The sequence below is a fragment of the Dendrobates tinctorius genome, unplaced genomic scaffold (assembly GCF_039654945.1).
Source record: "Dendrobates tinctorius isolate UK_male_01 unplaced genomic scaffold, ASM3965494v1 ptg000086l, whole genome shotgun sequence".
Classification (NCBI taxonomy): domain Eukaryota; kingdom Metazoa; phylum Chordata; class Amphibia; order Anura; family Dendrobatidae; genus Dendrobates; species Dendrobates tinctorius.
The window spans coordinates 69,164,943-69,309,121 of record NW_027361754.1 but is presented as its reverse complement, the minus strand read 5'-3'; the positions used below and the strand labels follow the sequence as shown (position 1 = coordinate 69,309,121).

General features: G+C 45.1%; 2 protein-coding genes across 7 annotated transcripts in view; both read left to right on the top strand.

Annotated features, from left to right (window-relative positions):
- The first annotated feature begins 48,579 nt into the window (after positions 1-48,579).
- PDPN (podoplanin) lies at positions 48,580-108,386 on the top strand. Of its 2 annotated transcripts, none has more exons than XM_073585561.1 (5): positions 48,580-48,700; positions 97,257-97,339; positions 99,732-99,861; positions 102,119-102,227; positions 105,758-108,386. In XM_073585561.1, the coding sequence occupies exons 1-5, from the start codon at positions 48,634-48,636 to the stop codon at positions 105,762-105,764; spliced, it is 396 nt and encodes a 131-aa protein (XP_073441662.1). In that variant the 5' UTR covers positions 48,580-48,633; the 3' UTR covers positions 105,765-108,386. The 2 variants fall into 2 exon arrangements, with proteins under 2 accessions (XP_073441662.1, XP_073441661.1); XM_073585560.1 differs by having other exon boundaries at positions 102,116-102,227.
- A 28,828-nt stretch (positions 108,387-137,214) lies between these two features.
- PRDM2 (PR/SET domain 2) overlaps positions 137,215-144,179 on the top strand; it is a 126,400-nt gene continuing 119,435 nt past the window's right edge. For 2 of the 5 annotated variants that reach the window (XM_073585554.1, XM_073585558.1), the window contains exon 1: positions 137,220-137,347. The gene's annotated coding sequence lies outside the window, so the exon portion shown is untranslated. Of the gene's footprint in view, positions 137,348-137,480; positions 137,600-138,758; positions 138,898-144,179 lie in introns of those variants that run through there. The other 3 variants (XM_073585555.1, XM_073585556.1, XM_073585557.1) reach the window with 3 other exon arrangements.

Genomic DNA, 144,179 nt, shown 5'->3' with positions numbered 1-144,179 from the left:
TTCCAGCCTGGAACAGAAAGTTCTCCAAAATCTAGACACAAACTGAACTCCTCTGTCAGATACAATGTTCTCAGGAATCCCGTGCAAACGAACTGGAGCAAGTTCAGAAAAGAGCGACCAGAATGGTGACCGGTCTGCAAACCCTGTCTTATGAGGAAAGGTTGCAGGATTTGGGAATGTTTAGTTTGCAAAAGAGAAGACTGAGAGGAGACTTAATAGCTGTCTACAAATATCTAAAGGGCTGTCACATTGTAGAAGGATCAACTTTATTCTCATTTGCACAAGGAAAGACTAGAAGCAATGGGATGAAGCTGAATGGGAGGAGACACAGATTAGATATTAGAAAAAACTTTTTGACAGTTAGAGTGATCAATGAGTGGAACAGGCTGCCACGAGAAGTGGTGAGTTCTCCTTCAATGGAAGTCTTCAAACAGAGGCTGGACAGACATCTAACTGGGATGATTTAGCGAATCCTGCTTTGAGCAGGGGGTTGGACCAGATGGCCCAGGAGGTCCCTTCCAACTCTACGATTCTATGATTCTATGATTCTATGATTCTAACCACCTGTTGTAAAAACAGGGGCACCAACTCAGAGGAAGACGGCAACTTAGGGAGTGGTACAAGATGAACCATCTTAGAGAACCTATCACAAATCACCCAAATAACAGTCATCCTCTGAGAGACAGGCATATAAGAGATGAAATCCATTGAAATATGGGTCCATGGCCTCTTGGGGACAGGCAAAGGCATCAACAACCCACTAGAGCGAGAACACGATTTAGACTGGGAGCACGTCCCACAGGACTGCACAAAATTCCTGACATCACGAGACAAGGAGGGCCACCAAAAAAACCGACTCACCAGATCTCTAGTACCAAAAATACCTGGATGACCAGCCAAAGCAGAGCAATGAAATTCAGACATCACTCTCTTCTTCCACTGGTCAGGAACATACAACTTTCCACTGGGACAACGCTCAGGTTTGTCCTCCTGGAACTCTTCCAGAGCACGTCTCAAATCGGGCGAGATGGCAGAAAGAACTACCCCTTCGCCTAAGATGGTAGCAGGCTTGGTCACCACAGGAGAATCAGCAAGGAAGCTCCTAGAGAGGGCATCTGCCTTGACATTCTTTGTTCCAGGAAGAAAAGAAACCACAAAATCAAAACGTGTTAAAAACAAGGCCCACCTAGCCTGTCTAGGGTTCAAGCGCTTAGCCGACTCTAGGTAAATCAAATTCTTGTGGTCAGTGAGGATCACGACTTGATGCTTAGCTCCCTCCAACCAATGTCGCCACTCCTCAAATGCCCATTTCATGGCCAACAGTTCCCTATTCCCCACATTATAGTTACGTTCAGATGGAGAAAACTTTCGGGAAAAGAAAGCACAGGGATTCATTTTAGATGTTACAGGATCCTTTTGGGATAAAACAGCTCCTGCACCAATCTCAGAAGCATCCACCTCTACCTGGAATGGAAGTGAGACATCAGGTTGCCGCAAAACCGGGGCGGAGGTGAATCTTCGCTTCAGCTCCTGAAAGGAAGAAACAGCCTCCGGAGACCAATTTAACACATCAGCACCCTTCTTAGTCAAATCAGTCAATGGCTTGGCAATACTAGAAAATTTTGCTATAAATTTCCGATAAAAATTAGCAAAACCCAAAAACTTCTGGAGGGCCTTCAAAGAAGTGGGCCGAACCCAATCGTGAATGGCCTGTACCTTGGCCGGGTCCATTTCAATAGTTGACGGGGACAAAATAAATCCCAAAAAAGAAATCCTCTGTACTCCAAAAAGGCATTTAGATCCCTTGACATACAGGGAATTCTCCCTCAAGATCCGGAACACAGTCCGAATATGTTCCACATGAGAATCTCAATCCTTGGAGAAGATCAAAATATCATCCAGATAGATAATCAAAAATTTATCGACAAAATCTCGGAAAATATCGTTCATGAAGCACTGGAAGACAGAAGGGGCATTAGTGAGCCCAAAAGGCATCACCAGGTACTCAAAATCTCCCTCCGGAGTATTAAACGCCGTCTTCCATTCATCCCCATGCTTAATGCGAATAAGATTATACGCCCCCCTGAGGTCAAGCTTGGTAAACCAGCAAGCACCTTTAACTCTGGAGAATAGATCAGAAATCAGGGGTAATGGATACTGATATTTAACAGTAATTTTGTTGAGGGCACGATAATCAATACAAGGTCTTAATGATCCATCATTTTTGGCTACAAAAAAAAAAACGGCACCCAAGGGTCTAATATGACCCTTCTCCAACGCCTCCTTAATATAGGATCGCATAGCCTCGTGCTCGGGTACAGATAAATTGAAGAGCCGACCCTTGGGAAATTTACACCCCGGGCTCAGTTCAATTGCACAGTCATAACTCCTATGAGGAGGCAGAGACGCAGACTCATTCTCACTAAATACATCATAAAAGTCCGCCAAATTATCAGGAACATCATGCGACTGAGGAGAGGTGGAAAACACCGGAGCCTCACTAAAGGCACACCGACAACCCCAACTCACCACAGACACAGATTTCCAATCCAAAACTGGATTATGAATCTGTAACCAGGGAAACCCCAGAACAATAGTATCATGCAGATTATGCAACACCAGAAATATGCAATTTTCTTGATGGTCTGGGGCGACCCGCATTACCACCTGGGTCCAAAACTGGGGTTTATTTTTAGCCAAAGGAGTAGCATCAATTCCCCTCAAAGGGATAGGCGTCTGCAGAGGTGTCATCGGAAATCCACAACGTTTAGCAAAATCCAAGTCCATTAGGTTTAGGGCTGCTCCCGAATCCACAAAAGCCTTGGCGGAAAATGTGGACAGGGAGCAGATCAGAGTAATAGCCAGAAGAAACTTAGGTTGAACACCCCCAACAGAAAACGTGTGTGCAAAGCGTTTCTCTCGTTTGGGACAGACAGAAATAATATGCGAGGCATCTCCACAGAAAAAACACAACTTATTACGCCTTCTGAACTCCTGACGCTGCTCTTTGGAAAAAACTCTATCACATTGCATAGGTTCAGACATTTGTTCAACAGGTGGCAACACCTCTCATGCAGCTTTGCGTTCGCGCAAACGCCGATCAACCTGAATGGCTAATGACATAGAATCGTCAAGACCAGAGGGAACAGGAAATCCCACCATAGTATCTTTTACGGCTTCTGACAACCCCTTCCGAAAGAGAGCAGCCAAGGCATTATCATTCCAGGTAGTAAGTACTGCCCACTTTCGGAATTTTTGACAGTACAATTCTGCAGAATCACGACCCTGGCTCAATGCCAGCAGGGTCTTTTCAGCCTGATCAATGGCATTAGGTTCGTCATACAACAACCCCAAAGCTTGAAAGAATGCGTTCACATTAGTCAGAATAGGATCATCTGGTTTCAAAGAAAACGCCCAATCCTGGGGATCGCCACGCAGCAAAGAGATGACAATTTTAACCTGCTGCGCGGAGCTCCCTGACGAGTTAGGCTTCAAGGCAAAAAATAATTTACAATTATTTTTGAAATTCAAAAATTTAGACCGATCCCCAAAAAATACATCAGGTGTAGGAATCTTTGGTTCAGCAGCATGTGAATGAGCAAGGTAGGCGGAAATTCCCCGCACTTCCGCAGCGAGCTGCTCCACACGATCAGACAATTGCTTTATCTCCATTGAGAGAAAAAAAAAATCCCCCTACGGCCTCAGAGATATAGAGGAAAAAATATACCTTTTTTTTTTTTTTTTAACAATTCTTTCCTGCTATTGAGTACCCTAGAATCTGCGGTATGACGGGTGATTCTGTTATGAATGAGTCACCGTAGGAGGCAAAAGCAGAAATACAAGCTAAGTCCAGAAAACCAGAGAAGTTGGCAACTATCAGATTGCAGACCCCTGAACCTATCAACACAACTAGCAGTAGCCGTGGGGGGTTCCTACGATGCCCTAGACCCCTCGATCACAGCCGGAGAAATACATAGGCCTAAAGAAAGAAAGGGGAAATCTAAACTGCCCCAGAGCAGACCCCAAAGCAATAGGCAGCCCACAACATATAATGACGGTGAAGCAAGATGAAAATACTAACACAGACAGAAAGATAGACTGAGCAAAGACGGGGCCCCAAAACTACCTAGATAGGAAAGGACAGGAAGGCTGCTGTCTGCAATCTGCCAAAACCCTATCAAAGACAAAAGCCAACCAGCTGATATGAAAAAGGCCCGGAAGCAGCTAGGCTTCAAAAACTGAATCAGCACTCAGGTATTTTCAGAAGACAGAGCTAAATGAATTCAGCACACCCCAGCAGGGAATGGCAGAAATCCAGAAAAACAAAGCAAAAACAAAGTCAAAGCACAAAAGCAAAAGGCCGAGCAGCAAACTTAGCTTTGGAGGAGCAGGAATTCAGACTGGTCTCCAAGGATCCCACAGAGAAATCACCCGCAGGGCAGAAGGGCATCGGCAGCCTTATATCCAGTCCGTAACTCCACTCAGCCAGTCATCATCATCAGCCTCAGGTGTTTGACAATCAGGCTCACTACCTTTCTTTACCAGAAGAGGGAGTTCCTCGGGCCTCAGTAATGAAGGGGAAAATGAACTCACAACAGAGTTTTTTCAGGAGATTCTGAGTTTCACTCATCGGAGACCATTTGGAAGGGCACCAGGAAGGCCTGCAGGTCCAAGGTGATAGGAGCTACTTTCTCCCATAGGGGAATGAGTCATGCCAGGGAATCTCCTGATAGGTAGGATATTAGGAATCCCACCTTGGCTTGATCTGAGGAAAATTCCAGGCTGAAAACTTCAAATTGTCGCATGCACTGCTTCAGGAACCCTCGGCACTGCTTCCGATCCCCATAGTACCGAGGCAGATCATACAGAACTGGTTTAATTAAGGGAGCGCAAGTTTCAGATTGTCCAGACGTCAGGGCTTCTAATGGGGCATTTAGTTAAATTAACTCAAACCAAATCTTTTTCTGGCTCTCTCGCTGGTTGCACAGCCACTGACACAGCTCCGAGCACAGAGAGGTGTTTTAAATTCTCTGGATATGACTTCTGAGTCGGGGCTCCCTCTGGTTGTTACTGCAAGTAGTGGAGCTGGCCGGGTTGACAGAAGTCTGCCACCTGACGACGATGATTGGAAGTGAGGGGTGTTAGGCATCGGGTTCCTGCAGCTGCACAGCAGGAATCCAGAGCCATGCAGCCAGCGGTCTCCCATTCCCCTCCGACCTCTCAGGGACCTGCACAGGAGTCTCGGTGATCCAGACGCCCTGATCAGACCAGCTCTCTGGGTCTGGTTGTTGCTGCCACCTCTGGACCAGCAATGGTAGCGCAGCCTGCTCTGCAGGAAACCACTCCAGAGGCTAAGTCCTCTCGCCGCGCTACTGGGCATGTTCACGAGATGATCTCCCAGTGGAGATCGGGAGTCACGTGCTCAGGTCCTTCTCCTGATCTGATTGGCCAATCTCAGAGATCTGGAAGGTCCCGGAAGCGCACGGCTATAAAAGGCCCGCATGGCCGAGCGGCCATGCGCTAGTAAAGACTTTACTTGCTAGATGTGTGAATGGTGATGGATGTATGATTCTGGTGACTGACTTATTATGATTCCCCTCCCTCTGATATTACGCATGTGGATAGGGAAATAGAGAGATAGTCAGTGCCAGTCAGTGGCAAGCCATAGGTCACTGTGCACACCGCACCTCTACACTAGCGTCCGATTGTGTCACGTCTCACGGCACTATCGTATAGAGGCTGTGGTTACCGCTGCGCTGCAGTCAGCAGCACTTACCGGCGTCCGCGGTAGCGATGACACACGCACGGCAGGTCTAGACGGACACCGACCTCAGCCTTGGGTCCGTGTCCTGTGACCTTATACCGCGCGTGTAATTTAGCTGAGACTAGAGTTGAGCGAAACGGGTCGGTCATATTCAAAAGTCAGCGACTTTCACTGAAGTCAGGTTTCATGAAACGAAACCCGACCATAGCGTGAGGTCGGCAACGAGGTCGGCGACCAGAGCGTCAAAGTCGCGTTTCAAAAGATGCTTCCAGCGCCCTTTTTCAGCCAATGATGGAGAACGCACACTGTGGGCAACACGATGACATAGGCATCGGTCACCACCATCTCTGAGAAGGGCATGCAAGTGATTGGCTGGATTTGTGTGGCGTCACAGGGGCTCTGAAAGGGCGTGAACGCCGACCGCCATCTTACTTACGCCGATCTTAGCATAGGGAGAGCTGTTGCTGCTGCTGATTCTGTAGGGTGAGCGTTAGGCAGGGAAAAAGAACCAAACTGCTTCTGCTGTTAGCGATTTCCACTTACAACACAACACTTTATGTGCAGTGACAGGGGAGGCTCTATTTTTGTGCATCAGCTCTGTTGGTTATTAGGCTGCCTTATAAGGCTCCCTGATAGCTGCATTGCTGTTTGCACACTGCTGTGCAAACTGCTTTTTTAAAAGCAAAAATACTTTTCTTCCTCTTTTCTGCACAATTACCAAGCGTTCATTTTTCCACCCTTTTGTGTGTGCACTGTGCAGCAGTCCTACTTATTAGGCTGCCTGCGTCCATACTTGGACTGAGAGCATCATTGTCAGCGTCCTCAAATCTCTAGTGAGATCCAAATTCTCACCAATCCTATAGACACCCTCCACCTTGTCATACACCATCCAATTTCAGCCTGTTACATTGAAGTGTAATCTCTCCTGGGCCAGAGACAATAGTTCTGCGTCCTCAAATCTATAGTGAGATTCAAAATCTCACCAATCCTATAGACACCCTCCACCTTGTCTTTCACCATCCAATTTCAGACTGTTACATTGAGGTGTAATCTCTCCTGGGCCAGAGACAATAGTTCTGCGTCCTCAAAACTATAGTGAGATTCAAAATCTCACCAATCCTATAGACACCCTCCACCTTGTCATTCACCATCCAATTTCAGCCTGTTACATTGAGGTGTAATCTCTACTGTGCCTGAGACAATAGTTCAGCGTCCTCAAATCTATAGTGATATTCAAATTCTCAACAAGCCTATAGACACCCTACACCTTGTCTTACACCATCCAATTTCAGTCTGTTACATTGAGGTGTAATCTCTCCTGGACCACAATAGTTCTGCGTCCTCAAATCTATAGTGAGATTCAAATTCTCACCAATCCTATAGACACCCTACACCTTGTCATTCACCATCCAATTTCAGCCTGTTACATTGAGGTGTAATCTCTACTGGGCCAGAGACAATAGTTCTGCATCCTCAAATCTATAGTAAGATTCAAAATCTCACCAATCCTATAGACACCCTCCACCTTGTCATACACTATCCAATTTCATAGAATCATAGAATCGTAGAGTTGGAAGGGACCTCCTGGGCCATCTGGTCCAACCCCCTGCTCAAAGCAGGATTCGCTATATCATCCCAGTCAGATGTCTGTCCAGCCTCTGTTTGAAGACTTCCATTGAAGGAGAACTCACCACTTCTCGTGGCAGCCTGTTCCACTCATTTATCACTCTAACTGTCAAAAAGTTTTTTCTAATATCTAATCTGTGTCTCTTCCCATTCAGTTTCATCCCATTGCTTCTAGTCTTTCCTTGTGCAAATGAGAATAAAGTTGATCCTTCTACAATGTGACAGCCCTTTAGATATTTGTAGACAGCTATTAAGTCTCCTCTCAGTCTTCTCTTTTGCAAACTAAACATTCCCAAATCCTGCAACCTTTCCTCATAAGACAGGGTTTGCAGACCGGTCACCATTCTGGTCGCTCTTTTCTGAACTTGCTCCAGTTTGTTGATGTCTTTTTTAAAATGTGGTGCCCAAAACTGGACACAATATTCCAGATGAGGTCTGACCAAAGAGGAGTAGAGGGAAATAATGACTTCACGTGATCTAGACTGTATGCTTCTGTTAATACATCCTAGAATTGCATTTGCCTTTTTTGCTGCTGCATCACACTGTTGACTCATATTCAGTCTGTGATCTATTAGTATACCCAAGTCTTTTTCACATGTGCTGTCACTTAGCCCTATTCCTCCCATTCTATATATGCTTTTTTCATTTTTATTGCCCAGATGTAGTACTTTGCATTTCTCCCTGTTAAAAACCATTCTGTTAGTTGCTGCCCACTTCTCCAGTTTATTTAAATCTTTTTGAATCCTCTCTCTCTCTTCTCTAGTATTAGCTATCCCTCCTAGCTTTGTGTCATCAGCAAATTTAATCAGTTTACCCTCAATTCCTTCATCTAAATCGTTGATAAAGATGTTGAACAATACAGGGCCCAGGACAGAGCCCTGTGGTACCCCACTTGAGACATTCTTCCAACTGGATGTGCAGCCATTTACGACCACTCTTTGGGTCCGATCACTAAGCCAGTTATGAATCCACCTAACAGTTGCCTTGTCCATTCCATACTTAGTCATTTTTTCAATAAGGATTGTATGAGAGACTTTGTCAAATGCTTTGCTGAAGTCAAGATATACTATATCTACAGCATTTCCTTGATCCACCCAATCAGTGATACCGTCATAGAAGGAAATTAAGTTAGTCTGACATGACTTATTAGTTAGAAACCCATGCTGACTCTGTTTAATCACTTCATTCTTATCCAGGTATTGACATACATGTTGTTTAATAACTTGTTCAAAGATCTTTCCTGGTATAGAAGTCAGACTCACCGGCCTATAGTTGCCTGGGTCCACCTTCTTCCCCTTTTTGAAGATAGGAACAACATTTGCTCTTCTCCAGTCTTCTGGCACTTCTCCTGTTCTCCAAGAATTTTCAAAGATTATGGAGAGGGGTTCAAAAATTTCTTCTGCTATCTCCTTCAGTACTCTGGGGTGTAATTCATCTGGACCTGGAGACTTGAATTCATTTAGGTTAGCTAAGTGTTTCCTCACTATCTTTCTGTTTATAGATATCCTGGATTCTTCTATTCCGTTAATAGGACAGTGAATAACAGTTGATGTTGCATTTCCTTTCTGAGAGAAAACAGATGCAAAATAGGAATTTAAAAGTTCAGCCTTCTCAACATCCTGTCTTACCATTTCATCATTTTCATCCTGTAAAAATCCTATAGCATCTTTGACTTTTCTTTTACTTTTGACATATCCCCAAAATCCTTTATTATTGCTTTTGACATCTCTTGCAAGCCTCAGTTCATTTTCAGCTTTAGCTAATCTGATTTGTGCCCTGCAGGTTCTGCAGACAGCATTATATTCTTCTTTAGATATGCCTCCCTCTTTCCATTTTATAAACATTTTTTTCTTCCTTTTTAGCATGTGCTTAAGTTCTGTGTTCATCCATCCTGGTTTCCTTAAATGCTTCCTATTCTTCCCTCTTTTCGGAATTGTTAACAACTGTGCTTTGAGAATTTCATTTTTCAAGATTTCCCATCCTTCCTGGACATTTTTGTCTTTAAGGATATCCAGCCATTGGATCCCTCCAATTCTCTTTCTGAATCCCTTAAAATCTGCCTTTCTGAAATCTAACCTTGACGTCTGAGTCTTCACAGGTCTTCCACCTCTAGTTATCCAAAATTCTAAAATAGCATGGTCGCTACCTCCTAGGGTCCCAGCCACTTTTACCTCCTCAACCATTTCCTCCCTGTTTATAAGGATTAGATCCAAGGTAGCAGTTCCCCTTGTTTTCTCCCCTACCTTTTGGAAGATAAAGTTGTCAGCAAGAGAGGATAAGAATTTCCTTGACCTGTTAGTTTTGCCTGAGAGAGATTCCCAACAAATGTCTGGATAGTTGAAATCTCCCATGACAACTATGTCATATTTTTTGGAGAACTTGGCCATCTGATGCATAAACAGTTCATCTATATCTTCAGCTTGCACAGGCGGCCTGTAGTAAATGCCTACAATGGTGTCCTTTCCATTGTTCTGTCCTTGTATTCTTACCCAAACAGTTTCCACAGAACTCCCAGTCTCTGAAGCTTCAATCTCTGTGCAGATATACGCGTTTCGAACATATAATGCGACACCCCCTCCTCGTTTATCAAGTCTGTTTCTTGCAAATAAGTTGTATCCTTCTAGTCTTGTATTCCAGTCTGTTACATTGAGGTGTAATCTCTCCTGGGCCACAATAGTTCTGCGTCCTCAAATCTATAGTGAGATTCAAAATCTCACCAATCCTATAGACACCCTCCACCTTGTCATTCACCATCCAATTTCAGCCTGTTTCACTTAGGTGTAATCTCTACTGGACCAGAGACAATAGTTCTGCGTCCTCAAATCTATAGTGAGATTCAAAATCTCACCAATCCTATAGACACCCTCCACCTTGTCATTGACCATCCAATTTCAGCCTGTTACATTGAGATGTAATCTCTACTGGGCCAGAGACAATAGTTCTGCATCCTCAAATCTATAGTAAGATTCAAAATCTCACCAATCCTATAGACACCCTCCACCTTCTCATTCACCATCCAATTTCAGCCTGTTACATTGAGGTGTAATCTCTCCTGGGCCAGAGACAATAGTTCTGCGTCCTCAAATCTATAGTGAGATTCAAAATCTCACCAATCCTATAGAGACCCTCCACCTTGTCATTCACGATCCAATTTCAGCCTGTTAAATTGAGGTGTAATCTCTCCTGGGCCTGAGACAATAGTTCAGCGTCCTCAAATCTATAGTGAGATTCAAATTCTCACCAATCCTATAGACACCCTACACCTTGTCATACACCATCCAATTTCAGTCTGTTACATTGAGGTGTAATCTCTCCTGGGCCACAATAGTTCTGCGTCCTCAAATCTATAGTGAGATTCAAAATCTCACAAATCCTATAGACACCCTCCACCTTGTCATTCACCATCCAATTTCAGCCTGTTACATTAAGGTGTAATCTCTACTGGGCCAGAGACAATAGTTCTGCATCCTCAAATCTATAGTAAGATTCAAAATCTCACCAATCCTATAGACACCCTCCACCTTGTCATTCACCATCCAATTTCAGCCTGTTACATTGAGGTGTAATCTCTCCTTGGCCAGAGACAATAGTTCTGCGTTATCAAATCTATAGTGAGATTCAAAATCACACCAATCCTATAGACACCCTCCACCTTGTCATTCACCATCCAATTTCAGCCTGTAACATTGAGGTGTAATCTCTACTGGGCCTGAGACAATAGTTCAGCGTCCTCAAATCTATAGTGAGATTCAAATTCTCACCAATCCTATAGACACCCTACACCTTGTCATACACCATCCAATTTCAGTCTGTTACATTGAGGTGTAATCTCTCCTCGGCCACAATAGTTCTGCGTCCTCAAATCTATAGTGAGATTCAAAATCTCACCAATCCCATAGAAACCCACTGTCACGTCGGCAACGGTGCCGCCGCCTATACTTACCGGCGCTCTCCTCCCCGCTCTGTGCCCGCCTCCTCCTCCTTCTCCTTTGTCGGGCGCGCGCCTGCTTCTTGCGGGCGCCTTAGGCCGCGGGCGCGCGCTCTCCAGGTCTCCTAACCCTGGAGCGCCCGCCCAGAAGCCTAGGCGCCCAATCAGCCGGCAGCACAGGGTATATCAGGCATCTCCAACATGGTGGAGACACCTGATTATCGTGTGCCTTTCCTACGGTATCCTGGTCAAGTGTTTAGGGGTTTCCCCTTCACACTCCCTGTCTCAGTTCTGTCTCAGTCCTGCACTCCAGTGCCCTGTCCTGTACTCCGTGTCTCCGTCCTGTACTCCAGTGCCCTGTCCTATACTCCGTGTCTCTGTCCTATTCTCCGTGTCTCCGTCCTGTACTCCAGTGCTCTGTCCTGTACTCCGTGTCTCCGTCCTGTACTCCAGTGCCCTGTCCTGTACTCCGTGTCTCCGTCCTGTACTCCAGTACCCAGTCCTGTACTCCGTGTCTCCGTCCCGTATTCCCCTCTCGGTGCCTGGTCCTATACTCCGTGTTTCCGCCCTGCTCCCACTCCGTACTTCCTACTCCCTTCTGCATTCCATGCCTCAGTCCTGCACCCCTCACTCAGTCTTGTGAGCCACCCCTCTTGGGTCTAGCAGTCGCGGCATCTGTCTTCCGAGGGCCTGCCTCTAACGGCCCCTGTATAGGGGTCGGCACCACCTGGCGCGCTCGTCCCTGGGAGCTCCAGTGCCGCGACCCAGAGGGTCCACTTTCGGACGTAACCTACCCGTGGTCAGACTACGTCACAGTATAATCAGGCTATGGACCCTGCTAGCGCCTCGGCGGCCACCCAGAAAGAATTGCTCTTCTTGCGGGAAAATCAAACTAGGATAATGTCCTTTATGAAGTCCATGGACACCCGCCTTTCCGCCTTGCAAACTACTGATCCGGGGAACGCCCTGTTACTAGCAGGACTCCAGCAGGAGCTCGCGCAGCAGCAGGACGCCCAGTCCCATATTCTGAGCTACATGGCGTCCGTGGACGACTGACTCCAATCCCTACAGTCCTCTGCGGCCGCCTCAGCCCTACCTTGGGACCCCCAATCCCATCCGCCACCACGCCTAGGGAAACCTCCCAGGTTTAGTGGCGACCCCAAGTTGTGTCGGGGGTTTTTAAACCAGTGTCGCTTGCACTTTGAGCTCCTGCCTCAGCAATACCCCTCTGATCGGGCCAAGGTAGCTTTCATTGTGTCCCATCTTGAGGGGGAGGCCTTAGCGTGGGTTAATCCCCTGTGGGAGAGAGATGACCCGGTGGTATCAAGTATCCATAACTTCTTGGATACTTTCCGCAGGGTATTTGATGGGCCTGGCCGTGTGGCCTCTACCACTGAGGCTCTTTTCAATCTTCGCCATGGCTCTCTCACCGTGGGACAGTATGCTATCCGCTTCCGGACACTGTCCTCGGAACTGGGGTGGAATAATGAGGCTTTGATTGGGGCGTTTTGGAGGGGCCTCTCCGGTAAAATAAAGGATGAGCTTGCCGGCCGAGACACTCCTCCTACTCTGGAAGATCTCATATCTCTAGCTACCCGTATAGACTTATGGTTTCAGGAACGCACCCGGGAGTCAGTTAGGGAAAAGAGATCTTTTAGGCTATACCAAGCGCCCATCCCTCGCTCCCCAGCGTCCTCTAGTAATTCTACTCCTGAGCCCATGCAAGTAGACCGAGTAAGGTTGTCTGAGCAAGAACGCAGGGAGAGAAGGACGCAGGCTCTATGCCTCTATTGTGGTGGGGCTAATCATTTTGTGCGTACTTGCCCAGTACGGCCGGGAAACGCCTCCGTCTAGGCAAGGTAAGAGAGGCTTTCCTAGGTGATACCGATTCCTCTCTGCCCCTTACTATTTCAGCTCTAATTGTTTTAGGTCGGGAGCGCAGTTCGGTGGAGGCGTATGTGGACTCGGGTGCGGCTGGTAACTTCATCCGGCTCAAAGAAGTGGACCAGCTCCGAATTCCGGTTGTTACATTAGAGAATCCGTGGATGGCAAACCACTACCTGAACCCATCACCATGGTCACTGTCGAGGTGGAGATACAAATTGGAGCTCTTCACCAAGAAAAAAATTGCCTTTTATGTTTTGCCCAGTTTGTCCCACGCCGTGCTCCTCAGCTTACCCTGGCTTCGTCTACATGAGCCCGTTCTAGATTGGCGTTCCGGGGAGATCCTCCGCTGGGGACACTTTTGCCATGAATGCTGCCTGTTGCCTGTATCTCGCCTAAGTCCGCAGCAAGCTCCTATCGATCTTGCCGGGCTTCCTTTGGCTTACCACTTGTACGCCGACGTCTTCAGTAAGAAAGAGGCTGAGACTCTATCGCCGCATCGTGCCTACGACTGCCCAATTGAGCTTCTTCCAGGAGGGATTCCTCCCAGGGGAAGAATTTATCCTTTGTCTCTGGCAGAAACCGCGGCCATGTCCGAATATGTCCAGGAAAATTTGGCTCGGGGCTTTATTCGGAAGTCATCTTCTCCCGCTGGGGCAGGATTCTTTTTTGTTCGGAAGAAAGATGGGTCCCTTCGGCTATGTATTGACTACCGAGGCCTGAACAGCATCACGGTCAAAAATCGGTATCCCCTTCCTCTGATCCCTGAACTCTTTGACCGCTTGAGAGGGGCCCGGATCTTTACCAAATTGGATCTGCGGGGAGCCTACAACTTGATCCGGATCCGCGCCGACGATGAGTGGAAGACGGCCTTCAATACTCAGGACGTGCATTACGAGTATTTGGTTATGCCTTTTGGACTCTGTAATGCTCTGGCGGTTTTTCAGGAGTTCGTTAACGAAATCTTTCGAGACCTACTCTACTCATGTGTCGTCGTATACCTAGATGACATTCTCATCTTTTCCCCTGACTTATCCACTCACAGGAGGAGTGTTCAGCTGGTTCTGCAACGTCTACGAGAGAACAGACTCTACGCTAAACTAGAAAAATGTCTGTTCGAACAAACCTCACTGCCGTTCCTAGGGTATATCATCACGGACTCCGGAGTAAAGATGGATCCCGAAAAGTTGTCGGCAGTGCTCAAATGGCCATGTCCGGTTGGAGTAAAAGCCATCCAACAGTTCCTGGGCTTCGCAAATTACTACCGACAGTTCGTGCCCTTCTTCTCTTCGGTGACTAAGCCCATCTCTGCATTGACCAGGAAAGGGACCAAACCAAATGCCTGGACTCCAGAGGCTGAAGAAGCCTTCCTCGCCTTGAAATAGTCCTTTGCTTCCGCTCCGATTTTACATCGGCCGCTAGTCAATAGGCACTTCATCCTTGAGGTGGATGCCTCTTCTACTGGTGCGGGAGCGGTCCTTTCTCAGCGGACTACTTCAGGTCAAGTGGTACTTTGTGGGTACTTTTCTAAATCATTTTCTCCCGCAGAATGCAGTTATGCAATTGGAGACCGGGAATTACTGGCCATTAAGATGGCTCTGGAGGAGTGGCGGTATCTTTTATAAGGGGCAGTTCATCCCTTCGTAATCTTCACGGACCACAAGAATTTGGCATATCTTCAGTCCACGCAAAGGCTCAACTCCAGGCAAGCCAGGTGGTCGCTATATTTCTCCCGGTTTGACTTCAAACTTCATTTTCGGCCTGGGGACAGAAACATCAAGGCAGACGCTCTGTCCAGGTCCCTACAGTCACCTGAGGTGGAGGAGGGTTCGTCTCACATCATTGAGCCTGCCAAAGTTATCACCGTGGCGCCCGTGACGCTCTCTCCCATTCCGCCAGGCAAAACCTTCGTCCCGCAGAATAAGAGGTCAGAGGTCCTGGATTGGGGGCATTCCTCCAAGGTTGGGGGTCACGTTGGGGTCAAGAAAACCCTCAGCCTCCTTTCGCGCTACTACTGGTGGCCATCCCTTCGCCAAGATGTGACCGATTATATAGCCTCCTGCATGACTTGTGCTCTGCACAAGGTACCAAGAAGTCTGCCGTCCGGCCTGCTCCACCCTCTGCCTCTTCCTGAAGCCCCTTGGCGACAGATCGGTATGGATTTCATCACCGATTTACCATGCTCTTCCGGGTGCACTACCATCTTAGTAGTGGTCGACCGCTTCTCCAAGATGGCCCATTTCATCCCGCTGCCCGGGTTGCCTACGGCCTCTGAGCTAGCCAAGGTCTTCATACACCAGATCTTTAGGCTTCACGGACTTCCTCAACGAATTGTATCCGATCGAGGGGTCCAATTTACCTCCCGTTTCTGGAGGGCACTCAGCAAGCTCATGGGTATGTCTCTGGACTTCTCCTCCGCTTATCACTATCAGTCCAATGGGCAAGTGGAACGGACCAATCAGGTATTAACAGCCTACCTGCGTCACTTCTCTAACGCCCATCAAGACAACTGGGTGTCTCTTCTGCCGTGGGCAGAGTTTGCCCAGAACAATCATCCTAATGAGTCCACCACTAAAACACCGTTCTTTGTAGTTTCCGGCCAGAACCCTGGTGTTCCACTACCTCTCTCTACGCCCTCTGGTGTTCCCGCAGCAGATGCCCTCGCTAACGAATTTTCTCAAGTCTGGAAGGAAACCAGAGAGGTACTTGAAAGATCTAGTATCCGGATTAAGAGACATGCAGACAAGAGGCACAGGGATCTTCCACCATACCAACCTGGCGACAGACTTTGGCTGTCAACCAAGTATATCCGTTTGAAGATACCTTCTTACAAACTGGGTCCTCGGTACACCGGTCCGTTCGAGGTTTTGGGACGCATTAACAACGTGGCTTATAAATTGAAGTTGCCGGCTTCGCTTCGGGTCCCTAACGCCTTCCATGTCTTGCTCCTTAAGCCTGTTGTTCTGAATCGGCATCACTCAGTTCCACCTCCTTCTCCTCAGCCAGTAGGGGCCAATGACGTCTTTGAGGTGAAAGAAATTCTTGCCATGAAAAAAGTTTGGGGGCGTATCCTCTACCTCATTGATTGGAAGGGTTTTGGTCCCGAGGAGAGGTCCTGGGAACCCAGGGAGAATATTAATGCTCCTCTTCTATCAAGGAGATTTTTGTCTAACTTCAGGAGAGGGAGACGTAAAGGGGGGGTACTGTCATGTCGGCGGCGGTAGCCGCCGCCCCAGCAGCGGCGGGGCCTGCCGCCGCCTATACTTACCGGCACTCGCCTCCCCGCTCTGTGCCCGCCTCCTCCTCGGCGCGCGCTCTCCAGGTCTCCTAACCCTGGAGCGCACGCCCAGAAGCCTAGGCGCCCAATCAGCCGGCAGCACAGGGTATATCAGGCGTCTCCAACATGGTGGAGACGCCTGATTATCGTGTGCCTTTCCTACGGTATCCTGGCCAAGTGTTTAGGGGTTTCCCCTTCACACTCCCTGTCTCAGTCCTGCACTCCAGTGCCCTGTCCTGTACTCTGTGTCTCCGTCCTGTACTCCAGTGCTCTGTCCTATACTCCGTGTCTCCGTCCTGTACTCCAGTGCTCTGTCCTGTACTCCGTGTCTCCGTCCTGTACTCCAGTGCCCTGTCCTGTACTCCGTGTCTCCGTCCTGTACTCCAGTGCCCTGTCCTGTACTCCGTGTCTCCGTCCCGTATTCCCCTCTCGGTGCCTGGTCCTATACTCCGTGTTTCCGCCCTGCTCCCACTCCGTACTTCCTACTCCCTTCTGCATTCCGTGCCTCAGTCCTGCACCCCTCACTCAGTCTTGGGAGCCGCCCCTCTTGGGTCTAGCAGTTGCGGCATCTGTCTTCCGAGGGCCTGCCCCTAACGGCCCCTGTATAGGGGTCGGCACCACCTGGCGCGCTCGTCCCTGGGAGCTCCAGTGCCGCGACCCAGAGGGTCCACTTTCGGACGTAACCTACCCGTGGTCAGTATACATCACACCCTCCACCTTGTCATTCACCATCCAATTTCAGCCTGTTACATTGAGGTGTAATCTCTACTGGGCCTGAGACAATAGTTCAGCGTCCTCAAATCTATAGTGAGATTCAAATTCTCACCAATCCTATAGACACCCTCCACCTTGTCATTCACCATCCAATTTCAGCCTGTTACACTGAGGTGTAATCTCTACTGGGCCTGAGACAATAGTTCAGCGTCCTCAAATCTATTGTGAGATTCAAATTCTCACCAATAGTAGATACACCTTCTACCTTGTTTTACAGTACCATATAGCTGGTGGTATTTTGGGTACATTTTCACAAAAATAAGCAAGTATGGTGGAAGACGCCATGGAAGTGCGCGGGAGTTGCCAGCTAGTCGCGATGGTGGTGGTGGTGGTGTTGCATCTGTTGGTAGTGGCAAAAGCACAATAGCACCTAAGGCAGGAGGTGTTGAGCCTGCGTCATCGTCTGGCTCCACAAGGCCTCGAAGCTCTCTTTTCTGGGAGTAGGTAAACCACTTTTAAAGCCGGAGCTTCAGGAACAAGTTTTGGCTTACATTGCTGACACAGCCTCCAGCTCTCTCGCCTCCTCTTCTGAAGTTTCAAAAAATAAAAGCACTGAGTCATCATTGGAGGCTCCTGGTCAGGAACAACACCTTTCCTTGTGTCCTTCACCCCTACCAAAAGTGAAAGATGTGGCAGGCCACACTACCGATTACTCCATGGAGCTCTTTTCACATACCATGCCTGGGTTAGCAAGTCAAATTGTGAATTCCTCAGTCCAAGATGAATCTGCTGGTACATTCACTCAGAGCACTACATTGTCCTCGCAGTGTACTGAGGCAGAATCAGACCCTGATGAAACTCAGGTTCCCCTTCCCACATACAATACCACCTTACACGGTGACAAAGAGGAAGGTGCAGATGAAAGTGCAGGTTCCTTGAGCAAGTGGGGTGGGGGCATACTCATGGGCGACGCAATGGCACAGGGCCCGTCATAGTACGCAAAAGTGTCTCTGCCGGTGGGAGGGCCCACGGGCCCACCCGCCATCAGACACACCGCCGTACTATTAGGGGCCCTGTGCCAGTGCCGTCGCCAACTAGTGGGCCCCCCCTGCTTGCTCAGGATCACAGCACTTGCAAAGTTGAAATACTTACCTCTCCCTGCTCCACAGCCGTGATATCTTCCGTGTTTCCTGACAGTGACATTCCGGTCAGAGAGCGCTATGACATCACGTCTGTACGCCTTCTGCCTAAACAGTCCAAGCGCAGTGAGATGGAAGATGGGGACGACGAGGAGTCCAGACTAGTACAGGGATTCCCTAGCGAGGAGACTTATTTAATAGTTTTCAATATTGGGACAGCTATTTTTGGGGAGGACTATACTCTGGAGAATGATATATGAGGCCCACCATACACTGGAGCATTCCAAAGGTGGACATCAGACACTGGAGCAGTATTTACAGGGCCCATTATGCACTGGAGCATTAGAAAAGGGGCCCATTATATATAGAGCATTATTTGGGCCCATAACACAGTGGAGCTTCATCCATGGGGACCAACATATACTGTAGCATTATGTGGAGCTCATCATATATTGTATGGAACATTATATGGGACCAATGATTCTGTATGGAGAAATACAGTCATGGCCATAAGTATTGACACCCCTGCAATTCTGTCAGATAATACTCAGTTTCTTCCTGAAAATGTTTGCAAACACAAATTCTTTGGTATTATTATCTTCATTTAATTTGTCTTAAATGAAAAAACACAAAAAGAATTGTCCTAAAGCCAAATTGGATATAATTCCACACCAAACATAAAAAAGAGGGTGGACAAAAGTATTGGCACTGTGCGAAAAATCAAGTGATGCTTCTCTAATTTGTGTAATTAACAGCACCTGTAACTTACCTGTGGAACCTAACAGGTGTTGGCAATAACTAAATCACACTTGCAGCCAGTTGACATGGATTAAAGTTGACTCAACCTCTGTCCTGTGTCCTTGTGTGTACCACATTGAGCATGGAGAAAAAAAAGAAGACCAAAGAACTGTCTGAGGACTTGAGAAACCAAATTGTGAGGAAGCATGAGCAATCTCAAGGCTACAAGTCCATCTCCAAAGACCTGAATGTTCCTGTGTCTACCGTGCGCAGTGTCATCAAGAAGTTTAAAGCCCATGGCACTGTGGCTAACCTCCCTAGATGTGTCCGGAAAAGAAAAATTGACAAGAGATTTCAACGCAAGATTGTGCGGATGTTGGATAAAGAACCTCCACTAACATCCAAACAAGTTCAAGCTGCCCTGCAGTCCGAGGTTACAACAGTGTCAACCCGTACTATCCGTCGGCAACTGAATGAAAAGGGACTGTATGGTAGGAGACCCAGGAAAACTCCACTTCTTACCCCGAGACATAAAAAAGCCAGGCTGGAGTTTGCCAAAACTTACCTGAAAAAGCCTAAAACATTTTGGAAGAATGTTCTTTGGTCAGATGAGACAAAAGTAGAGCTTTTAGGGCAAAAGCATCAACATAGAGTTTACAGGAGAAAAAAGAGGCATTCAAAGAAAAGTACACGGTCCCTACAGTCAAACATGGTGGAGGTTCCCTGATGTTTTGGGGTTGCTTTGCTGCCTCTGGCACTGGACTGCTTGACCGTGTGCATGGCATTATGAAGTCAGAAGACTACCAGCAAATTTTGCAGCATAATTTAGGGCCCAGTGTGAGAAAGCTGGGTCTACCTCAGAGGTCATGGGTCTTCCAGCAGGACAATAACCCAAAACACACTTCAAAAAGCACTAGAAAATGGTTTGAGAGAAAGCACTGGAGACTTCTAAGGTGGCCAGCAATGATTCCAGACCTGAATCCCATAGAACACCTGTGGAGAGATCTAAAAATGGCAGTTTGGAGAAGGCACCCTTCAAATATCAGGGACCTGGAGTAGTTTGCCAAAGAAGAATGGTCTAAAATTCCAGCAGAGCATTGTAAGAAACTCATTGATGGTTACCGGAAGCGGTTGGTCGCAGTTATTTTGGCTGAAGGTTGTGCAACCAAGTATTAGGCTGAGGGTGCCAATACTTTTGTCCGGCCCATTTTTGGAGTTTTGTGTGAAATGATCAATGTTTTGCTTTTTGCTTCGTTCTCTTTTGTGTTTTTTCATTTAAGACAAATTAAATGAAGGTAATAATACCAAAGAATTTGTGTTTGCAATCATTTTCAGGAAGAAACTGAATATTATCTGACAGAATTGCAGGGGTGTCAATACTTTTGGCCATGACTGTATATGGGCCTCATTACTCTGTATAGCGCACTATGCGGTGGCCATAATACTGTATGGAGTAATATATTGTCCGTTTTTGGAGCTATTGGAGAATTTAAAATGGATATCAGTCATGAAATGTAAGAAGAGAAGTATTTTTCATTGTACTATACTACTATTTCTCTGCCGTATCAGAGGATCATGAATTGTGGCATGTGTTAAAGGAACCCATTGACACTCTTTGGCCCTGGGCCCACGATAATCTGGAGCCAGCTCTACCCCCCCCCCCACAACTTTAGCCAAATAACCCCCAGTTTTCAATGCCTAACTATTATTATAAAGTAAATTAAGGTTGACAAGCTTAAGTAATAAGAATTGATGTTTTTGGCATTAAAATGGGCACTGTAGGTGTGTTTCCTGTCCTCCACTCACTGCTGACTTTTCTTCCCCATTGACTTGCATTGGGTTTCGTGTTTCAGTCGGCCTTCGACTTTTCACGATAATCAGCCGATTTCGTTCGACCCAACTTTTGAGAAAGTCGGGTTTCATGAAACCCGAATCGACCCGAAAAAAGGCAAAGTCGCTTATCTCTAGCTGAGACCTGTGAAGCTAACAGGCTCGGCGTTTATGTTTATGTTACAGCGCCTCTGTGAGCTAACAGAGTCCGCTCAGCGCACATCGGGTGGCGTTTAACCCGTGCGCGTTATACCGCCATATAGTGCGTCTGCCATTACTCAGCAGCAGTGATATCACCTTCTGCACGGTGGACCCCGAGTGGCGAACGCACTTTATTATTTATTTATTTAGTGCGTTCTGCCTTTCCTAACAAGGGGTTACTGACTGGGAGGATATAAGTGAGCAGGCTTCCCTCAGTTGCTACTGGTGATTAGTTTCTTCCTGTGCATCTTGAGGTCTGAAATCCGCTAAGTTACCTACCTTTCTGGTTTTCTGGTGGCCTAGTCTATTCCTGCCATCCTCCTCGGTGACCTATTCATAACAGAATCACCAGCCTGAACTGTAGACTCTAGGGTACTCTAAAGAAGGAAAGAATTGTAAAAAAAAAAAAAGAAAAAGTGTCAGAATTTTTTTTATATATTTCTTCCTCTTTTTCTCTGGGGCTGTAGGAGGATTTTTTCTTTAATGGAGACTAAGCAATTGTCCGATGGTGTTGAACAGCTCGCTGCTGAAGTGCGGGGAATTTATGCCTATCTCGCTCAATGAACTGCTGTAGAAACAAAGATCCCTACTCTTGATGTGTTTTCTGGGGATCGGTCTAAATTTTGGAATTTTAAGAATAATTGTAAACTATTTTTCGCTTTGAAACCTAACTCATCGGGGAGCTCGGTACAGCAGGTTAAAATTGTCATCTCCCTGCTGCGTGGTGATCCCCAGGACTGAGCTTTTTCTCTGACACCTGGAGATCCTATTCTGGCTAATGTGGATGTGTTTTTTCAAGCCCTGGGGTTGTTGTATGATGAACCTAATACTATTGATCAAGCTGAGAAAACCTTATTGGCATTGAACCAGGGTCAGGATTCTGCAGAGTTATATTGTCAAAAATTCCGAAACTGGGCAGTCCATACTAATTGGAATGATGATGCAGCTCTCTTTGGGAAAGGTCTGGCAGAAACCGTAAAAGATGTTATGGTGGGATTTCCTGTCCCCTATGCTCTTAACGACTCTATGTCATTAGTCATTCAAATTGATCGACGTTTACGTGAACGTAAAACTACATGAGAGGCGGTGCTGCCTTTCGACCAAACTTCTGGACCCATGCAATGTGATAGGGTTTTGTCTAGGGGGCAACGTCAAGAGTTTAGGAGCCGTAATAAGTTGTGCTTCTTTTGTGGGGACGCCTCTCATACTATTTCTGTCTGCCCTAAATGAGAAAAACATTTTGCTCCCTCATTTGCCGTGGGCAGTGTACAGCCTAAGTTCCTGCTGGCGGTTACCTTGATCTGCTCCTTGTCTACATTTTCTGCTAAGGCTTTTGTTGATTCAGGAGCAGCTTTGAATCTGATGGATTTTGACTTTGCCAAACGTTGTGGTTTTCCCATGGTGCCCCTGCGGACCCCTATTCCCTTGAGGGGTATTGATCCTACCCCTTTGGCGGAGAATAAACCCCAGTTTTGGACCCAGGTGATAATGTGGGTCACCCTGGACCACCAAGAGAATTGTACATTTTTGGTGTTACACAATTTACATGATACTATGGTACTGGGTTTTCCTTGGTTGCAAACCCATAATCCTGTTTTGGATTGGAAATCTATGTCTGTGGTGAGTTGGGGTTGTCAATGTGTTCTTAGTGACACTCCTGTTTTCTCCACCTCTCCCCAGTCTCATGATGTTCCTGACTATTTGGCTTATTTTTCTGATGTATTTAGTGAGAGTAAGTCCACGTCTTTGCCTCCTCATAGGAGTTATGACTGCGCAATTGAGTTAATGCCCGGTTGTAAATTTCCCAAGGGTCGGCTTTTCAACTTATCGATACCTGAACATGATGCTATGCGATCTTACAGTTGTGGCCAAAAGTATTGACACCCCTGCAATTCTGTCAGATAATACTCAGTTTCTTCCTGAAAATGATTGCAAACACAAATTCTTTGGTATTATTATCTTCATTTAATTTGTCTTAATTGAAAAAACACAAAAAGAATTGTCCTAAAGCCAAATTGGATATAATTCCACACCAAACATAAAAAAGAGGGTGGACAAAAGTATTGGCACTGTTTAAAAATCATGTGATGCTTCTCTAATTTGTGTAATTAACAGCACCTGTAACTTACCCGTGGCACCTAACAGGTGTTGGCAATAGCTAAATCACACTTGCAGCCAGTTGACATGGATTAAAGTTGACTCAACCTCTGTCCTGTGTCCTTGTGTGTACCACATTGAGCATGGAGAAAAGAAAGAAGACCAAAGAACTGTCTGAGGACTTGAGAAACCAAGTTGTGAGGAAGCATGAGCAATCTCAAGGCTACAAGTCCATCTCCAAAGACCAGAATGTTCCTGTGTCTACCGTGCACAGTGTCATCAAGAAGTTTAAAGCCCATGGCACTGTGGCCAACCTCCCTAGATGTGGACGGAAAAGAAAAATTGACAAGAGATTTCAACACAAGATTGTGCGGATATTGGATAAAGTACCTCCACTAACATCCAAACAAGTTCAAGCTGCCCTGCAGTCCGAGGGTACAACAGTGTCAACCCGTATTATCCGTCAGCATCTGAATGAAAAGGGACTGTATGGTAGGAGACACAGGAAGACCCCACTTCTTACCCCGATACATAAAAAAGCAAGGCTGGAGTTTGCCAAAACTTACCTGAAAAAGCCTAAAACGTTTTGGAAGAATGTTCTCTGGTCAGATGAGACAAAAGTAGAGCTTTTTGGCCAAAGGCATTAACATAGAGTTTACAGGAGAAAAAAAGAGGCATTCAAAGAAAAGAACACGGTCCCTACAGTCAAACATAGTGGAGGTTCCCTGATGTTTTGGGGTTGCTTTGCTGCCTCTGGCACTGGACTGCTTGACCGTGTGCATGGCATTATGAAGTCTGAAGACTACCAACAAATTTTGCAGCATAATGTAGGGCCCAGTGTGAGAAATCTGGGTCTCCCTCAGAGGTCATGGGTCTTCCAGCAGGACAATGACCTAAAACACACTTCAAAAAGCACTAGAAAATGGTTTGAGAGAAAGCACTGGAGACTTCTAAGGTGGCCAGCAATGAGTCCAGAACTGAATCCCATAGAACACCTGTGAAGAGATCTAAAAATGGCAGTTTGGAGAAGGCACCCTTCAAATATCAGGGACCTGGAGCAGTTTGCCAAAGAAGAATGGTCTAAAATTCCAGCAGAGCATTGTAAGAAACGCATTGATGGTTACCGGAAGCGGTTGGTCGCAATTATTTTGGCTAAAGGTTGTGCAACCAAGTATTAGGCTGAGGGTGCCAATACTTTTGTCTGGCCCATTTTTGGAGTTTTGTGTGAAATGATCAATGTTTTGCTTTTTGCTTCATTCTCTTTTGTGTTTTTTCATTTAAGACAAATTAAATGAAGATAATAATACCAAAGAATTTGTGTTTGCAATCATTTTCAGAAAGAAACTGAGTATTATCTGACAGAATTGCAGGGGTGTCAATACTTTTGGCCACAACTGTATATCAAGGAGTCATTTGAGAAGGGTCATATCAGACCATCATCTTCACCTTTAGGTGCTGTGTTTTTTTTGTGGCCAAGAAAGATGGCTCATTAAGGCCATGTATTGACTATTGTTCCCTAAACAAAATCACTGTTAAATATCACTACCCGTTACCCCTGATTTCTGATTTACTTTCCAGAGTTAAAAGTGCTTGTTGGTTTACCAAACTTGACCTCAGGGGGCGTATAATCTTATTCGCATCAAGCACGGGGATGAATGGAAGACGGCGTTTAATACTCTGGAGGGACATTTTGAGTACCTGGTGATGCCTTTTGGGCTCACTAATGCCCCTTCCGTCTTCCAATCATTTATGAACGATATTTTCTGGGACTTTGTGGATAAATTTTTGATCATTTATCTGGATGATATTTTGATCTTTTCCAGTGATTGGGATTCTCATGTGGAACATGTCCAGACTGTGTTCCAGATTTTAAGGGAAAATACTTTGTATGTTAAGGGATTGAAATGTCTCTTTAGTGTACAGAGGATTTCGTTTTTGGGATTAATTTTGTCCCTGTCTGCTATTGAAATGGACCCGGCCAAGGTACAGGCTATTTATGATTGAGTTCAGCCCATTTCACTGAAGGCTTTTCAGAAGTTTTTGGGTTTTGCTAATTTCTGCCGTAAATTTATAAGTAATTTTTCTGGTATTGTTAAACCACTGACGGATTTGACCAAAAAGGGTGCTGATGTGGTGAATTGGTCTCCAGAGGCTGTCTCAGCATTTCAGAAGCTAAAGCGGAGATCCACTTCTGCTCCAGTTCTACGGCAACCTGATGCTTCACTCCCATTTCAGGTGAAGATAGATGCTTCTGAGATTGGTGCAGGAGCCATTTTGTCTCAAAGAGATCCGGTAACCTCTAAGATGAATCCCTGTGCCTTCTTTTCTCGAAAATTTTCCCCATCTGAATGTAACTAGGGCTATGAAGTGGGCATATGAAGAGTGTAGACATTGGTTGGAGGGAGCTAGACATCAAGTTGTGGTCCTCACCGACCATAAGAACTTGATTTATCTTGAATCAGCCAAGCGCTTGAATCGTAGACAGACTAGGTGGGCCTTGTTTTTCATGTGTTTTAATTTTGTGGTCTCCTTTCTTCCTGGCACTAAGAATGTTAAGGCGGATGCCCTTTCTAGGAGTTTCTTTGCAGATTCTCTTGATGTGACCAAGCCTACTACCATCATAAATGAGGATTTAGTTTTTTCCGCCATCTCACCCAATTTGAGACGTGCCCTGGAGGAATTTCAGGAGGACAAACCTGAACGATGCCCTATGGGAAAATTGTATGTCCCTGATCTGTGGAGGAGAAGAGTAATGTCTGAAATGCATTGCTTCGTGTTAGCTGGTCATCCAGGTATTTTTGGTACCAGAGATTTGGTGAGTCAGTCTTTTTGGTGGCCTGCCTTATCTCATGATGTCAGGAATTTTGTGCAGTCCTGTGGGACTTGTTCTCGGTCCAAGCCTTGTTCTCGTTCTAGTGGTTTGTTGATGCCCCTGCCAGTGCCCAGGAGGCCATGGACCCATATATCAATGGATTTTATTTCTGATCTCCCTCTCTCTCAGAGAATGACTGTTATCTGGGTGATCTTTGATATATTTTCTAAGATGGTCCATCTTGTACCACTCCCAAAGTTACCAATCTTCTTCTGAGTTGGTGCCCTTGTTTTTACAACAGGTGGTTCGTTTGCACGGGATTCCTGAGAACATTGTGTCGGACAGAGGAGTCCAGTTTGTTTCCAGACTTTGGAGAGCTTTTGTTCCAAACTGGGATTTCAGTTATCTTTCTCCTCTGCATTTCATCCTCAGACCAATGGGCAGACTGAGAGGACAAACCAGACTTTGGAATCATATTTGAGATGTGTCATATCTGCTGATCAAGATGACTGGGTCTCATTTTTGCCCTTGGTCGAATTCACGCTAAACAATAGGGATAGTTCTGCCACTTTGATGTCTCCTTTGTTCTGTAACTTTGGGTTTCATCCTCGATTTTCTTTGGGGCAGGTGGAAGCTTCGGCCTGCCCAAGTGTGGATCCTGTGGTAGAGAGAATGCAGCAGATTTAGGACCAAAGTAGTGGATAAGTTGTCCCACTTTCAGGAAAAGTCCCAATGGTTTTCCAACCAGCATAGGACCATTGGTCCCCGGTTTAAAGTGGGTGATATGGTTTGGTTGTCCTCAAAAAATATTCCTATGAAGGTTGCGTCTCCAAAATTCAAGCCAAGGTTCATTGGACCTTATAAGATTTTGGAAATCCTTAACCCCGTTTCATTCCATTTGGCTCTTCCGGTTACCTTTAAGATTCATAACATTTTTTATAAATCTTTGTTGAAAACGTTGGTGGAGCCAGTAGTTCCCATGGCGGCACCCCCTGAACCTGTATTGGTTAAGGGTAATTTGGAGTATGAGGTAGAGAAGATATTGGATTTTTGTCTGGCTAGACGGAGACTCCAGCACTTGGTCAAGTGGAAAGGTTATGGCCAGAAGGATAATTCTTGGGTCTCTGCTTCTGACATTCATGCCGAGAGATTGGTTCATGCTTTTCACCGGGCCCATCCTGATCGGCCTGGTGGCGTGGATAAGGGTTCGGTGACCTCTCCACAAGGGGGGTACTATTGTGAATTCTCTGGATCTGACTTCTGAGTCGTGGCTCCCTCTGGTGGTTACTGCTGGTAGTAGAGCTGGCTGGGTTGTCAGAAGTCTGCCAGCTGACGACGATGATTGGAAGGCAGGGGTTACTGACTGGGAGGATATAAGTGAGCAGGCTTCCCTCAGTTGCTGCTGGTGATTAGTTTCTTCCTGTGCTTCTTGAGGTCTGCAATCCGCTAAGTTACTGTCATGGTTTGGAAAGTGTTCTTGCCCTGCACTCACAGGGTTAAGTGTATGTGGCCTCTTTCTGGATCTGGGAGGGGTATTTATGCTCACTCTTTACCAGGGTTCTCTGTCAGCTATACTGTTGTTCTGATTGTGTGTCTGAGCCCCCTGGTGTGCGTGTGCACTGCATTGCTTGTTTGCTTCCCATGTATGACCCGGTCTGTCCCCTCACTCTGTACTCCGTCTCTCATTTTGACATTATTGTCTTTTCCGGTTCTGACCTCCTGGCTTGGCTATCGTGACTCTGTTACAGTTTGTCCCTATTGTACCGTCTATTGCGCGTTCTGGTTTTCTGATCTATTGCTACGTCCTGGCTATCCATTCTGCCTAACCCTTTGGTACTGTCCTGCTATCTTGTGCTTTGACCCTGGCTTGATCTGGTTTCTGTCTCTGTCTATGCCCCTTGGTAACATTGTCCTGTAGTTACCTTTCTAGGAGTTTTCTTCAGTTCCTAGCTCTCTGGAGTTTAGACCACGCCCTCAGTAGTCACATGCTTCAGGTCCTGCGAGCCTGGAGCATGCATCGTCACCACTGCTGCCCCATTCCACAGGTATCTTTGTGCACAGTTTTGAACTCAGGACACGCGTACTGGCTCAGTGAACAGGTGCAGTGTGGTGTTCCTGACATTATAGCTGACCCAAACATTTAAACGAGGTTTGCACTTTTTTTTATTGAATCATGGATCCGCTGCATGCTCTCTCTGAGCAAGTGAATAGCCTCACTCAAATGATGCAAAACCTGTCTGTGGAGCAGCAAACCCTGGCTCAGTTGCAGCAACAGGTTCAGAGGGAGGTTGCTGATGCCATGCAGGGTTCTTTTCCTTCTGGGGCCTGGGGTGAGAGTACCACAGATGTTTCCTTAACTTCCCCTGAATCACCTGTTAAATTGCCTGACTTTTTCTCTGGGGATAAAAAAACATTTAATGTTTTTAAGGAGGGGTGCAAACTCTTCTTCTCACTAAGGCCACGCTCCTCTGGGGATGAGAGTCAGAGGGTTGGGGTCATTATGTCTTTGTTAAGGGATTCCCCTCAGGCTTGGGCTTTTTCCCTTCCCCCTACCTCCCCTGAGAGAATGTCAGTGAATGCATTCTTCGAGGCACTCGGGCACATCTACGATGAACCTGATCGTGTGAGGCTAGCCGAGGTTATGGTGATGAGTGTGTGCCAGGGGAAACACTCGGCCGAGTGGTTCTGCTCTGTGTTCAGACGCTGGGCAGCGGAGATCTCCTGGGATGATGCTGCCCTCGGGGTTTGTTCTGTAGAGGCCTGTACGAACATTTGAAAGATGCCCTGGCCCTTCATCCTCCACCGGATTCTTTGGAGGACGCTATGATCCAGGCTGTCTGCATGGACCGTAGGCTGCGGGCGAGAGGGGTCATGCTGCAGGAGACCCCTTTATTCTCCAACCTGAGAGACTCTGCATCTAGTCCCGAGCCCATGGAGGTTGGTGCCACGTCCTTGAAGGAAAAAGAGAGGAGACGCCGTAAAAACAACTAACTGTGCTTTTACTGTGGATCCTCTCGACATTGGAGAAGGAACTGTCCTTCTTGCCCTTCTTCAGTGAAGCCGTCAGGAAAACGACTAAGTCTGGGTAACAATCGAGGAGGTTGCCCAGACTCCCAGGTACCTTTTTCCTCGCTTACTAAAATTCTGCTTCCGGTGGAACTAGAACTTGCAGGCAGTCCGGTTGTGACTACCGCCTTTGTTGACTGTGGTTCTTCTATTAATCTGATCGATGCCAAAGTTGTGACTTTTCATAAGATAGGGACAGTCAGGTTAAAAGATCCTGTTAAAATTGTGGCAATTCATTCTTCTCCTATCACCCGGGAGGGAATTTGTTTCATGACTGATACCTTTTCTCTGAAAGTGGGTTCCACTCACGTGGAAAAATCAAGGTGTTTTGTTCTAAACAATCTGCTGGCTGGACTGGTACTGGGTATGCCTTGGCTTCAATGCCATAATCCTACTATTGACTGGCTCACGGGGGAAGTTATTCAGTGGGGTTGTATGGCTAACAGTCTATGTTGTAACTTGACAACTCTTGTCACCCCAGTAAAATCTGTGTAAGTGTCGTCTGTCGGTCTGGAAGGTATTCCAGAGTACCTGAAAGATTTTTAAGACATATTTTCCGAAAGTGAGTCTGAGGCGCTACCACCACATATACCCTTTGATTGTGCCATTAATCTAGTCCCTGGAGCCAAGTTACCCAAGGCTCGCCTGTTCAATTTGTCCGGGCCCGAACGTCTAGCCATGAAGGAATACATTGCCGAGAGTCTCCACTGTTAGGCGTCAGGTTTCTGCGTCTGCTCTGCAGGAATCTAGAGCCTCACATTCTGCGGTCTCCTGCTGTCTTTCTACCACAGAGGAGATTACTTTGCAGCAGACCGCTCCAGAGACTAAGTCCCTCTGTGCTCCTACTGGGCATGCTCACGAGACGATCTCCCATTGAAGATCGGGAGTCATGTGCCCAGGTCCTGTTCCAGATCTCATTGGTCCATCTTGGAGATCTGGAAGGTCCCGCACGGCTATAAAAAGCGCGCATGGCCATTCCGCCATGCGCTAGTATAGACTATACTGCTATGTATGAATGGTGATGACTGTATGACTCTGGTGACTGAATCATTTGAAACCCCTTCCCTCTGATATTACGCATGGTGATAGGGAATTAGTTTAGTAGTCAGTGCCAGTCAGTGGCAAGCCTTAAACCACTGTGCCCACCGCACCGCTACGCTAGTGTTCGACATCGCGCTTGCCTTCCAGCCTTGTCGTCGAGCGGCAGTGTCCTACGCCACGCTGCAGTTGCAGCCCCCCTTGGCGCTCGCAGTAGCGATGCGGCACACACGATAGGTCTAGAAGGACACAGCTCCTCTGTCTTAGGGCCTGCTCCTGTGACCAGATACCGTGTTTGCATCTTAACTGAACTCTGTGACACTAACAGGTTCAGTGTTCTTTGTGTTTTTGTGTTGCAGCGTCTCTGTGGGTGAACAGAGCCCGCTATGCGCACTACGGGTGAAGTTGAACCCGTGTGCATTATGCCGCCATATTGCTCCTGCCATCACTCAGCAGCGGTTGTAACACCTACTGCACGGTGGACCCCGAGCGGCGAACGCACTTTATTATCATTTTTATTTAGTGCATTCCGCCGTTCCTAACATATGCAAAGGGCATATTAGGCCTTCTGTTTCACCTGTGGCGGCGGGCTTCTTTTTTGTTAAGAAAAAAGATGGTGGTTTGCGGCCGTGCCTCGACTTTCAGGAATTAAACAAAATTACTGTGAAAAATACATACCCTCTCCCCCTAATTCCTGATCTATGTAACCAACTCACCGGGGCCAAGTGGTTCTCTAAACTGGATTTACGTGGGGCATATAACCTTATAAGAGTCTGGGAAGGGGACGAATGGAAAACAGCATTCCTGACGACTGAAGGGCTGTTCGAAAACTCGGTTATGCCCTTTGGTCTCACCAACGCTCCTGCTGTTTTTCAGAATTTTATTAATGTAATTTTCTCCGATTTGATTGGTCGTTTTGTGGTTATCTATTTGGATGACATTTTGGTGTACTCGGTGAACAGTCAATCTCACTTGCACCATTTGCGGATGGTTATAATGAGACTGAGGGAGAATCATTTGTATGCCAAGTTGGAAAAATGTTCATTTTTCATGCAAGAATTATCCTTTCTGGGTTTGATTGTGTCAGGGGAGGGGTTCCGCATGGATCCTAAGAAGGTCCAGGCTGTTACGGATTGGGTGCAGCCTCATGACTTGAAAGGGTTGCAGCGATTTTTGGGCTTTGCCAACTTCTATAGGAAATTTATTAAGGGCTTTTCGTAGGTGGTAAAGCCTCTAACGGACCTCACTCAAGGGAGCTGATGTAAAAAATTGGTCTGTAGCTGAAAAAATTCTTTCATGACATTAAAAAAATGCTTTTCTTCAGCCCCTGTATTGGTACAACCCGACCCGTCAAGACCTTTTGTTGTGGAGGTTGACGCCTCGGAAGTAGGGGTGGGGGCAGTATTGTCTCAGGGCTCTCCTACCCTTACTAATCTGAGACCTTGCGCCTTCTCTAAAAAATGTTCCTCTGCCGAGAGAAATTACGATGTCGGCAATAGACAGTTATTGGCTGTAAAGTTGGCTTTTGAAGAATGGAGGCATTTCCTGGAGGGTGCCGTTCATCCCATTACAGTCATCACTGATCACAAAAATTTGGCTTATATCGAGTCTGCAAAGAGATTGACCCCCAGACAGGCTCGGTGGGCGCTTTTTTTTTCTCGATTTCAGTTTACCATCACATTCCGCCCGGGATCTAAAAACATCAAGGCTGATGCCTTATCCCGAAGCTTTGATTCTGTGTCCCCTCCAGAACCTCCCTCCTCCATTCTTCAGCCAGGAGTAGTGGTGGCCGAAATCTCATCTGAGTTACAGAGAGGGATTTTGGAAGCCCAGGCTCGGGCTCCGGGTGGTAAACCCCCTGGTAAATTGTTTGTACCGGAACGTTTCATCTCGGACTTATGCAGGAATTTCACGATTCTATGTTGAGTGCTCATCCTGGGATTGCAGCTACCCGGGGGGCAATTGCGAGGGGTTTCTGGTGGCCCTCTACAGTAACAGATATTAAAAAGTTTGTGACTGCATGTGGGGTGTGCGCTCGTTCTAAAAGTTCTAAGGTCCGGCCGGCCGGGGAGTTGGTGCCTTTGCCAATTCCGGATAGACCATGGACACATTTGTCCATGGATTTTATCACAAATCTTCCTCCTTCCAGGGGCAACTCGGTGATATGGGTGGTGGTGGATAGGTTTTCAAAACAAGCCCACTTTGTACCTCTCCCCGCGTTACCGTCTGCTGAAACCCTGGCCCATTTATTTATTCAGCATATAATTCGGTTGCATGGAGTGCCTATGAATGTGGTGTCAGACAGAGGGGTACAGTTTGTGGCCTGGTTCTGGAGGGCTTTTTGAAAAAACCTGGGGATTTCGTTGTCCTTCTCCTCTGCCTATCACCCAGAGTCTAATGGACAGACTGAGCGCACGAGCCAATCATTGGAGCAGATTCTGAGATGCTTGGCCTCTTCCAGGCAGGAGGACTGGTGTGAGGTATTGCCCATGGCAGAGTTTGCGTTCAACGGTCGTGTGAGCCAATCCACTGGGAAATCTCCCTTTCAGATCAACTATGGGTTTAACCCACATTTTGGAGAGTTTTTCCGCATGGATTCAGGTTGACCAGGTGCTGAGGATTCGACACAACGTCTTAGAACTCTTTGGAGGGAGGTTCAGAGGAATATTTCCAAGGCCCAGGAAAACTATAAGCGGTTTGCTGACAGGAGGAGGGGGCCAGGTCCAGCATTTGCAGTAGGGGAGAAGGTGTGGCTATCCACCCGCAATATCAAGCTTAAGATACCATCTATAAAGCTGGGCCCCAAGTTTATTGGCCCATACAAAGTTGTGGAGGTTGTCAACCCAGTAGCCTACTGATTGCAGCTGCCCATCTCCTTTAAAATTTCTGATGTCTTCCACAGGTCCCTGTTAAAGCCTGTGGGGACTGTGAAAGAGGATTCCTCATCCAATGCTCCGCCAGTGCTGGTAGAGGGGCAGCTGGAGTATGAAGTAGGGCGCGTTGTTGACTCCCGATGGGTGCGCCGGAGACTCCAGTATCTGATACACTGGAAGGGGTACTCTCTGGAGGATCGGTCATGGGTTCCGGCCAGTTCGGTGCATACCGATCGTCTGGTGCGGGCTTTCCACGCCAGATACCCAGACAAGCCTGGGGGTCCAGTGGCCCCCCGTTAAGAGGGGGTTACTGTCATGGTTTGGACAGTGTTCTTGCCTGCACTCACAGGATTAAGTGTGCGTGGCCTCTTTCTGGATCTGGGAGGGGTATTTATACTCACTCTTTACCAGGGTTCTCTGTCAGCTATACTGTTGTTCTGATTGTGTGTCTGACCCCCCTGGTGTGCGTGTGCACTGCATTGCTTGTTTGCTTCCCGTGTATGACCTGGTCTGTCCCCTCACTTTGTACTCCGTCTCACGTTTTGGTATTATTGTCTTTTCCGGTTCTGACCTCCTGGCTTGGCTATCGTTACTCCGTTACAGTTTGCCCCTATTGTACCGTCTATTTCCCGTTCTGGTTTTCTGATCTATTGCTATGCCCTGACTATCCATTCTGCCTAACCCTTTGATACTGTCGTGCTATCTTGTGCTTTGACCCTGGCTTGATCTGGTTTCTTTCTCTGTCTATGCCCCTTGGTAACATTGTCCTGTAGTTACCTTTCTAGGAGTTTTCCTCAGCTCCTAGCTCTCTGGAGTTTAGACCACGCCCTCAGCAGTCACATGCTTCAGGTCCTGTGAGCCTGGAGCATGCATCGTCACCACTGCTGCCCTATTCCACAGGTATCTTTGTGCACAGTTTTGTACTCAGGACACACGTACTGGCTCAGTGAGCAGGTGCAGTGCGGTGTTCCTGACAGTCACCAACCTTTCTGGTTTCCTGGTGGCCTAGTCTATTCCTGCCATCCTCCTCGGTGACCTAGTCATAACAGAAAGGACTGGGGAACAGGGAGGCCCATGGCCAAGCAAACTGTTGTGGTCATGGCTGGCATGAGCAGACTGTTATGCCCAGCGGTGACACACGTGGATTTGTGGACCCACTGTGCCACAAGATCGGGCCCACCCAGGAAGGGATGTAGCTAAGCGGCTACCTTGGTATTCACTGGAATCTCTAGTGGTAAGGTCAGGCTTGTGCGGCAGGTAGTTGTCAGGTGCCACTCCTGAGCAGAACCCGGTACTGCAGCTGTTGACCCCAGGGGTCAGGAATGCTGACACTACTTTAGGGCTTAGTGCAGTCATGCCGGTCTATGATTCAGGATCAGGGTTAGGCCACTCATACATCGGGGAACAGTGTTCATGCACTGAAGACACTGGGACCAGGGGACTTCGGGAACAGGACTGGTCACTACGGGACAAGGGTTCAAGGTTCAGGCACTGGATGCTCCGGGACCAGGGGACAGGGTTCATGCACTCACCGCTCCGGGAGCACAGAGCGAAGTTAAGGCACTGTTCGTTCTGGGACCAGGGGACAATGTTCAAGCCCTGAGAGCCATCTTGCAGGTGTACTACTTATGCTAAATGCCTCTCAGAAACAGTTATAACAATATGACCTTCTCCCATGCTTACCCTGGATCATCCAGATGGTCATTGGTGACCTTCAAACGGGCCTGGACATGTGCTTGCGTGAGCAGGGGACCTTGCTTGGTCTGCAGTATTTTAAGCCATGGCGGCATAGTGTGTGTCATGATCCAGGTTGGGGTTTGCTTCCTGCTTTCCTTTCCCTGGCCTGGTCATGAATGGGTTAACTTTTTCTACCTCTCTGTGGTTCCTGGGTGGCTATTTATTGGTGATGTTTCTTGGTAGCCTTTGTCAGTGATAGTTCTGGTCCTTGGCTTGAGCAGCTGATCCATATACCCTAGTGATCCTTCTGCCTCTGATTTCCCGTGTGCATGTCTGACCCATTCCCTATCCCTGACTTTGTGTATGTTTGGCGAATTTCCCTACAGTGTATGACTTGGCTTGAACTCTGATTCCGCCTCTAGTTTTTCTATCTCTGATACTACGTTCCCCTACTGGCTTTTTGACCCACTGGCTTGTACCTCGACTCCTCTTTCTGTCTCTCGTTTTTGGACACCACACTCCCGCTTGGCTCCGACTTTTTAGATAGAAAAAGAGGTATGAAAAGGGACGTGTCACCAAAATTTCTCGACACAGTCTTTGCATATGTTATTTAATCTGTCTCTCTCTCTCTTAGACTTGGGGAGGCTGATGCACTTACCGTATATACTCGTGTTTAAGCCGACCCCCCTAATTTTGCCACAAAAAACTGGGAAAACTTATTGACTCATGTATAAGCCGAGGTTGGTGCTGCACAAGGGTTAATGGTGGTCCAAAAAGATGCTCCATAGATAAATACCCCCATACAATGCTGCACAAAGGTTAATGGTGGCCCAACAAGATGCTCCAAGGATAAATACCCCTCATATATTGCTGCACAAGGGTTAATGGTGTCCCAAATAGATGCTCCATACATAAATACCCCATATATTGCTGCACAAGGATTAATGGTGGCCCAAGTAGAAGCTCCATACATAAAATACCCCCCATATGCTGCACAAGGGAAGGGTTAATGGTGGCCCAAGTAGAAGCTCCATATATAAATACCCCCCCATATACTGCATAAGGGTTAATGGTGGCCCAAGTAGATGTTCCATACATAAAATACCCCCATATGCTGCTGCCACTGCGGCTATATAAAAAAAAAAAAAAAGGACATACTCATTTCTCCGTCGCTGGGGGCCAGGTGCCGGTGTCGCCTCTGGCTCTGGCCCCCCGCACTAGCTATATTTACCATTCACGGTTCCATCGCTGTCTCCCGGGTCCTGTGCAGTGACTATGTCATCGCACCCTCCGCTAAATGTCACAGCCAGAGGACCGGGGAGTCAGCGATGGAATGGGGACCGGTAAATATTGCTCTGCTCCCCGTCCTCCCCGTCATACTCACCCCCCTCCTGGCGCACGGTCTCTTCAGCCCCTGCTTCCAGCATGATGTCGGCGTCCCAGCTGCCCCTGCTTCCAGCATGATGTCGGCGTCCCAGCTGCCCCTGCTTCCAGCATGATGTCGGCGTCCCAGCTGTTCCTGCATTCAGCGGTCACGTGGTACCGGTACCGCTCATTCAATATGCACATATTCATGAGTTTAATGAGCGGTACCACATGACCGCTTAATGCAGGGACAGCTGGGATGCTGAGATCATGGGGGAAGCAGGTGGGCTGCAGAGACCGTGCCAGGAGGGGGGAGTATGGTCTCTGACATTCCCCACTCCCCCTCTCCTGCCGACCCCCATATATGACTCGCGTATAAGCCGAGATGGGGACTTTCAGCCTAAAAAAAAGGGCTGAAAATCTCGGCTTATACATGAGTGTATACGGTACTTTGAAAATCCATGTAAGAATGGCTTTGTTAACCTTTCCTGCCTAATAATGATAGGAGCATTTCATACAGCTAGAGTTGGACTCATAAAACTCTGATTTAATTTTGTGGATTGTATAGCCTTTCTCACATGAATCTTAAAAGTAAGAAAACCAGCCTTGTCAGGTCTAAGAGATCTTTTCTTAATAATGTATGTATCTTCTATTGTGAAATCTGGGGAAAAAGTGAAAAACAGGTGATTTCTTTAATTTCCCATTATGTGCATGTGACATGCAGAAATAGTGCTAACTGCTGTTGCTTCAAAAGCATCCAGCAACTAGAGGGGTTAACACAGTCACAGGAGACAGGGAGTGGTTAGCAAAGCCCCAGGGGGATTGTGGGAAATTTGATTACTGTTCTGGCAGCAGCCAAAGGGATTAGTGGTGCTTGTCTGTGATCTGTCTCAAAAACATTCAGGCAAGTGAAAGAGAGGGGCATAGGATTCCATTACAGAGTGGAGATGGGCTAGTTGAGAAAGTCTATCAGGAGCAGGAAGATAAGTACTTTAAGGAATTGTGTCACAGGGATAATCTCCCTCAGCAAACCCTCCCCCCTCCTCCATTACACTGTGCTAGAAGGAATGCTGTGCACTGCTGTGCCTTTGTAAAGAGTCTTGATCTGTGCTGAATGGTGCTGTCAAAAGAGACTGTTCCTCAATGTGCCTCTAATAAGCAGCTGTACTGTTATAAAGCCTGTGCTTAAGAGACTTGAATTGTACTGAATGTGCTGTGATATTAAACTACACTGTTCATCTGTTCATGAGGACTATATCAATTGTATCTGTGTGAGCAAGTGGCTCATGACTGGAGCGACTGTTGTTTGCATGCAGAGAGATATTGAGAGTTAAGTGACCAGGGAGTGTAAGATAAATGTCCCAACACATCAACCCGGGCACCTATGGGCAACATCCAGACTACATATCTGTTTAAGATTATCTCAATAGACTTTTTACATCTCGAGAGGGAGGGAGGTTATGAATACATCTTGGTGGTGATGGACCATTTTACTCAATTTGCTCAAGCATATGCCACCACTAGAGATGAGCGACTTTGCCTTTTTTAGGGTCGAGTCGGGTCGAACGAAATCGTCCTACTATAGGGAAAAGTCGGAGGCCGACTGAAACACGAAACCCAATGCAAGTCAATGGGGAAGCAAAGTCGGCAGGGAGTGGAGGACAGTAAACACACCTACAGTGCCCATTTCAATGCCAAAAACATCAATTCTTATTACTGAAGCTTGTCAACCTTAATTTACTTCATAATAATAGTTACGCATTGAAAACTGGGGCTTATTTGGCTAAAGTTGTGGGGGGGGTAGGGCTGGCTCCAGATTTTCATGTGCCCTAGGCTAAAGAGAGTCAGTGCACCCCTTTAACACATACCACAACTCATGATGCTCCGATACGGCACAGAAATATAGGTAAAGTAGAATGACAAATACTTCACTGCTTACATGACATGACTGATCTATTTTAAATTGTACAATAGCTCAAAAAAAGGACAGTATATTACTCCATACAGTATTATGGCCACCACATTGTGCTCCATACAGAATAATGAGCCCCATATATTTCTCCATACAGAATAATTGGTCCATACAGTATATGATGAGCTCCACATAATGCTCCAGTATATGATGGGCCTCATGGATGATGCTCCAGTGTATGATGGGCCCTAATAATGCTCCATATATAATGGGCTCCATTTCTAATGCTCCAGTGTATCATGTGCCCCATAGATGCTGCTGCAGTGTCTGATCTGCCCCATTTACAATGCTCCAGTATATGATGGGCCTCATGGATGATGCTCCAGTGTATGATGGGTCCTAATAATGCTCCATATATAATGGGCTCAATTTCTAATGCTCCAGAGTATCATGTGCCCCATAGATGCTGCTCCAGTGTCTGATCTGCCCCATTTATAATGCTCCAGTATATGATGGGCCTCATAGATGATGCTCCAGTGTATGATGGGCCCTAATAATGCTCCATATATAATGGGCCCCATTTCATATGCTCTAGTGTATAATGGGCCCTGTAAATGCTGCTCCAGTGTCTGATGTCCCCAATCTGTAATGCTCCAGTATATGATGGGCCTCATGGATGATGCTCCAGTGTATGATGGGCCCTAAAAATGCTCCATATATAATGGGCCCCATTTCTAATGCTCCATTGTATAATGGGCCCCATAAATGCTGGTCCAGTGTCTGATGTCCCCCATTTGGAATGCTCCAGTATATGATGGACCTCATTTTTAATTAACCCAGGCATGGTGTCATGATCCCAGTGCAGGTTTTGACCTGCATGTCAGGGCTTAATGTCTTGAGCTCAGTGCAGGCTTTGACCTGCACACCTGGGGTTAATTATTGTGGCCTCTCTTTGGTTCAGGCAGAGCTTTTTATTGCCTTGAGATACTCCAATCCCTGTCAGTTATACTTTTGCCTTTGGCCAAGTGTTGTGACCCCTGTGTGCCTGTTCGTTGTCTTATAGCTTGCTTATATGGTTCTGATCCGGTTCTGTCCCCCGTTGTGAGTTTGCCTGTTGATTCTGTACTGTATATCTGCTTCTCTGGTTTCTGACTTCTTGGCTACGTCTTGACTATCCGTTCTGTCTTGCCCTTTGGTAATTGTCGTGCTATCTCGTGCTTTGACCCCGGCCTGATCTGGTTTATTTCCCTGTCTATGCCTATTTGCAACTTTGTTCCATAGTTACCATTCTAGGAGTTTTCCTGCAGATCCTAACTCTCGGGAGTTTAGTCCACGCCCCCAGCAGTCACATGCTTCAGGTCCTGTGGGTCTGAAGCACGCATCTTCTCTGCTGCTGCCCGCTCCACAGGTATCTCTGAGCACAGGTTGTCTTATTCAGGACACGCGCATTGGCTCAGTGAGCAAGTGCAGTGCGGTGTTCCTGACATTATAACTGACCGTGAACTTTTTTTTTTTCTTTTCTCTCCTCACTTCTGCAGCATGGACTCAATGCATGCCTTATCTGAGCAGGTGAAATGCTTGACTCAGTCGCTGCAGAAGCTAAGTTTGGAACACCAAGCTCTGGCCCAGTCCGAACAGCAGGTTGCGGACTCGGTTCAGGGAGTGCTTTCCGCAGGCTTTCAGCAGGTGGGGAATAGAGATGTCATTTTAGTCCCACCCGAATCCCCGGTTAAGTTACAAGATACGTTTGCTGGTGACAAAAATGAAGTTAGAGCGTTTAAAGAGGGCTATAACCTCTTTTTCTCCTTGAGACCCCGCTCCTCTGGGGTTGAGAAACAGATGGTGTGGGTAATTATGTCCCTCCTTGTGGGTCCCCACAAGCCTGGGCATTTTCTCTTTCCTCTTCTGTCCCAGAGAGAATGACTGTGGATGCGTTTTTTGAGGCCTTAGGGCTTATTTATGATGAACCAGATAGAGTGCGTTTGGCTGAGGACAAGGTGATGAGTGTCTGTCAGGGGAAGCACTCGGCCGAGTGGTTCTGTTCTGAATTTAGACATTGGGCAGCTGAGGTTTCTTGGAGTGATGCCGCCCTTCGGGGCCTGTTCCATAGAGGCCTGTGTGAATGTCTGAAGGATGCCCTGGCACTCCATCCTCCACTTGACTCCCTGGAGGATGCCATGACCCAAGCGGTTCGCATAGATTGCAGACTGCGGGCAAGAGGTGTTATGCAACTTGAAACATTATTATTCTCCAGTGGAGATTAGACCCGGACTCCTCCGGTGGCTATGGAGCTGAGCGCTGTCACCTGTGATGAGAAGGAAAGAAGACGCCGCCAGGAGAAGCAGTTGTGCTTCTATTGTGGGGAATCTGGACATTGGAAGAAGGACTGCCCCTCTTGTCCGTCATCCTCCAAGGTGGCGGGAAACGACTAGGTCTGGGTAGTAGTCGAGGAGGCTACCCAGACCTTCAGGTACCTTTTTCCTCACTTGCAAAAATTGTGCTTCAGGTGGAACTGGAACTTGGTGATGGTCCTGTTCAGACTACCGCCTTTGTTGACTGTGGCTCTGCTGTTAACCTGATTGATGCCTGGATTATGACTCTTAATAAGATAGGGACAATCAGGCTTCAGGATCCTGTTAAACTTGTGGCAATTAACTCGTCCTCTCTTACCCGGGACGATATCTGTTTCAGGTCTGAACTTTTTTCTCTGAAAGTGGGTTCCACTCATGTGGAAAAATTAACTTGTCTTGTGTTAGATAACTTGCCTGCAGGACTGGTACTGGGGATGCCTTGGCTACAACACCATAATCCTACCATTGATTGGGTGACGGGGGAGATCACTCAATGGGGATGTAAAGATAAGTGTTGTAACCTGGGGCCTTTTGTTAACTCTGTTAAAACCATATCTGTGTCGTCTGTCGGTCTGGAAGGTATTCCGGAGTACCTGAAGGATTTCGAAGACGTATTTTCCAAAAGTGAGGCTGAGGCGCTGCCACCACATAGACCCTACGATTGTGCCATTGATTTAGTACCCGGAGCCAAGTTACCTAAGGTTCGATTGCTCAATTTGTCCGGGCCTGAGCGCCAAGCCATGAAGGAGTACATAGCTGAGAGTCTCCGCAAAGGGCATATCAGGCCTTCTGTGTCACCTGTGGCAGCAGGATTCTTCTTTGTGAAGAAGAAAGATGGTGGTTTGCGGCCGTTCCTCGACTTTCAGGAACTTAACAAGATAACTGTTAGGAACACTTATCCACTTCCCCTAATCCCAGACCTATGTAACCATTTATCTGGGGCCCAATGGTTCTCCAAATTAGATCTCCGGGGGGCCTACAACCTGTTAAGGGTTCGGGAAGGGGACGAGTGGAAAACTGCGTTCCTTACATCTGTGGGACTCTTTGAAAACCTGGTTATGCCCTTTGGGTTAACTAATGCCCCCGCTATTTTCCAGAACTTTATCAATGTTATGTTTTCTGACCTGATAGGCCGTTTTGTTGTAATTTATTTGGATGACATTTTGATGTATTCCCCGGACAGTCAGTCTCACTTACAACATCTACAGACAAGTTCTCCAGAGACTCAGGGAGAACCACCTGTTTGCTAAATTGGAAAAAAGTTCGTTTTTCGTACAGGAGCTGTCTATTTTGGGGTTGATTGTATCTTGTGAGGGGTTTCGTTTGGACCCTAAGAAGGTGCTGGCGATAGCAGACTGGGTTCAGCCTCATGATCTCAAGGGGCTCCAGCGCTTCTTGGGATTTGCAAACTATTACCGGAGATTCATTAAAGGTTTCTCTCAAGTGGTTAAACCACTCACAGATCTTACCCAGAAGGGGGCTGATGTAAAAAATTGGTCAGAACTCGCTAATGAGTCCTTCTCAGCTCTTAAGAAATGTTTCATGTCCGCCCCGGTGTTTGTCCAGCCAGACCCGTCCAAACCATTTATTGTGGAGGTGGATGCTTCTGAAGTAGGGGTGGGGGCAGTGTTGTCCCAAGGTCCAGCCACCCTTACTAATCTCAAACCATGTGCCTTCTTCTCCAAGAAGTTCTCATCCGCCGAGAGAAATTATGATGTAGGCAACAGAGAACTTCTTGCGGTCAAGCTGGCATTCGAAGAATGGAGGCACTTTCTTGGAAGGAGCTGCTCACCATATCACTGTTATCACGGATCACAAAAATTTGGCATACCTTGAATCTGCTAAGAGGCTTACTCCTAGACAAGCCCGTTGGTCACTTTTTTTTTTACGCTTTCAATTCTCCATTACTTTTCGACCAGGATCCAAAAATGTTAAAGCGGATGCCCTGTCCAGAAGTTTTGACCCGGTGTCTCCCCCCAAGCCGCCGTCCTCCATTCTTCCCCCAGGGGTGGTATTGGCGGGGGTCTCATCAGAGTTGGAACAATAAATTTTAAGGGCTCAGTTCCTAGCTCCGACGACCAGGCCAGGGGATAAATTGTTTGTTCGGATTTATTGCAGCCTAGACTTCTGTAGGAGTTTCATGAGTCTAGGCTGAGTACTCATCCCGGTATCACGGCCACTAGAGAGGCAGTAGCCAGGATTTTTTGGTGGCCTTCACTGGGGTCCAATGTCAAGAAATTCGTTGCTGCTTGTGGAGTTTGTGCCCGTTCCAAAAGCTCGCATAACCGGCCGGCTGGGGAACTCATACCTTTACCGGTTCCTGATAGGCCATGGACTCATCTCACCATGGATTTTATTACCGGTCTTCCACCTTCCAGGGGCAATACCGTGATCTGGGTGGTGGTGGATAGGTTTCCAAAACAGGCCCATTTCATTCCCTTGGCAGCACTACCCTCAGCAGAAACATTGTCAAGGTTGTTCGTGCAGCATGCGGTCCGATTGCATGGGGTACCCCTGAATGTGGTGTCTGACAGAGGTGTGCAGTTTGTGGCCAAATTTCAGAGGGCATTCTGTATGAAATTTGGCATCTCACTCTCCTTCTCGTCGGCATATCACCCAGAGAGTAATGGTCAGACGGAACACACCAATCAATCCCTGGAACAAATTCTCAGGTGTCTGACCTCCGCCAGACAGGAGGATTGGTGTGATGCGTTACCGTTGGCGGAATTCCCTTTTACCAACCGGGTGAGTCAGTCCACCAACATTTCCCCATTCCTAATCAATTATGGGTTTAATCCTCATTTTGGGGAGTTTTCACGGGTGGATTCCAGTTGTCCAGGGGCAGAGGGGTCTGTCCAACGGTTTAAAAACCTCTGGGCTGAAGTCCAGCGTAATATCTCTCGGGCCCAGGGGAGGTGCAGATCGCCTAGTTCGGGCTTTCCATGCCAAGTACCCGGGGAAGCCTGGGGGTCCAGAGGCTCCCCGTTGAGAGGGGGGTACTGTCATGATCCCAGTGCAGGTTTTGACCTGCACGTCAGGGGTTAATGTCTTGAGCTCAGTGCAGGCCTTGACCTGCACACCTGGGGTTAATTATTGTGGCCTCTCTTTGGTTCAGGCAGAGCTTTTTATTGCCCTGAGATACTCCAATCTCTGTCAGTTATACTTTTGCCTTTGGCCGAGTGTTGTGACCCCTGTGTGCCTGTTCGTTGTCTTATAGCTTGCTTATATGGTTCTGATCCAGTTCTGTCCCCCGTTGTGAGTTTGCCTGTTGATTCTGTACTGTATATCTGCTTCTCTGGTTTCTGACTTCTTCGCTACGTCTTGACTATCCGTTCTGTCTTGCCCTTTGGTAATTGTCGTGCTATCTCGTGCTTTGACCCCGGCCTGATCTGGTTTATTTCCCTGTCTATGCCTATTTGTAACTTTGTTCCGTAGTTGCCATTCTAGGAGTTTTCCTGCAGCTCCTGACTCTCGGGAGTTTAGTCCATGCCCCCAGCAGTCGCATGCTTCAGGTCCTGTGGGTCTGAAGCACGCATCTTCTCTTCTGCTGCCCGCTCCACAGGTATCTCTGAGCACAGGTTGTCTTACTCAGGACACGCACACTGGCTCAGTGAGCAAGTGCAGTGCGGTGTTCCTGACACATGGTATGTGAAAAGAGCTCTATTGAGTAATCTGAAGTGTGTGCTGCCGCATCCTTCACTTTGGGTGTGGGTGAAGGACACAAGGAAAGGGGTTGCTCCTGACCAGAAGCCTGCAGTTACGTCTCAGTGCTTGCATTTTGTTAAACTTCAGAAGAGGAGGCGATAGAGCTGGAGGCTGTTTCAGCAATGTAAGCCAAAAACAGTTCCTGATGCTCCGGCTTTAAAAGCAGTCTACCTACTCCCATAAAACGGAGCCTTACAGGCCTTCCAGAGCTACACCATGACGCAGGCTCAACACCTCCTGCCTTAGCTGCTATTGTGTTTTTGGCACTACCAGCAGATGCACCACCACCACCATCAGTACCAGGTGGCCCCCCATGCCCTCGTCCGTGTCCTCTTCCACCATACTTCCTAATGTTTTGGAAAATGGACCCAAAATACCAGCAGATATATGGTACTGTATCAGAAGCATACAGCTCTATACAGTCTAGGGATAACAGTAAATCTCCGTATATATTTCATGATTCATACACAGACACTCACAGGCTCAGTATGGATTACCCAATAATTTAAAAAATTGAAAAAGGGTACAGATACAAGGTATATATAGTATAGTGTAAAAATTCTAAATCTCCGTATACATTTCAGGAGGCAGACACAAACGCTCTCAGGCCCAGTATGGATTACACAAGAATATGGAAAGCTGTAAATGGGTAATGTAACACAAGTGTACAGCTGTATACAGTGTTGGGGTAATCTTAAAGCTCCTAATATATTGCCGGAGTAACAGACAGACATTCACAGGCTCATTATGGATTACACCAGAATCTAAATAGCTAAAAAGGTTACTGTATCAGAAGCGTACAGCTGTATACAGTGTTGGCCAAATTTGAAATCTCGGTATATATTTCCGGAGTCACCCTCAGACGCTCACTCAGTCTGGGTTTGACCATAATAAAAAATGTTGTAAAAAAAGGTACTGGATAACAAGATAGCAAGTATATATATTATAGGATACAATTGAAATCTCCGTATACATAGTCCCGTAGTCACTCTCAGACGCTTACTCAGTATGGATTTGACCGTAATACTAAATTTCGAACAAAGATACTGTATAACAAGATACAAGCTGTATCGAGTATAAGGTAAAAATTGGTATCTCCAATTCACCGTATATATAGAAGGCGTAAACCACACACGCTCACTCACTATGGATGATACCTTAATACAAAATTTGGAACAAAGGTACTGTATCAGCACATAGCAGGTGTATCCAGTCTAGGGGTAATTGTAAATTTCCGTCTATACTTCCGGCGTCAGACACAGACACTCACAGGCTCACTATGTATTACACCAGAATTTAAAAAGTAGAAAAAGGGAAAGGTAGTCGAAGCGTACAACAGTATACAGTGTTGTGGTACTTTTATATCTTCATATATATTTCAATCTCAGTAAGCCAGTCCAGACTCTCTGCTACTGGAAACTACATGGATACAAGTACAGACGGAAATTCCTCCATAATTGGCTGAGAAAAGGCGCTGGAAGCATTATTTGAAACGCGACTTTGGAGCTCTGATCGGCGACCTCATGGTCGACCTCTCGCTATGGTCGGATTTCGATCGGCGAAACCTGACTTTAGCTAAAGTCGGCTATTTTTGAATTTGACCGACCCGTTTCGCTCAACTCTAGCCACCACTAATAAATCTGGTCGAACAGCGGCAGAGAAGATCTGCAATGATTTTGCTTTGAAGTTTGGGTTCCCTATGAGGTTACACCACGACCAAGGAAGAGAATCTGAGAACCAGCTCTTTGCCAAATTAGGAAAGTACTGTAGAATTCAGAGATCCCATACAACACCCTATCCCTCAGAGGGTAATGGACATAACAGGACATTATTGTCAATGCTGCACACTTTAACAGCTGACGAGAAGAAAGATTGGAAGAGTTCTCTGTTAAAAGTGGTACATGCATATAACTGTACCAAGAGCGAGGCAACGGGTTATTCACCTTTCTTCCTATTGCATGGATGATCGCCAAGCCAAGACTGCCAATCGACATCATGTTCGATACACCGGTGTCAGAGACTTACAAAACGTATCCGGAGTACCTTCGGAAATGGAAGGAACGGATGACAGAGGCATACAACATAGCCTCCAAAGTGGCAACCCAAGGGCAGAGCAAGAGTAAGGAGTACTATGATCGAAAATGTAATTGAGCAGAATTAACACAAGGAAGTCGGGTGCTAGTCGAGAAAAAGCTGGTCCAGGAAAACTTTGTTCGTACTGGGAAGACAAGGTGTATGTGGTCGTGCCATCAAAAGAGACTGTTAGTCAATGTGCCTCTAAGAAGCAGCTGTACTGTTATAAAGCCTGTACTTAAGAGACTTGAATTGTACTAAATGTGCTGTGACATTAAACTACACTGTTCATGAGGACTCTATTAGTTGTACCTGTGTGAGCAAGTGGATCCATGTTGTGCCTGAGGAAGCTGCGGTACATGGTCCCCATGAGTAACGTTTCCCCCCCGAGTTCCAAAGAATTAATGAGACCTATCCCACCCCTATCTGAACCTAGCGGCGCTCACGTAACATGCAGCATATACAGTGCCTACAAGTAGTATTCAACCCCCTGCAGATTTAGCAGGTTTGATAAGATGCAAATAAGTTAGAGCCTTCAAACTTCACACAAGAGCAGGATTTATTGACAGATGCATAAATCTTACAAACCAAAAAGTTATGTTGCTCAGTTACATTTTAATAAATTTTAAACATAAAAGTGTGGGTCAATTATTATTCAACCCCTAGGTTTAATATTTTGTGGAATAACCCTTGTTTGCAATTACAGCTAATAATCATCTTTTATAAGACCTGATCAGGCCGGCACAGGTCTCTGGAGTTATCTTGGCCCACTCCTCCATGCAGTTCTTCTCCAAGTTATCTAGGTTCTTTGGGTGTCTCATGTGGACTTTAAACTTGAGCTCCTTCCACAAGTTTTCAATTGGGTTAAGGTCAGGAGACTGACTAGGCCACTCCAACACCTTGATTTTTTGCCTCTTGAACCAGGCCTTGGTTTTGTTGGCTGTGTGCTTTGGGTCGTTGTCTTGTTGGAAGATGAAATGACGACCCATCTTAAGATCCTTGATGGAGGAGTGGAGGTTCTTGGCCAAAATCTCCAGGTAGGCCGTGCTATCCATCTTCCCATGGATGCGGACCAGATGGCCAGGCCCCTTGGCTGAGAAACAGCCCCACAGCATGATGCTGCCACCACCATGCTTGACTGTAGGGATGGTATTCTTGGGGTCGTATGCAGTGCCATCCAGTCTCCAAACGTCACGTGTGTGGTTGGCACCAAAGATCTCGATCTTGGTCTCATCAGACCAGAGAACCTTGAACCAGTCTGTCTCAGAGTCCTCCAAGTGATCATGAGCAAACTGTAGACGAGCCTTGACATGACGCTTTGAAAGTAAAGGTACCTTACAGGCTCGTCTGGAACGGAGACCATTGCGGTGGAGTACGTTACTTATGGTATTGACTGAAACCAATGTCCCCACTGCCATGAGATCTTCCCAGAGCTCCTTCCGTGTTGTCCTTAGGTTAGCCTTGACTCTTTGGACAAGCCTGGCCTCGGCACGGGAGGAAATTTTCAAAGGCTGTCCAGGCCGTGGAAGGCTAACAGTAGTTCCATAAGCCTTCCACTTCCGGATGATGCTCCCAACAGTGGAGACAGGTAGGCCCAACTCCTTGGAAAGGGTTTTGTACCCCTTGCCAGCCTTGTGACCCTCCCCGATCTTGTCTCTGATGGCCTTGGAATGCTCCTTTGTCTTTCCCATGTTGACCATGTATGAGTGCTGTTCACAAGTTTGGGGAGGGTCTTAAATAGTCAGAAAAGGCTGGAAAAAGAGATAATTAATCCAAACATGTGAAGCTCATTGTTCTTTGTGCCTGAAATACTTCTTAATACTTTAGGGGAACCAAACAGAATTCTGGTGGTTTGAGGGGTTGAATAATAAATGACCCTCTGAATAAACTTTTCACAATTTTAAAAAAAATTAAACAAAGAAATAACATCCTTTTTTTCCTGCAGTGCATTTCACACTTCCAGGCTGATCTACAGTCCAAATGTCACAATGCCAAGTTAATTCCGAATGTGTAAACCTGCTAAATCTGCAGGGGGTTGAATACTACGTGTAGGCACTGTATATCCAAACACACAGGGCCATTCTTACGTCAGATGATGTAGCTGAATAGCGTCTCCGATGTTTTAATGCTGGAAATTCGCATGTTTAGTTTTAAGGTGGTTCTTAGCTGAGGGAAAAGAAACAACAAGTTTGTAGGACGCATATTTTTGATGCTGTACTGCCATATAAATAAATTCACATGGAGAATTCCTGCAAAAAAAAGGAATTTAAGGGCTCCCCTAGGACAACAGGCAAGTTATTAGGAATCTCTGGCGGCTGGATCCCTGTATCAGCTATCCCAGAGTGAGATCATGTTTAATGCTGACCATACAGGGATTGCTGGGAGGATCAGATGCCTCTAAGACCACCTCAGACAACCCCCACCCCCAAACTCCCCAGTACTGGCCATTCCCCCTGCATTTCCAGCCTATAATGTGGTTGTACCAGTAAGCTCCCAAATCACATTTCTTCAGGACTTCAGGCTGTGCCTCCCTACAGAAAATCGTGCCTTCCACTACTGAAAAATGCTGAAGACACAGGGCCTGCTTTGTCTGCTAATTGGCCTGGCACTGAGAGCAGCATGTGCAGAAGGTAAGAAAGTTATAAAGTAACTGCCATGCTGTATAGATGTAGTAGTACAGAAATTCCAGCTGTGCTATAGAAGTAGCTGCAGTTACTTAGAATAAAAAAAAAAGTTTTACAAACTTTTTTACAGGAAAGATGTATATCTTTGTACAGTGTTAGCCAGTAGATAGAAAAATATTTAGAATTGAGCGTCCTCAGTGGTCCTCAGGACCCTCAATTCTGAATATTTTACAAACTTTTTTAGGAACTTTTGTTGCTGTTGCAGAATTGCACAAATAGCTAATTCATTACCATAGAAATTCCAGGTTCTCCAAGTAGGATTCAGTTCCTTAGAGCTTTTAGCCAAGACTATGCACGGCTTTGTGCTGATTGCTAAACTACAACTTCCAGCATCACAGCTTAAGAACTACAGGTTGTAGATTACTGGTTTATAGTGTGTGTCCCCTTATAGAGTATACACTGAGTCTATTTGAAAAGTTAATTAAATTAGTAAAAGTATATCACGGAATCGTTATATAGGTGATTTATTTGTTCTTATGCTATCCTCAATCAGAAATCGATTATTGTCAATCTTATTCAATCAAATCGATAGATAAATAGATAGATAACAGATAGATAGAGGGAGGAATAGATAGATTGATTGATTGATAGATAGATAGATAGATAGATAGAAGGAGGGATGGATAAATGGATATATAGATGGAGGGATAAATGGATGGATGGATAGATAGAGGGAGGAATGGATGGATAGATAGAGGAAGGGATAGATGAATGGATAGATAGAGGGAGTAATGGATGGATAGAGCGAGGGATGGATATATAGAGAGAGGGATAAATGGATGGATGGATAGATAGATGGAGAGATGGTTGGTTGGATGGATGGTTGGATGGATATATAGCTAGAGCCAGAGCGGGATGGATGGATGGATATATAGATGGAAGGATAAATGGAAGGATGAATAGAGGGATGGATGGATAGATAGATGGAGAGATGGATATGCAGCTAGAGTAATGGATGGATGGATAGGTGGAGGGATGGATGTATAGATGATGGATGGATGGATGGATGGATAAATAGATAGATACTAATTATTACTGAACTCCTATCCCACGTAGTTTGGGATGTGGTAGGCTGTAGTAATAACTTTAACCCCTTCCTGACATCCGACGTACTATCCCGTCCACGGTACCCGGGCCCTTATGACCGTGGACGGGATAGTACGTCTACCGCGATCAGCGGCGCCCAAGTGGTGAGCGCCGCTGATCGCGGCCGGGTGTCAGCTGATTATCACGGACCGCCCCCGACACGTTAACCCCTTGCACACCGCGATCAAACATGATCGCGGTGTACCGGGAGTTAAAGGGGGCTCCCTCCGTGCTTCCCTGAGCCCACCACGGCAGCGCAATGTGCAGCGCTGCTGCGGGGGGCTCCTTTCCTCCAGGCCCCCGAATCCAAGATGGCGACGGGGGCCTTCGGGGGCCTGCAGGAAGCTGGCTTCCTCAGTGCCTGCAAAGCGCAAGCATGAGGAAGCCTTCGGCACTGCCTGTGACAGATCGCTGATCTGTCACAGTGATCTGTGATGTGACAGATCAGCGATCTGTCACAGGACAGTGATGTCCCACCTGGGACTATGTAATAAAGTAAAAAAAAAATTTAAAAAAAGTGTAAAAATAAATTAAAAAAAATCGCCAAATAAATTAGTAAAAAAAAAAAAAATATTCCCCAATAAATTCATTTTTTGAAAATAATAAAAAAAAAAACAATAAAAGTACACATATTAGGTATCGCCGCGTCTGTAACGACCCGCCCTATAAAATTGTCCCATTAGTTAACCCCTTTAGCGAACCCCTTAAAAAATAAAAATAAAAAACGAAGCAAAAAATAATGATTTATTATCATACCGCCAAACAAAAAGTGTAATAATGCGCGATCAAAAAGACGCATATAAATATCCATGGTACCGCTGAAAACGTCATCTTGTCCCGCAAAAAACGAGCCACCACACAGCATCATCAGCGAAAAAATAAAAAAGTTATAGCTCGCAGAATAAAGCGATGCAAAAATAATTATTTTTTATATAAAATAGTTTTCATTGCATAAAACCGACAAAACATAAAAAAACGACCTAAATGAGGTATCGCTGTAACCGTACTGACCCAAAGAATAAAACCGCTTTATCAATTTTACCGCACGCGGAACGGTGTAAACGCACCCCCCCAAAAGAAATTCATGAAACGCTGGTTTTTGTTCATTCTGCGTCCCAAAAATCGGAATAAAAAGCGATCAAAAAATGTCACGTGCCCGAAAATGGCACCGATAAAACGTCAACTCGTCCCGCAAAAAATAAGACCTCACATGACTCGGTGGGTCAAAATACGGAAAAATTATAGCTCTCAATATGTGGTGATGCAAAAACTATTTTTACAATAAAAAGCGTCTTTAGCGTGCGACAGCTGCCAAACATAAAAACTGCCATAAATAGTAAATCAAACCCCCCGTTATCACCCCCTTAGTTAGGGAAAAATAATAAAATAAAAAAAAATGTATTTATTTCCATTTTTCCATTAGGGTTAGGGTTAGGGCTAGGGTTAGGGCTAGGGTTAGGGCTAGGGTTAAGGTTAGGGCTAGGGTTAGGCTTGGGTTAGGGCTAGGGTTAGGGCTGAGATTAGGGTTAGGGGTGTGTTGGGGTTCGGGTTGGAGTTAGAATTGGGGGTTTCCACTGTTTGGGCACATCAGGAGCTCTCCAAATGCAACATTGCGTCTGATCTCAATTCCAGCCAATTCTGAGTTGAAAAAGTCATATGGTGCTCCTTCCCTTCCAAGCTCTGCCATGCGCCCAAACAGTGATTTACCCCCACATGTAGGGTATCAGCCTACTCAGGACAAATTGCAAAACAATTTTTGGGGTCCAATTTCTCCTGTTACCCTTAGGAAAATAAAAAATTGGGGGCAAAAATATCATTTTTGTGGAAAAAAATGATTTTTTTATTTTCACGTCCGAGCGTTATAGACTTCTGTGAAGCACTTGGGGGTTCAAAGTGCTCACCACACATCTAGATAAGTTCCGTGGGGGGTCTAGTGTCCAAAATGGGGTCACTTGTGGGGAGTTTCAATAGTTTAGGTACATCAGGGGCTCTCCAAACGCACATGACACCCGCAGACCATTCCATCAAAGTCTGCATTCCAAAACGTCACTGCTTCCCTTCCGAGCCCCGACGTGTGTCCATACAGTAGTTTTCTCCCACATATGGGGTGTCAGCGTACTCAGGACAAATTGGACAACAACTTTTGGGGTCCAATTTCTCCTGTTACCCTTGGGAAAATGAAAAAATTGGGGACTAATTGATCATGTTTGTGGAAAAAATACGATTTTTTTATTTTCATGCTCGGGCATTATAAACTTCTGTGAAGCCCTTGGTGGTTCAAAGTGCTCACCACACATCTAGATAAGTTCCTTAGGGGTTCTCGTTTCCAAAATGGGGTCATTTGTGGGTGTTTCCACTGTTTAGGTACATTAGGGGCTCTCCAAAGGCAACATGACACCCGCAGACCATTCCATCAAAGTCTGCATTCCAAAACGTCACTACTTCCCTTCCGAGCCCTGACGTGTGTCCATACAGTAGTTTTCTCCCACGTATGGGGTGTCAGCGTACTCAGGACAAATTGGACAACAACTTTTGGTTTTCAATTTCTCCTGTTACCCTTGGGAAAATAAAAAAATTGGGGACTTATTGATCATGTTTGTGGAAAAAATACGATTTTTTTATTTTCATGCCCTGGCATTATAAACTTCTGTGAAGCCCTTGGGGGTTCAAAGTGCTCACCTCACATCTAGATAAGTTCCTTAGGGGGTCTAGTTTTCAAAATGGGGTCATTTGTGGGGGGTTTCCACTGTTTAGGTACATTAGGGGCTCTCCAAAGGCAACATGACACCCGCAGACCATGCCATCAATGTCTGCATTCCAAAACGTCACTACTTCCCTTCCGAGCCCTGACGTGTGTCCATACAGTAGTTTTCTCCCACATATGGGGTGTCAGCGTACTCAGGACAAATTGGACAACAACTTTTGGGGTTCAATTTCTCCTGTTACCCTTTTGAAAATAAAAAAAATTGGGGACTTATTGATCATGTTTGTGGAAAAAATACGATTTTTTTATTTTTATGCCCTGGCATTATAAACTTCTGTGAAGCCCTTGGGGGTTCAAAGTGCTCACCTCACAAATGGATAAGTTCCTTAGGGGGTCTAGTTTACAAAATGGTGTCATTTGTGGGGGGTTTCCACTGTTTAGGTACATCAGGGGTTTTCCAATCGCGACATGGTGTCCGATCTCAATTCCAGCCAAAAACGTCAAATGGCGCTGCTTCCCTTCCGAGCTCTGCCATGCACCCAAATAGTGGTTTACCCCCACATGTGGGGTATCAGCGTACTCAGGACAAATTGCACAATAACTTTTAGGGTGCTGTTACCCTTGGAAAAATAAGAATTGAGGGTGAAAAGATCATTTTTGTGGAAAAAATATGATTTTTTAATTGTACGGCTTTATGTTATAAACTTCTGTGAAGCCCTTGGGGGTTCAAAGTTCTCACCACACATCTAGATAAGTTCCTTATGGGGTCTAGTTTCCAAAATGGTGTCATTTGTGGGGGGTTTCCACTGTTTAGGTACATCAGGGGTTTTCCAATCGCGACATGGTGTCCGATCTCAATTCCAGCCAAAAACGTCAAATGGCGCTGCTTCCCTTCCGAGCTCTGCCATGCGCCCAAATAGTGGTTTACCCCCACATGTGGGGTATCGGCGTACTCAGGACAAATTGCACAATAACTTTTGCAGTCCAATTTCTCCTGTTACCCTTGGTAAAATAAAAAAAATTGAACCTGAAGTATTTTTTTTGTGAAAAAAAGTTAGATGTTCATTTCTTTTTAAATATTAAAAAAAATTCCTGTGACGCACCTAAAGGGTTAATAAACTTCTTGAATGTGGTTTTGAGCACCTTAAGGGGTTCAGTTTTTAGAATGGTGTCACTTTTGGGTATTTTCTATCATATAGACCCCTCAAAGTGGCTTCAAATGTGATGTGGTCCTAAAAATAAAATGGTGTTGTAAAAATGAGAAATCGCTGGTCAACTTTTAACCCTTATAACTTCCTAAAAAAAAAAATTTTGGTTCCAAAATTGTGCTGATGTAAAGTAAACATGTGGGAAATGTTAGTTATCAAGTTTTTTGTGTGCCGTATCTCTGTGATTTAAGGGCATAAAAATTCAAAGTTGGAAAATTGCGAAATTTTCAAATTTTTTGCCAAATTTCCGTTTTTTTCACAAATAAACACAAGTTATTTGAATGAAATTTTACCACTAACATGAAGTACAATATGTCACGAGAAAACAGTGTCAGAATCACCGGGATCCATGGAAGCGTTCCAGAGTTATGACCTCATAAAGGGACAGTGGTCAGAATTGTAAAAATTGGCCCGGTCATGAACGTGCAAACCACCCTTGGGGGTGAAGGGGTTAACCAAAAGGAGAGATCAATTTTCTCTATGTTTTCCCATTCATCTTTTTTAATGGGGTTCTCAACTTTGCTTTTAAAATTGACAGAAGCAAACCATGGTGGTAATCCTATAAAAGAAGGCATACTGATACCTGTACTCTGCATCCTTCTGCTGGTCTCCTGAAGCGATGATGTCAATGACCACCAAATGACCACTGCAATCCCTTTAATGGTTTTGGGATTTAGAATGTGGAAACTTGGCCTGATACCAATGGCTGGGGAAATGTTCATATATAGTGTAGGCACAACCTCAGCGCAGTGGTAGAGAGGGGGGCACTTAGCAAAGGTTGAAATGGCACCACCATTGGGACCCAAGGTTTTTCCACCCAAGAGAAAAACATCAGGACTTAGTTTTTCCTCTCTACACCTTTTCCTTTAATTCCCAGCCCATTTTTTCTCAGTAGAGGGGTGTCCTTGCTCAGGCTCTCACCACCTAATAGCAAAAAGGATTTTTTTTTTCCATAGCCTCCATTGAATTGGGCTGAGTGTATGATATGCACTATGGTCACAGTTTCACCTGTGTGTTACATTATAAGTAACTAGTAGAATACCCTCGGCTTCGCTCACGGAAAATATGTTAAATTGTTGGTTATGGTAGCTAAAGGAAAATTTTCAGTGTCACCCTGAAATTAACATTTTCAGAGTGCTACAGTAAAAAAAAATTTCCACTTTAAATTTTTATTATTTTGGCATTTTACTAATTTGTCAGTCATAACTGTTGTTTTCCCCTCAGCACTTTTACTTTCACCTTCACATTTCTCCATTTTATGTATAGGGTCTAACTTTGGGGGCCCCAATCTCATGATGGTGGGACTAGAGTTGAGCGAAACGGGTCGAAAAAATTCAAAAGTCGCCGACTTTTGGCAAAGTCGGGTTTCATGAAATGAAACCCGACCCTAGGATGAGGTCGGCCACGAGGTCGGCGACTTACGCGCCAAAGTCGCGTTTCAAAAGTTTGTTTTGCGCTCTTTTTCAGCCAATCAGGATCCACGGACACTGTGGGCAACGTGATGACATAGGCACGGGTCACCACCATCTTTCAGAAGGGCATGCAAGTGATTGGCTTGCTTTGGTGGGCGTCACAGGGGGTATAAAAGGGCGTGCACGCCGACCGCCATCTTACTTCTGCCGATCTTAGTATAGGGAGAGGTTGCTGCTGATTCTGTAGGGAGAGCGTTAGGCAGGGAAGAAGACAAAAAAACTGCTTCTGCTGCTAGCGATTTGGCCTGCACAACACACCAGTCACTGTGTGTGCAGTGCAAGGGGAGGCTATATAGTGGTGTATCAGTGGTGTTGGTTGTTGGGCTGCCTTTTAAGGCTTCCTGACAGGCTGGCATTGCTGTTTACCCACTGCTCCGCAAACTGCTTTTTTAAAAGCAATCCCAATTTTTTTTTTTGTCCTGCTGAGAAGAAAAAAAAACTGCTTCTGCTGCTAGCAATTTGGCCTGCACAACACACCAGTCACTATGTGTGCAGTGCAAGGGAAGGCTATATAGTGGTGTATCAGTGGTGTTGGTTGTTGGGCTGCCTTCTAAGGCTTCCTGACAGGCTGGCATTGCTGTTTACCCACTGCTCCGCAAACTGCTTTTTTAAAAGCAATCCAATCTCCCTTAATCTCTAGTCACTTTTGTCACAGCTGTGCCATCGAGCCTGTCACATAGCGCTCAGATATCAGTGGGCCTCACACAATCCAAAAGTGTCCACTGTCCACAAGTGTGTGCAGAAATTCAAAATCTCCCTTATCCTCTAGTCACTTTTGTCACAGCAGTGCCATCGAGCCTGTCACATAGCGCTCAGATATCAGTGGGCCTCACACAATCCAAAAGTGTCCAGTGTCCAAAAGTGTGTGCAGATATTCAAAATCTCCCTTATCCTCTAGTCACTTTTGTCACAGCAGTGCCATCGAGCCTGTCACATAGCGCTCAGATATCAGTGGGCCTCACACAATCCAAAAGTGTCCAGTGTCCAAAAGTGTGTGCAGATATTCAAAATCTCCCTTATCCTCTAGTCACTTTTGTCACAGCAGTGCCATCGAGCCTGTCACATAGCGCTCAGATATCAGTGGGCCTCACACAATCCAAAAGTGTCCAGTGTCCAAAAGTGTGTGCAGATATTCAAAATCTCCCTTATCCGCTAGTCACTTTTGTCACAGCAGTGCCATCGAGCCTGTCACATAGCGCTCAGATATCAGTGGGCCTCACACAATCCAAAAGTGTCCAGTGTCCAAAAGTGTGTGCAGATATTCAAAATCTCCCTTATCCTCTAGTCACTTTTGTCACAGCAGTGCCATCGAGCCTGTCACATAGCGCTCAGATATCAGTGGGCCTCACACAATCCAAAAGTGTCCACTGTCCACAAGTGTGTGCAGAAATTCAAAATCTCCCTTATCCTCTAGTCACTTTGGTCACAGCAGTGTCATCGAGCCTGTCACATAGCGCTCAGATATCAGTGGGCCTCACACAATCCAAAAATGTCCAGTGTCCAAAAGTGTGTGCAGATATTCAAAATCTCCCTTATCCTCTAGTCACTTTTGTCACAGCAGTGCCATCGAGCCTGTCACATAGCGCTCAGATATCAGTGGGCCTCACACAATCCAAAAGTGTCCACTGTCCACAAGTGTGTGCAGAAATTCAAAATCTCCCCTGTCCTATAGACACCTTGTACCTTGTTTTACATTACTATATAGTTTGTTGGATTTTGTCTACATTTCTACCAAAAATGAGGAAGGCTGGTGGAAGAGGCCGTGGAATTGGGCGGGGGTTGGCAGCTGGTAATGATGGTGTTGGTGGTGGATCTGATGGTAGTGGCAAGAGCAAAATAGGACCGAATGCAGGAGGTGCTGACCCTGCGTCATCGTCTGGCTACATAAGGCCTCGAACGCTTAGTTTTCTAGGAGTTGGCAAACCGCTTTTAAAGCCAGAGCATCAGGAAAAAGTTTTGTCTTACATTGCTGACTCAGCCTCCAGCTCTATCGCCTCCTCTTCTTCAGTTGTAAAAAGTAAAAGCACTGAGTCGTCATTGGAGGCTCATGTTCACGAACCACACCTTTCCTTGTGTCCTTCACCCCAACCAAGATTGAAGGATGACGCAGGCCATACTACTGATTACTCCATGGAGCTGTTTTCACATACCATGCCTGGATTATCAAGTGAAATGGTGAATTACCCAGGCCAAGATGAATCTGACATGGAGTGCACTGATGCACAGCCGCTGATGGATGATTCTGCTGGTACATTCACTCAGAGCACTACATTGTCCTCGCAATGTACAGAGCCAGATTCTGACCCTGATGAGACTCAGGTGCCCCTTCCCGCACACTATACCACCATACACGGTGACACAGAGGAAGGTGCACATGACATAGAAGAGGAGGTGATGGATGACCCAGTTGTTGACCCAGATTGGCATCCATTGGGGGAAGAGGGTGCTGCTTCCAATAGCTCAGATGAGGAGCATCCACAGCAGACATCGACATCGCAACAGCTGTTATCTGGCAGGCCCGGAGCACTCCAAAGACAGGTTCCAAACCTCAAAAGAGTTGCTGGACAGCTTGTCCAGAGGGTCAAAAGATCACAGCGTGCTAGGCCGCAAAATGTCTGCCAAAGTAGGAAGAGTGCAGTGTGGCACTTTTTTGAACAAAATCTTCATGATCAGGCCAAGGTTATCTGTAAGAAGTGCGCAAAGACCTTTAGCCGAGGGAAAAATCTGAAAAATTTGAATACCAGTTGCATGCTTAGACATTTAACCAGCATGCACTTGCAAGCGTGGACACAACACCAAACCTCAAGTGCCACATGTGCAACTGATCACAACGAAGGTAGTCAGCAACGCTACATTGTTTTCCCCACTGTAAGCCCACTGGTTAGCACAGCAGCAAATGTTGAGGTGTCGTTGCAAGACCACAGCAGTCAGGGAATCCCACTGTTATATCAAACGAAAGACTGATTCTAGGCCATCAGAAAGAACACCAACTCCATCACCATCATCAACCCTCTCTCAGTCCGCCCTGTCCACCGCTACTTCCACCATATGCAGCTCTCAAGTCCAGCTCACCCTCCCAGACACTATGAGTAGGTCAAGAAAGTACTCAGTCTCTCATCTGCGTACACTGGGTTTGAACGCCCACATTGCCAAACTAATCTCGTTTGAGATGATGCCCTTTCGGTTGGTGGAAAGCACAGCTTTCCGCGAACTCATGGCCTATGCAGTACCACGCTATGACCTACCCAGTCGCCACTTCTTCTCTCGCAAAGCCATCCCAGCCCTCCACCATCATGTGAAAGACCGCATTGTCCATGCACTCAAGCAGTCAGTGAGCGGAAAGGTGCACCTCACAACTGATGCATGGTCCAGTCGGCATGGCCAGGGCCGTTACGTGTCCATCACTGCGCACTGGGTTAATGTGGTGGATGCAGGGTCCACAGGGGACAGCGGTGGTGGGACAGTGCTGCCTAGCCCACGGTATAGGAAACAGTTGGCTGTAGGCGTTCGACCCTCCTCCTCCTCCACCTCCTCCAGAAGCGAAAGCTCGTCCACAGAGCGCAGTCGTACGAGCACTCCATCTGCAGCTGCCACTGTTGCACACGATGTGTCCCCCTATCGAGCAGCTAGTGGAAAGCGTCAGCAGGCTGTGTTGCAGATGATGTGTTTGGGCGACAGACACACCGCCGAGGTGCTGGCCGAGTACTTGAAGCGACGAACTGAGTCATGGCTGGGCAGTGTACATCTTGAGGCAGGCAAGGTAGTTAGTGATAACGGCCGTAATTTTGTGGCAGCCATAGCCCTTTCAAAACTCAGCCACATACCTTGCTTGGCTCACACCTTGAACCTGGTGGTGCAGTGCTTCCTCAAAAATTATCCGGAGTTAACAGCCCTGCTCCAGAAGGTGCGAAGACTGTGTGCGCACATCCGCCGGTCGCCTGTACACTCCGTTCGTATGCAGAAGCTGCAGCGATTGCTCCACCTTCCCAACCACCGCCTCATTATCGACATTGCAACAAGGTGGAACTCCACCCTGCACATGGTGGAGCGGCTGTGCGAGCAGAGGCAGGCCATAATGCATTTGTGGGAGGATACACGGCCAGGCACTTTGAGAGCAGACATGGAGTTAACAGGTGTGCAGTGGTCGAAGCTGAAAGACCTTTGTAAAGTCCTTCAGTGTTTTGAGGAATGCACACGGCTGGTAAGCGCAGACGACGCCATCCTAAGCATGAGCATCCCACTTATGCGTCTGCTCATGCAAACTTTGACGCACCTTAAGGAGCAGGCGTCTGCAGCCAATGTTGATGAGGAGGAAGAGGAGGAGGGAATCCTTGATGACATTCAGCCATTGTCTGCTCAGGGACCTCTCCTGGACGAGGTGGAGGAAGAAGAGGATGAGGAGGAGGATGATGGGGATGATTACTTAGGGGAGGAGGATGCATCTCGTGGGGCAAGTGAAAATGTTGGCGTGGCAAGGTCTGGTACAGGGTTTGTGCGTGACTGGAGGGATGTGGATTTGCCAGAAAGTGCTCCTCCACCCAGCACTCGCAGTGCATCATTGACACCGGGAACATTGGCCCACATGTCAGATTATGCCTTGCGGATCCTAAAAAGGGACCCCCGCATTGCCAAAATGATGAACGATGACGATTACTGGTTGGCCAGCATCCTGGATCCACGCTATAAAGGCAAATTACAAAACATCATGCCACAGGAGAACCTTGACCTAATATTGGCTAATAAACAAGCAACTCTGGTAAATCGGTTGCTTGAGGCATTCCCAGCACACAGCAGCGGTGATGGTTCTCACACGAGCCGTACGGGCCAGGGGCAGCTTGGCAGAGGTGTTCGTGGTGCACACAGCAGAAGTGGCGTTGGAGACAGGGGTTTCATGACAATGTTGTGGACTGATTTTTCAAATACCGCTCACACAACTGGTAATACTGCATCGATGGAAAGTGACAGGAGACAGCAGTTGTCAACTATGGTAACAAACTACTTTTCCTCCCATATCGATGTTCTCCCACACAGGTCATTCCCCTTTGACTATTGGGCCGCTAAACTGGACACCTGGCCTGAATTGGCCCAATATGCCTTACAGGAGCTTGCTTGCCCAGCTGCAAGTGTGCTATCGGAAAGAGTCTTCAGTGCAGCTGGATCAATCCTGACAGAAAAAAGGACCCGTCTGTCAACCCAAAATGTGGATGATCTAACCTTCATTAAAATGAACCACGCATGGGTTTCCAAGGATTTTGTCCCACCTTCCCCTGATGACACATAGGGTGACAGAAAAATGGCTTGCTTTGGTCCACCTCTTCCTGGTACTTCACCTATTTCGCCTTTTGCATCAGCTGAATGTCCAACATCAACATATGCCACTTTCTAAAACTCCCTAACTGTGCTGCCTCCCCCCCCATGGCCGGGGTCACCACCTACCACACGACACCGTGCGAGTGCCGTTGCCCTGGACAGGTGGGTAGGCCGACTCTTGGGCGCGGGCACTGGCACAGGGTCCCTCATAGTGCAATCAAGTGTCTCTGACGGTGGTGGTGCACACCCGCCGTCAGACACACCGCTGTACTATGAGGGGCCCAGTGCCAGTACCGACGCCCACGAGTGGGCCCCCCTTGCTTGGGCAGGGCCACAGCATTTGCAATCTTTACCTCTCCCTGCTCCTCCGCTGTGTAATCTGGGCCGTCAAATCCATACTGTGCCTGACACCGTCTGAGCCTGCCTCCTGAGACATATATTTTGAATGTGTACGCTATCCATACATGTTATCCAGGGATACGGTACCCTTTCTAACCTTTGTGCAATCACGTGCAATCCATACTGGGCCTAACACCGTCTGAGCCTGCCTCATGCTGTATAGACATATATTTTGAATGTGTACGCTATCCATACATGTTATCCAGGGATACGGTACCCTTTCTAACCTTTATGCAATCACGTGCAATCCATACTGGGCCTAACACCATCTGAGCCTGCCTCCTGAGACATATATTTTGAATGTGTACGCTATCCATACATGTTATCCGGGAATACGGTACCCTTTCTAACCTTTGTGCAATCACGTGCAATCCATACTGGGCCTAACACCGTCTGAGCCTGCCTCATGCTGTATAGACATATATTTTGAATGTGTACGCTATCCATACATGTTATCCAGGGATACGGTACCCTTTCTAACCTTTGTGCAATCACGTGCAATCCATACTGGGCCTAACACCGTCTGAGCCTGCCTCATGCTGTATAGACATATATTTTGAATGTGTACACTATCCATACATGTTATCCAGGGATACGGTACCCTTTCAAACCTTTGTGCAATCACGTGCAATCCATACTGGGCCTAACACCGTCTGAGCCTGCCTCATGCTGTATAGACATATATTTTGAATGTGTACGCTATCCATACATGTTATCCAGGGATACGGTACCCTTTCTAACCTTTGTGCAATCACGTGCAATCCATACTGGGCCTAACACCGTCTGAGCCTGCCTCCTGAGACATATATTTTGAATGTGTACGCTATCCATACATGTTATCCGGGGATACGGTACCCTTTCTAACCTTTGTGCAATCACGTGCAATCCATACTGGGCCTAACACCGTCTGAGCCTGCCTCCTGAGACATATATTTTGAATGTGTACGCTATCCATACATGTTATCCAGGGATACGGTACCCTTTCTAACCTTTGTGCAATCACGTGCAATCCATACTGGGCCTAATACCGTCTGAGCCTGCCTCATGCTGTATAGACCTATAGTTTGAATGTGTACGCTATCCATACATGTTATCCGGGGATACGGTACCCTTTCTAACCTTTGTGCAATCACGTGCAATCCATACTGGGCCTAACACCGTCTGAGCCTGCCTCATGCTGTATAGACATATATTTTGAATGTGTACGCTATTCATACATGTAATCCAGGGATACGGTACCCTTTCTAACCTTTGTGCAATCACGTGCAATCCATACTGGGCCTAACACCGTCTGAGCCTGCCTCATGCTGTATAGACATATATTTTGAATGTGTACGCTATCCATACATGTTATCCAGGGATACGGTACCCTTTCTAACCTTTGTGCAATCACGTGCAATCCATACTGGGCCTAACACCGTCTGAGCCTGCCTCATGCTGTATAGACATATATTTTGAATGTGTACGCTATCCATACATGTTATCCGGGGATACGGTACCCTTTCTAACCTTTGTGCAATCACGTGCAATCCATACTGGGCCTAACACCATCTGAGCCTGCCTCCTGAGACATATATTTTGAATGTGTACGCTATCCATACATGTTATCCAGGGATACGGTACCCTTTCTAACCTTCGTGCAATCACGTGCAATCCATACTGGGCCTAACACTGTCTGAGCCTGCCTCATGCTGTATAGACATATATTTTGAATGTGTACGCTATCCATACATGTTATCCAGGGATACGGTACCCTTTCTAACCTTTGTGCAATCACGTGCAATCCATACTGGGCCTATCACCGTCTGAGCCTGCCTCATGCTGTATAGACATATATTTTGAATGTGTACGCTATCCATACATGTTATCCGGGGATACGGTACCCTTTCTAACCTTTGTGCAATCACGTGCAATCCATACTGGGCCTAACACCGTCTGAGCCTGCCTCCTGAGACATATATTTTGAATGTGTACGCTATCCATACATGTTATCCAGGGATACGGTACCCTTTCTAACCTTTGTGCAATCACGTGCAATCCATACTGGGCCTAACACCGTCTGAGCCTGCCTCATGCTGTATAGACATATATTTTGAATGTGTACGCTATCCATACATGTTATCCGGGGATACGGTACCCTTTCTAACCTTTGTGCAATCACGTGCAATCCATACTGGGCCTAACACCGTCTGAGCCTGCCTCCTGAGACATATATTTTGAATTTGTACGCTATCCATACATGTTATCTGGGGATACGGTACCCTTTCTCACCTTTGTGCAATCACGTGTAATCCATACTGGGCGTGAGAACGGCTGGCGAGCTGTTAAGCAAGCTACAGCACCTGTCCAGACAAGTACAGGGATTCCCTAGCGAGGAGACTTATTTGATTGTTTTCAATGTTGGGACAGCAATTTTTGGGGAGCACTATACTCTGGAGAATGATAGATGGGGCCCACCATACACTGGAACATTCCAAAGGTAGACATCAGACACTGGAGCAGCATTTACAGGGCCCATTATACACTAGAGCATTAGAAATGGGGCCCATTATGTTTGGAGCATTATTTGGGCCCATAAGACAGTGGAGCTTCATCCATGGGGACCAACATATACTGTAGCATTATGTGGAGCTCATCATATACTGTTTCAAACATTATATGGGACCAATGATTCGGTATGGAGAAATAGATGGGCCTCGTCATGAGATGTAAAAAGTGAAGTATTTTTCATTGTACTATACCGCTATTTCTCTGCCGTATCGGAGCATGATGAGTTGTGGTATGTGTTAAAGGGGCGCTCTTTCCCCCCAGGGCACATGAAAACCTGGAGCCAGCCCTCCCCCCCCACAGTTTGTAGCCAAATAACCCCCATTTTTCAGTGCGTAACTTGTATTATGAAGTTAATTAAGGTTGACAAGCTTAAGAAAGAAGAATTGATGCTTTTGGCATTCAAATGGGCACTGTAGGTGTGTTTCCTGTCCTCCTCTCACTGCCGACTTTTATTCCCCATTGACTTACATTGGGTTTCGTGTTTCGGGACGACCCCGACTTTTCCCTATAATCGGACGATCTTGCTCGACCCGACTTTTGGAAAAGTCGGGTTTCACGAAACGAAACGCGACCCTAAAAAACCAAAAGTCGCTCAACTCTAGGTGGGACGCTAGCAAGATGTAATGTCTGCAGTATTCTGCTCCTGTGGGTGGAGAGGGGGCATGCCAAATTTCACCCAAATCGGGCGAGAACTGTGGATTTGTGTAGAGCGGGCTACTACAGATTTCACATTTCCTCATTATATGTATAGGACCTAACGTCGGGGGCCCCAATCTCATGACAGAGGGACGCTAGCGAGATGTAATGTCTGCAGTATTCTGCTCCTGTGGGTGGAGAGGGGGCGTGCCAAATTTCACCCAAATCGGGCGAGAACTGTGGATTTGTGTAGAGCGGGCTACTACAGATTTCACATTTCCCCATTATATGTATAGGACCTAACGTCAGGGGCCCCTATCTAATGACGGAGGGACGCTAGCGAGATGTAATGTCTACAGTATTCTGCTCCTGTGGGTGGAGAGGGGGTGTGCCAAATTTCACCCAAATCGGGCGAGAACTGTGGATTTGTGTAGAGCGGGCTACTACAGATTTCACATTTCCCCATTATATGTATAGGACCTAACGTCGGGGGCCCCTATCTAATGACGGAGGGACACTATCGAGATGTAATGTCTGCAGTATTCTGCTCCTGTGGGTGGAGAGGGGGCATGCCAAATTTCACCCAAATCGAGCGAGAACTGTGGATTTGTATAGAGCGGGCTACTACAGATTTTGAGTTTTATATATGTACTAGATGTGTGCCCGATGCTATCGAATCGGGAGGGCAGTAACATCACGTTTGGGGCAGCTTTGTGGCGCTGGGGGTGGCGGCCCACCCACCTCCGTGCAGTCACAATGGGCAGGAAAGACGGTGTTTTGCGGCCTGTGCTGGAGATGGTGTGTGGCACTACCAGAGGGTGGCCGCACCCAATCTCCAGCACAGGCCTCAAGCCGCGGTCTTTCCTGCCGGCTGTGACTGCACAGAGGTGGATAGGCAGGCAGGGGCGGGATCCGGCGCGTGTAGTCAGGCAGTGGGTCCAGCGGCGGCATTCCTCTCATTACACCCCCTCATTATACCCCCTTCATTGCACCCCTCTCGTTATATTCCCTCGTTACACCCCTTTCACAGCCTCGTGATCGCAGCTGCGTCCTGGATCCGAGCGGCATCACTTGGGTGTTCCAAAATGGCGGTCGGCGTACTTCCGGTACGGTGCAGTGGATTGTGGGATTCGAGGACATCCAGACGGAAGTGGGTGACAGACAATTTAAGACAATTATATATATATACAGTCATATGTTAAAGTTTGGGCACCCCTATTAATGTCAACCTTTTTTCTTTATAACAATTTTGGTTTTTGCAACAGCTATTTCAGTTTCATATATCTAATAACTGATGGACTCAGTTATATTTCTGGATTCAAATGAGGTTTATTGTACTAACAGAAAATGTACAATCTGCATTTAAACAAAATTTGACCGGTGCAAAAGTATGGGCACCCTTATCATTTTCTTGATTTGAACACTCCTAACTACTTTTTACTGACTTCCTGAAGCACTAAATTGGTTTTGTAACCTCATTGAGCTTTGAACTTCATAGCCAGGTGTATCAAATCATGAGAAAAGGTATTTAAGGTGGCTACTTGCAAGTAGTTCTCCTATTTGATTCTCCTATGAAGAGTGGCATCATGGGCTCCTCAAAACAACTCTCAAATGATCTGAAAACAAAGATTATTCAACATAGCTTTTCAGGGGAAGGATACAAAAAGTTGTCTCAGAGATTTAACCTGTCAGTTTCCACTGTGAGGAACACAGTAAGGAAATGGAAGAACACAGGTACAGTTCTTGTTAAGCCCAGAAGTGGCAGGCCAAGAAAAATATCAGAAAGGCAGAGAAGAAGAATGGTGGGAACAGTCAAGGATAATCCACAGACCACCTCCAAAGACCTGCAGCATCATCTTGCTGCAGATGGTGTCACTGTGCATCGGTCAACAATACAGCGCACTTTGCACAAGGAGAAGCTGTATGGGAGAGTGATGCGAAAGAAGCCGTTTCTGCAAGCACGCCACAAACAGAGTCGCCTGAGGGATGCAAAAGCACATTTGGACAAGCCAGTTACATTTTGGAAGAAGGTCCTGTGGACTGATGAAACAAAGATTGAGTTGTTTGGTCATACAAAAAGGCGTTATGCATGGAGGCTAAAAAACACAGCATTCCAAGAAAAACACTTGCTACCCACAATAAAATTTGGTGGAGGTTCCATCATGCTTTGGGGCTGTGTGGCCAATGCCGGCACCAGGAATCTTGTTAAAGTTGAGGGTCGCATGGATTCAACTCAGTATCAGCAGATTCTTGACAATAATGTGCAAGAATCAGTGACGAAGTTGAAGTTACGCAGGGGATGGATATTTCAGCAAGAAAATGATCCAAAACACCGCTCCAAATCTACTCAGGCATTCATGCAGAGGAACAATTACAATGTTCTGGAATGGCCATCCCAGTCCCCAGACCTGAATATCATTGAACATCTGTGGGATGATTTGAAGCAGGCTGTCCATGCTCGGCGACCATCAAACTTAACTGAACTGGAATTGTTTTGTAAACAGGAATGGTCACAAATACCTTCATCCAGGATCCAGGAACTCATTAATAGCTACAGGAAGCGACTAGAGGCTGTTATTTTTGCAAAAGGAGGATCTACGAAATATTAATGTCACTTTTATGTTGAGGTGCCCATACTTTTGCACCGGTCAAATTTTGTTTAAATGCAGATTGCACATTTTCTGTTAGTACAGTAAACCTCATTTGAATCCAGAAATATACCGGAGTCCATCAGTTATTAGATATATGAAACTGAAATAGCTGTTGCAAAAACCAAAATTGTTATAAAGAAAAAAGGTTAACATTAAAAGAGGTGCCCAAACTTTAACATATGACTGTATATAGACACTGTAGGTTGATAAATACAGAAACATATACAGAAAAGTATACACTCACTGGCCACTTTATTAGGTACACCTGTCCAACTGTGTGTTAAGACTTAATTTCTAATCAGCCAATCACATGGCGGCAACTCAGTGCATTTAGGCATGTAGACATGGTCAAGACAATCTCCTGCAGTTCAAACCGAGCATCAGTATGGGGAAGAAAGGTGATTTGAGTGCCTTTGAACGTGGCATGATTGTTGGTGCCAGAAGGGCTGGTCTGAGTATTTCAGAAACTGCTGATCTACTGGGATTTTCACGCACAACCATCTCTAGGGTTTACAGAGAATGGTCCGAAAAAGAAAAAAAATCCAGTGAGCGGCAGTTCTGTGGCCGGAAATGCCTTGTTGATGCCAGAGGTCAGAGGAGAATGGGCAGACTGGTTCGAGCTGATAGAAAGGCAACAGTGACTCAAATTGCCACCCGTTACAACCAAGGTAGGCAGAAGAGCATCTCTGAACGCACAGTGCGTCGAACTTTGAGGCAGATGGGCTACAGCAGCAGAAGACCACACCGGGTACCACTCCTCTCAGCTAAGAACAGGAAACTGAGGCTACAATTTGCACAAGCTCATCGAAATTGGACAGTAGAAGATTGGAAAAACGTTGCCTGGTCTGATGAGTCTCGATTTCTGCTGCGACATTCGGATGGTAGGGTCAGAATTTGGCGTAAACAACATGAAAGCATGGATCCATCCTGCCTTGTATCAACGGTTCAGGCTGGTGGTGGTGGTGTCATGGTGTGGGGAATTTTTTCTTGGCACTCTTTGGGCCCCTTGGTACCAATTGAGCATCGTTGCAACGCCACAGCCTACCTGAGTATTGTTGCTGACCATGTCCATCCCTTTATGACCACAATGTACCCAACATCTGATGGCTACTTTCAGCAGGATAATGCGCCATGTCATAAAGCTCGAATCATCTCAGATTGGTTTCTTGAACATGACAATGAGTTCACTGTACTCAAATGGCCTCCTCAGTCACCAGATCTCAATCCAATAGAGCATCTTTGGGATGTGGTGGAACGGGAGATTCGCATCAGGGATGTGCAGCCGACAAATCTGCGCCAACTGTGTGATGCCATCATGTCAATATGGTCCAAAATCTCTGAGGAATGCTTCCAGCACCTTGTTGAATCTCTGCCACGAAGAATTGAGGCAGTTCTGAAGGCAAAAGGGGGTCCAACCCGTTACTAGCATGGTGTACCTAATAAAGTGGCCAGTGAGTGTATATTCACAGTCATGAGCCATTTCTTTGAAACAGCCATTTATACCCTATTCACAGAAGCGTTGCTTTCCTAAAAAAGTGAAAATAACCCTGACATAGAAATCCAAAGTGCACCGGCATGGGTCCTCCGGGACATCAATAGTACATACCTTATGTGTGCGCTCGCTGGTCATAGAGAGGGAAGGAGCAGCTGAAAGACCTATTATGTTGCATCGGAGAACAGTTGGGTAAGGAATGCTGGGAATGGTTGGAAAAACATCTATACGTTTTACCTGCTGAATAATTCCCATTCATGTCTCTGTATATATTTTGGACGCTGTTGATTTTTAAAAGCAGAATTCCACATAAAAAAGTGTCATTCAGTGCAAGGGATTGACTCTATAACTCTGGCAACTAACAGGGTAACTTTAAATTAACATATATTGTCACTAAAGCAAATTTAGGGGTTTCAAGTAGGACATATGGATGACATGAAAGGGTGTCCCCTTTTAGAACCTAAAATATTGAGACCCAACCCTTCCATGTTCCAAGGCCAAATTACAATACTACATACGCCCAGCATTGGCCACCGTAGGAGACATGTAGACTTCTTTTTGAATATCAGGAAATAGAGATCTTGAAAACTGTGAGGAAATTAAAAAGAAACAGCTATCATCAGAAAATGACCTATTGTTTAAATCAGTTTTTTTTGTGTTACTTGTATTTAGAAAATCTTGCAATTTCCACACTGGCCACTGGGGCTTTTTTAGACCCATACTTCCTGTTCTTTTGGGAAGAGTTTTCAGCACTCACATTATCAGCAAAGGTGGGGATACAATGACAGGTAACAACTCTATACAGATCTGATAACACAGAATCTACAGTAGGCAATATCACAGCTGACCCTGCTCCTCCTCTCTTCACAATAACCTTTGCACATGCTTATTAGAGGCTTCCAGTGGCATAACTAGAGTCTGATGGGCCCCGCCCGGTGCAAAATTTGGACATGGACCCCCACCTGCATGTTGGTCAGATGTATAGGTCCTTGTTGCCTTCTAAATCCTATAAAGACATACATGTTTGCCCCCCCATGTAATAATCTCACCCATCCAGGGCCCCATGTTATAACATTTTCCCTCATTCAGAGCCCCTTCCTGGTATAATATCCCCCTTCCTGGTATTGTGTCCCCTATGCTGGTATAATGTCCCCATTCTGATATAATGTCCCCCATCATTGTATAACGTACCGATTCTGATATAATGTCATAAACCACGGTATAATGTCCTCATCGTGGTATAATGTTCCCATTCTGGTATAATGTCCCCCATGCTGGTGTAATGTCCCCCATCATGGTATAGCGTCCCCATTACGGTATAATGTCCTAAATCATGGTATAACGTCCTCCATCATGGTATAACATCCCCATTCTGGTATAATGTCCCCCGTCCTTGTATAGCGTCCCCATCCTGGTATAATATGTCTCATCCTGGCCCTTTCCATTTTTTTACAGTACATTTTGAAAAGAAATAAACAATTATTCTCACCACCACCCACGCCACACTGCATCCTCTTCTGTGGCCAGGCTATAAGCTGGCAGCTGACTTCAGCGTGCAAACGACGGGTAGAGCATGACGTCACTGTCATGTGTCGCACGTCAGCTTCCGGCCTCTGATTGGCCAGTGGTATGTAATACAGCGCAGGGAGCCGGTGGGTCTCTGCACCACAATACATTTCTACTGAACATGTGTCTGAGGATGCACAACCAGGTTAAGCTGGTGTCGGCAGGCCCCCCTCCCAAACTAATCCGGGTACGGTCAGACTTTCTGCCAACTTATGCCTCTGGATTCTTCAATACTAAACATAGGATCAGGATCCGACTATTGTGGCTAATGTACATGTTGATTTCCTGAAACAATAGGAAGTTAAAAGCTTAAAAAAGCCCCAGTGATCAGTGTGAAGATTGCAAGATTTCTATTTTTTATTTTTAATACAGATTGGGATATGTAAATAAAAAGCCAAAATAAAAAAAATAGTAATTTAATACAAATATTAATCTAAACAATAGGTATTCTTTTCATGATAGCTTCCCTTTATCCTAAAAAGTAGAACATTTTAAAGGGAATCTATCACCTCATTTTCGCGCTGTATGTAAATTAGTTGGGTCCGGTCCAATGGGTGGTGTTTTTGCTCCTTCCCTCCACCCCTCCTTGGCCGCTGTACTCAATATTTCAGGTAATTTTCGTAGTGCTCGTCCATATTTCGCTTGTGCGCATTGCAATCTCCAACTGCAAGCAAAGCCAGAAAAAAATAGTTTGCATGCGCCAGAAGTACTATGTCCCGGAAGTATTTCGCTGCCATTTCTGTGTTCCGGGACATAGTTCACCGGTGCCTGCGCACTAATGCTTTTCGGCTTTGCCCGCAGTTGGGCAAAGCATACGGCGCACGCGCGAGTGGAGATTGCAATGCGCATGCGCGAAATATGGACAAGCACTACGGAAATTACCTGGAATATTGCGTAAAGCGGCAAAGGAGGGGTGGAGGGAAGGAGCAAAAACACCACCCATCAGACCGGACCCAACTAATTTACATACAGCGCGAAAATTAGGTGACAGATTCCCTTTAATATGCAATGAATAAACCAAATTTCTTGAAATTGAAAAACCTATTGAGAAAAAAAGATATATATATATATATATATATACATATTATACTATACACACACAGGTATATATATATATATATATATATATATATATATATATATATATATAAAAAACACTATTAGACCCTTATGACAATGAATTTGCACTGCACTCAACATTCCATGAATTGCAGAGTTATTATTTGCTGACCTGGTGACCACAAATTAATTAGCTTTATTTTCTTTGCGGGCCACTGTCAACATAATAGACGTAGCATAACAGATTGTACAGTATGTTGTGGTGACCACTGCACCCAAAAAAATGTTGACTAGGGTCTGATTATCCAACAGAAAACACAAACCACAGCAGTAATAATATGCTTTGTTGGAAAATAAATAAATAATTTAAAATAGCAGTAGTACCCATAAATATTGTCTTCTTGGTTCACCCTGTTAAGACTCAAATTACTACCCAAAGGGTTACGAAAGGAAACAGTAAGTTGGCTAAAGTAGTATCTTTATTAGGTTTGTCTCTTCTTTAAGACTTTCTAAAACGTGAAAGGATTTGCATTTAATGTGCTGCAGCGGTAATCTCCCCCCCACTGCACCATCAGCAATGGAGTGCGACGATGGAAAACAAAGTTTCCGATCAAGTCCCAAAATGCTGTTAAACTGCAGATACAGGGTTAATATACAGGTTAATAGACTTATAAAGCTATAAGGCTGGAGTCACACTAACCTGCGCAAAATACGGTCAGTATTTTACATGCGTAATACGGATGACAGACCCCTAAACAGTGCTCCGTATGTCATCCGTAATCAAGGTGTGGTCGCGTATTTTGCGCATGTCAGCATCCGTATGTAATCCGTATGTAATCCGTATGGCATCCGTATGGTGAGATTTTCTCGCAGGCTTGCAAAATGGACATATAATGGAGCCCCATGACAGTTTTAATAAAGAAATGAAAGAATAGATATAGACACATAGAATGCATATATATATATATATATATTCTATGTGTCTATATCTATTCTTTCATTTCTTTATTAAACCTGTCAGTGTGAGTTTACTGTATAGCGCACTGAATTGCCGGCTTTGCTAAAAGACACCTGGTGCGTATTTCTCGCAAGTCACACGTGTGGTCCGTGTGTAATCCGTATTTTTTGCGCACCCATAGACTTGCATTGGCGTATTACGGGCGTAGTACGCTGACAATCGCAGCATGCTGCGAGTGGCACGGAGCGTAGGATACTGAGGAGAAATATACGGCTGGTGCGAGGAACCCCATAGAGAATCATTGGTCCGTGTCTAATGCGTGCTTTTAGCGCCTCTCACTCTCCCGTATTCCTCGCCAGTGTGACCCCGGCCTAAGGCTGCAGCACTGAAAGCGCAAATACTGAAAGAAAATAAACTTTATTCCTTCCGGGAGCCGCCGGCTTTCAGTCATGAAGGCGTGCTGGAGCGCCTACAGTAGACAGTGAGCAGCGGCTGTATGCACGCCCCGGAACTTTGAATGACGGCAGGCTTTGCAGTGCATCTGAGCAGCGTGAGCTGTCAATCAAAGTAGTGCTGTTAGTGTAGTTAGTGGGGCTGTGAGCGGTGACTGTAGCCGCTGCGTGTACACCTCTTTGACTGAAAACTGGCGGCTCCCAGCAGCAAAAAGTTCATTTTCGTCTGGTAACAGAGCTTTCAGTGTAACATTATTTACCTGTACAATAACCCTATATCTGCATGACAGGTTTTCTTTAAAGGGATTTTCCAGTTTCGTAAGACCTTTGTCCCCCCGACTGCAGTTTGTTTTTAAAAAAAATACAAACTGGTTTTGCTCACCCTCCCTGGGTCCAATGCTGAGGCTCAACTACTGCTCCCGGTATTTATAATTGTATGCAGCACTGCCATCGAAATGACAGCGCAGCAGCCAATAACTGAGCCTCTCCTGAGTTAGTGGCACAAGTAACTCAGAGCCGCTGTTCTCAGTTATTGGCTTCAGCGATGTCGACGTGACATCAGCCCTGGAAACAATAACAGACAGCGGGAGCCATGCTGGATCTGGGGAGGGTGTGTAAAGCACCGCTTTTTGCTTTTTTTTTTTAAACAAACTTCAGCTTGGGGACGGAAAACATGAAAGCCTCTTTAGGGCAGGGTTCCCCAACTCCGGTCCTCAAGGCCCACCAACAGGTCATGTTTTCAGGATTTCCTTAGTATTGCCCAGGTAATAATTGCATCACCTGTACAATACAAGGGAAACACTGAAAACATGACCTGTTGGTGGGCTTGAGGACTGGAGTTGGGGAACCCTGCTTTAGGGTACGTCTCCACGCTGCATACTGGCAGTGCTTTGGACTCGGCGGAAACCCCGCTCCGCCCAAAGCGCCGCCCCCTGTTGTATGCGTGGTGATTCCGGATGTGTTCATTGAACACATCCGGAATCACCGCATCCTATCCATAGACTGGGTGACTTTATCTGAGCGTCTCTGCAAGATAAATAGACATGCTGCAGTCTGTAAAGACGCGCCGTATGTCCGTAATATAGGGTGTGTCACCCGCGTCCCCGCAAACATTATTGAGACTGGATTTCATAAAATCCCCTCCACTATGCTGTAACATCTGGATGCTGCGGATTGCACGCTGCAGCTGTACGCAGTGTCCAATCCGCAGCAAATCCTGATGTAATCCTGAACATGGAAACATACCCTCAGGCTGTGTACCCACGTAAGCGTTTTTTTCCGCGTTTTTTAAGCGTTTTTACTGGCAAAAACGCTTAAAAAACGCTTACAAGAAGCATCCCATTCATTTTAATGAATTCCACACTTTTTGCGCACATTGATGCGTTTTTTACCGCGAAAAAAACGCATCGCGGTAAAAAACGCAGCATGCTCATTAATTTCGCGGAAAAAATCCGCATTTCTAACTATATTCTATGAGCAGGAGGATGCTCCTGTAAAAAACGTATAAAAAAGCGCAAAAAAAACACGCGTTTTTCCTGGGAAGGAGTCCGTTTTTTTTCTGCATACGTGGGTACATAGCCTCAAAGTGTAAAAATGGTTGTCTCATAATGGCAGCCCTATTATACACTCGTGCCAGCCCAGCTTAAAAATAACCTAGGTGGCAAGCATCTATGGCCAGATGCTGCTGCAGTGGAGACGTAGTATTACATAGTAGTAATTGCATGGCATGAATGGGCCAACGTCATACCTACTATCCTCTGTCTCTGGGGAACCTGAGTTCTTTCCAGCCACACAATACAGTGAGATCTACGGTCTTATGGCCAGGAGTCTTAATAGCCTCATGCTCGAGACATACCATAAAGTTCTGCTCAAATGATAGACGCAACGAACAAAGCCCATGTGCTCCCCGGTTATCAGCTCCCATCATTTCTTGGATGGTAAAAGTGACATGTTACCCATCAGGTGGACCTGCCCAAGTCTACCACCTGTTTGTCTGGATACACCATCTTATTCACACATTCATGGTTTCATCAAGAACCCTTCGAAGGAATTGCTTGGTAAAGAATTACGATGAATCCCTCGGAATAGGAGAAAACTTCCTTTTTCGACTTTATCAACATATTTTTGTTTACGCCTGAACACAAACTACCATTTCTGAAATGAAGAGTAGGATAAATTATTATATGGTGAATATGAAAGCTAACGACCTTGACCACATACACACATTTACAGCGCTGCTGCTATTTAGTAAGTGTTCTTCCTTGCTCCAGTGCTGGATTCACAGATACCCTGCTCTGTACTGCTGTATAATGTCCTCCACACTACTGCTGCTTTTTATGGTGTGCTAAATAGACACAAATCTCTCATGTCTGTGTGTGCTGTACATGGGAGACGTCATAGCAGCTTGTCTCCTCAGAGACATCTGAAAATTAAAGACCGCAAAATGTGAATGCTAGTGCAAATGCAGGATACAGGTCACATAATGACCAGAATTCATGTTACTCCTCGTCTACCCATTCAACCCATATAACAGCTTAGGCTACTTTCACACATCAGTTTTTTGCCGTCAGGCAGGATCCGGCTTTTTTTAGAAAAAACGGATCCGGCATAAATTTTGGAGAACTGTAGAAACGGATCCGTTTTTTTGCTGGATCCGTCTCTGTTCCTGGGGGCTGGCCAATTGGATCTGAGCATGCGCAGACTTAAAAAAACCGGATCCGGTTGCTGGATCCGTCTTTTTCTGGATCCGGCGCATTCCGGCGCCCATAGACTTTCATTGTAGCAAAAAGCTGGAAGCGCCGGATCCGGCGCTTCCGGCTTTTTCGCCGGAGACAAAAAACGTTACAGTAGACGTTTTTTCAAGACGCCGGAATGAGACAAGTTGCCGGATCCGGCAAAAAACGGATGAAACGCAATGCCATCCGGCGCTAATGCAAGTCAATGGGGAAAAAACGGATCCGGCATTGCATTTTGCCGGATCCGTTTTTTCCAAAAAAAGCCGGATCGCGCCTGAAGGCAAAAAACTGATGTGTGAAAGAGGCCTAATATGAACAGTCATCGCAAAGATCTGGTACACTGTATAAATTTTAAAGATTTTTTCAAGGGATTGTTTTGTTATTTTTTTCATTCTATTAAAAGGGTGGGTATAAAATAAGCTGAATACTCATCACCTGATAATCAGATGTAATTTGCATGAGGCCAAGCAAGTATTCAATTTTCCTGCAGTACCACCGCAGGGCAAATGAGTCATTACACTTTGGCAAGTCAAATCAATGTGATGCTTATATAGGTTCGGTCCTCCAGAGAGACAGTATTCTATCTGCTAATAACCAAACCTGGACAAAAGAACCATACTAGAAATAGCATAAATCAGAAAAAAAAATGTTTTAGGAGTAGCAAAACAATAATTTAAACCTATATTTAACTCACCAAAATAAAATAAATATCAAAAATTAATTTACATAAATATATCCAATTTTTTTTAAATACTCAATAAATACACAAATAATAGAAGAAAAAATATTAAAAACACACCATAAAATCCAGAATAAAAGAGAGCAGGCAGTGTGGTTAATGGTAAATCACACGATGGGAAAAGAAATTGTAATTAATACTAAGCATAATCAATTATTATTATTATACATTTATATAGCGCCATTTATTCCATGGCGCTTTACATGTGAAAAGGGGAAATATAGACAAGTACAATAAACATGAGCAAGACAAGGGACACACAAGGAGAGAGGAACCTGCCCGCGAGGGCTCACAGTCTACAGTTAATCAAAGACTGAACGTGCATCACTATGCAAACACATAACCTAAATTTAATAAAGGGACCAAAATCATGATTGTAAGGTAGGTGACATTGACGATTATAACAAACCTCAATTATAATGACGACCCCCTCAGAACAAAAGAGTAATGAGTACAGTAATGTAATGGCAAAATATCATGCCAAAATTATGAGGAGGGCCCAAACAGCACAGACTCTGTGCAATGGCGCTAAAACACCTATTTTCACCACACATCATCAATGGATCAAATAGCAGACCACACCACCTAGTACCCCGAAGTACGTTTCGAATATAGCTTCATCAGGGGTACTGGGACAGTGCCTTCAGTCATCTTATATAGTAGCTACTTAACTCATTTGTGTATTTGGATTTATTTTCGTATTTATTCTATCTGCTGCCCACTCTGAGGGTTCTAAGCTGGGACCCCATAGTTAATTAGTTTTCAGAGGTCATCACTTATTACGCCTTTAGGAACACCGAAATAATTTTTCACATCTTTGCTGATTACACAATGCACACTGTCTATCGTCTAAAGCAGGCCTGGGCAAACTGCGGCCCGTGGGCCACATCCGACCCCCTGAGTGTTCCTGTGCGACTGCTAACACTCACAGCCAGAGGGCTGGAGTCCTCACCTTTGTATGTGAGAGTTAACCTTTACCTCCCTCTTCACTCCCAGCTTGTACTGTTGCATGTCCTGTGCAGGACAGGTAAGGGTTAAGTCCCCCATAGTGCTACCCTGTGATCTGTGGCTTATCACATCCACTCCATAGACTGCAATAAGGATTCCCACCCCCTGCCTGTCAGCTCCTGCCCCATTTGTGATGCGGATCTATGCATGTGGAATAGAGGTGGGAGAAAACTTTTTTCCAATGTTCCCAATTTATTGCTTGAACAACTTCTATTGCGTGTTACGATAAGCTTTATTGCAACAAGTATTGTCAGGCTATGTTCACACAGCTGTAATATCTGTCCAAGTGCTGTCTATGAAAAAAAAAAGAAACCCGACAGAACCCGACAGAGCCCTAGGAGCAATGTCATGGAATTGAGCTATTTAGATTACAGCTTGAAAATGTCCGTGTGAGAAATGTCACAGCACCCATCGACAATACAGATGGAAAATCGTCTTTTTCTAGATGAAAATAACAATTTTTTTATACGCTCGTGTAAACTTCATCACATAAGCAACTGCTTTTTATAAAGTGACAAAATTAATATTATGCAGAATGAAAGGGTGATCTGAAACCAAAGGTGACTTTCATACTAAATTTAATTCATAATCTAATCACTTTTCTATTATATTTCAGTTAAAAAATTCCTACCCTTCCTTCTCTACTCTAACTTCCTGTCTGCTTGTGTTTTTTTTAACTTCCAATGACATTTTGTTTGAGAAGCCCAGTGCATTTTGGGGTACTCACACGGGACATCGTCAGGGTGCAGAGGATGCAGTCACTGCCACAGCTGCTTTCCCCATCATGAAAAGAAGCGTCATCTGTTTCAGAGACTGGACTGGTCCCTGCCGTGTCATCACTTCCCCTTAGAGCCAGCAAGGGAGCGCACTGTCACTATGCATTCAAAGGAATATACAGGGGTGAACCTAGCCTCTATGCTCCCTGAGGCGAACTGCAAAATGGCGCCCCCTGTTGTAAAATCAGTACAAATAAATCTGATTTACTCTTTACTAGCCTAACCTGACGCACAAGTAAAATATATTCCTATTTAAAAGTGTATGTATTTGAAACATCGATCTTTACACTTCTTCAGGGTCTCAATGCCGCCTGAGGTGAAGTGATCAACTTGCTTCATTTTAGGCGCGCCCTGGCCGGGGAACAGTGCTTACTGTAGCGCTTCTTCCCTGGCGGCAGTCCGTGTGGTACTGATGCGGCACATGGGTGGCACACAGTTGCCACACGTATTACACACACGGACATAAATATCTCCCGTACCGGTTTTTCCGGTACCGGAAATATCAGGATGTGTGAAACCAGCCTAAAGCCACATTCACACGTTCGGTATTTGGTCAGTACTTTACCTCAGTATTTGTAAGTCAAATTGGGAGGGGGTGAGAAATCTAGAAGTGGTGACGTGTTTCTATTATACTTTTCCTCTGATTGTTCCACTCCTGGTTTTGGCTTACAAATACTGAGGTAAAATACTGAACGTGTTGTAAGGTAGTGCACTGTGTTCATGTTGAGGGACACTCACTCGGCAGTGGATTAACCACGTCAGGCACGGGTTGTTCACATAAATCAGTCCATCTGGTTTATTGTGCAGCATAAACCATATAGCAGCAACAGTCTTACATCAGACCAAATGAAGATTTGATGTAGAGCTCCGCTCTCTTAACCCTGTGGTCACACAGACTGCTATTGTGAGTTCATTCTCTGGTTCACCAGTTGTGAGTTCTCCTTCCAGACTCCCTCTGGTGGTAACAGGAGGTAGTGAGGCTGATTTGTTCGGTGGAGATCTGCCACCTGAGAATGAGGATGATGAATGGACCTCAGGAGTCTCAGATTGGATTTAAGACAGCCGACGCCCTATTCAGTTGCTGGTGATTCCTTCTGGCTTGTCAGCTCTTGGTTTTCAGCTCTGCTCCGGTCATCTAAAGCTAAGTTTTTCTGCTAATGTTCACACTTGATTTTGTTGATCTATTCAGTTTTTTGTGTGGTCAGCCAGCCCCGGCTGGGGGCTGTGCTGAGTTTCCACTCTTATTTATCAGTATTTTGCCAATTTGCTTTTTGTCCCTTACTAGTTTGGTCTCTTTTTGCTCTGTCTCAGAATATTTCAGAGTGCTGATATAGTGGGAGAAATCTAGTGACTTCAGGGTTAATTTTGTTATCAGAAGTGATGGACATTATTTTTGTAGGGTTTTTTGCAGGTTGCAGACAGTGTCTTTCCTTTCCTTTCTAGTTAGTTTGGGCCCCATCATTTTCTCAGCCTATTTTCCTGCCTGTGTTTGTGCCTTCATCTTATTTCACTGTCAATACATGTGTGGGGGCTATCTATTCCTTTGGGGTCTGCTCTGGGGCAGTTAGTTTTCCCCTTTTCATGCTTCAGGCTTATTTAGTCCTCCGGCTGTGACGAAGCATCTAGGAACATCGTAGGTACGCTCCACGGCTGCTGCTAGTTGTGTGGTAGGATCAGGGATCTGCAATCTGCATAGTTACCAACCTCTCTGGTTTTCTGTGACTTAGCTTGTTTTGCTTTTTTCTCCTCGGTGACCCATTCATAACAGACCAGCAAACAGGCTCTAAAGTCTCTCAGTTAATTCCCCTTGTCCGGAGTTACCTCTTAGCTGCTTCTCAGTCCTGACGTCCCTTCCCTCCTGGGGACTGTCCAGTACTCACAGGCTATTACACACAGGCCACACACAGTCATCAGCGTCCACACGTGCGCTTCAGGAAGGCAGCACACCTTCTAGCATGTCAGTCTTCCTGGACCTTCCACATGGACCAATCAGATCCAGGCATTTACTCATGTGACCTACCCTGGTCACCTTATATGGTCGTAGCCACACCCACAGCATCACATGGCTATGACCTCATTGCAGGTCCTTCAGATTCACAACCACACACATAGGTTTTACTCCAGACACATGCCCCTGGGTGGGTTTGTAAGTGACTGGTCCCACCCGTCTCACCAGCCACCTAGAAGCCTTCTCTGATACACTGTAACAAAAATCTCAGCAGTACCTCTGCTGATTAACACACATTCAAGCTTCCATCCCAGAGCCACCCACCCTGGGATACATAATGGTCATTTACCATCCTGCCGTTCATCCTATTTCCATTATCACAATGGACATGCCTGTATGCCTGTCCTGGGGCACCCACACAGCGCCCCCTAGCGGACACAGTGGTCACTGCAACACATACCTCCCCCCTCTGTTCAAACTTGTGGGGTTGAACACATGACATCACCCAGGGGTCTCGAGACCGGGCACCCATGTCACCTTGCTCTACCAGTCGAGAGGACCGTCTCAGTCTGTTTTGGGCGTCATACGGCATCATTTTTCCGTTAGGCCTCCCCCGCCCCCAGCGGTCAGTATATGGTCTTGGTCTTTGGCATTCCAGTCAAAGACCGTCTGCGTCAGCAGACACTTTTTAATCTCCACACTTTCCCTGTCTGCTCTGTCCCCCGACTTTTCTCTCCATGGCCGGCTCTCCCAGTAGGTGTAGTCATAAGTATTACTTAGAGTCGAGCCCCCTGTCTGGTCTGACCTATGTAATACATCACAGGAGCTACTGTCTAGGTCTCTCAGTCTCATACTGTGAGAAGAACTGCCACTTTCAGATTTTCGACGTTCACGTTTGGCTGACAGTCTTCGGCTACCTGCCGCTTACCCATTTGGAGTAATCCTTCAGGTCTTTATACCTTGGGTTGCAGGTGGCCGCCACCTGATGTTCCGCACCTCTTTATTAATCCGCAGTCGGTTCAGTCTCAACTGCTCTATCTCCTGCAGGTACATTACTCGGTATTCCAAGAGCATCCGGAAGTTCCTCAGGCTTTCCATGGAGCCAACCACAATGATGGGAATCATGCCCTCTTAACCAGATACCTGGACTTCACCATCAGGAGGGATCCTCACCCTCGCCACACCAGAGATAGCCACAAGGTTTTGCATCACTTTACCCAGCCTTCCATCGACTCTCTCCACCAGATATTTGGGTACCGGAATTACATCTTCCCCCAAACCCAGCCTATTCTTAGCTTCCATTGCCAGCTCTAGATGTCGAGCAGCTTTTATATTACTCCACCTGAGCATCTGTTTAGCGTGGAGACATTGCAGATGCATATCCATCAGAACAGCTACCAGCTGTGCTGTTTGATAGTACCACCAACTGCAGAGTCTCAGGTGCCCCGTGCACCTTACACGCTTTGACCACCTTTTTAAAAGCCTCATGCACACCTTCATCGATACAGGGTTCTTTCACATCTTCGGGTACGTCAATCACGCATTTGAAGGTCGTGGACTTGCTCTCTTCATGGAGAGAAGGCTCTGGGTTTACCACGGACACTTCCCTCAATACAGTTGTCCAGACCGGGGGACTATCTTGTTCAGCTTTCCGCTCCAAATCTTCTGGAGATTTTACCTCATTGAGACCCCTTGCCAAGATTGGTACTGGCAGTTCCGACTTGTCATCACTTGGGCCAGGCCGCTGTAAGTCTTCATCTACCAACTTCTTTTCCCGCAGAAGACCTCTTACAGTTTCTTTGAGCACTTCCACATCTTCTCTGAGGGTCTTATTCATATTTTGCCACGTTGACAGGTGACCTCTGAGTTCCAAGAACACTTTCTCCAGCTCATCCACTCTGTGCTCGGCCGTTTGTTTCAGGGCCTTGACTGCCGAGAGCTCGGACTCTAGGTGGCGCAGCCAATCCAACTGCGTGGAGTTGGCAACTTCTATACTCGCCACCTTTAAACATTCATTCACCAGCTGTTGACAGATCTCTTTGTGCTCTCTCTCCGAGTTTAGTATGTGCGCTTCTACCTGGTGAAAACTGTCAACTCGCTCTTTCCACATGCACACTTCCTTGGTCAGGTTGTCAACTTGACCCTCTAGCTGTCGGGTGATAACGGTCAAATTGGAGTCACCACTCACCCTGTCATCCAGGAACAGCAATCCCCCATTCACACAGGTGTCGGACTCCTTTTCTGGAGGTACCCCGTTTCCCACGGTCACACGTTTGGTCACCCCAGCCAAATCCCCGAGTTGGTCAGACCCACACTTTCTCTCGGTCACCCGGAGCTCTGGACTATGGACCTTAGGTGGTGCTACCTCCTCCTTTGAGCCACCCCACACCTCATCAACTTCCCCTGCATCTTCAAACAAGACAAAGTCCCAGCCTCTCTCAAAGGGATACACTAAGTTTGGTGGTATTCTGCCACCTTGGCACTCAACCCTTTTGGACCCCTCAATCATTACTCTGTCCACGGTATATTCCACAGTGACCCCATGTTGGCAGCGAACCTTGACCTTTTTCTCGGTCAGACAGAAAACGAGAGGAGTTCCTGTCAGAGTCACCTGCAGATTGTTAGCAGCAAAAATATTTATATATTAAAGATGAAATGTGGAAAAACACAGTGTTTCTGCATTTAGGACCATGGCACAGGGGGCAGACAACGTGGATATATTGGCAGTACCCAGGGTGTATGATTTGGGGCCATTTTGTTGACATAATTTACTTGTGAATAAAACTGGTAATAAATCTTATAAATTAGTGCTTAATAATAGTGTAACAAATGCTGTAAGAACAATGGAGATTCCTCCTGCTTTGTTCCGGCTCCGCACCTCCCTGGGAGCAAACATTGCCCGTATGCATACAGATAGGACTGTCACTAGGAATTTCGGGGTCACATACTGACAAAATTTTCAGGGCCCCCTTGAGACTCCACCCTGGCTCCACCCCAGCCCTGCATCCACCCCTCAAACAGTCCACAGTCCCACCGCCCTCTCTTGGAAAAACTGCACTACTCACCAATCACACGTTAAGGGTGTGTGCCGATGTTGCGGATTCGTCTTTGGAACCACAGCGGATTTGGCCCCGTGGATCAGTTTTCCAAGGGATGTACAGTACAATGTTATCCTATGGAAAACAAAAACCGCTGTGCACATGCTGCGAAAAAATCCGCGAGGAAACGCAGCAGTTTATTTTCCGCAGCATGTCAATTCTTTGTGCGGATTCCGCAGCGTTTTTACACCTATTCCATTCTAGGAATCTGCAGGTGTAAAAACGCAGGCGAAATCTGCACTAAATCCGCTAGAAGTCCACAGGAAATCCACAGGAAATCCGCAAGTAAAAAGCAGGCATTTTGACCTGCAGATTCTGCGGATTCCGCGTGGAAAAATCCGCAGATGAATCCGCAACGCATGCACATACCCCATAGTGGTAAAATTTTGGGGGCCCCCTTGAGACTCTGCCCAGGCTCCACCCCAGCCCCACCGTCCACCCTTCGAACTGTCCACAGTGCCACCTCTCTCTTGGGAAAACTCCACTTCTCACCTATCACACATTAACAGTTCCCATCACCAGATCACACATATAGCCAGCAGCTTTTGTTTTGGTCAAAAGATTTTTTAAGCCGCCACCACGACAAGGTAGACTCTTTTGGCCGGGCCCTACTCTATTCTAACCTATTAAACATTTGTTAAAATATCCAATACAATTTAGGTATATTTTTATTTATTTTTCAATTCTTAAAATGATCAATAATATCACATACAGGGGACAAATACCACTGCACCATGACCAAACCATATATTACCACCACATAGTGACCTATAATACCGCATACAAAGGAACAAATACCACATACCATGTCCAGACACCATATTACCATCTAGTGACCGAATAATACCACATACAATGCACAACTACCACCACACCATGACCAGACCATATATAACCACCAGATAGTGAACAAATAATACCACACCATAAGTAGACACCATATTACCACCACAGTGACCGAATAATACCACATACAAGGAACAAATACTACCACACCATGTCCAGACAACATATTACCACCACATACTGACTGAATATTACAATACTGATCATTAACAAAAAAACACAATACTAATATCACCTTAAGTGCCATTATACACAGGAGATCTGTACTTAGTATGCAGTGACTGTGTACAGGTAACACAGTGATCACCAGTGACATACACAGGAGCTCTGTATATAGTGTCAGTGTACAGGTAATACAGTAATCACCGGTGACATTATGCACAGGAGCTCTGCATATAGAGTCAGTGTACAGGTAATACAGTGATCACCGGTGACATACACAGGAGCTCTGTATACAATGTCAGTGTACAGGTAACACATTGAGTCACCAGTGACATCTCTAGGTGAAGTCCTTCATCTTTGCTTTTCATCTTTCATCCAGCACAGACTGCCATCACTTCTTCCAGCCAGATCTCATCTGTGCAGGAAATAACACAGTTATCTAGAGAACCGCTTCCAGAACACATTACTTAATTTTATCCCAAATTCTAAACTACACCAGATGAAGAAAAAAGCGACAGGGTCTCTTTGCACATTAACAGGACCACCTCCCCCATTTAAAACAGTATCCTTAAAAAATAAAATAAATATGTCACTGCAGTAATAAAATACCTTAATTAGCATATAAAGCAGGAATAGAACAATCCACAAAATAGATTATCTGTGTAGCAAGGTGGATATTAAAACTTAAGCTTTATTAGGTAAAATTGTAAAACACCTAATTAGTCAAAGAAAAACAAAGGGGTACCACAGTGAAGAAAGTGCCCTATAATCAACAAACAGAAAAAGGGGGGGGTGTTGTTAAATAGGTACTACTGGCCTCTCAGATCCTCAATATTAATCTGACCTGATAGCAAAATGACTATAGTTGCCCATAGGATATGTCATCCATTTGCCCAAGTAAGTCACAATAACATGTATGGGTATAACAACCTTTTCTTATAAGCACCATTTATTTGTACCATATAAATGAGATCATGTATATACTATTCATTCTATGGGCAACTATAGTCATTTTGCTATCAGGTCAGATTAATATTGAGAATCTGAGAGGCCAATAGTACCTTTTTAACAATCCCCCTTTTCTGTTCGTCGGTTATAGGGCACTTCCTTCACTGTGGTGCCCCTTTGTTTTTGTGTTTGAGTAAATTGGCTTTTTACAATTTTACCTAATAGAGGTTATGTTTTAATATCCACCTTACTACACAGATAATCCCTTAATTAGCCCCTATGGTATATCCTGGCCCCCGTGTGTCAAATTCCTGGCTCCAGCCATATGTTCTCTCATCCTGCCCTCAAGAGTATCCATTCTGCCCCCATGTGATGTCCCATGATCCTGCCCCATCTGTCTCCATCGTATCCATCCTGCCCCACCTGTCTCCATTGTATCCATCCTGCCCCATCTGTTTCCATCCTACCCCATGATCCTGCCCCATGCTCCATTCTGCCCCACTGTCTCCATTCTGGCCCCCGTGCTCCATTCTGCCTTTGTGCTCCATTCTGCCCCCGGGCAGGATGGAGACACATGGTCCATGTGTCTCCATCCTGCTGGTGAAACACACTGCGGTTTGCCGCCTTCAATAAAAAAAAGCTTTCTCCTTACCTTGCCGCACTCCTGCGGTGATGCTCCCAGACTCCGGGCTTTTCAAGCGCGGACTCGCCAACAAATGACAATGATATCATACGCCGGCGACGTGCGTGCTGACGTCAGCTGCCAGACTCCGATTGGCTGGCGGCTTTAATCATTGCCATGCAGGCCCGGGTGGCAATAGAGCATACCTCCCAACTTTTGAAGAAGGGAAAGAGGGACAAAGGCTAAATTTTAGTCTACACCCATTTCACAACTAGTCACACCCATATCCACACCCCAATAGCACCCATTTAGCACTGCTGATCACACTGACTGGTACTGAGGGCACAGTGGCTGGTACAGAGGAAAAGAAAGAACAGAGAGAGAGAGAAAGAAAGAACAGAGAGAGAAAAAAAGAAATAACAGAGGGAGAAAGAAAGAAAGAACAGAGAGAGAGAAAGAAAGAAAAGGGAGAGAAAAAAAAGAAAGAACAGAGAGAGAAAGAGAACAGAGAGAAATAAAGAAAGAAATAAAGAAAGGAAAGAAAGAGGGGAAAAAAAGAAAGAACAGAGAGGGGAAAGAAAGAACAGAGAGGGGAAAGAAAGAACAGAGAGAGAAAGAAAGAACAGAGAGAAAGAAAGAACAGAGAGAGAAAGAGGGGAAAGAAAGAACAGAGAGAGAAAGAAAGAACAGAGAGAAAGAGGGGAAAGAAAAAGAACAGAGAGCAAAAGAAAGAAAACAGAGAGAAAGAAAGAGGGGAAAGAAAGAAAGAACAGAGAGAAAGAAAGAACGGAGAGAGAGAAAAAAGAAAGAAAGGAGATAAAGAGAAAGGAAGAAGGGAAAGAAAGAAAAAGATTAGCGAGGGAAAGAAAGAGCAGAGAGAGAGAAAGAAACAGAGAGAAAGAAAGATTCTACAAAGAAACAATAGCAGCCCGGCTCCCATTGTAGTACCCACGTGAGCCTCCTTATGCAGGACATATCATGATCCACTCACATGGCCGGCATCCCCGATTCCAAAGCGATCCCACTGTCCACTCTGTCGGAGGAGGACACGGTGATGGATCTGAAGCATTCCCTGAAATGCCTCCATGGTTCCGTAACAATCTCCTCCCAAAACTACCTCGTTTCCGGTCAGCTTTCAGCACGTCACTTCTGGTGGAACGTCACGTGCAAGTTTTAAAGTGCTCCTCGGGGCTCCGCCGTTTACTCCTGTGTCCGTGGGAAAAGTAAGCTCCCAGCCGGGAAGCGCGGGGTAGACTCTCAAAATTGGGACGATTGGGAGTTATGAATTCTCCCCAACATACACCGACCTCGTACACGCATGGCTCCGCACATCTCATACACACATGGTTCCGCTTTGTATGCTTCGTACACTCACGGCTCCGCACATATTGCACACACATGGCTTTACTCAGTACATACATGGCTCCACTCTGTAAACCTCGTACACATGTGGCTCTGCTCGGTACACCTTGTACACATGCGGCCATGCTACATACAACTCGTACACACATGGCTCCACTCCGTAAACCTTGTACACATGAGGCTCCGTACACCTCGTACTCATGCAGCCCTACTCTGTACACCTCGCACTCACGCGGCTCCGCTCCGCACACCCCGTACACACACGGCTCATCTCTGCACAACTCGTACACGCAGGGCTCCATTTCATACACCCCGTACACACGCGGCTCCGCTCCGTACACCATGTACACACACGGCTCTGCTCTGTACACCAAGTACACAAACGGCTCCACTCCATACACCGAGTACACACACGGCTCTACTACGTACACCAAGTACACACATGGCTCTGCTCCATACACCAAGTACACACACGGCTCCGCTCTGTACACCAATTACACACGCGGCTCCGCTCCGCACACCTCGTACACACATGGCTCCGCTCCGCACACCTCCTACACACATGGCTCTGCTCTGTACACCAAGTACAAACAACTCCACTCAGTACACCACGTACACACACGGCTCTGCTCCGTACACCAAGTACACACACAGCTTCGCTCCATACACCTCGTACACACATGGCTCTGCTCCATACACCAAGTACACACACGGCTCCGCTCTGTACACCAAGTACACACGCGGCTCCGCTCCGCACACCTCATACACACATGGCTCCGCTCTGCACACCTCCTACACACATGGCTCTGCTCTGTACACCAAGTACACACAACTCCACTCAGTACACCACGTACACACACGGCTCTGCTCCGTACACCAAGTACACACACAGCTTCGCTCCATACACCTCGTACACACATGGCTCTGCTCCGTACACCAAGTACACACATGGCTCCGCTCTGTACACCAAGTACACACGACTCCGCTCCATACACCTTGTACACATGCGGCTCCGCTACGCACACCTCGTACACACGGCTCTGCTCTGTACACCTCGTACACACATGGCTCTGCTACATCCACCCTGTAAACCCCTCCTGACCCCACAGAAATTTCCACTCATTCAACACCATGACAACCAGCACAGCAGAGTCCTGCATACACTAAGGTCCCTGATCACATGACTCCTTACTTCTCCCCTCCTTTGACCTCATCACAGGTCCTGTGCGCACAGAACAGTCATATATGAGCAACCTGAGCAGATGCAGGAGGGGAGCGACTTCAGCTTCAGGACCTATGATGATGTCATGATCATGTGACTGGTCAAGTGAGCCGGGGAGGGCTGGATGAGGGGATCCGGGATGGTTGGGAGCCCTGAATAAAGTATTAACTGAACCTGCGTCTCTGATGTCAGTTACTACACCGGCAGAATCTGCCGCCCCCTATCTTCAGGGACGCACCGCCGCCTGAGGCAAAGTGCTCAACTTGCCTCATGGTAGGTGCGCCCCTGGGAATATAGCACATGGAGCTCATACTGAGTATGCATCAGAGTTTACGTACAACACATTATCAGGTGGGCAGGACTAGCTGAACCTCCAAAACAGACATCACTGATAAAGCCTAATTTCAGAGAGGGTGCAGAGTTTGCGGCAATGACCACAGCTTCTGCCCCCTGATGACGGCTCATTCGAGTATCCCAGCATGCACTGGTGAAACTCAAACAAAATGTCATGGGACGTTAAAAAAAAAAAGACAGGAAGTCAGAATGTAGAGGCTACGTTAGGGAATTTTTTATTGAAGTGTATTAGAAAACAAGATTAGATTATTACACTGAATAGATATACATTTAATATGAAATTCACCTTTGGTTTAGGACCGCCCCTTTTAGTTCAGCCCTCCACAGTGCCAGTTTCTCATGTGGCCTATTGGGAAAATTAATTGCCAACGATGAGTTTCATTTGTAGGTTTTTTTTATTTTTTATTTTAAGTTTTTATTACAAAGTAGAAGTTCTACACTATCATAACTAAGGTGATGATGAGATGACCGACTTAAAAAGATTTTTCCCCGACCTTGTTATTTATTCTACTATCGCCTGTTACTACACATATGAACAGCTTCATGTACTCAGATTACGCAGAAAAGGTAAGAGAAAGCGCTAGTGCTGGACCAAGTCGGAGATATAAGACAGGACGCAGGCTTGTACAAAAATATTTGCACAGTAGCCATGGAGCGGGACAATACCGCCACTATTCACCGCTCAATGCTCTGTAGCTGAATCATTTCCTGGGGTCAGTTTTAATACACCAAATATTTAAAGAAATGTGTAAAGGCTTACAGTGGTAAATATTTGTGAAAAAGAAGCTGTTGAATGGTTGGGACCACTTTTGCAAGCAAGTTTTATTGCAAAATAAATAAAAATAAAGTTCGTATCCAACTGTCTACAGCTTCTATGCACAGATATGTGTCTCCATGGTGATAGACTATAAACAATAGCAACATAATTACCAATGTTTGAAACCCAAATTATTGGACATTACATATTTGGAGAATTAGTATAAGGCCGGAGCTACATGGTGACTTTGGCTGGGAATCTGTCACACAAGCAAAGATCGTGAGATCTCGCTGCTATATTCCAGAGCTGTATGAGGCAAGCAAACTGCAAAAAGTCTGATGCAGTTCGACTTCTTGCGACTTGATGGTCACAGTCACAGTACCTTCAGGGTCATTGTGACCCCATTCACTGGTATTGCACTGAGATGTAGCAGCGACACCTAGCAAACTTTGTGTCGCAGCCAAGAAGTACAGGTAAAATTACCAGACATGGTCACCGAGTGCTGAGGAGCAAAGGGCAGAAAAGTCACCAACGCTCTGCTGACTCCATAACTCTGGTATTAACTAACATCAGCACAAAAACCGTTCCCCCTCTGGGAGCTTCATGGCCGAACAGCTGCATGCAGCCTTACATCACCAAGCACAATGCCGAGCGTCGGGTGTAGTGGTGTAAAGCCGCCATTACTGGACTCTGGAGCAGTGGAGACGTGTTCTGTGCAGTGTTAGATCACACTTCTCTATCTGGAATCTGACGGACGAGTCTGGGTTTGGTGAATGCCATGAGAATGTTACCCGCCTGACTGCATTGTGCCTGTGCCCCCTGTACAGGCGGAGGGGGGATAATGCTTTAGGCTTGTTTCCAGGACTCGGTCTCAACCCCTTAGTTCCAGTAACGAAAAATCTTCAGCACTAGACATTGAGGACAATTGTAACTTCCAGCTTTGTGGGAACAGTTTGGGGAAGGCGCTGTTCTGTTAACCATGACTGTGCCCAGTGCATGAGGTCCATAACTGTTAATGATAATGCTAATGATGACTGATGCAAGGAAAACATGTATTCTAAATTGGTTGTCGAGGACTGAGAGGTCATCAATGTAAGATAGGTGGAGGTCGGACACCCGACATGCCCACTGATCAGCTCCTATGGCTGCCAAATGGAAACAGTGAGTGAAGCCAAAGCCAATCCTCAATATGTCTGTCCTGGACAGTCACTTAAAATGTTATATATGTATAAATATATATTTGTATCTTTCTACAATAGATACTGAATTGTTTTGTAAGTGATAACTCATTTACTAATTTTAATAATGAATTGTGTTGTATATGTAATCTCTATTCCCTACTTAGTTGAGGAGGAATTTCCTGTTTTAGTGTACCTGAAGGAGGAGTTGAACAGGTTCCGAAACGCGTTGTATGAATAAAAATCCCATTCGTTCATATCCAGTCTCCACACTTGGGAATTGTGGATATTTTCTCCAGTAGCCTCATCTTCAAAATTTCAATATGGTTAAATGCTGCAGACATTTCATTTACTTTTCTTTTTCTGTAGAAATTGGGTGAAAGCAATAGAGATGAGAGATACAAAAAAAAAAAGAATGATCTCATCAAGATCACACCTCAATGCCTATGACCTGCTATACACATTATTCACACTAGTTTCATAGCTTATATTGTTTTTGTTTCCACACTGTTACCAATAGACACCATTGACTTTAATAGAGCCTCGTTCAAGTATTCGTTGACGAGAAGATTCGCTCTATAAACAGCATTACTCTTGCAGGGAAAAATATTAAAATAACTGGTAGAACCCCAATGGATCATGTATAAACAAAAAAGTAGGGTACAAATCGCAGGCAGCTTGACTGCAGGATCAGACTACACAATGTTTAGTTGTAGTCTGTTACCATGGAAACAAGTAGATTTCTATGTGTACAGTGAAAGAACCAATTGGTTTTTGAAGCTGCACGTTTCAGCAAATGCTGAATTGTTTCAACTAATCCTAAAAAAGAAAAGTGAATGTATCTTTTTCTTCTGTTAATATGTCAAACAGTCATTTAATCTCTTTCATTTAATTTTGTAAAAAAAAAAAAAAAGAAAAAAAAAAGGTTAGGGTGGGTGAATACTTTTCATAGAAGAAAGCTTAATAATTGACGTATTCTGAACTCTATAAATCACTTTTCGTTTGCTGCTTCCATATAAACATTTGTGTTCCACCTCAGTTACTGACCATCCACAGTCAAAGGAAAACTTGTTTGCAGAGACTGAGGTTTCTTGTAACTAAGAATGTTTTTTTTCCCTCTTTCGCTAGCATGTAGGGCGAGCCGCTTATAAAAATGATATGTTCTCACTGACATAATAGCGTCTGATTTTACCCGGGAGTACACAGACAGACTAGGTTTCCTGATGCTCAATAATTCTCGGGGCTTTATATAGATGGTGGCGGTAGAGGAATTCACTGATTATTATTTAAATAGACTGTAAATAGTTAATAATAGAAGCATAAGTAATACCTTTGCAGCACTGCACACAGAATATGAAAATAACAAGTACAAGAATTTTATTTTTTTGACCAAGAGTAATAATTTACATGGAAACCAGAGAAGCGTCCCATGTCGTCCATAGACTGAATGTCTCCAACCTTAGGTGACTCCTCGGGGGTGGGGCAGACTTGAAAAGGTGTAGGGTGTGGTGTTGTGAATTAGCACCAAAATTGAGATCCTATTTTTTCACCAAGAGTAATAATTTTAAATAACCAGAGAAGCAGCCCTTTCCATCCATACACAGAAGGTCCAGCTCAGGTGACTCCTCATGGGCAGGTCAGAACTGAAAAGGGGGAGGGTATTTTAGTGTGAATTAGTGAGATTTTATTTTTTAGCAAGGTTTTCCTGTTTCCTTTTTAATTTGATAAAATGCATTGACAATACTTCTGGACAATTTAAAAGGAAGTATGAAATCAGTCAAGGAGACAAAGTTCTGACATACAGTATATTACTGGTGTTTTCTTAACTGACAGAGGGGCCTTTTTCATCTCTTCAAGAGGCAACTGCTTTTTCTGCACCCCTACGTCTAGACTGACAGCGCAAGTTGCACTGATGGGTTCCAACTATATAAAGCAGCCACCTAGAATATTTTTGCCTTGGAGAATGGGCAACGTATAATACCACAATACCACATTTCGAAGACGTTAATATAGGGCAGTGACACCACACCCCATCAATTAAAGCACAACATGTGATCTCTAGTGAGAAACTGATTTCTTGCTAGAAGATGGTGGACAGCGGCCGTTAAGTAGGTGTGAGGGTTATAACATTCTCAATTAGGTCCCTAGGCCAAACAATAGTTTTGGCCTCTCCCACTCATCTGCTGTTGCCAGTATCCAGTCAACATTTACCATTTCGTGGCTATAAAACGCTATAGATTCATGATTCTTGGGTGTTTTAGTTGCAAGTCTTAAAGAATAATCATCATTTTAATTTTGATTTAAAAAATCAATAGTAAAAATGAAAATAGGAAACTTCGTAGTATATCTTATCAGAGAAATCTGCTTTTTTATCCTCCAGAATTGATCCTTCACTTTCAATTCATGGGTAAAATTGGTATTCAGTGTAGATAGATCTTGTTATTACTGAGATAGCAGATGACAGTTAGTGCTTTTAAAATTCTATGAACGTTGGAGGATCTAGAGGTAGACACAAACATTTTAGGGAGAAGTTAGAGGCAGACAGACATTCTAGGGAGGAGCTAGAGACATACATGAACATTCTGGGGAGGAGCTGAATGCAGACACAGACATTCTAGGGAGGAGCTAGAGACACACATGAACATTCTGGGGAGGAGCTGAATGCAGACACAGACATTCTAGGGAGGAGCTAGAAGCAGACACAGAAAGTCTAGATAGGAGCTAGAGGCAGACACAGACATTCTGGGGAGGAGCTAGAGACAGACACAGACATTCTGGGGAGGAGCTAAAGGCGCACACAGACATTCTAGGGAGGAGCTAGAGACAGACACAGACATTCTGGGGAGGAGCTAGAGGCAGACAAACATTCTAGGGAGGAGCTAGAAGCAGACACAGAAAGTCTAGGTAGGAGCTAGAGGCAGACACAGACATTCTGGGGAGGAGCTAGAGACAGACATTCTGAGGAGGAGCTAGACGCAGACACAGACATTCTAGGGAAGAGCTAAAGGCAGACACAGACATTCTGGGGAGGAGCTAAAGGTGCATACCGACATTCTAGGGAGGAGCTAGAGACCGACGCAGACATTCTAGGGAGGAGCTAGAGACAGACACAGACATTCTGAGGAGGAGCTAGAGACAGACACATACATTCTGGGGAGGAGCTAGAGGCAGACAGACATTCTGGGGAGGAGGTAGAGACAGAAACATACATTCTAGGGAGGAGCTAGAGACAAACACAGACATTCTAGGGAGATGTTACCATTACAGAGATAAGATGACAGTTGATGTTAATAAGATTCTAGGGAGGGAGGAGCTGGAAGCAGACAGACATTCTAGGGAGGAGCTAGAGGCAGACACAGACATTCTGAGGAGGAGCTAGAGGCAGAAACAGATATTCTAAGGATGAGCTAGAGGCAGATATAGACATTCTGGGAAGGAGCTAGAGGCAGACAGATATTCTGGAGAGGAGCTAGAGACAGACACATACATTGTGGGGAGGAGCTAGAGGCAGACAGACATTCTGAGGAGGAGCCAGAGGCAGACACAGATATTCTAAGGATGAGCTAGAGAGAGATATAGACATTCTGGGGAGGAGCTAGAGGCAGACAAACATTCTAGGGAGGAGCTAGAGGCAGACACAGACAATCTAGGGAGGAGCTAGAGGCAGACAGACATTCTAGGGAGGAGCTAGAGGCAGACAAACATTCTAGGGAGGAGCTAGAGGCAGACAGACATTCTAGGGAGGAGCTAGAGGCAGACACAAACATTCTAGGGAGGAGCTAGAGGCAGACACAGACATTCTGAGGAGGAGCTAGAGGCAGACACAGACATTCTAGGGAGGAGCTAGAGGCAAACACAGACATTCTGGGGAGGAACTAGAGACAGACACAGATATTCTGAGGAGGAGCCAGAGGCAGACACAGATATTCTAGGGAGGAGCTAAAGGCAGACACAGACATTCTGGGGAGGATCTAGAGGCTGACACAGACATTCTAGGGAGGAGCTAGAGAGACACAGACATTCTAGGGAGGAGCTAGAGACAGACACAGACATTCTGGGGAGGAGCTAGAGGCAGACATATATTCTGGAGAGGAGCTAGAGGCAGACACAGACATTCTGGGGAGGAGCTAGAGGCTGACACAGACATTCTAGGGAGGAGCTAGAGACAGACACAGACATTCTGGGTAGGAGCTAGAGACAGACACAGACATTCCGAGGAGGAGCTAGAGACAGGCACAGACATTCTAGGGAGGAGCTAGAAGCAGACAGACATTCTGGGGAGGAGCTAGAGGCAGACAGATATTCTGGAGAGAAGCTAGACACAGACATTCTAGGGAGGAGCTAGAGACAGACACAGACATTCTGAGGAGGAGCTAGAGGCAGACTGACATTCTGGGGAGGAGCTAGAGGCAAACACAAATATTCTAAGGAGGAGCTAGAGACAGATATAGACATTCTGGGGAGGAGCTAGAGGCAGACAGACATTCTTGGGAGGAGCTAGAGGCAGACACAGAAAATCTAGGGAGGAGCTAGAAGCAGACACAGACATTCTGATAGGGAATTTAGATTGTGAGCCCCATCGGGGACAGTGATGAAAATGTGTGCAAACTGTAAAGCGCTGCGGAATATGTTAGCGCTATACAAAAATAAAGATTATTATTATTATTATTCTGGGGAGGAGCTAGAGGCAGACTCAGACATTCAAGGGAGGCACTAAATGCCGACACAGACATTCTAGGGAGGAGCTAGAGACAGACACAGACATTCTGAGGAGGAGCTAGAGACAGGCACAGACATTCTAGGGAGGAGCTAGAGACAGATACAGACATTCTGAGGAGGAGCTAGAGACAGACTGTTAGGGCCTGCAGAACGCACCAAATAATAAGAAAGGAGATATGAGGTGCGTTCGCAGCCCGGGGTCCACCGTGCAGAGATGGAACCTGCTGCTGAGTAATGGCTGAGGATATGTGGCAACAAATAAATGAACACACGCAGGTTATTGTCACCCGGTGTGCACTGGAGCGAGTCCTGTTGCTCCACAGAACCGCGTAGCCGCACAGTGTAAACAGCGGAGCCTGATAAGCTCACAGGTCTCAGCCGTATGAGCGCTAGTATGCAGGCACAGGACTCTGCCCCAAGGACACGGGGTTAGAGTCCCTCTAGTCCACTAGCACTCGGCGCCGCAGCTGCAGTGCCAGCAAGGAAGTAACTGAAATAGTAACGCACCTGGTGCGCACTGCACCGCTCAGGTGGACACCACTAACCACCCTGACTAGGGTAAGGAAAGCACTAGACTGCGCACGGCGTCACGCAGGCGGATGCAGTCACTCAGGTGCCTTGTGCTGAATGGCACAATATGGCACTTAGAAAGGTGCTGTGACTTGGAAGCACTGTGGCACTAGACTTAGCCAAAACAAGGTGCTGACTCTGACTCTAATAGCCTTGTAACATGCGTATCCAAGGGAGGGGAGTTATAATGAGTCAGTCACCAGAAGCATGCATCCATCATCACTCACACAAAACATTAGAGTCTATACTAGTGCATGGCCATGCGGCTCTTTTATAGCAGCGTCCTTCCGGGACCTTCCTGACCCTCCTGATGGTCCAATCCAAGCTGGAAAAGGACCTGAGCATGTGACCTCCGATCTCCAATGAGAGATCGTCCTGCAGGCATGCTCAGTGGACCAAAAGGAGGACTTAGTCCCTGGAGTAGCTCGCTGCTGACCAGCATGTGTTGCTATAGCTGGACCAGAGGTGGCAGCAGCAACCGAACATACAGAGCTGGGCTGACCAGAGCGCCTGAATCGATGAGTCTGCTGAGCAGCCTCCTGTGCGGCCGAAGAGGAATGGGAGACTGCCAAATGCAAGGCTCTGGATTTCTGCTGTGCAGCGACCGGAACCTGACACCTAACACAGACACAGACATTCTGGGGAGGAGCTAGAGGCAGACAGACATTCTGGGGTAGAGCTAGAGGCAGACAGATATTCTGGAGAGGAGCTAGAGACAGATATAGACATTCTGAAGAGGGGCTAAAGGCAGGCACAGACATTCTGGGGAGGAGCTAGAGGCAGACATGGATGTTCTAAGGAGGAGCTAGAGGCAGACAGACATTCTGGGGAGGAGTTAGAGGCAGACAGATATTCTGGAGAGGAGCTAGAGACAGATATAGACATTCTGGGGAGGGGCTAGAGGAAGACACAGATATTCTAGGGAGGAGCTAGAGGCAAACACAGACATTCTGAGGAGCTAGAGGCAGACACAGACATTCTCAGGAGGAGCTAGAAGCAGATATAGACATTCTGAGGTGGAACTAGAGGCAGACAGACATTCTAAGGAAGAGCTAGAGGCAGATACAGACATTCTGGGGAGGAGCTAGAGGCAGACAGACATTCTAGGGAGGAGCTAGAGGCAGACACAGACATTGTTCTGCAACTTCTGAAACAACAGTTACAGTTCTCTATAGACCTTTACAAGCCCCAACAGCCATCTCCTATATCAGTAATGGGAAAGTCTGTATTCACTGAACACACATGAATTAAGAAGCTTGAGAATGAATGATCAGTCTAGGAGGAGAAAGAAGCAGATTTCTCTGATAAGATATATTACAAAGTTTCCTATTTTCAGGTATACTACTGTATTGATCTATGAAAACTAAAAATTATAATGAAAGACAATTACTCTTTAAACCTTTGGTCTACTGGTGTAAGGTGTGCCAAAATGATTACGAGTAGGGATGAGCAGACATGTGGACGTTCGGGTTCATCAGATTTGAGCAAACGTTAGTCCAAAATTCGGTTTTGTTACCAAAACGGTACCCGAACTTGATCCCGAACCCCATAGAAGTCGATGGGGATTCTCTCTCCCTCTTTCTCTTGAGAATTTTTAACAGGACACCATTTTGTCAAGTTCTTTTTATGTTATACCTGTTTCCTTCCCTCGTTCCCTTCCTTGTCTTGCAGCATAATAGGGTTTAGTGTCTGCTATTAGTAAGGATCTATCTTGATCAGAAATGTGTCATCAATTTATCTCCATCTTCAATAAATCGGTATTTTACCTTACATATCTCCTTTTGGATGCTGAAGTTATTCCTTCCCAGGAGAATAATTATCCCTAAAGAATTTCTCAGTAAGCCCCAGAAAATGAAATGATTCCAATTCCATATATCGTCAGCTTGTGTCTTTAATTAATATTTTGTTTTTCCAGTTGTAACTTTACTGGATAATGAAGCAGAAACATTGGATGTTACAGAGAAAACCTTCACAGACTCAACAGAAACTCAAACTAAAGTGAGTGCAGAATACAAAAAAACAATCAGCTCGTAAGATCCAAAACAATCCTTTTTCTATCCTGACTCTCATTTATATTTTTGTAGCAAGTCACTTTATACATTGTTAAGGATCACTGTGAGATTTCTATAAATTGCCCATACAACAGGTTATTACCAATGTAAAGAGTCCTTAAAGGGAATCTGTCCGGAGGTTTTTGACACTTAATCTCAAAGCAGCGTGATATAGATAAAGAGACCATGATTACAGCGAGGTATCACTTACTGGGCTGCTTGCTGTAGTTTTCACACAATCACTTTTTAAAAGCACCTTCTGCCATGTAGTCCTCCATATTCTTCATCTCTGTACAACTCCGCCCCCACCACTTACTGGCAGCTTTCTACCTATACACAGTCTGCACCAATCAGTGGTGTGGGCGGGGTTATACAGAGCTCAGCATTCAGATAACTGTTAGATCTGCAGCAGAGAAAACTGTGATTTTATCAAAACTACCGCAAGCAGCCCGGGAAGTGATACATCACTGGATTCATGGTCTCTACCCCTATATCATGCCACTCCCAGATGGGGTAACAAAAACAATGTAACAGATTCCCTTTAAATATGTAATCGATATTTAAGGGGGTCTGAATCCTGTAATTCCTGACAATCAGCTGACAGTGACCACCTTCTCAGTTTATTGCCAGTTTATCTCACATCACACCCACTTATCATCTGTAACAGTCATCACCTTCTCTCAGCAGTGATAGTGCTGATAGTTCACCAAGCAAATATTAATGGCCCATCCTTAATTGTGTATCCATGCACAGTCCTGTATGTAGCTGAAGTAACGGGCCACATCATGTCTTATGTTGATCTGTGATTGATGATCCCTGAATACATTGATGGTTGGAGAAACAGCTACAGCTATGGTGTAGGGACATCAGGTGACACTGTGTTAGCTGTTCCAGTATATTGATATTTGTAGTAGTTCCTCTAGACCAGTGATAGCGAACCTTTCTGAGACCGAGTGCCCAAACAGCAACCCAAAACCCAATTATTTATGACGAAGTGCCAACACGTGCCAAATGCCCCATCATGATCCCCATCATGATCCCCATCATGTAGAAATATGCCCCATCATGATCCCCTTCATGCAGAAATATGCCCCATCATGATCCCCTTCATGCAGAAATATGCACCATCATGATCCCCTTCATCATTGGCCCTCTCCCCATCACTGGCCATCTCCCCCTCAATGGCCCTCTCCCCCTCAATAGCCCTCTCCCCCTCAATGGCCCTCTCCCCCTCAATGGCCCTCTCCCCATCACTGGCCCTCTCCCCATCACTGGCCCTCTCCCCCTCAATAGCCCTCTCCCCCCCAATGGCCCTCTCCCCATCAATGGCCCTCTCCCCATCATTGGCCCTCTCCCCATCACTGGCCATCTCCCCCCAATGGCCCTCTCCCCATCAATGGCCCTCTCCCCATCAATGGCCATCTCCCCATCACTGGCCATCTCCCCATCACTGGCCATCTCCCCATCAATGGCCATATCCCTATCAATGGCCATCTCCCCATCAATGGCAAACACACACACACCATAGCAGCCACACTCACCACACACACCAGCGGCCACACACACACACCACAGCGGCCACACTCACCGCCACACTCCCCACACACACACAGACACACCCCAGCGGCCACACACACACACACACAAGCAGCCACACTCACCGCCACACACACACCAGAGGCCACACATACCAGGGGCCACACACACACACCACAGTGGCCACATTCACCACACACACCAGCGGCTACAGACACACACACCGGCGGGCACACACACACCAGCGGGCACACTCACCTCTCTGCGCGCCGGCAGCTTCCTCGGCTCTCACTTACTCTCACACATTGAGAGGCGCGGCCGCAGCTGGATGACATCATCATTCAGCTCCACGGTTGCGTCGCTCAATGTGTGAGAGGCAGGAAGCTTCAGCTTCGGATCAGTGAGGCGAGGCCGCGTGCCAGCTGAGAGGGCTCTGCGTGCCCTCTCTGGCACGCGTGCAATAGGTTCGCCATCACTGCTCTAGACTGTATCGAATGACCGAGACCAGGGCAAACTACAGCCCTCTGGCTATTCCAGTCCGGCCCACGGACCAAGACAGCTAAAGGGTGTAATCTTCCATACTGATGATGAAGAAGATAATGGTTACTATATGTGCCAAGTAAAACAGTTAATTATTTCACAATACCTGAGTGCTGAATGATTCTGCTGAAATCTGCAATATTTCTTAAGAAAGTCTACCAGTTGAAATTTCTAAACAACCTCCTTTAAGACAAATGTATTTATCTTTGCCCTTCTAGGTAAAATTTGAACCTGAATGTTCTTATTAATCTTTTCTTATTTAGACTCTTGAGACAGACCTTAATGTGACCAGTCTGTATGGCAGCAGCACAGCCAGATCCTTCACTGTGGAGACAGACACCCAGAGCTTGGAAAATACAACATATAATACAATAGTTATAGAAGATCCTGAAGGTATGATTTTGTATATTTCCTGAGCCACAGCCTGCAACGTACTCCAGAGCTGAATTCACAATTCTGCTAGTTGCTAAAGGACGCGGTCAACACTCAGCTGAGCATCTATGTTCTGTGCTGCTTTGCATTCAGGGATAATTACTGTAACGTTTGTGGCTTAGTTTCCTGCTTTTCACAAAAAAATTAAGTCATGTATAGTGGCTTGTGAAAGTATTCCCCCTCTCAAGGTAAATGCTATGTCTGGCACCACCAAACCAACACAGCTCATCACCCCAAGAACACCATCCCTAAAGTGTAACATGGTGATGGCAGCATCATGCTGTGGGGATGTTTTTCGGGAGCAGGGACAGGGAAAATGGTTCGAGTTGAGGGGAAGATGGATGGTGTGAAATACAAGGATATTCTTGAGCAAAAACTTTTTCATTCTGTCAGTGATTTGAGACTGGGACAGAGGTTCACCTTCCAACAAGACAATGACCCAAAGCATGCTGCTAAAGCAACACTAGAGTGGTTTAAGGGGAAATGTGTAAATGTTTAGGAGTGACCGAGTCAAAGCCCAGACCTTAGTCCTATTGAAAATCTGTGGTCAGACTTGAAGATCGTTCTTCAGCAGAGGAAACCATCTGACTTGAAGGAGCTGGTCAGTTTTGCCTTGAGGAATGGGAAAAAATTCCTGTTGCAAGATGTGGAAAGCTCATAGAGACTTATCCAAAGCAACTCACAGCTGTATTTGCTGCAAAAGGAGGCTCTACAAAGTACTGACTTTATGGGGGATGAATAGTTAAGCACACTGAACTTTTCAGTTATTTTGGCCTTTTTGTTGTTTGTTTCACAGGTTGTGAGGGCGCAAAACATGGAAAATGCTAAGGGAGGTGCATACTTTGGCAAATCAATATAGATATTATAGCTATGACAATCATGGTGTTTGCAAACGCTTAAAAAAGATTAAACGTTCAACTCGTCAAGACCGGGAGAGGGATGGAGGGTGAGGTTCCTGATTGATAATGGATGGAGATTGAGGATTCTGATTGGGATGTTATGGAGTGTGAGGCTCTTGACTGGAATGGGATGGAGTGTGACGCTCCCGATTGGGACAGGATGTAGTGTGAGGCTCTTGACTGGGATGGGATGGAGTGTGACGCTCCCGATTGGGACAGGATGTAGTGTGAGGCTCCTGACTGGGATGGGATGGAGTGTGACACTCCTGATTGGGACGGGATGTAGTGTGAGGCTCCCAATTAGGACGGGATGAAGTGTGACTCTCCTGATTGGTACAGGATGAAGGTTGAGGGTCCTGGATGGGACAGGATGAAGGTTGAGGGTCCTGATTGGGATGGGATGGAGTGTGAGGCTCCTGATTGAGACAGGATGGAGTGTGATGCTCCTGATTGAGACAGGATGGAGTGTGATGCTCCTAATTGGGACAGGATGGAGTGTGGCACTCCTGATTGAGACGGGAAGGAGTGTAACGCTCCTGATTAGGATGGAGTGTGAAGCTCCTGATTGGGACGGGATGGAGAGTGAGGCTCCTGATTAGGATGGGATGGAGTGTGAAGCTCCTGATTGGGATGGGATGGGATGGAAAGTGAGGCTCCTGATTAGGATGGGATGGAGTGTGAGGCTCCTGATTGGAACGGGATGGAGAGTGAGGCTCCTGATTAGGATGGGATAGTGTGAGGCTCCTGATTGGGATGGGATGGAGTATGAGGCTCCTGATTCATTAGCGGTATGCGCCTCTGTGCGCTTCAGTGAAAATCTTTCTCCAGTCCCTGGTGAAGTAAGATTTGTGGCGCAAAGAACACCAACACTCCTCATGAAATTGACGAGCAGGGGTCTCCATCTCTGTCTCACCCCAGCTTCATTCACTTTAGCAGAGATGGGCAAAAATGTGGTGAAAACACCAAAAGTTGCAAATTTTCAACCTCACATTGCGCAAAAAAAATTGTGACTTTCAAAGCTTTTTACAGCACAATTCTGGTGAAAATGCTTTGGTGAATCACCCCCTAAATGTCAGCAGTGAATATATCAACATGTGTTTATGGTGAAGCTATTTTTAAAGGGTTGTTCTATTTGGTATCCTTTCCATTCAGTTTAGTGAGGCCTGTGGAACCAACAGGGATCCCCCAGTCCTGTGGTTCTGGGATCTGGTCTATAAACACTTGTACAACAGTGTGGATCCTGGAGATCCCATCACTGTCAGGGTTTGTCATCTCCGAATGTTTTGTTGCAATGACTGATTTTTTTTTCTATTTAGCAGGTGGCCTTGATTTGGGCACATTGGTTGGAATAGTAGCTGGCATCGTATCCATCTTTGGAATAAGTGCCATGATCACCATCCTAATTATTCGAAAAATGGGAAGATACTCGTAAGTAAAAAAAAAATCTCTACAAAATGTAATAGAAGAAATCTAAATAATAACACTTGGTGAACTTTTATAATACAGTGACGACTCTTGATCAGGTGTTGGCTTCTGGAGAAGGATCACTTTATATGGGCCCACTATCTGATGACAGTTAGTGCCAAACATGTTTCAAACATTGCAAACTCTATGGAACGGGGTCATGTTATGGGGCTGGTGGTAGAAATGGACCTAAGGCCAAGTACTATAGTACGTTCCACTTGACGTGAGGTTATGAAAGCAGCTGCCTGCAGTCACCACTAGTGGGAGCTTCCTGCAAATAAGTTTATACAGTAATATTAGTCACTAGCTAAAGAGCACGGCGTTGCCTGGGCATAGTAACCAACTGTAGTTAGTTATAACAAATTATAATGATTATATTGCACATAAAAACCGTGCATCTAATCCTATCCTGTGTGATACTGTTTGCTGAGCCGTGTATCTAATACTATTCTGTGTGATACTGACTGATGAGCCGTGTATCTAATACTATTCTGTGTGATACTGCCTGCTGAGCCGTGTACCTAATACTATTCTGTGTGATACTGTGTGCTGACCTGCGTATCTAATTCTATCCTGTGTGATACTGACTGCTGAGCTGTCTGTCTAATCCTATCCTGTGTGATACTGACTGCTGAGCTGTGTATCTAATCCTATCCTGTGTGATACTGACTGCTGAGCTGTGTATCTAATGCTATCCTGTGTGATACTGCCTGCTGAGCCGTGTGACTAATCCTCTCCTGTGTGATACTGACTGCTGAGCTGTGTATCTAATCCTGTCCTGTGTGATACTGACTGCTGAGCCGTGTATCTAATCCTATCCTGTGTGATACTGACTGCTCAGCTGTGTATCTAATCCTATCCTGTGTGTTACTGACTGCTCAGCCGTGTATCTAATCCTATCCTGTGGGATACTGGGCTCCCCCTGCAGTCTGTGTCAGAGGGTGGTCTATGTTGGCACGGTAATAAATTGTGTTATTTCCAGCTTTACAGAAGGACGATAACACCATAGAAATGATAAGAATAATAGGTCATTTGTGGGGGGTTTCCACTGTTTTGGTACATCAGGGGTTTTCCAATCGCGACATGGTGTCCGATGTCAATTCCAGCCAAAAAAGTCAAATGGCGCTGCTTCCCTTCCGAGCTCTGCCATGGGCCCAAATAGTGGTTTACCCCCACATGTGGGGTATCAGCGTACTCAGGACAAATTGCACAATAACTTTTAGGGTCCTGTTACCCTTGGGAAAATAAAAATTGGGGGTGAAAAGATCATTTTTGTGGAAAAAATATGATTTTTTAATTGTACGGCTGTATGTTATAAACTTCTGTGAAGCCCTTGTGGGTTCAAAGTTCTCACCACATATCAAGATAAGTTCCTTGGGGGGGTCTAGTTTCCAAAATGGTGTCACTTGTGGGGGGTTTCCACTGTTTAGGTACATCAGGGGCTCTCCAAATGTGACATGGTGTCCGATCTGAATTCCAGCCAATTTTGCATTGAAAAAGTCAAACTGCGCTCCTTCCCTTCCGAGCTCTGCCATGCGCCGAAACAGTGGTTCCCCCCCACATATCAGGTATCAGTGTACTCAGGACAAATTGCACAATAACTTTTGCAGTCCAATTTCTCCTTCTACCCTTGGTAAAATAAAAAAAATTGAACCTGAATAATTTTTTTTGTGAAAAAAAGTTAAATGTTCATTTTTTTTTTTTAAATATTCAAAAAATTCCTGTGATGCACCTGAAGGGTTAATAAACTTCTTGAATGTGGTTTTGAGCACCTTGAGAGGTGCAGTTTTTAGAATGGTGCCACTTTTGGGTATTTTCTATCATATAGACCCCTCAGAGTGGCTTCAAATGTGATGTGGTCCGTAAAATAAAATGGTGTTGCCAAAATGAGAAATCACTGGTCAACTTTTAACCCTTATAACTTCCTAACAAAAAAAAAATTTTGGTTCCCAAATTGTGCTGATGTAAAGTAAACATGTGGGAAATGTTAGTTGTCAAGTTTTTTGTGTGACGTATCTCTGTGATTTAAGGGCATAAAAATTCAAAGTTGGAAAATTGCGAAATTTTAAAAATTTTCACCAAATTTCCATTTTTTTTCACAAATAAACGCAAGCTATTTGAATGAAATGTTACCACTAACATGATGTACAATATGTCACGAGAAAACAGTGTCAGAATCACTGGGATCCATGGAAGCGTTCCAGAGTTATGGCCTCATAAAAGGACAGTGGTCAGAATTGTAAAAATTGGCCCGGTCATGAACGTGCAAACCACCCTTGGGGGTTAAGGGGTTAAGGATCAGGAATTCAGCCCCCTAATAAATAGATATTGATGGCTTTTCCTAAGGCTAGGGTCACACGACAGAGTATTTTCTCACCTGAGAGAATGGGGTCGATTATGCAAATCATATCAATGTTTGATGACAGTGTGATCCGATATTAAATCAGATGAGAGGAAAATGGACAAAACAAATGTCTCCATCTTCTCCACTCTGTCAATATCTGAAAATCAGACTGCACTCAGATGTCATCCAAGTGCAGTCGGATGTTTTCAACAAATCCATTGACTTGCGTGGACAAGTGCGATCCGATAATTTGGGCAAACTTGAAAAAACTTTTGGATCATCTAAGTCCAAGGAAAAAACGGACCTGAGAATGGCCCCATAGAATAACATTGGTCGGAGTGCGTTCTGATGTTTTGGAAGAGTTTTCCTGATGCATTTTTTGCAGCCTTCTGATTGGACACTTCCTAGTTTGCAGCGGTTTCTTTCAGGACTTTCTTCAAGTAAGATGCACTTTCTTCTTTCCACCAGGCTTTTTTTTTAAAAAACATTTTAACTAAAAGAAAAATGCTTAAAAAAACCTCATCATGCGATCAATGTAGATTTCCTATAGGAATGAATAGGAAAAGATTTCCAAGGTTTCTTTTTTGCTGTTTTCGAGGAACAATTTTGGAGGGGATCAACAAAAAAATGCATCAAAAGACTCAGTCTGAAAATTCTTTTTGTTACAATTATGCTGCCACCTTGTGGTGGTTTTGAGTATTAGGAGTGGATGTGTCTTCTTCATGTATATTAATTTAGGACCCATCCTACTATATTCACGGCGCTTTTACTGGCCTTGCAGTAGAGTTATAACTAACACTTCTGGGCCCGAATGCAAAATCTGTAGCCAGCACCCCACCCCCGCTCCAATCAGGTGTCATTTATAATACTGAAGTCTTATTACGGCAGCGGGGCCCGTGAGCCCCCTGAGGCACCAGCGTCCAGGTGTACATTCTACCTCTGCGCCCCCTATACTTAGGCCGCTGACTTGTAATGTCAGGCTACGTGTCTGACAGTCACCTCGCGTTTGTCCTTTCTATATCCTTTGCCAAAATGTCTGGAGATGTTTTTCTTTGGAGCGCTGCCAGCACTATTAGTGCTGAACGCTGTATTTTGTGACCTGTATAAATATGTAAGTTCCCGGTGATATATGCGGCTTTTGTTTCCGCAGGCCCTGAGGTGAACGCGGGAACCTGCAAGGGATCATTTATTCTGTACAGGAGCATACAACCTTCTGACTGTGAATTATAGGCATAAAACACGTCTCCTGAGTGTGATGCTGACAACAGATGAAGACACCACTGGAGATGGTGACGAACTGACTCAGTAATAAAGTTGTCACAAAGATATATTTATTTCACGTGAAGAAGACACCTGCAAAGCGGGACGTTCACCTGACTCCACCCATATACATTGATATACAATGCTTCGTTATTATTTATATAGGTAGCCATTGTTTCGTTTTATAAATTTTATATTTTTCTTTTACCTTTGGTTGAAACGGGACAAACATAATTCTAACTTTATGACTTAGGACACACAGGCAAGGCAGTGAGGCCATCTGTGTAACTTCCAAAATGTGAATTCCCATCCATGATAAAAATAAGCCCCACCCACACAGTATAAGCCCCACCCACACAGAAAAGCATTTTTATAGGCCGCACCCACACAATTAAAACATTTTGTATAACCTCATACATACAACAAAGTATTTGTATTAGCTCTTTCCAAAACGAGTAAAGCATTTTATAAGCCCCACCCACACAAAAGCATTTTATAAGCCCCACACAAGCATTAAAATGTTTGCATAACCCCCACCCACACTGTAAAACCATTTTTATAAGTCACTCCCACACAGAAAAATAATTTTTAGAAGCCTCATCCACAATAAATTATTTGTATAAGCCCAACCCACACTATAAAAACATTTTTGTAAGCACCACCCACACAGAAAAGAATTATTATAAGCCCCTCCCACACAGGGAAAACATTAATCTCACCCATACATCAAAGAATTTGGATAAGCCCCTCCCACACAGGAAAAGCAATTTTATAATCCCCAAACAGAAAAGTATTTGCACAAGCCTCATGCACACATCATTTGTATAAGCTCCACCCACACTGTAAAAGCATTTTTATAAGCCCCACCCAAACAGAAAAAACATTTGCATGAGCTTCATTCACAGAGTAAGAGTATTTGTATGAGCTCCACCCACACAGGTAATGTATATGTATAAGCTCCCATCATTTTTTTTTTGCACAGGTCACACCTATACAGTGAAAGCATTTACATCTACTGTAAGTTCCATCCTTGCCAAAAAGTATTTGTATAAGCCTCAATATGCAGGAAAATCATTTTATGTAACTCCACCCACACAGAAAAATATTTGTATAAGCCCCTCCCACACAGTAAAAGAAAAAAATATATAGTCCCACCTACATAATAAAAGTAGTTGTATAAACTCCACTCTGTAAGCAGTATTTTATAAGCTCCACTCACACATAAGACTTTGTATTAGCCCTACCCATACAGGAAAAGCTATTTATAAGCCCCACCCACACCAGAAAAGCATTTGTATAAGCCCCATCCACATTGGAAAAGCATTTTTATAAGCTCCAGCCACACCAGAAAATCATTTGAATAAACCCCACCCACACTGGAAAAGCATTTATATAAACTCCACCCACACCAGAAAAGCATTTGTATAAGCCCTACCCACATATGAAAAGACATTGTATTAGCCCTACCGACACAGGAAAAGCTATTTATAAGCCCCATCCACACCAGAAAAGCATTTGTATAAGCCCCACCCACACCAGAAAAGCATCTATATAAGCTCCACCCACATCAGAAAATCATTTGCATAAGCCCCACCCACAACAGAAAAGCATTTATATAAGCTTCACCCACACCAGAAAAGCTTTTGCATAAGCCCCACCCACACTGGAAAAGCATTTATATAAGCCCCACCTACTCAGAGACCCGAGGATGCTTGGCATGCATGAATATAGGTTTTTCAACAAATAAGTAGGAATTCGCTTCGTTAGATTTCACAAAAAATAAGACTTATTAAGAATTATTACAATGAACGCTCCTCGGTTTAGACAATGTAGTCACATGCTTATTATGGCGCTCCCTTTTTTTTTTTAGGATTTTCTCTCAGACAAAATCAATCCTCCATCCCATTACACAAATAGCATGTCACAATCCTGTATGTCTTCCCCCATGTCATGATTGTTATATGTCCTATTGCGATAGGAATAAACTGTGACCATATGAGCAACTAATGTGTTTAAAAGGTGTTCACCATTTTGGACAATCCCTATCGTCCCTTGACAGTAAACTGATCATAATTTTGGAGCCCAGAGATCAGCCACGAGCTGTAGAGAAAACTGGTATTAAATGTTAGGTTTTCCTGCAGCTCCTCCAGAGGACAAACAAGGAATTACACACGGTTCCCATTCGCATCAATTGTCTGTCTGCATAATGTAAGACAGGACAGGTCCTCCAATACTGATTGTAACCTGTATGGTCAAGTGATGAAGAGGCTGAACCGATGCCCCTCCAGCCCTACAAATGCTTTACAACTATTTGTTATATCTGTGATAATGTGTATCCATAAACTGAAGTGCATGACGGGAATATGTTATCTTAAATGCCTTGTCTGACATTGGCTTCCGATTGCTGGCAATGGAGCCTGTTGTGCACAGGATGGCGTTGCTTAAGACCATTGGTTTCCCACGTAGGTCCCAATCACCATGAGCGGTGACTGATAATAAAGTGATATGTGTAATCCAAATGTTGTCTTATTGCTTAACATCATATGATCTCATCAAAATGGAAAAACATTTGTCCAAAATTCCATGGATGTTGTCTTGTCCTCTAAGTCCGGGGCAGGCGCAGTGAGGCCGGGGAGATTTGCCTGGACTTCAGTTTTGACTATGTATAGATTCAGGGACAGAAATGATTAAAATAGGGGCTGGGCCAGCAGCAGTATGGGGGCTGGACCTGCAGCAACAAAGAGAGAGGAAGCTGCTGCCTCCTCAGAACTGCCCGGTACGTTGGGCAGGGCAGATGTGTTTAACAGACTGGGCACTGCCGCACCCCCCCAGTCGGGAGAGGTCTGTTGCCCCGGACATCAAGGACTCCAGGGACTCAGGAGGGGTCCCGAAGACTACAAGGCTAAGGACTGCAACACGGGCCCCAGGATTCTGAAAGGGCCCCGCTTCTGAAGGAGTTATCCCCGGCAATGTGGAATTCCACTAATCCTTGGTTGCTGCAACTGCTGTGGGTGCGCTTGGAAAGCGTTACAGGGAGAGAGTAGGAAAGCCAGTATTGCACTTGTGCCTTACTCCTTCATCACTAGAATCATAGAATCGTAGAGTTGGAAGGGACCTCCTGGGCCATCTGGTCCAACCCCCTGCTCAAAGCAGGATTCGCTAAATAAAAAGTTATTTTCCCTGTTCGATAACGGCTGCCTTCCGGACCCTTATTCGCCTGGACTGCTGTGACCATAGGAAGAGAAGGTAACCTGTGGGGAAAAGCTGTGTTGTTCCCGTCTATCTGTGTGCAAGGGCCCGGGGGTGATCGCTGATCGTGTGCTCAGTGGACTCTGTCTAAGTACTATGTCTTTAAATAGCTCACCACAACCACCCCCCCACCCAGTCGCCCTTGTTACAGTAGAAGGAATGCAGGTGCACACAGATGACAGTTCAACCATTTTACTCACCAAGTTTAGGGAGCTGTCCGCAACAAGCTTAAGGACGTGTGCTCACATTGCAGATTTGTCGCAAAACCTGACGAGATTCCTGATGCCAGAAAAGCAAATGAGAATCCTGACGTTTTATGCACACGTTGCTTATTTTTGACTTGTAGATTTGGTGCAGATTTAAATCTGCATCATGTCAATTCGGCAACGTGGCAGAAAAGTGCCTAGCTTACACAGCGTTTTTGCTGCCAAGAGATGCCGAAATTTCGGAGCCAATTACTTAACGTGTGCACTTACCCTAATGCTTATCACAGGCGCTTGTAACATGCTACCATCAGAATCCTTACCAATTCTTTTATTTAGGCCGGGGTCACACTTGCAAAAAACTTGCACGAGTCTCGCGTCTCAATACCCGGCACTGCCGTTAGCACTCGGGACTGGAGTGTGCGGCTGCATGTATTTCTATGCAGCTGAGCACTCCGATCCGAGTGCTGGTGGCAGTGCCGGGTATTGAGACACGAGACTCGTGCGAGTTTCTCGCAAGTGTGACCCCGGCCTTATAGTTGAAGTTGTGATTTCCCCAGCTCTGAATAGCCGCTTTCTGCCTATGCACAGTGTACACAGAAAACTGCCAATCAGTGATGTGGGTGGGGTTATACAGAGCTCAGCATTCAGAACTGTTGGATCTGCAGCAGCGAAAACTGTGATTGCATTACAAATGCTGCACACAGTAAGCTCAGTGATACATCGCTGAAGTCAGGATCTCTGCCCCTACATCATGCTGCTCTCATCTTACAGAGCAAAGACTTGTCACCTCAATTTGGCACAGTAAGTAAATGAGTTGTGTCCGGTTCAATAGGCGGTGTTTAGGCTCCTTCCCTCCACCCCTCCTTGGCCGCTGTATGCAATCTTTCTGGGAATTTCCATAGTTTTCGTCCAGATTATGCGCGTGCACAATACAATATCCAATCGCGCGTGCGCAGTATGCTTTGTCCAACTGCGGGCCAATCCGAAAAGCATTAGTGTGCATGCGACAATGAACTATGTTCCGCAACACAGAAATGGCAGCGAAATACTTCTGGGACAAATTGAGGTGACAGATTCCCTTTAAAGAAACAGCAATTTTTCATTGTGTTTTTTAAATTTTTTAATAATATAAATATATATATTTTTTTAATTTTAACTTTTTTTCACATTTTATTAGCCTTCGTAGGGCACTTGACCAACTACTACTATGCGATAAATGAAAATCCCTTAGGAAAGGAGAAAAAAAAAACAGACACCTGAAGAAGGCTTTTTGTCAGGTGAAACAAGTTTGGGTTTTATATATTTCTAATTAAAATGACCTTTAATGGAGGAAAATCGCTTTGTTACTCCTATTATCATTTCATCTCCTTTTGTGAAAGTGCCATCTGGATCCTTTCTTATTCAAACTATATTTTACTATCCTACTAAAAAAAAACAAAAAAAAACAGTACCGAAGATGTCTGTGCCAGGTGTTGATGTGTTTAATACATGTGGCATACATGTAGCAACTATGAGCCCCCCATGTGCTGCATCAGTATCACAAGTACCAGCGCCTGGTAATCAGCAGTACTGTTCATGCTGTTCCATGGCGTCGGGTGTTGAAGACAGCTCACATCATTCTCCCTTGATCGCACTGTAAGCAGCGCAAACAGAGGAGAATGTTGAGAGTTGTATTGAACTGATAACAGTGAGAGGAGGCGACAGTTGATGGGAGTATTCATCAGCCGCTGCCTGTGCCACAAATACATAATTAAAAAAAATTGATAACCAGCCAGGCAAAACTGACAGCTGTGGGATGCAATCCTCAACTGTCAGCATTAGCAAGGCTGGTTATCAAGAACAGAGGGGTCCCCAGGCTGTATTTTTTATTTATTTCAATAAATAATTTAAAAAACAGTGTGGGGTTCCTTCCATTTTTGACAACCAGTCAAGCTAAAGCTATTGGCTGGTATACTCAAGCTGGCAAGGGACCATGGATATTGGCCCCCTTGACTAAAAATAGCAGCCCGCAACTGCACAGAAAATCCACATCTATTAGATGCGCAAATTCTGGTGATTTGCCTGGCTCTTCCCCTTGCCTTGTGGCAGTGGCAAGAGGGATTCATATTTGTGGGGTTAATGTCACTTTTGTAATGTCTGGCGACATCAATCCCACAACTTAGTAATGGAGAGGCATCTATAAGCCTAATTCCACTGAATCCCTCGTCTCCTGCAATAAAACAAAAATAAAAAGTAATTTCTCTCACCTGTCCGTTGTTCTGTCCCACGCCATAATTCATGTCTGGGGATTAATAGTTTTCAACCTAAACGGTGCCAAGATGCGACCGTCCAGGCTGCGAACCACTGGTGAATGAACTACTGCAGCCTCAGTGACCAATGGTGACGTTACCAAGGTTACTGCCGGTTACTGAGGCTGCGTTGCCAGCTGGGCGGAACTGCGGTGACCTCAGCACTGTGACAAAAAGTCAGTGATGTATATATATTAGTCCCTAGAAACCTTAAAAACTAAGGTCACACTCCAATATTGTAGTACATTAAGCAAGCCCTCCACAATGAAGGAAGGGAAAGGAATGTGTATGATAATCAATACTTTTATTTATATTTCAGCACTCATACAATAAATCAACAACAGTAAAAAGGATACCTCATGTCGGCGAACAGGCAAAATTTGCTAACCACTCAGTTAATTGTAAAATGGCCCAAATCTAAATGGTTCCAAGACTTACTGGAATCATTATATTATATACTGTATACCGCTCATCAGTACATGGATATATAAATTATTAATACAAACAGTGCCCTAGTGCAATGACCAGTGATATATAAGGTGGGTATTGAAATAGATGAAAATAATAGCTGCTGTTAAATAATCCTAGAAAGTGCCTTAGTGCATGTAAACTAAATTGCAACCCAGGTTATCAGCATGAGAAAACCAAATGAAAGAAAGGTGTATAAAAGTTTTTTTACCTTGATGGAAAGCCAAAATTGCCCTGTTTCCCACATCCAATTCAGTGAACTGTGGTGAATTCACTGACTTTTTGAAGAGGGCTAAGGTCAGCACAGATCAGTTTGGAGGAGGCAGAAGAAATAGGATTTAAGGACACATCCCTTTAAGGAAGGGATGGGTACGCACACAATATGGGGAGGGGGAAGAGTGAGAAATTTGAGGGTGGCATGTGTGGCGCCCCCAGGGGTATGGCTGCCACAATGGCATTGCCTTCCTCCAGGGAGGGTGATGTCATGCTTGGAAGCAAGGAAGGGTCTCTCTAGCAGTTATCCATGTCATGCAACACAGTTCTCACTCCAGGCCAGCAGATGGAGCTCTGAACCTGAATTTGGGGAGGAGTGCTCTCTGAGGGCCAGGAAGGGGAGTGGGCAGTTAGTGTGAGGAGGGCAACGAGTGTAGACGTGTGGAGAGAAGCTGGAGGTTGAGCTGAGGACGGAGAGCTCCCTCCTGATGATAGCGCATGATCTGGAGCCTGGTCTCCACGGTTGTATGGATACTGAATGTCCTGCAACAGAAACCAGAGGAGTAGGAAGCTGTAAATGCTCTATTCCCACCTAAGACTCGGAGGCACAACAGCGACGGGTGAGCCAAGAGAGATAGAGGGCTACAGCTGTCTGCCATACGAGGTAGTTCTAAGAGAAAATAAGAAGGAGGAACGTCAGTGTAACATTGTACGGCATGCACCTCAAGCCAGCGCTAGGAAAGAGACTACACAACCCATCTGATAGAGAGATACCTGAGTTGCTTCCAGGCTAGCCTGCTCCTGTGCCATCTGTAATCAGGACCCTGGACTGTGTTTTCCAAGTAAAGGTAAGGAAACTGCACCCTATTGTGTCCTTGCCTCCTTCCTGCAACATCCTCAGCACTGCTACATCTCTGTGCCAAACACTGCACCTTCTTCCTAACCCTTTATTTACACTGCCCTGGGACTACAGCCCTGCCTGTGGAGGGCTACAACATCATAGCTGCACTACACCATCAGTCCCAGAGGATCTGCATGCAGCGTCTGCTTAACACCTCCCTTGCCGAACAACACAGGTGGCGTCACGAATCATTCACTTATAAACTTTATTCCCAACTCAACCCCTTTTACATGGGCACCCAGGGCCATGGATCGGGTCACCGCTGCTGTGATATTCCCATCTGAGAGACCGGCCAGGTACCGAGTACCCCATGGCCCTGGGAGGGCGACCCATTTTGGTGTCACGAACAGGATTACGGAGCCCGATATTCCCGGGTCCTGTGTGCTAGTGACTGTGTTTTGTGCAAAAGACTGTTGGCGCCATTGCCGCCATTATCCCGCTGCTAGGCGCGTGTGGGAACACAAAGAGGCGGGCCTTCGTGGGAGGAGCCTGCCGGAGAGCGCGAAGCAGTGAAGTATCGCGCGGGAAGAGGACAGCACGTGAGAAGCTCAGGCCTGCAGCTCCGGCGTCCCCTAATCGAGCCGAGGAGTGGCCTCCGGTAAGCCAGTGCAACCCCGTGGCCTGGCTCACGTTAACTAGAGGGAGAGAGAAAATGTCTGAGGACAATGCCAATGCAGCGGCGGACGCTCCCGCAAACCCCTCAGCGCCCACCGCAGCGGTCCCCATAATGCCGCTGTCCATGCCCTACATACCGGGAGCGGCCTGGCTACCGCAGTACTCGGGTGAGTCACATACCCTGAGTGAATTTAAAGAGAGACTGTGCAGTTTGTTTGAGGTGTATCCTCTCTGAAAGCCAGAAGGTGAACATCCTTATTGGGCAGCTAACAGGTGCAGTACAGAGGGAAGTAAAAGCCTGGCAGGACACTGATATAGAGACTGTTAAAAAGATCCTGGCTAAGCTAAGAAGCACATTTGACACTCGCACTGCAGCTGAAATCAAGATGAGGTTCTTTGGATGTAAACAGAAAGTGCAGGACAGTATAAGGGACTATGCTCTTAACCTGCAGGAGCCGTCAAGCAGATTGACCCAGACAGTGTGAAAGAAGAAGACCAACTGTTAAAGGAGCAGTTTATTGAAAGACTCCTATGCAGTACCCACAGAGCGCAGTTGCGCATCATAACCCTACAAAACCCTGACCTGGACTTTGCTGATTTCAAGGACAGGGCTATTCGGGTACTGCAGGAACCAACTGTCAACCGTCCAGCGCTCCCTAGGCGCCCCGCGATCACCTACCACCAGGAAGCAACATCTTCCCCTTCAATCCCTGTGGAGTCTGATGCCCAGACTCTGGATAAAGACCCATCTGCAGACCTATGTCTTCAGGTCCAGGAGTTGACAAAAGGTATGGCTGCACTTACTAAAACCGTGCAGTCCCTTCAGGTGTCCTCCAAGGAGAAGATCCAGCTTGCTTCCAGTCTATAGGATGTCCCGTGGCTCCGGAAGAGGAGAACCCCGCCACTCTGAGGGAGGAACAACGACTGCTATGACCAGGACGGACGTCCCATCTGTCGTCGCTGCCACATAGCAGGTCATCTTGCAAGATTCTGTCCTTTAAACAAATAACCCCTGGGGCAGAGGACCAACCCCCAGGAGTAGGACCACAAGGCCCAAGGAACTGGCGAGCCAAGTAAGTTGGAGGGAGACCAGTCCTTCCAGTGGTGATTGACGGCATCCCCATGAATACTTTGCTGGATACTGGCTCGCAGGTGACCACTATGCCCTATATCCCCTACAAGCGGTATTGGGCTGACTCTGAACTTACCCGTAGCCCAAGTGATGAACTGACGGTAGTTGCCAGTAATGGTCAGTCTTTGCCGCAGATAGGATGTAAAGAAATTACTGTTAATGTGGGTCGGGTAGAGCTAAAATCTCAAGGTCTGATAGTTGTGGATATTGATCAACGAGAATGTAATTCCATGATGACTCTTGGTACAAATGTAATTGAAAATTGTCTTTCCGAGGTTATTGTCTTGTTGCAACAGGTAGCTGAGACTGCTGGTTCCAGTGAACAACGAGTCCGGCAGAAGGAGATCAAGGCCCTGATGCAAAGACAACAGGTAGAACTCTCTGGCGGAGAAATTGGCAGCGTCAGAGTGAGTGATGCTTTTCCCATTGCAATACCCCCCAGATGTGAAATGTTGATTTGGTGTCGGGCAGCTATAGGTCTCAGAGGAAAGGATTACCAGGCATTGGTAGAGCCAGTATACTCTGATAGCAGGCCCACTGTCCTGACAGCAAGAGGGGTAGTTGATGTCCGAAAAGGGAGAGTACCTGTACGCCTCTTGAATTGTGGGGCGGAGGAGGCCACAATACCTCGGTATGCCACAGTTGCTAAGCTGCTCACTGTCAGTAACAATGCAATGCAGGCAGCAGAGCCCTTGGTCTCATCCGACCAGGTGGAGGACAATGGCTCTGTAAAGCAGCTGGAGGAGTGGTGCCAGCAACTGCAGGTGGGGACTGACTCTACACCTTCATACCAGAAAAATGGGGTTTACAGGGTGACCCAGGAGTATGAGCGAGTATTCAGTAAACACCCTCTAGATTTTGGGAAGGCAAAAGGGGTTCAACATCATATCCCCACTGGGAATCATCGACCCATAAAAGAAAGGTACCGGCCTATACCCCCAACACAATACCAATGTGCTAAAGGTATGTTGAGAGAGATGAAGGAAGCTGGGGTTATCAGAGACAGTTGTAGCCCATAGGCAGCTCCCATAGTTTTTGTAAAGAAATAGGATGGTACCATGAGAATGTGTGTTGATTACAGGAAAATTAACAGCATTACACATAAGGATGCCTACCCATTACCTAGAATTGAGGAATCATTAGCTGCACTTAGAAAAATATTCAGGATTGAGAGTCCTCAGTAGTTGATACCTTTTAATGGCTAACTGAAAAGATGGTAACACATTGCAAGCTTTCGAGACTACTCAGGTCTCTTCATCAGGCTAGACTAATACAAAATCTGAAGTCACATATTTATGCACAATACAGCCTAGAAAAAATGCAATAGATAAGACAAGTGACGTGAAGCAGAAAACAGGCAACTTATGGACACACGCTACTATAGAAAATTGGAGTCGGATCCTACACAGGACTATTACAAGGAACTAAACAAGTTGGTTTCTTGTCTGCCTGACCAGTCCATAAGAGCTGGCGATGACCTGATACCAGAGACTCCAAGAATAAGGACATTCTACATGCTTCCCAAAATCCACAAATCTGGAAATCCAGGAAGACCAATTATTTCATGTGTGGGCACCCTCACTGAGCAGGTATCTGGATGGGTAGAGGGTATTCTTAAACCACTGGTGAAGGATACATCCAGCTACATTCAGGACACAACTGACCTATTGAATAAACTAGCAGCAATAGGTCCTCTACCAGAAGGAACCATCCTGGCCACCATGGATGTGGAATCTTTGTACTCTAATATCCCACACCAAGATGGTTTAAATGCCTGCAAATTCTTCATGGAAAACACAGGGACTGATTCTGATGCTGTGGTGAAACTTATAAAATTAATCCTCACCCACAATTACTTTGAATTTGACAACAGGATCTAGCTACAGGAGACTGGCACAGCTATGGGAAGTAAAATGGCTCCACAGTATGCAAATCTTTTCATGGCCAAGTGTCATGTCCCACGACTTGGGAAATCATTTAATATTTGCATTGCTTGTGTTGCATCATCTGTTGCTAGGCAGAAGTTTGCCTTTCCCTGTATTTTGTTCCAACTCTCTCCCTGTAGTCCTGTGATGTATGTTTGTTCCCTCCCTTATTCTCCATTTTGTGATCGTCCCTCCATCTGTATGCATCTTCTTACATGTCCTCTGAAGAATATTCCTTTTTACCTGCTGCTTTCATCATAATACAAGAATTTCAGTTAAAGCATCCCTCTTTTCCTGGAGTCTTCTTACATGAGATCGTGGCTGAGTTAAGCTGTCTGATTAATCGGTATGAACGTGAGTACAGGTCGATACGGAAAGGGCCCAGAAAGAGAGGTCTATCCAGGCATCATACGTTCTACATATCCATGAGTCAGAACAGTAAAAAGGAATAACCTGCCTTCAGAGACAGTAACTCAAGGTCTGTGCTGAATCTCAGTGGAAAAGGACATTTTCCAGATAGACTGTAACCCAGTTCCAGCCAGACCCCAGCGTGCATAGTAGCCACACTGCAGCTGAACAGAGAGGAATATAACTCCCATCATTACGCAAGACCCTGCAGCTGCTCCAGCATTAGATACAAAGTATCAACTCTGTGCAGAGTCTGTGTACTTCCTGTTGCTGAACAGTGAGAAGTATAACCCCCATCATCCACTCTTCCTGCCTGCAATCTAATCATGTCTGAAGCAAGGAATACAATGTCCCTACCAGACTTACAAGCACAGGAAAGAGACCCAGACCCCCATCCACCATCTAGCGAAAGGGGAAAATGTACAGTCAAACCCACATGGAAAGTCATGGAGAATTTAGAGACTGCAAAATGTGAATTATATAGTGATGTGTCTTCAGTATGGAAGAAAGTGCTGAGTCATATAGACACTGCATCAAGGCCTGCTTCTCATGAGTTACCACCAGAGGGAGTCCTAGAACAATTATGCACAGCATACCAAATGTATATTGAGAAGAGTGACCAATATATTATTCTCCTGAAGAAACTGAATCTCCCAGAGACTTTAAACGAATTGCAAGGTTTCCAGCAGCTTAATTCTGAAAGAGACTGCACTGTACGTGACATTAAAGCCAAGATAGAGGCTAGAATCGCACGGACACCAGATACATCAACTCGCTCATCCAAATCGTGTAAGCACTCAAAACGTTCATCTAGGTCAAGTTCATCAAAATATTCTACTCTTACTGAGCAGCTTATAAGAGCACGTGCTAAGGCTGAAACTACTAAGGTACAAGCTGCCTTTGCACAAAAAAGAGCAGAAATGGACGCAGCTGCTGCACAAAAGAGAGCAGAAATGGATGCAGCTGCTGCACAAAAGAGAGCAGAAATGGATGCAGCTGCTGCACAAAAGAGAGCAGAAATGGATGCAGCTGCTGCACAAAATAGAGCAGAAATGGACGCTGAAGCGGCACGCATGGAAGCTCTAGAGAAGGAATGTGAGCATGCAACAGCCATGGCAGAATTAAAGGTACTCGAGCAGGCTATCAGTGGGAGTCAAAGAGACAGCGTCAGTTTGTGTGAAATGGAGGCAGAAGACCCTATTGAACGCACAAGAGACTACGTGCTAAGCCAAGATGGCGAACTGCAGATCATCACCAACACTCCTGATGGTGTTGACGCTTCTCCAGAGCACCAGGATGCCGATCCACTTACAGAATCCTGCATTCAAGGTCAGTACAATGCTCCCAAACTTGAACTTCCTTCATATTCCAGTATGCGCAAAACCCTGCATCTCACCAAACTCCATAGGCTAATACCTACATGCAACCCAATATGCCGGCAGGTCATTATACCCTCGACAACCACACAGTGCCACCTCCGCAGGTAGCAGAAACTATACCCACCAAACCAGTTGCTGGACTAAATGCATATGCCACTCCATACTTCCCCATGTTTCAAGGCCAAGACGTCTCCACCCCTATGTACAACACCGCTCAGCCTACAATTGTGCATCCTAAGTCAGAAAGAACAGACATGTCCGACTTCGCAAGGTACATGATTCGCCGTGAACTTACTAAAACCGGTCTCACAAGGTTCGACGACCAACCTGAAAATTACAGAGGTTGGAAAAGTGCCTTTAGAACCGTAACTAGTGACCTCGGCATCACTGCTGCGGAAGAGCTGGACCTGCTGATCAGATGGTTAGGACCACAATCCACAGAGCGTGTCAAGAGACTCAGGTCTGTACATATCAGTAATCCAACGGCTGGTCTCATGGCTGCATGGGAAAGACTAGAGAGAAACTTTGGCAGTCCAGAAGCCATAGAGGATGCACTGTTCAAGCGACTACAGAGTTTTCCAAAGATATCAATCAAGGACAGTTCAAAGTTCCTAGAGCTCAGTGACCTGCTGTTAGAGCTCCAGCTGGCCAAGGCAGACACCCACCTACCTGGCCTCAGCTACCTGGACACTGCTCGTGGAGTAAACCCCATTATCTCCAAGCTACCATACAATGTACAAGAGAAGTGGACTGCAATAGGGTCAAAATACAAGAAAGACCATCAAGTGTCATTTCCTCCGTTCTCCTACTTCTGTGAGTTTATAAAAGACATTGCAGAGCGTAAGAACGACCCAAGCTTTTCCTACGAAGAATCCAGTGGCCCAGCTTCACCTAATTCTAAATACGTGAGCACACTCTCGAATGACAGAAACCGCAGGGGTCCAGTGTCAGTGAAGAAGACGGATATTCTTCCCTTACCAACATCAGCCCCAGGCAAGAACAACAAGGGTGAACAGATAGAGAACCCAAATCGTGAGTGTCCCATCCACAAGAAGCCACATCCCTTAAAAAAGTGCATCGGCTTCAGGAAGAAACCGCTCCAAGAACGCAAGGAACTTCTAAAGAAGTTTGGGGTATGCTATAGATGTTGTGCTTCTACTGAACACCTTGCTAAAGACTGTAAAACTACAATTATGTGTATGGAGTGTGACAGTGAGGATCACGTACAAGCACTCCACCCATACCGTCCTGACTCTACACGTACTCCTTCCCCCACCACGAGCCATGGCGGGGAGGACGCAGCTCAAACTGCAAGTCATACCACAATATCTTCTTCATGCACAGAAGTCTGCGGAGAAGGTCTCTGGGACAAGTCCTGTGCGAAGATTTGCCTGGTGAACGTATATCCCAACGGTCACCCAGAGAAAGCCGTGAAGGTGTACGTCCTCTTGGATGATCAGAGCAACCGATCACTTGCAAGGTCAGAACTCTTTGATATGTTTAACTTAAAGGGAAATGCTTACCCTTACACCTTAAGTACCTGCAGCGGTGTTACAGAGGTCTCTGGGAGAAGGGCCAGTGGTCTTATAGCGACATCCCTCGAAAACACCGTAGAGATACCCTTACCTACACTTGTCGAGTGCAACCAGATTCCATCCAATCGAGAAGAGATCCCAACGCCAGAGGCTACTCTTCATCACCCACATCTCAAGGGGATGGCAAACAAGATACCAGCCCTCAACAACAGCGCAGATATCCTGATTCTGCTTGGCAGAGACATTCTCCGGCTGCACAAGGTACGTCAGCAAATTAACGGACCACACGACGCACCATTTGCCCAACGCTTTGATCTAGGCTGGGTAATTATAGGCAATGTTTGCATACTCAAGATGAAGAGACCTAATAACATCTCCTCTTACAAAACACACATCTTGCCAAATGGTCGCAGCACTCATTTTCAGCCATGCCCACATCATTACTGGGTGAAAGAGAAAGTGAGTAACACCAAGAGGCAACAGGAATCCTTCAACAACATGAACATGCTCCAGCCCTGGGACGAAAACCTCGGGTCAACAGTGTTCTATTCCACAAGTGAAGACAACAAGTTAGCACCCACAAGGGAAGATAAAGAATTCATAAAGGTTATGGACAAAGAATTTGTTCAAGATGACTCCAACAGTTGGGTAGCTCCTTTACCCTTTCGTTTCCCAAGAGCGAGGTTGCCGAACAACCTGCAGCAAGAAACTGCAAGGTTCTCATCCTTAAAGCGTACCCTAAAGAGGAAACCAGAGATGGAGAAGCATTTCATTGACTTTATGCAGAACATCTTTGACAGAGATCATGCTGAACCTGCACCACCACTGAAGGAAAGAGAAGAATGTTGGTACCTTCCATCCTTTGGTGTCTATCACCCTCACAAGCCTAACCAGATCAGAGTGGTGTTTGACTCCAGTGCTCAGTATGAAGGCCTCTCTCTCAACAACCTGCTACTAACTGGACCCAACCTGAACAACAGCCTCCTTGGAGTATTGATCCGCTTCAGACAAGAACCTGTTGCTATAATGGCTGACATTCAGCAGATGTTTCATTGCTTCATCATGAAGGAAGACAGCAGAAACTATCTTAGGTTCCTATGGCACAAAGACAACAATGTCAACAATCAAGTCATAGACTACCGGATGAAGGTCCATGTCTTCGGCAACAGTCCTTCACCTGCTGTGGCGATCTACGGACTGAGACGGACAGCCCAGGAAGGTGAGAAAGAGTACGGATCCGATGCTCGTCAATTCGTAGAGAAGAACTTCTACATAGACGACGGGCTCAAGTCCTTGCCCACAAGTGAAGAGGCAATTGACCTACTCTCCAGGACACAGGAAATGCTATCCACTTCAAACCTCAGACTCCACAAGATCATCTTTAACAGTCAAGAGGTAATGAGCGCGTTTCCATCTGAGGACCATGCCACGAACCTAAAGGACCTCAACCTAGGTTCTGATGTTCCTCCCACACAGCGCAGCCTTGGTCTACTGTGGGATATCAAACAGGACACCTTCACCTTCCAAGTGTCGCCCTGTGACAAACCCTTTACTAAACGAGGAGTCCTATCTGTCATAAACAGCATCTACGATCCTCTCGGGTTTGTAGCATCCATCAATATTCAAGGCAAGATACTGTTAAGACAGCTCACTGCCGAGAACACTGATTGGGACACCCCGCTTCCGACTCAGAAACAGCAAAGGTGGGAGACATGGAAGAAGTCCTTGAAGTTCTTAGAGCAACTCCAAGTCCCACGTTGTTATTCTCCAATGATTCTTACCCCAGCTACACTTCTTACACAGAAGATTGGAGCTGCTACAGTTCCTCCCGGGAATTTCGATAACAAGGACATTTACAAACGTCAGTGGAAGCAAGTACAACACATAGCCAACGTGTTTTGGCACTGTTGGAAGACCGAATACTTGCACCTGCTTCAAAACCGTCACAAATGGCAGACACCCAGTCCCAATCTCCAAGAAGGAGACCTTGTTCTCTTAAAAGACAAAGAGGCACATTGTAACGACTGGCCAATGGGTCTTATCACCAAGGTCATGCCCAGCGAGGACGGAAAGACACGTAAGACAGAAGTTAAGGTGACAAAAGGGGGCTCTTCCCGAACCTTCCTCCGTCCGGTCACCGATCTCATGCTGCTACTGCCAAAGGAGGACGTCACATGAACTGAACATTGCTCCTGGACGTTGCTCACGGCGGGGAGCATACCTCCTCATCCCCCAGTTTTATTGAACATTGACATTTTCCATTGGATTGAACTTTGAACATTGCCATTGGATTGCTGGGTTGGTGGAAGAGTTGGCATGTTTGCAGCTTCCCCAATCCGAAGATGGGTTTAATAGACTTGGACTTATCTTCCGGTGTGATCTATGGGTCAACAACAACGAGTTGGACTTTAAAAATGTTTATTATTGCATGCATGTTTTTCTTTTCTCTTGTTTTTCAGGTTCGAACGACTTCGAAGAGTTACGGACATCGTGAAATCCAAGGATTTCAGACGGGGAGTGTCATGTCCCACGACTTGGGAAATCATTTAATATTTGCATTGCTTGTGTTGCATCATCTGTTGCTAGGCAGAAGTTTGCCTTTCCCAGTATTTTGTTCCAACTCTCTCCCTGTAGTCCTGTGATGTATGTTTGTTCCCTCCCTTATTCTCCATTTTGTGATCGTCCCTCCATCTGTATGCATCTTCTTACATGTCCTCTGAAGAATAGAAGAATATTCCTTTTTACCTGCTGCTTTCATCATAATACAAGAATTTCAGTTAAAGCATCCCTCTTTTCCTGGAGACTTCTTACATGACATCGTGGGATCGTGGCTGAGTTAAGCTGTCTGATTAATCGGTATGAACGTGAGTACAGGTCGATACGGAAAGGGCCCAGAAAGAGAGGTCTATCCAGGCACCATACGTTCTACATATCCATGAGTCAGAATACCAAGCTTGAAAGCGACTTTTTGTCCTCATGCCCCATCAGGCCCCTGGCCTACTACTGCTTCATTGATGATATTTTAATCATCTGGACGGAGTCTGAGCAACAGCTAAAGACGTTCCACGAACAGTTTAATCAATTTCATCCCACCATAAATTTAACACTCAACTACTCCAGTACTGAGATTAATTTTTTGGACACCATCATTAAGCTAAAAAACAATGAAATAGAGACATCCCTGTATCAGAAGCCAATCGACCGTCCAACATACCTTAAATGGGACAGTTTCCATCCAAAACACATAAAGAACTATATTATCTATAGCCAAGCCATCAGATACAATCGTATATGTTCCAACCCCATGGATAGAGACAAACACCTTGGTCGCCTCAAAAAGACCTTTTTGAATCAGGGTTACCATCCAAGAACAATTGAAAACCAAATTACAAGAGCCACCAGATTGTCAAGGAATCACCTGCTACATTACAAAGCTAAAGAAGAAAATAACCGAGTGTCTCTAGTAGTTACCTACAACCCAAATCTGGAGGTGCTAAGGGGAGCTGCACGGAAATTACAACCTTTACAACAAAAAGATGCCCGATTAAAATCCATTTTTCCAGACCCCCCACTGCTGTGTTTTAGGCAGCCCCCAAATTTAAGAAGCATCATTGTCAGAAGCTCCCTGTCCTCTCCCACAGCTGCAGGAACCTTTCCTTGCAACCAGAAAAAATGTAAAACCTGTCCATTTATAATGACCACGGACAAGATAAAGATCCCCAACTCACATCAGGACTACAAGATCCCAGGTACTTTCACCTGCATTACATCTAATGTGGTGTACTTAATTATTTGTACTAAATGTGCAACTGGGGGTCTGTATGTGTGGGAGACAGGGCAAAAGCTTAGAACAAGGATGAATGCTCATCGTCACACAATAAGAGAAAAAAAGAATGGATCTACCTGTGGCAAAACATTTCTGTATCCCTGATCACAGCAACGTGGATATGAAATTACTGGTATTGAAAAGTAACTTCAATTCTCAGAGAGAGAGACGAGTTTGGGAGTATCAATTTATGACGACCTTTGACACTCAGTGCTGGAATGAATGTGTCGCATGGATTTATGTCTTTTTACATCAATTAAGGAATTTCCTTTTAAAACCTTGTGGGGGCATCACAACACAGAACTAGACCCCAATCAGAGGACCATAAAACATCCGGACTCCTTATCTATGAACTGGTCCAATGTTTATATTTATGTTTCTCCCTCTCCCATATTGATAGTTCTGCTTCACGTCACTTGTCTTATCTATTGCATTTTTTCTAGGCTGTATTGTGCATAAATATGTGACTTCAGATTTTGTATTAGTCTAGCCTGATGAAGAGACCTGAGTAGTCTCGAAAGCTTGCAATGTGTTACCATCTTTTCAGTTAGCCATTAAAAGGTATCAACTACTGAGGACTCTCAATCCTGAATATTTTTCTATCTACTGGCTAACACGGTACAAAGATATACATCTTTCCTGTAGCTGCACTTAAAACTGCTAACTACTTTTCCACCTTGGATCTCACTAGTGGGTATTGGCAGGTTCCCGTGGCAGAGGCAGACAAGGAGAAAACAGCATTTACCACTCCAATGGGTCTCTGTGAGTTCAACTATGTGCCATTCGGGCTCTGCACCGCCCCAGGAACATTTCAACAGCTGATGGAGTGCTGCCTGGGACACATGAACTTTGAGACAGTCCTGTTGTACCTTGATGATGTCATTGTTTTCTCCAAGACTTATGAAGTCCATCTGGAACACCTGGCTGAGGTGTTTGAAGCCTTGTCCAACTTTGGCCTGAAGGTGAAGCCTTCCAAATGCCACCTCCTGAAGCCCAAGGTATAGTACCTCGGTCATGTGGTGAGTGCAGAAGGTGTGGCACCAGATCCGGACAAAGTCACAGTCATCCGGGACTGGCCGAAGCCCAGTAACCTCCATGAAGTACGCCAATTTCTTGGATTGGTAGGCTACTACCAAAGGTTCATCAAAGGCTTCACGGAGATAGCCACCCCCATGCAAAATCTTCTGGTGGGGCAGTCCAAGAAGGCCAAACAGAAAAGTTCCACCTTTGAATGGACTGAGGAGTTGGAGAGATCCTTCACTCGACTGAAGATGGCTCTCACAGGGGATGAAGTTCTGGCCTACCCAGATTATGACAAGCAGTTTGTGTTGTATACTGATGCCAGCAATGTGGGACTAGGAGCAGTACTGTCACAGGTACAGAATGGCAAAATTTCCTACGCCAGCAGGAAGCTTCATCCCACTGAAAGGAACTCTGACAACTACAGTTCCTTCAAGCTTGAGTTCCTTTCCATAGTCTGGGCTGTGACTGAAAGATTCAAGCATTACCTAGCTTCAGCCAAGTTTACCATCTTCATGGACAGCAATCCGTTGACTCACTTGGAAACCGCCAAGCTAGGTGCACTGGAGCAGCGATGGATGGCTCGGCTATCTAACTATGAATTTACCATCAAGTACCAAGCAGGGCTCAAGAATGCCAAAGCTGATGCGCTGTCCAGAATGCCTAGTCTGCCAGATGCAGGAGAAGACCCTGAGGCTCTTGAAGAAATAGAGTTACCTCCCTTCCACCGGGCAGCACAGTGGCTCAGTGGTTAGCACTGCAGCCTTGCAGCCCTGGGTTCGAATCCCACCAAGGACAACATCTGCAAGGAGTTTGTATGTTCTCCCCGTGTTTGCGTGGGTTTCCTCCCACATTCCAAAGACATACTGATAGGGAATTCAGATTGTGAGCCCCCTCAGGGACAGTGATGATAATGTGTGCAAACTGTAAAGCGCTGCGGAATATGTTAGCGCTATATAAAAATAAAGATTATTATTATTATTATTCCACCGGCCAACTGCGGCCCAACGTGCTCAAGGAGCGAGAAACAGACGGTCTGGCTTGAAAGAGGTCACCCTAAATCTTTTGCCCCATCACAATTGGGCAGAAACGCAGGATAGTGACCCCGTAGTCCGCATGGTGAAGAAGCTACTGTCACAAGCTGACTCACGCCCAGAGTCGGATTCTCCTGAAGAAACCCAGCAGTCGTGGAAGGAAAGAGGCCGGCTGTTCATCTATGAAGGAAAGCTGTGTCGGAGGAGTATTAATGCCCGCACTCATGAGCTGGTCTAGCAGGTGGTAGTCCCAAAGAGAGAGGCATCAATGGTCTTGGAAGCATACCACAATGGAGCTGGACACTTCGGATGGAAGAAGTTGGAAGCATTGCTCCGGGAGAGATTCTACTGGGCTGGTATGAGGAAAGCCATTGAAAAGTGGTGTCGGGAGTGTGGACAATGAAACCTGCGCAGGAAGGATCAAAACAGCCAGAGAGCTCCTCTGCAGCCAATAGTAACCAAACAGCCACTCGAGTTGGTCGCCCTGGACCATGTGAAGCTGGTCCCAAGCCGGTCAGGCTACATCTACGCTCCTACCATCGTGGACCGCTACTCAAGATTCCTGGTAGTTGTGCCTGTCAAAGACCAAACAGCCAGGACAGCAGCCAGAGCATTCCAACAGTACTTCTGTAGACCACATGGGTATCCTGAGCGAGTGCTTACAGATCAAGGTCCCGCCTATGAGGCAGAAGTGTTCCAGGAATTCTGTAACTTGTATGGTTGTAAGAAGATCTGGACAACGCCGTATCACCCACAGACCAATGGCATGTGTGAAAAGATGAACCAGGTAGTGATTGACCTAATTAAAGACCTTGCCTTTGGAGGAGAGGAATCTGTGGCCAGAAAAGTTGCCAGATCTTGTAGACCTTTACAATCACATCCCTGTGAATTCCACCAACTGTACTCCAGCCTACCTAATGAGAGCGAGGCCTGGCAAGTTGCCTATTGATTTGGACATGGGAGTCCTGACACCTGAAGTGACATCACCAGATGCTGACTGGGATACAGAAAGACAACAACAGTACAGAAGAGTACAAGAGTGTGTGGAAAAGAGTCTAGCTCAAGCAAGACAAAAACAAGAGAGGAACTACAATCAGCATGCACCTGCAGTCCCCTTGTCACCAGGAGAACAAGTCCTCAAGAGGAAAAGAAGACTGCATAAATTGGATGACCAATGGGAAGCTGAACCTTACACCTTTCTACCCTCAGACTTTGACAATATCAAGGTGTGCCTTATTAGTAAAGATGGAGGAGAAACCTCAGCAGCAATATCGAGGGATCATTTGAAATTATGCCCTGACCAGCTAAAGGAAAGAATGGAAGAACAAAATAACATCCAACCCTTAGAAGAAGAAGAAAAGGTCAGCACTATACTTGGAGAATTCCCTGCCAATAGGACTAAAGTAAATGATGCCATAGTGGTGCCAGTGTTGACAGTTCCCCAACTGATAGTACAAGAAGACGTGACTCAAGAGAACTCTGAAAATCAGGAAGTTCAGGTAGCAGATGCCACACTAGCAGTCAGCGTCGGACTGGCCCACCGGAGAACCGGTGGATTCTATCTATATCTATTTCTCTCTATATCTATCTCTATATCTCTCTCTATAGCTATCTATATATCTCTATCTATCTCTATATCTATCTCTCTGTATATCTATCTACCGCTCTATCTCTATATCTATCTTTCTATCTATATCTATATATCTAGCTATCTTTCTCTATCTATTTATCTCTATATCTTTTCTCTGTATCTATCTCTCTCTATATCTATATCTATCTATCTCTATATATATCTATTATCTCTATATCTATATCTATTTCTCTCTATATCTCTCTCTCTATATCTATCTATTTATCTCTATCTCTATATCTATCTCTCTGTATATCTATCTATCTTTCTATCTCTATATCTATCTATCTTTCTCTATCTATCTATCTATTTGTCTCTATCTATTATCTATATCTATCTCTATCTATCTATCGCTCTATCTCTATATCTATCTTTCTATCTCTACATCTATCTCTATATCTATCTTTCTATCTATCTCTATATCTATCTATATCTATCTATTATGTCTATCTATCTAGCTATCTCTATTATCTATATCTACCTATCTATATATCTTTCTATCTTACTCTATCTCTATATCTATCTGTTATCTCTATATTTATTATCTATCTTTATCTATCTATCTCTATTATCTATATCTATATCTATCTATCTATTTATCGATCTCTGTATCTATCTCTCTCTATATCTATCTCTCTCTATCTACCGCTCTCTCTATCTCTATCTATCTTTATATCTATATCTATCTATCTCTATATCTATCTATTATCTCTATATCTATCTCTATATCTATATCTGTTTCTCTCTATATCTATCTCTATATCTCTCTCTCTATAGCTATCTATATATTATCTCTATATCTATCTATCTATATATTATCTCTCTATCTATCTCTCTGTCTATCTATCTCTCTATCTCTCTATCTATCTGTTATCTCTATATCCATATCTATCTCTATATCTATCTATCTCTATATCTATATCTATCTTTCTATCTAACACTATATCTCTATATCTATCTCTATATCTCTATCTCTCTCTCTTTATCTATCTATCTATTGATCTATCCATCTATCTCTATATCTATCTCTATATCTATCTATTAAATCTATCTATTATCTCTATTATCTATATCCATCTATCCATCTATCCATCTAGCTATCTCTATCTATCTCTATATCTCTCTCTATATCTATCTATCTTTCTAACTCTATATCTATCTATCTCTATAATAATAATATCTAGCTATTATCTCTATATCTATCTCTATATCTATCTTTCTATATCTATCTGTCTCTATATCTATCTCTCTCTATCTACCGCTCTCTCTATCTCTATCTATCTTTATATCTATATCTATCTATCTCTATATCTATCTATTATCTCTATATCTATCTCTATATCTATATCTGTTTCTCTCTATATCTATCTCTATATCTCTCTCTCTATAGCTATCTATATATTATCTCTATATCTATCTATCTATATATTATCTCTCTATCTATCTCTCTGTCTATCTATCTCTCTATCTCTCTATCTATCTGTTATCTCTATATCCATATCTATCTCTATATCTATCTATCTCTATATCTATATCTATCTTTCTATCTAACACTATATCTCTATATCTATCTCTATATCTCTATCTCTCTCTCTTTATCTATCTATCTATTGATCTATCCATCTATCTCTATATCTATCTCTATATCTATCTATTAAATCTATCTATTATCTCTATTATCTATATCTATCTATCCATCTATCCATCTAGCTATCTCTATCTATCTCTATATCTCTCTCTATATCTATCTATCTTTCTAACTCTATATCTATCTATCTCTATAATAATAATATCTAGCTATTATCTCTATATCTATCTCTATATCTATCTTTCTATATCTATCTGTCTCTATATCTATCTCTATATCTATCTATCTCTATATCTATTATCTCTATATCTATCTATCTCTATATATATCTCTATATCTATTTTTATTTATAGCCATCTATCTTTATCTCTATATTTATCTATATATGTCTATATTATTATTATTATTATATCTGTATATCTCTATCTATTATCTATCTCTATCTATTATCTATCTCTATCTATATATCTACCTCTATATCTTTCTATCTATAGCTATCTATCTCTATATCTATCTATCTATCCATTATCTATTTTCTATCTATCTCTATATCTATCTACCTATCGATCTATCTATCTATCTATATTTCTTTCTATATCTATCTTTATATCTATCTCTATCTATCTCTATGAATCTTTCTATCTATATCTATCCATTATCTACTTTCTATCCATTATCTACTATCTATCTCTATATCTATCTATTTCTACATCTATCTTTCTATCTATATCTATCTAACTCTATATCTATATATCTATATAGCATTATACCATATGAGGGGGTGCATTATTCCCTATGAGGGGGGCAGTATTATACCCTATGAGGGGGGCAGTATTATACCCTATGAGGGGGCAGCATTATACCCTATGAGGAGGCAGCATTATACCCTATGAGGAGGCAGCATTATACCCTATGAGGAGGGCAGCATTATACCCTATGAGGAGGGCAGCATTATTCCCTATGACGGGGTGCATTATTCAATATGAGGGGGGCAGTATTATACCCTATGAGGGGGCAGCATTATGCCCTATGAGGGGGTGCATTATTCCCTATGAGGGGGTGCATTATTCCCTATGAGGGGGCAGTATTATACCCTATGAGGGGGGCAGTATTATACCCTATGAGGGGGGCAGTATTATACCCTATGAGGGGGTGCAGTATTCCCTATGAGGGGGGCAGTATTATACCCTATGAGGGGGGCAGTATTATACCCTATGAGGGGGGCAGTATTATACCCTATGAGGGGATGCATTATACCCTATGAGGGGGTGCATTATACCCTATGAGGGGGTGCATTATACCCTATGAGGGGGGCAGTATTATATTCTATGAGATGGCTGCATTATATTCTATGAGATGGCTGCATTATATTCTATGAGGGGTCTACATTATATTCTATGAGGGGGCTGCTTTATATTCTATGAGGGGGCTACCCCAACTCCTGCTACATAATTAAGATGTGTACTACCTTATATTATACCCGGATATTAGCGTGTTTTACCGCACAATTGGTGGTCTGGTATTTAACTCTATGCAGCTACATAGTGGGCCCCAAGAATGATTTTCTCTGGTGGGCCCAAGGTGTTCCAGTCCGACGCTGCTAGCAGTGGAGCCAGAGAATCCTCGCCCTGCCAGTGGTGAATCTGTCATATCCATGGTGAGTCTAAGAGTTTGCAGGATACTACCCAGTTTACTCACACCAGAGTTACGTAGATCTACCCGCACTACACCTGGTATACTACCCATCAGATTCCGCATATAAATAAGTTAAAGTACATGTTAACCTGTACATGTATATATGTAACTGTTTAAGTTTTGTGCCTGCAGATATTCTGTAAGATTGTTCTTTTTGAATTTTTCCTGCTTGTTTTCATGGACATTGCGACCACAGTGCTGTGTGTGGTCACTACTCTTGTAAATAGTTCACCATTTGCCCAGGAATGGACCATGGATGTTGATGCTTGGACTTATCATCACAGGACTATTTTTGGAGCTTTTGGTTTTTGTAATTTTTCCTTTTTTCAAATCTTGTACCTCCATAATTGTTTATTTGTCATTTGCTATATGTTTATATGTTTTTCATCAGCCCAGGAGTGCTGACTTGCACTAGTGAGGAATGTGGCACCCCCAGGAGTATGGCTGCCACAATGGCATTGCCTTCCTCCAGGGAGGGTGATGTCATGCTTGGAAGCAAGGAAGGGTCTCTCTAGCAGTTAACCATGTCATGCAACACAGTTCTCACTCCAGGCCAGCAGAGGGAGCTCTGAACCAGAATTGGGGGAGGAGTGCTCTCTGAGGGCCAGGAAGGGGAGTGGGCAGTTAGTGTGAGGAGGGCAATGAGTGTAGACATGTGGAGAGAAGCTGGAGGTTGAGCTGAGGATGGAGTGCTCCCTCCTGATGATAGCGCATGATCTGGAGCCTGGTCTCCATGGTTGTATGGATACTGAAGGTCCTGCAACAGAAACCAGAGGAGTAGGAAGCTGTAAATGCTCTATTCCCACCTAAGACTCGGAGGCACAATAGCGACGGGTGAGCCAAGAGAAATAGAGGGCTACAGCTGTCTGCCATATGAGGTAGTTCTAAGAGAAGATAAGGAGGAACGTCAGTGTAACACTGTACTGCATGTACCTCAAGCCATCGCTAGGAAAGAGACTACACAACCCATCTGATAGAGAGATCCCTGAGTTGCTTCCAGGCTAGCCTGCTCCTGTGCCATCTGTAATCAGGACCCTGGACTGCGTTTGCCAAGTAAAGGTAAAGAAACTGCACCCTATTGTGTCCTTGCCTCCTTCCTGCAACATCCTCAGCACTGCTACATCTCTGTGCCAAACACTGCACCTTCTTCCTAACCCTTTATCTACACTGCCCTGGGACTACAGCCCTGCCTGTGGAGGGCTACAACATCATTGATGCACTACACCATCAGTCCCAGAGGATCTGTCTGCAGCGTCGGCTTAACACCTCCCTTGCCAAACACCACAGGTGGCGTCACAAATCATTCACTTATAAACTTTATTCCCAATTCAACCCCTTTCACATGGGCACCCAGGGCCACGGACCGGGTCACCGCTGCTGTGATATTCACATCTGACAGACCGGCCTGGTACCAAGTACCCCACGGCCCTGGGAGGGCGACCCACATGCATGCAGACACAGTATGGCGAGTGATGGGGATTGATGTCTACACAGTAAGGAGAGAGAGGGAGAGATTGTAGGCGGATACAGTATAGGGAACGAGGGTGATAATATGGGAGCAGACACAGTATGGGGAGTCGGGGGGATGTGTGAGGAGGCAGTATGGCTACTAGGGGGACATGAGAGGAGACAGTATGAAGAGCGAGGGGGAAATGTGTGAGGGGATTATTGAGGGGAATAGTGTGAAGAGACTGTATGGAGGAGAAAAGTGTGTGTGGGCACAGAATAGAGACTGAGTAGTGTGTGTGTGTGTGTGTGTGTGTGTGTGTGTGTGTGTGTGTGTGTGTGTGTGTGAAAGGGGGGAGGGGGGTAGCAGGGGGTGACAGCCAGGAGGGGACATTATATGAAGAAGGGGGAATGTGATGAAAGGGCATAATATAGAGAATGGGCCCAGTAGGGGCTGGTACCATAAGAGGGACGGTGTGGGGGTCATATTTTATGCAGGAAATATAGTGAGGGGCACTTATTTATTCAGGGGCTTAGCACAGGGCAGATATTTTTATTCGGGAGCATTATAATAACTTTGTTATCTTAAGGGCATCGTGTGGAGATTTGCTGCAGAAGACCGGAGAAGATGGAAGTCTGCAGAGACGGCTGTGGATGAAAAAACTCATCATGGGGTGGAGGATGGATGGAGAAAAGAAAGAGAACGACTCCAGACACAACGTCATCTATAAGGTACCTGGATGTAAATTTTTTTTGTGACACTTACTTTAAAATTTTAATTTATGTTAGGAGCATTAAAGGGGTTGTCCAGGTTTGTGCTGAGGCTGCAGACATTCTATGTGACGGCAGACTTCTGAATTCTCACAGTGTGCACCTCATGCTGTCAGGATGCTCTCGTGCCTGCGATTTACATACATGTGGTCACATGCTGACTAGACATGTGTGGCCTCACTCAATGAAAATGAACGGAGCGAGGTCAGGCACGTCTAGTCGGAATGTGGCCAGAAGTATGTAAATCACGTACTTGACTTATACATGACTGTCCACTTTTGCCACCGGCAAGGGAGAATCCTATCAGTGTGCAGTGCATTTTTTGTGAGAATTCAGGAGCCTGACTTTCATCTCAAACCTGGACAAGCCCTTTAATTATAACTTGAAGCCCTGTAGCAAACCTACCAGCGTGTAATATGCTCACTGTCAGGATTTAGCTCTGCTTGCTGGTGCCAGCAGTCATCACATGCACACTTCACTCGTATGCGTTTTTCATACGTGTCATGTGACAATGAGCATTTCTTCTTGCTTCTCTTAGTTTTTCACTGAACATCGAGAGAACTAGGGAGAGCAGCTCTTTGGCATGTGACTAAGGCGTCTCAATACCCGGCACTGCCGCCGGCACTCGGACTGGAGCACTCAGCTGCATAGAAATACATGCAGCCGCACACTCTGGTCACGAGTACCGGCGGCAGTGCTGGGTATTGAGACGCGAGACTCTTGCGAGTTTCTCGCAAGTGTGACCCCGGCCTAAGTGAGCAAATTGCATATGTGCTGGAGGAAGGGGGGCACAAAACTAAATTCTTGCCAAGGGGGCCGAAAAACCTAGATACCCTTCTGCCCGCACCAATTTGCAGAACAGGGAACCTTTATATCTGATGGGGAACTTTCATCCAAGTTACAAGATGGAGGGGCAAGTTGGATGCCCTACCTCTGCTTCATTCATCCTCAATGGGAAAAAGTCGAACCCAGCATTCAGTAGCCACATTGGGAGTGAACAGAGCGCAGGTTCAGCGTATGCACTTGAAGACATGGTCCAGCATCACACATGTCAGGATTACGGACGAGTCGCGCATGTTAATTCCCGGCACTGCCATTGGCACTCGGATCGGAGCATGTGGCTCCATGTATTGCTATGCGGCCGCACACTCCGCTCCCGAGTGCCGGTGGCAGTGCCGGGTCTTAACATGTGCGACTTTGCCATATTCCTCGCATGTGTGATCCCGGCCTAATGGTGACTCTGTTGGTAGACTACAGCCATTAGATTTTCTTACATCCGAACACACTTATTTGTATCTGCTGTATCTTGTAGTTAGATCCAGCTTCCTACAAAGCGTCGCCGACTAGTGATGAGCGAATGTGCTAGGATAAAGTGTTATCTGAGCATGCTCGGGTGCTAACCAAGTGTCATCGGCGTGCTCAAAAAATATGTTCGAGTCCCCTCGGCTGCATGTCTCGCTTAAAAATTACTGATAAAGTAGAAGCTCTTTAATTGATGACACTCAAAATTGTGTCCAATTGTTTCTACTGGGAAAGCTGGGTGATTCCATATTATACCGTCACCATCACCACACCACTTCAGGGTAGCACCACCCAGCTTTTTTTCTCTAGACAAATCAGCTTAGCTTTGTAGTTATTAATGATTCCATACTTAGACCTTTACTGTTGGATAACTAAGGAAATTTCCGTTAAGGAGTCTGGGAAAGCTGGGTGAAGTTTTTAAAACATGAAAGCAGTAATGAATAATTGTGTAACTAGACCTATATTTTTGGTTAACTAGGCAGATCGCCATTCAGGAGCTTGTAGAACGTGGTTGAAGGTTTTAAAATATAATAACAGTGATGATTAAGTACCCAGTCCTATATTGTTGGAAAAATTGATAGTTTACCATTTAGGGCTCTGGGAAAGCTGGGTGAACCTTTCAGAATATAATATTAGTGATAACTAATTGTGTAACTAGACCTATATTGTTGGATAACTAGACAGATTGCCATTCAGGAGTCTGGGAAAGTTGAGTGAAGGTTTTAAAATATAATAGCATTGATGAATAATTGTGTAACAAGTCCTTTATTGTTGGATATATCAGTAAATTGCCATTCAGGAGTCTAGGAAAGCTGGGTGAAGCCCTTAAAATATTATAGCAGTGATAAATAATGGTGTAACTAGACCTTTGTGATGGATATGTAGGCAGATTGCCATTCAGGAGCCTGGAAAAGTTGGGTGAAGGTTTTAAAATGTAATAGCATTGATGAACGTTTGCAACCAAGACCCGGGTTGTAACATTAATAAGTGCAGGGGTTGCAATCGCACCCGGGCCCTGGAGCCTACGAGCCCAAAAAGTCCAATATAAAAAGACCATTGCGGACTTGGAATAATTGGGGGGTCCCATTGGAGATTTTGCATTGGGGTGCATAAGCTTCAAGTTGCACCACTAGCCAAGACCTATATTGTTGGATAACTATGCAGATTGCTTTTCAGGAGTATGGGAAAGCAGGGTGAAGCTTTTAAAATGCAATAGTAGTGATGAATGATTGTGTACCCAGGCCTTTGTTGTTGGATAAATCCATAGATTACCATTCAGAACTCTGGGAAAGCTGGGTGAAGCTCTTAAAATATAGGATCAGTGATAAATAATGGTTATTGATGGATAACTAAGCAGATTGCCATTCAGGAATCTGAAAAAGTTGGATGAATGTTTTAAAATATAATAGCTTTGATGAATAATTGTGTACCTAGATCTTTATTATTGGATATCTCAGTAGTCTGGGAAAGTTGGGTGAAGCTTTTAAAATATAATAGCAGTAATGAATAATTACAAACTAGACCTATATTATTGGATATCTCTCTAAATTGCCATTCAGGAGTCTGGAAAAGCTGGGTGAACATTTTAAAATATAATAACAGTGATCAACAATTACGTACCCAGATCTATATTATTGGATAAATAGATAGTTCACCATTATGGGCTCTGGGAACGCTGGGTGAATCTTTCCAAATACAATATTAGTGAAAAATAATTGTGTAACTAGACCTATATTGTTGGCTAACTAGGCAGATTGCCATTCAGGACTCTGGGAAAGTTGTGTGAATGATTTAGAATATAATACAGGAAATATATATATATATTTTCAGTTAGCCATTAAAAGGTATCAACCACTGAGGACTCTGAACTCTAAATATTTTAGAATATATTAGCAGTAGTGAATAATTTTATACCTAGACCTTTAGTGTTGGATAGCTCAGTAAATTTCCATTAAGGAGACTGGGAAAGCTGGGTGAACATTTAAAAATATAATAACAGTGATCAACAATTATGTACCCAGATCTATATTATTGGATAGATAGTTCACCATTACGGGCTCTGGGAAAGCTGGGTGAATCTTTCCAAATACAATATTAGTGAAAAATAATTGTGTAACTAGACCTATATTGTTGGCTAACTAGGCAGATTGCCATTCAGGACTCTGGGAAAGTTGTGTGAATGATTTAGAATATAATACAGGAAATATATATATATTTTCAGTTAGCCATTAAAAGGTATCAACCACTGAGGACTCTGAACTCTAAATATTTTAGAATATATTAGCACTAGTGAATAATTTTATACCTAGACCTTTAGTGTTGGATAGCTCAGTAAATTTCCATTAAGGAGACTGGGAAAGCTGGGTGAAAGGTTTTAATCTATAACAGCAGTGAGGAATGATTGCAAGCAAGCCCTATATTGTTGGATCACTATGCAGATTGCCATTCAGAAGTCTAGGAAAGCTGGGTGAAGGCTTAAACATTACAGTATTAACATGATATATGCCACCTTTCATCACAGGACATCACAGGACATCTACCATGTGTCCTTGCACTGAGCACTGCCAGCACCAGATAGGCCCTAATAACCCAGTTTCCCATGCAAACTTGATTTCCTAGTTGGAAATGTTGCAAATCTTCCACATTTCCTAAACACAGACTTGGTTTCCCTTTTAACACAGTAAATAGACATAGCCCCTTTAAGATGAGCCCCAGCTGGTGCTGAAGCTGAGCATGCTGGGAGCACTATTCAGTCTGCAGGCCTGTGTGTGTGCTGAGGAGGAGGCTAGGGGCAGCAGCACTGATCAATGGGAGGCTGCTGCAAGCTGCCTGGGACCGAACCTGGACAGGTAGGTGGCCTTGATCACTGCTCAAGGTAATGAGACTGCACAGCAAAGGGGGAGGGGAAGGGGGGTAGCAGGGCACAAAGCACAGGAGGGGGCACAGAAACCTCAGGAAGTTGTCAAACAATCCTGACCACCATCACCAGGATTCTGGTCTGTGCAATGACTATTGCTGCCCTTCCACTTCTCCCCCTGGATGCTGGATACAGGACTTTTATTGGAGTTACAGCCTTGTATACAGCGGCAGGAAATCTATAGGTGATGACATGTGCGAGCTGTGGCTTTGTTCCGGCTTAAGGCTTTTCTTTTTGTTCCACATTTTACAGAAAGATCTTTTTTTTTTATTTTTTTTTTTTTTTATCCTCCCCCCCCCCCCCCCTTCCTAGAGAAAAAAAAAAGACCCCTTTCCAAAGTGCAATTTTTATTCCAATATTATGAATTTTTTTTAAAAAAAAGGAATTAAACATTTAATATTTATTTGATTTTGTTTATAAAGTAACTATTTCATGTGTACACTACGTGACTGTACCGATGGGCATTTTCAGCCCCCTGGAAGCTTTGTATCAGACACACCTCCTTCCTTTTTTATCATTTTTAGCTTTGGACAGTGTTTTAACACTTCAATATTTTTTTTTTTTTAAATAAATCCTACTTTTGATTGCTATATATATCAAAATAAATTTTTTGAGAAATCAGGTCCTTTTGTTTCAGTTTAAAACAATAATTCTAAAAAAAAACACGTCAATAAATAACAGCAAATGGATCCAAAATTGCCATTGTGTTAGAGGATGTAAGAAAAGGGGAGACGAATAATCTATTGAACGACGGGCGCCATAATTTCCGAATTTGTGTAAATAAATAATCCCATGGAGAAAATTGTGTAAGGTGCGATATTCTATAGGCAGAAGCTGTAATTAGGGGGTCTGCTTTCTAAAGAAAGGCGACGATTTCCAGGGTGTCTCATGCTCAGCGCAGAATGTGTGAAATGTCTCCTTTTTGAAGGTAGCACGGGTGTAAATTGGGAATTCGTCTTCTAAGTCTCGCCTCTCGTCCTGAAGCTTTGCAGCGGCAGGAGGTCCTTGAATGTCTGGGCCAGACAATGTGGCACAGCCGAATTTTAATAATTCCACTTGACAAAGGCCCCATGTCATATCCCTCTGCATTCTGCCCCCCCCCCAGAATACAGATTCGACGATACATATCGCAGGAGGGTGTTGCGATAGTTCTAATGAATTGTGTCCCTAAATAGGTTTTGTCATCTGTTGGCCCTTTTAATACAATTTGTCAAAAATCCTCTTTGTAAAATTAAAAACAAATGTATATTAAAACTGTTTTTTTTTTTCTCGAAAAAGTGCCTTTTTTAAAAAAAAAAAATAGTGAAATTTTTTAAGTTGTTTTTTTTTTGTTTTTTTTTCAGCTGCCATGTAGAATTTGTAGCCCAAGTCCTATTGTTTGCCTTCGCCGACAGTTTGGGGTTAGCAGATGCAGCAGGTATCTCGCAGGAAGGAATGTGGTGAACTGTACAGACAGTCTGTTATTAACCAAGTCGTTCCCAGGTCTGTAGTTACCACTGCTGGCTGCTTTGTAAGACAAAGGGCCAGCCATTTGATTTATATGGAGAATGCATTTAGGGAGGGCACGACCCCCTTTGAAGGGATCTCTCTCTTCCATTTTTTTTTTTTTGCAAGAATAACCTAGAAGACCAAAATGTCGTTAGATGCTGTTTTTTGTGTATATGTTAGCTTTTCATATATAGCATATTATTGTAGGAGTTCACGCTCTGATAGGCAGTAGAGTCACAGCGGCATCGGATTCTTGTCAAAACTTTCACACTTGTTTCAATGAAAAAACAGCCTTTTTTCTGGCACAAACAAAGTAACGAATATCACACTCCTTTTTGGACGGAGGCAAAGCGACAACAAGGTCTCACCCAGACAGCAATTCAGGTTCTGCCTTAGGCTCAGTTTGCTCACATTGATTCCTTACTCTCCAGTTCCCCCACATTAGACTCACCTGAGCCACTACAGCTGCCTTTTGTAGGGCCTGCAAAGCTGGGACTGGAGGTATGGGAGCGACCTTTCCCACCCCGACTCTTTTGGTTGCTCCTAAATACCAGACCCAAAATATGGTCCCTATAAAAACCTTCTCTGCAACCAACAATGGCCGGAGCTCTCAATTCCAGCTTGGTAATGCATAACTATTACCCACAAATTTTCCATATACACACACACACACACACACACACACACACACACACACACACACACACCTCTGGCAAAAATTAAGACACGACTGTAAAATTTTCAGTTCGTCTGATTTTCCTCCTTACAGGTATATTTTTGAGTAAAATTTAAATTGTTCTTTTATTCTATAAACTACTGAATTTCCAAGCACTAAATTTGTTTTTATTTTCAGAAGATGAGAAATAGCCAAAATAACAAAAAAAAAAAAAAAATGCAGTGCTTGCAGACCTCAAATAATGCTAAGAAAACAGGTTCATAATCATTTAGAAACAACAATACTAATGTTTTAACTCAGGAAGAGTTCAGAAATCAATATTTTGTGGAATAACCATGATTTTTAATCACAGCTTTCATGCGTCTTGGCATGCTTTCCACCAGTCTTTCACACTGCTTTTGAGTGACCTTATGCCACTCCTCGTACAACAATGTAAGCAGTTCTTCTTTGATGGCTTGTGACTATCCATCTTCCTCTTGATTACATTCCAGAGGTTTTCAATGGGGTTCAGGTCTGGAGTTTGGGCTGGCCATGACAGGGTTTTGATGTGGTGGTCCTTCATCCACACATTGATTGACTTAGCTGTGTGGCATGGCGCATTGTCCTGCTGGAAAAACCAGTCCTCAGAGTTGGGGAACATTGACTGAGCAGAAGGAATCAACTGTTTTTCCAGGATAACCTTGTATGCGACTTGACTCATACGTCCTTCGCAAAGATTAACCTGTCCAATTCCAGCCTTGCTGAAGCATCCCCAGATCATCAGCGATCCTCCACCAAATTTCACAGCGGGTGCAAGACACTGGCTTTTACACCTCTCCAGGTCTCGGTCTAATCATTAGACGACCAGGTGTTGGGCAACGCTGAAAATTAGACGCATCAGAGAAGATTACCTTACTCCAGTCCTCTATGGTCCAAACCTTATCGTCTTTGGCAAACTTCAGCCTGGCTCTCCTTTTGCTTCTCATTGTTAAAAGTCTTTTTTTTTTTTTTTTTTTTTTTTTTTTTTAGCTTTATATGACTTAAGCCCTGCATGTAGGAGCCTTTTGCAAACTTTTCTTGCCATTCCCTTCACCCCAGCTGCCATTTGACATTCCTCTTGTAGGTCACTTGATGTCATCCTGCGGTTGCTGAGTGACATTCGGATAAGATGACGGTCATTTCGGTCAGTGGAGAGTCGCTTTCGTCCTCTGCCGGTCTGTAGCATTGTTGTCCCCAATGTCTGCTGCTTGACCTTGTTGTAATGGAATGAAGTCTTAGAAATTTTAAGGATGGAGGCAACGTGACACTCACTGTATCCCTCTGCTAGTAAAGCCGGAATTGAGCCCTTCTTTTCCTCACTCAATTATTTTTTCCATTCCTATTACTTTTGGGATATTACTAGCACTTGTTTTGCCATCCAGCTTGTCCTATTGCAAGAGGATTGTGAACACCACAGCAGGTTTTTTTATACTTCATTAAATAAGATTAGGTGATCACCTGAACCAAACCAGAAGCACATTAAGTAGAATGAGGTGTACTCTGGTTGGAATTCAACTGGTAATAGAATGGCTGTCAGACATGTAGAGAAGCTGACTTTTATAAAACTGTGCAGTGGGCTCTTAATTTTTGCCAGAGCTGTATGTGTGTGTGTGTATATATATATATATATATATAATACCGTATGTGTAATATATATCACACACACACACACACTTGAAGGCAGCACAGCAAAAATAAGAAAAAATGTGCATTTTTTTTCTTATTTTTGCTGTGCTGCCTTCAATTTTTCCTGGATTTATTGTCCAGGTTTGGTACATACCTAGAAGGCTTTTGCACCCTTTTGTAATTTTTTGTTTTTTTTATATATTATACCGGCTGGGTCCCAGGAAAGGTAATCGGACTTGGAAACACTGGTCCGAGCGTGATACGATGTTTTGTCAGCTGGCACTCGGACAGTAAATACAGTGGTGTGAGCGAGTCCTTACACCAAGGTCATATCAGATTGTCCTAGCATAGGCTGGACTTCATCAGTGAACATTTATTGCTTTTTTAAAGCTAAGACCCCAATTGATAAAACAGTTTTTTTTGCCAGAATTTTGGTGTAAGACGGTTTAAAAAAAAAAAAAAAAAAAAAAAAACTTAAGCCATTGGTACGACAGTCCCGGCAGGAATCACTTTCCCTCTTTTGGAAAGCTGGTGGAGCTTTGTGGGAAAGGGTAGCTGTCAACAATTCATCTTTGTTTATGCCACAAAAGTGATGAAGAAATGTAGTCTAATCCCTGACTTGCTGTGACACATGGCAGCTGCAGGATGCACCCAGATTCAAGCGCATCTTACTCCAGTGAGTTTTTAGTCTCATTAGGGTCTGTGCACACGTTGCGGTTTCAGCTGTGGATCCGCAGCAGATTTGGCCCTGTTTCTCCTGCGTTGTACAGTACCATTAAAATGAATAACGCTGTGCACATGCTGCGGAAAATTCCGCGCAGATTTGTTGCGGGTTCATTTCCGCAGCATGTCAATTTTGTATGGATTCTGCAGCATTTTCCACCTGCTCCATTATAGGAATCCACAGGTGTAAAAACGCAGGTGAAATCTGCAGAAAATCCACAATAAATCCGCAGGTAAAACGCAGGTCATTTTACCTGCGGATTTAGGAAAATCCATGCGGAAAAATCCGCAGGGTAATCTGCAACGTGTGCGCATACCCTAAATGTTTTTGGCTATTTTCGGTACATCCCTTAGGGTTATTAGAATGGTAGGAATTTTTCACCATAGCTTTCCCATTCTAGCAGTCAGACCCTTTACTAATTTTACCTTTACTGCACATCTGCTGGACACTGGTGTAAAAAACTAAATAAGGTCTCAAAAGCCCAGTGCTCTTGATATTTCTCTATTGATTTCTGTCCTGCATTACATCAACAATCCACTGATTTTTCTGTAATACTGTAATGCTTAATGAGTAACCCTTGTGTCCCCACACCCAAATAGTACACTTAAAATAAGCAATTTTATAAAATATCTTATAAGAGAAATTTGTTTCTTTCTCCTCGTGGATTGATCTTTCACTCTCTCTTTCTAGGTAGAATCTGTATTTGCTGAAAACATGTTCACATTACTGAAATATGAAATGACATTAGTGCTCATAAAATTCTATGGAGAGCATAATTAAAGTGTAACTATTGTGTCAGTTGAACTTGTAGCAGATTGTCTGTCTGCCTTTAGCTCCTTCCCAGAATGCCTATGTCTGCCTCTAGCTCCCTAGATTGTCTGTCTGCCTCTAGCTCCTCACTAGAATGTCTGTCCCTAGCTCCTCCCTAGAATGCCTGTGTCTGCCTCTAGCTCCTCCCTAGAATGCCTGTGTCTGCCTCTAGCTCCTCACTAGAATGTCTGTCCCTAGCTCCTCCCTAGAATGCCTGTGTCTGCCTCTAGCTCCTCCCTAGAATGCCTGTGTCTGCCTCTAGCTCCTCACTAGAATGTCTGTCCCTAGCTCCTCCCTAGATTGTCGGTGTCTGCCTCTAGCTCCTCCCCAGAATGGCTGTGTCTGCTGCTAGCTCCTCCCCAGAATGGCTGTGTCTGCTGCTAGCTCCTCCCCAGAATGGCTGTGTCTGCCGCTAGCTCCTCCCCAGAATGTCTGTGTCTGCCTCCAGCTCCTCCCTACCTAGAGTCTTATGAACATCAACTGTCATCTTATCTCAGTAATGGGAGTGTCTTTATTCATTAAAGACAGATTTTACCCATGAATTGAGAATGAATGATCAGTTCAGGAGAAGAGAGAAGCAGATTTATCTAAGATTGTTACATAGTTTCTTATTTTCTTGTATACTATTGATTTGTATGCATAAAAAGTGATCGTTACGCTTTAATTTACCATGTGGTGTTGCTGCAGGGAAAACTGAAAGGTTTCCCAACAGATTACAGGTGATTGCATGGGATCCCTGAACTTTTCGATGAGACTTTTTTTTTTTTTTAATTGACATTTCTACTCCGTACGAATTGTCAAAAGTAGACAGAATATTAGTGACTGTGTATTTGTTTTGTTCTTGTTACAAACAAGCATACGTGGCCTTTGATGTATGTGGTGCAGATGCCCTCTTTATACATGCCACAGCAGGGGTTATGATTTTCAGCATAGCCAGATATGGGAACATGACAATATTACTTTTCAGCTTTGTCCCGTCCTCGCTACTGTATCTGGGTGTATCTTCTTTTTCTTTATTTAAAATTTTGCATTGGCGCTGTCTTAGGCGCGGGCGGCAATAGTGCACAAAAAAAATATGAAACCTCAGCTGTCATAGGAAAACCCCCGCTGTCTGCATTGTTTACAAACTTTTAAGATCCTGTTGTTTGGTCGCTATGTTGGACTCCTGTTTGGTCACTATGTTGGACTCCTGTTTGGTCACTATGTCGAGCTCCTCTTTGGTCACTATGTCGGACTCCTGTTTGGTTCCTATGTCGAGCTCCTACATATTTTCTCAGGTTTTGGATTTACACAATTACATTTATAGACAATAGCTGAATTTACAAGGCTAAATCTATTAGTTTCAGAGCTCATTCAGATGTCCGTTTTTCTCATACGAGTGCTATTTGTTATTGATCCGAGTGTCGGCTCAAACTTGCCAAG

What these genes read in the sequence shown, in the direction of transcription:
- PDPN (XM_073585560.1), top strand. Translation starts at nt 48,634, where the DNA reads ATGCTGAAGACACAGGGCCTGCTTTGTCTGCTAATTGGCCTGGCACTG. An exon ending in CAACAGAAACTCAAACTAAA is followed by an intron (nt 97,340 to 99,731) that starts GTGAGTGCAGAA and finishes TTTCTTATTTAG; the next exon opens with ACTCTTGAGACAGACCTTAA. An exon ending in AGTTATAGAAGATCCTGAAG is followed by an intron (nt 99,862 to 102,115) that starts GTATGATTTTGT and finishes TTTTCTATTTAG; the next exon opens with CAGGTGGCCTTGATTTGGGC.